At 45.9% G+C, this 142,414-nt stretch overlaps 2 pseudogenes; one reads left to right on the forward strand and one right to left on the reverse strand.

Moving 5' to 3' along the window:
* The first annotated feature begins 12,164 nt into the window (after positions 1-12,164).
* On the forward strand, positions 12,165-114,214 carry LOC146177206 (uncharacterized; annotated as a pseudogene).
* A 12,751-nt stretch (positions 114,215-126,965) lies between these two features.
* On the reverse strand, positions 126,966-127,686 carry LOC146177207 (uncharacterized; annotated as a pseudogene).
* Positions 127,687-142,414: the final 14,728 nt, after the last annotated feature.

Raw genomic sequence — 142,414 nt, forward strand, 5'->3', positions numbered from 1 at the left:
TTAATCATTGCTGTTTTGCGTATATAGCCTTACAACTGAATTGGCAAGTGGATGAGAAAAATCTACTTGCGAATAATTTACTCTCGAGTGGCGACCTCTGCGAACTGTGTCGAAGGACGGCTCAGCAAATCATTGGGAATTTTACCATTCATCATCATTTATGAGCAGAATCATCTCCAGACATGCTTCAGTATAATGATTCACAGTGAGAGAAAGCAAAAATATTCTAGAGACCTCCGTGAGCACCATAGGCAAATAAGTGCTGCGAAATAAAACGCTAAATATTTATCATGTGAAAAAGTGGAATGAATGCAAAAACATTGCAAACTTAATCTACAGCCCTACGAGCGCTGGGCTGAGCCCTCTCTGAACCGGAAGCACTGTCGGGATATCCACACCATAGCTTTGGCATTTAAAAGACCTTTGTGCGCATATTATATATATATATATATATATATATATATATATATATATATATATATATATATATATATATATATATATATATATATATATATATATATATTTATATATATATATATATTTATATATATCTTGATTACAGCCACTAAGAAGAACGATGAACATATACCACCAATTATTATTGACACGTGTGCTTTGTATAGACGAAAGGCCGCATTCGGTAGATGTAAATGACGTATAAGAGTAGCGCCGCTCCTGCTGCGGTCAATCAACATCTGCAGTAGTTCTCCACACATGAGCGCTGTTGCTCATTTGGTTGAGGTGCCGGGTACGCTTCCTGACCTGCGTATGTCTACAAGAGAAAACACGCTTCTCATGCTGGTCCCTCAGTGCCGAGCCGCCGCGTACGCTGTGAGTTGTCTGGATTTGGCATTGTTGCACCCCGACAAAGAGCACTCAGCCTCGACCATTGTCTCACCAGAAAAGCCACCGATATTAGGACCTCGGCTTCCATTTTCTGCCACACCGCTAACACCGCCATAATTACACGGTGAAGCGTATATATGCGAAAGATAGGCTAGCCACCTTCTAGCGGATAGCCCGCTACAAGGAGTGGAGAGACGAGCATTCATAACGTCGACTTTGCGTTTGAGGAGTCTGGAGCTTGTGGTTCAAGAACCACGAGAATTCTCTCTCCACAGGGGAAACATTTCCCTGCAGTCTCCTAGTTACATTCCTGAACACGCATCACCCGAAAAAATGCCTAAACTGCGCTATACTCAAGTAACCAGCCGACAAATAATAATGTGCGCATGTATATGAAGGACATGACGCGTCTCTTCAAACGAGCCACTCCACGGCGGAGGAGAATAAGCTTCGCCACCTCATGTGTAGGGTAAAGTAGGAGCTGTTCGCTGGTCTTGTGTGCAATCCGCCGCGTACTGTTACGGAATATCTCACCAAGGTAACAACCATGAAGATGACGCCCCTGAGGCTAATATAAGGCCCGACCAGACGACAGCTTTATTTTGCCGTTTCGCTAGCCTATCTTCGATGAGTGTCGTTACCCGGCGCGTGCCGGAGAGAGTGACCAAACACAAGACGGCGTACGAACTGGCGTCTGCAACCCAAGGAATGGGAGAATACTGGAAGTTCGAAAAATTGTCCCCCGTGCGTAGCTAAAATAGTCCTATTCAGTAACAGCGAGAACTTACTGAGGAGGCTGAGCGAGGCTTGTGGAACAAAGGCGCAGGCATGCCCGCGGATAAAATAGGAGCTCTTGCTTCCTTGGAAACGAGTTGCGCCTGTGGCGGTAGGGGCTGCAGCTGCCGTTTCGATTTCGATGAATTTCCGGTTTCGACGCTGAGATCTGGCATCGCCAGATATCTGCATCTTTCAGAGTCGTCTCGCTTTATGCGTCATATTTGTGCCTCCGGCGACGCTGAAAGCCGAGACGTTGACGCGGCGCCGAAAAGACGCTGCCATGTGGTTCGGCTTTAAGGATATAAGTTCGCTTGAACACTGTTTCTACGTTGCCTTAGAACGCAAGGTGTTCCTTTTACGCGACCTGATCCGATCGGTGCAGCGGTGGCGTAGCGGTAGAACATCCGCCTCGCATGCAAGAGGACCGGGGTTGAAATCCCGGTGCTGCGCAATTCTCCACCGGATGAAAAAAAAAATCCGCGTGTCGATGGAATTGCATAAACAGGTTTGGGGTGCGACCTGATGCCGGTGATCACATCCGGCAACGCACTCCCTCACCAGAACAGGAGTTGGCCACCCTGGTGCAGTAATTGGCCGCAACCTCCTATGATAAGCTCCATAAAACCCCGGCCCTCAGTCACCAGCGGTTGCGGAACAACTGACCACGGCGGCGGTCGGACCTGTGACGCAGCAGGGGGTGCTAAGAAAGCCTGGCTCCGCTGGACAGGCCGCCATTGGAAACTGACCCTGGCAACGTTTAATGCTAGAACCCTAGCTAGTGAAGCTAGCTTAGCAGTGCTGTTAGAGGAACTAGAGGGCATGAAATGGGATGTCATAGGGCTTAGTGAGGTTAGGAGGCCGAATGAGGCATATACTGTACTGAAGGATGGGCATGTACTGTGTTATCGAGGCTTACCAGAGAGGCGACAACTAGGAGTAGGTTTCCTTGTCAATAGGTATATAGCGGGTAATATAGATGAATTCTATAGTATTAATGAGAGGGTTGCAGGCATCGTAATTAGGCTTAATAAGCGGTATAAACTGAAGGTTGTACAGGCCTATGCACCTACATGTAGTTATGATCAACAGGCAGTTGATAGCTTCTATGAAGATGTAGAATCGGCAATGCTAAAAGTAAAGACGCAGTATACTGTAATAATGGGCGATTTCAATGCCAAGGTAGGGAAAAAACAGGCAGGAGACAAGGCAGTAGGTGTCTACGGCATTGGTTCTAGGAATAGCAGGGGGGAGTTACTACCTGAATACCTTCTTCAGCAAACGGAAGAACCGGAAATGGACATGGAAAAGTCCTAACGGAGAGACTAAAAATGAAATCGACTTCATAATGTGTTCAACCCCCGCCATTATGCAAGATGTAGAGGTAATCGGGAAAGTGCGATGCAGTGACCACAGGATGGTGAGGTCTCGAATTAGCCTAAACCTGAAGAAGGAACGCAACAGATTAGTAAGAAAGAAACCCATCAACGAATTTGCGGTAAGGGGGAGGGCAGAAGAGTTCAGGATCCTGTACAGAATAGGTTTTCAGCTCTGAATGAGGATGGCGACATTACCTTAGAGGCAAGGAACAATAATTTCAGAGATATCATTACTGAGTGCGCGGTAGAAGTAGGCGGTAAGATAGAGAGGATGCCGGCAAGCTGTCTAAGGAGACGAAAGATTTGATTAAGAAACGCCAGAGTATGAAAGCTTCCAATCCAACAGACCAGATCGAATTGGCCGAGATATCAAAGCTAATCAATAAGCGCAAGGTGGCCGATATAAGGAAGTATAACATGGAGAAAATTGAGCATGCTGTAAAGAACGGGGGAAGCCTTAAAGCGGTAAACAAGAAATTGGCATAGGCAGAAACCAAATGTATGCGATAAGGGACAAGGCGGGCAACGTCATCACTAATATGGAACAGATAGTCAAAGTAGCCGAGGAGTTCTATACAGATCTGTACAGTAGCCAAAGTAGTCAGGACCGTAATGAGATTGGCGGTAGGGAAAAACAGTCAGACGTTTCACCAGTGATGAAGGACTAGGTCAAGAAAGCAGTAGAAACTATGAAAAGGGGGAAATCAGCTGGAGAGGATCAGATAACTACAGATTTCCTGAAAGACGGGGGGGATATCGTGCTAGAAAAACTGGCCACTCTGTATACGCAGTGCCTGGTGTCATCGACGGTATCGGAACCATGGAAGAATGCAAACATTATCCTCATTCACAAGAAAGGAGACTCTAAGGACATTAAAAATTACAGACCAATCAGATTACTCTCTGTTACGTATAAGGTATTTACTAAGGTAATCGCTAATAGAATCAGGACAACCTTAGACTGCAATCAAGCAAAGGATCAAGCAGGGTTTCGGAAACGGTACTCTACTATCGATCATATCCATACCATCAATCAGGTGATAGAAAAATGCTCGGAATATAACCAGCCCTTATACATAGCATTCATTGATTACGAAAAAGCATTTGACTCAGTTGAAACCTCGGCGGTGATGCAGGCATTGCGAAATCAGGGGGTAGACGAGCCGCACGTGAAAGTGCTGGAAGATATATATAGTGGCTAGACAGCAACCATAGTTCTGCATAAAGAAAGTAACAAAATTTCCATAAAGAAAGGTGTTAGGCAAGGAGAAACAATCTCCCCAGTACTATTCACAGCTTGTTTAGAGGAAGTATTCAGAGACTTCGAATGGGAGCAGTTAGGGATAAGGGTAGATGGAGAATACCTCAGTAATCTGCGATTTGCTGATGACATTGCCTTGCTAAGCAACTCGGGGGACGAACTGCAAATAATGATTGATGATCTAGACAGGAAAAGTAGAAAGATAGGCTTGAAAATCAATATGCAGAAGACTAAGGTAATGTTCAACAGCCTCGGGAAGGAACAGCAGTTTACATTAGGTAGCAAAATACTGGAAGTAGTAGGCGAATATGTCTACTTAGGACAGGTAGTAACCGCAGATCCGGACAACGAAAAGGAAATAACAAGAAGAATACGATTGGGATGGAGCGCATTTGGCAAGCACTCGCGGATTATGACTAGCAGCTTACCGGTATCGCTCAAGAGGAAAGTATACAAAAGTTGCATCTTGCCTGTACTCACCTATGGGGCTGAAACGTGGGGGCTAACCAAGAGAGTTCTACTTAAGTTGAGGACAACCCAGAGGGCTATGGAACGAAAAATGGTAGGGGTACATTAAGAGATAGAAAGTGTGCAGAGTGGGTCAGAGAAATAACTCAAGTTACCGACATTCTAGTAGAAATTAAGAAGAAGAAATGGACATGGGCAGGACATGTAGTGCGAAGAGAGGATAACATATGGTTGCTGAGGGTAACAAACTGGATTCCAAGGGAAGGAAAGCGTAGCAGGGGGCGGAAAAAAGTTAGGTGGGCGGATGAGATTAAGAAGTTCGCAGGGGTCAAGTGGATGCAGCTAGCACAGAACCGTGTTGAGTGGAGAAATATGGGAGAGGCCTTTGCCCTGCAGTGGGTATAATCAGGCTGCTGCTGCTGCTGCTGCTGCTGCTGCTGCTGCTGCTGCTGCTGCTGATGATGATGATGATGATGATGATGATGATCCGATCGGTTGCAGAAAGGAATTACAGGCCCTCCAGTTGCCTTCCAGTTAGCCATCTTTCACATCGATGTCAGAAGTCGTCCGAGACAAGGTGCGCCTGGCAGCGCGACAGCAGCAGTTATCTGACTTTCCCGGCTAACTTGACGTCAGACTGACACGCTCATCTGTGCTCTCTCACGGACCAGCACAAAGCTACGAGTTGAATGCCACCATTAAAGCAGTGTGGCCGCCCAGTCCTGCCCCTTGGCGTCCTCGTCCAACCTACCAGCGACCATGGAAGTGTGGTGTGTGGCCTGCATTGGACCGCCGACTTCTCTGCTACCACTATTGTGGGACAAGTCATCTTTACAGAACATGCCCGCACCACCGAGTGGGTCTGCATGGTTTCTGGCTCAACCCCCTTCGCTCGTGGAACGGCGTATGGCCAGTAGAGATCGAAGCCAATCGGTTGACGCCTCAAAACCCTATGAAATACGCCACCATAACTAGAGATCATCGTCTCCGTTGAGTTATCATCCCCCAAGCCCTCACCGAGCGCAACCTATTCTGAGCGACGCTCACACAATCTACACCGGGAAAACAATATTCTCTGTCGCTGGTGCATCGAAACGATGATTTTTCGCAGGAGCACGGAGAGACAGTTTCTCACGTACGGCTTCTAATTCGTGGGACGACTCATCGATGGCTTTACTAGACACTGGTGTAGTTGTGAGCCACACACTCGCCCATAACCTCAGCAACAATATGACGTCATGCCTAAGATGTAGCATTCGCACGAATGAAGGTCACCTCTTTACCCCTGACGGAAGCTGCACGGCACGAATAGGTATCCGTGGTTGCGTCAGTTCAATTCAGTGGTTCAGTCGTGTCCGACTCTTCGTGACCCTATGGACCATGTCACGCCACGCTTTCCGGTCTCTCACTATCTTGCTAACATCACATAACTTCATCTGCAGCGCCTCGAGGATGCCATCTAACCATCGCATTTGCTGCCTAACCCTTCTCCGGCGACCCTCAACCTTTCCTAACATCGAATCTTTCTCCAGCGACTCCTCTCTTCTCATCAGATGACCAAAGTAGCTGAGCTTTAACTTTAGAATTTGACTCTCCAAAGAGCAGTCAGGGTTTATGGTCGACAATATCGACTGATTTGATCTTCTGGCAGTCCAAGGAACTCTCAAGAGCCTCCGCCAGCACCACAATTCAAACGCGTCAATTCTTCGGCGGTCAGCCTTCTTCACAGTCCAACTCTCGCATCCATACATCACAACTGGAAAGACCATAGCACGAGTTATGCGGATCTTGGTTGACAGACTAATATCTCTGCTCATTACTAGGCGGTCAAAGCTAACCATTGCACTCTTTCCCAGAAGCAGGCGTCTCCTAATTTCATGGGTGCAGTCTCCTTCCGAGGTAATCTTGGAGCCCAAGAACAGAAAATTTGTCACGGCTTCCACTTCTTGTCCATTGATGCTCCAGGACTTGATAGGGCAAGACGCCATGATCTTTGTCTTTTTAATGTTCAGTTTAAGCCCAAACTTCTCACTATCTTCTTGTACGCGCATCAGAAGTCTCTTGAGTTCCACTTCACTTTCTCCCATTAAAGTGGTATCATCCGCATAACTAAGGTTGTTGTTACGTTTTCCAGCAATCTTCACTCCAGCTGAAGACTCGTCCAGACCGGCCTTCCTCATGACGCACTCTGCATATAGGTTAAATAGGCAGGGCGCAAGTATGCAGCCTTGCCTCACTCCTTTCTCGATCGGAAACCAATCCGTAAGACCATTCCCAGTTCTGACTGTGGCCTCTTGCCCTTCATACAGGTTCCTGAGGAGACAGATGAGGTGAATTGGAACTCCCATCTCTTGGAGAGCTTTCCACAATCTGGTGTGATCTACGCAGTCAAACGCTTTCGCATAATCAATAAAGCAGAAGTAGATGGGTTTCTGGAACTCTCTTGCTTTTTCCATGATCCAGCGAAGGTTAGTAATTTGGTCCCTAGTTCCTCTGCCCTTGCCAAACCCAACTTGCACGTCCGGAAGCTCCCGATCCAGATACTGCTGCAGCCTACCTTGGAGGATTTTCAACATCACCTTGCTAGCATGCGAAATAAGTGCGATCGTGCGGTAGTTGGAACAATCTTTGGCACTGCCTTTCTTTGGAATGGGGATGTAAACTGACCTCCTCCAATCCTGTGGCCACTGCACGGTTGTCCAAATCTTCTGACATAATGTATGCAGAATGTTAACAGCTTCATGGTTGAGGTTTTGAAGCAACTCAGCTGGAATGCCATCAATTCCGCTAGCTTTGTTCTTAGCAAGGCTGGCTAAGGCCCATTCAACTTCACTCTTTAGGATGACCGGCTCGAGATCAGTAATCACAACCGTCTCATGTTGGGTTTGCACATTCGGGTCCTTCTTGTACAGTTCTTCTGTGTATTCCTGCCACCTCCTCTTTATCTCTGAGGCTTCAGTGATGTCCTTGCCTCGTTTGTCCTTTATCACGCCCAGCTTAGCACAGAAGCTTCCTTTGATATCTTTGATTGTCTTATAAAGAGCTCTTGTGTTCCTTAATTGGCTGTTGTCCTCAACTGCTTGGCACTGTATGTTCAGGAAGGCATTCTTATCTCTGCTTGCTATTTTCTGAAAATCCGCATTGAGAACCTTGTATCTTTCTCTTTCCCCCATAGCTTTTGCCATCCTCCTTTCCTCAGCTATTTGCAAAGCCTCTTCAGAAAACCAGTTCGCTTTCTTGCATTTCTTTTGCTTTGGAACTACCTTGGTAGCAACTTCTTGTATTATTTCACGAACATCAGTCCACATCTCTTCGGGCTCTCTGTCTTCTAGATCTAATTCTTGAAGTCTGTTCCTCACTTCCACAGCATATTCTAATGGAAGTTGATCCAGATCATACCTGAAAGGCCTTCTAGTTTTCTGCGTTTTCCTCAATCGAAGCTTAATTTTGGCAACAAGAAGCTCATGATCGGTGCCACAACCGGCCCCAGGCCTTGTTTTTACTGCTTGTATAGAGCTTCTCCATCTCTGCCGGCAAAGAATATAATCGGCTATATAAAGAATATAGCCTCGGTGAAATTGTCTTCTTGTGCTAGTGTTTGAGGGGCTTAATTCTCGGCCTCGTCTTTCTGCTGGCGAACTGGGCTTCCATCAATATACATGAAGTCCGAGACACATTTTCGATGAGACAGGTTGCGGCGCACAGTAACACAGAAGATCCAAGAACAACACGCTGGTTATTGTCAAAGACGATAATAATGCTGTCAACATGGTGCAGTGTCCTGGTGGTAGTGCGGAACGACTCTTTTCACGACTACAAATATATCGTGACAGCAACCATTCGATGTTGCTTGAATGAGAACGGCTATCGGACGTGGTTTATCCAACTGAATGATGGCTGTGCCGAAGGATCCTGGCGAATTTCAACAACGAGCTTTAGCACCTCGCCTAGGAAAAGGCGGTCACCTTCCTTCACGATGTGGGTGTGTTCCGAATTTGTGCCCTGTTGAGAAAAATGTTCAGGATGATGCAGCCACAAGTACATCCTTCAGAAGGTTAAAATCAATCCGGGCATATCAACTCATCAGAAAGGTCTTGTTGTCCCTGCTAGCTTGTTTTGTAGGTTGGTTCGAGACGAACGCAAAGGTAGGACGTACGCTTGCATCCAATTATCGTATCATCAACGATGCGGCCACGCCAGCAGTGTTCCATCGTTCATACGCTCTCCAAGAGAACGTGAGGCTATTAGAATAAAAATATATTAATTTGTTGAAGGAGGGGAAAGGCGCAGTATTTGTCACACTTGTTCTGCGGACACATGACGTGCGCCGTAAGGGAAGGGACGAAGGTGGGTGTGAAAGCGGGAAGGGAGATTGTGACGAAGTTGTAGAGGGCTACGGGAGCAGTTTCGACCTACTGGCGATCTGCAATTTGACGAAATGTTTGCAGACGATGTTATTCAGACGTCAACAAGCTCATGGGCGTCGCAGTTGGTCCTGGTGAAAAAGAGACACTTAGTAATTCTGTGTGGAATACAGGAAACTGAATAACAATAATAAAAGGATGTAAACCCACTCCCAAGGATTGATGATGCTCTTAAGAGACTTGACGACGAGAGCTTCTTCTCTTTCTTAGACCCCAAAAGCGGATCTTTCCAGATAGAAATGGATAATTGAGAACTCGAGAAAACGGCCCTCTTAACAGTCGACGGTCTGTTCGGATTTAAGGTCCTCTCAGTTAGGCTTTCCTCCGCTCCGTCCGCATTTCAATGCATCAAGAACACCGTTTTATCTGCTCAGACAGGCTGTCGTGCCTTGTATACCTGGATGACGTGGTCATTTTCACGACTAGCATTGGCCAACATATGGAGCGATTGGAACTGTACTTCAATCTCTCCAATCTGCGCAATGGGCTATAAGTCCAAAGAAATGTAAGTTCGCTTTTGAGGAGCTGAGGGCGTCAGCGCACAGCGTGTTTTTACTGACCCCGACAAGACCGCTGGAGTTTGGTTTTTAACGACCAGTCACCAAGAAGGCCCTCCGATGCTTTCTGAACCTATTCATTTGTTACCGACGCTTTGTACAAGATTTCTATCACTAGCTGAGCCACTGACAGGTTTGACTAGAGAGAACCCACCCTTTCTATGTTGGAGTGCCCAAGATGAAGCCTTCAAGGATATCCCCCGCCGCCTTTATAATCCACCAATATTAGATTGACAAGAATGGAGAAACTGATGTCCACAATGACGACGAAACATTGGCCTTGGGGCGATCCTCATACAGTGGTAAGGTGGCGCAGAACCAGTCATCACCTGCGCTAGCCGAACACTTTCTCGATCAGAGAGAAACTATTCGACGACAGAAAATGTTGCCTTGCCGTCATCTGGGCCATCCATACATTCCGAAAATACATGTTAGGATGATCGTTTCGTGTTGTCAGCACTCACCACTCGTTATGCTGGCCAGCAAGACGTAATTACAAGAATTCGCCAGATGGAGCCTCTTGTTGCAGGAATACTATTTGACAGTCATCTGCAGTTCGGGCGAAGCACCAAGATGCGTACTGTTATCTCAGGCACCTATGGAACTGGTTCCTTAATACACTGAATCACTGAAGGTTGCCCTTTTTCTTTGTAAAATCTCTGGATCCTGTGTGGCGCAGCTTCGATGGCTCGACTCTTGAGTTGGCGCCACTCATGAAGTGCTTGAAGTGTTTAAATGCTAGTGTACCACGTATGTTTCGCCGTGGTCGACAGTCCTTCATTCTTCCACGTGGAGTCCCAAACAAACGCAACTTTCGTAGAAAAGGATACGTTTCTGCTTGTTGTGTCTTCCCAGTTACCCTACGAAATGTTAACCGCTTCTCATGATGAAGCATCCACCGGCCGCTTCGGGGTCTTTCGTATGCTGGCAAGCATTCGGCTGAAAATTTATTGGGCCAGAGTACTGCCATCAGTGCGCAATTAAGTTAAAGCATGCGTGCTAGGCATTGCGGCATCTCCTCTTCTGAAACCAGCCACCTTTCTGCAGCGTATAGTTCCACCAAAGAGCCTTTTTCAGCAAATTAACGTGCCTCTCTTCGAACCTTTTCCTAAGTCATCTAGTATTAGGCGGTGGATTGTGGTCACGACCGATTACGTAATATTGTAAGCTTAGACACGTGACTTGCATGCAGTACTGCTGCTGAAGTCGCCGAATTCATTGTGCACAACACCATTCTGCTTCATGGCGATCCTGATTAGCAATACCGACTTTGGAGCTGCGTTTGCGGCCCGCTTCACTCACGTTGTGCGGATGCTTCCGCACACCAGAGAAAGGCACACAAGAACCTACCACCCGCAGTAAACAGGCATGGTGGAGTGGTGCAACATACCAAGTTGCACCAACCTCACCAGCGGGCTCATTGCAGAGGAGTAAGCTCAGTCACTTTGTGTAAATGAAACTGAACTACGAACGACCTCCCGACTTACCTCCAGGCTGTATGCAGTCCAATACGTGATGTATTGTATTCTTGGGTGCTTTTCTCTCTTCTATTCTATTAGGTAGTAACACTATATGCGGCGATTCTCTAGAGGAGGGGGTAGTGATACGTGTGATAGATGTAGAAGAAAACCCGCATGGGGTAGAACTAAATGACGTAGAAGTGCAACGATATTTTGCTGCGGTCGTTCAGCCCCTGCAGTAGTTCTGCGACACTGCATTCTGTTTAACAGCTGTTACAATAACAAATAATAATCATTGCATTGTCTCTGTAACTGAAAATTTGCTCTATGTCGGATGCCAGAAGCAATCGAAAGATTGTGAAATGTACAGCAAAGGCCGATAATATTGCCACTTGGTGTCCCTATGTTCTTGCTGCGCGTGGAAGAAGAGGGCACTGAAGTCGGCTCGCCCGCTGTGGTCGGATCGCTGCCCTGTTGTCAGCGACAAATTTTGTTGGAGATGTGTGTGTATCAATCCCGGTACATGTCCTACACTCCTCCGCACGTCCAGGATTCGGGTCCTGTGCCAGTCGACACTCCTGTGCACCGCGCTAGCCAGAGGAACCTAGGCCTACCACATGAGCACGGGCGTTAAAATTCACCACAGCAGCGGCCCCTCGACCTGTCATGCAAACTGCAACTTATTACACGCTACAGAACCCATGACTGTCTAAGCCTTTCCACGCCAGTCAGAATGAAGACGTCGAAGACTAGCACGTCCAGTTGGAACGGGTCACCTAGTTTAATCAGTGGCACGACGACGCGAAGCCCAGGAACGTCTTCCTCTGCCTGGAAGATGGCGCTCATACTTGGTACGAGAATCACGCAGGCACCCTAATATCTTGGCTCGAGTTCTGCCGCTGCATCTTGGACACCTACACTAGCCCGGATCGCCGAAACGAGATGAAAGGGCTTTTCACTCTCGCATACAGATGCGGAATCATACTATAGCTATGCACGTGGAGGACATGACCAGGCTGTTCCGACGATCTGACCCTGCCATGCACGAAGAGAAAAAGGTGCTCCATCTCGTGCGCGGCGTTAAGGAACAACTGTTCACTGGCCTCGGGCGCTATCCGCCGACCACGGGTGCCGAGTTTCTTACGCAGGCAATCACGATGGAAAGAATGCTCCAGCAATGGTCTACGACCTACAACAGGCCAGTACTCGCCGCTTCCCTCACGGAGACGCTTTCAGCCCTCGGGGCTACTCCTGATCTTCTCCGCGACATCATCCGCTCCATTTGGCGAGAAGAGCTTCAGACTCTTTTCGGTGCTCCCCAGCCGATGGTCGGCTTTGTCGCTATATCGTCCGAGAAGAGCTTCAGCAAGCACTTCGGCCTTCGGTACCGTCTGCTGACCAGCCATCCCTTTCCACCGAGCCCTGTCGGCCAACGTATGCGGACATCTTGTGACGTCCTCCGACTGATTCCACATAATTGCTGCCACCCGACCACGGCTCACTGTATTCAGCCTACCCTGAGCCGTAAATCGACAACTGCCCACCATCCCAGCGAAAGGCAGACCTGTAGCGTGCCTCAAATCGGCAGCGTATGTGCTGCCACTGCGGAGAACCAGGTCACCTGTATCGTCAGTGCCCATATCGACAACTGGGACTGAAGGGTTTCCCCATTACCATGCGTCGCCCTCCATTAGGCCAATGACCCCGGGATATTGAGGACTACGTAGCCCAGCAGCGCATGACACTAACTTTTCGGCGACAGTCACGATGTCCGTCTCCACGCCGACCATCCTAGCAGCCCAGCTCCTCCTGAATGGCGCAGCTACGGTCGCCTAGTCCGCGTCGGGAAAACAAAAGACATCGACCTTCAGGGGCGAGGCTGCTTTAAATCGACGCGACAAAGACCCCCCGATAACGCTACCTGTGAGCGACCGCAACTTGAAGGCCCCGACGACAGTTCGTACACATGAAGAGAGACTCTCAATGGATATACTCGTGGTCCTCGGCGGCTATAAGGTTAGCGCATTGGCAGACACTGGTGCTGATTTTTCGATTTTAAGCAGGAAGATAGCGGGGCTTCTAAAAAACGTAATGACGCCATGGTCTGGCGCGCAGATTTGCACCGCTGGCGGGCATGTCGTAACTCCGAGCGGTCAGTGCACGGCAAAAGTCCAAATTCGCAGCTCCACCTTTTTTGCCACCCGCTTTGTGATACCTGACTGCCCCCGCGACCGTATCCCTGGTATAGATTTTCTCCGGGAGTATGGGGCCATTATCGATCTAGGGAAGCGTACTATGACATTGTCGACTGAGAAAGCTGATGATATTGACACCGCGGGCCGCCAGCGTCGCGCCCCTCTTCGAATTTCTGCCGAGAGCGCTTCTATTCCGCGACGTTGCAGTGTTTTTGTGACTGTTAACTGCGACGAACTATGTGACGGAATTGCGGTCGCTGAGGGCAACCAATCCCTTTTGCTCCCCTATGGCATCGGCGCGGAGCCTCATCCACTTCCGTAACGGCCGATCTGAGCTCCTGGTGACTAACTTCACGAACTAACCCCGCCATTTTCTCCGCGCTACCGCAATCGCATTCGCCGACTCCATAGCGGACGTCTCTGAATGTTTTACGTTCGGAGAAGTTGAAAATGTGCACCAATCCTCTCGGAAACACAGCAGCGCGAACTGCAATCTCTCCTTTAAGAATACAGTGCTATTTTCGCGACCCACTGAAAATTCGACAAACGCCTCTTGTGAAGTCGTACAATTACTCCCGACAATGCCCGCCCTATACGCCAGCAGCCGTACCGTATCTCAATGATGGAACGTGAAGCGATTCAGAAGCAGGTTCAGGAAATGCTTCGTGATGGTGTCATCCAAACCTCCAACAGTCCGTGGTAGTGCCCTGTCGTACTGGTAAAGAAAAATAATGGCACCCTTCGCTTCTCTGATGATTATCGAAAGTTGAACGACATCACTAAAAAAGGCGTCTACCCGCTACTTCGTATCGACGATTCGCTCGACAAGCTTCGTCGCGCTCAGTACTTCTCTTGATGTAGGGTTTTTTTAGCACAAACAAAGACAAGGACAAGAGAGGCGAGACGAACACACATTCAGGACGTACACACATAAGCGCTTTTGTGTGTACGTCTCGCCTCTCTTGTCCTTGTCTTTGCGCTAAAAAACCCCTACATCAAGATGAACTACCAACTTGCCCAGCAAGAAGTTTTAATGAGTACTTCTCCTCCATTGACTTGAAGAGCGGGTACTGGCAGATCGAGGTCGATGAGCGGGACTTCGAAAAAACAGCTTTTGTCACCCCAGATGGACTGTACGAGTTTAAAGTGCTGCCATTCGGCCTATGTTCAGCGCCGGCTACTTTTCCGCGCATGATGGACACCGTTCTCGCCGGCCTCAAATGGCAAATCCGTTTAGTCTATCTCGACGACTTTGCCGTGTTCTGTGAAACCTTTGGAGGTCACCTCGAACGCCTGCGCGCAGTATTGGTGCTCTCCGGTCAGCTTACTTGATGCTCAAGCCCGAGAAGTGCCACTTTGGCTCACAAAGAGTTGAAGTTTCTCGGTCACTTTGTGATTGCCACAGGCGTTATACCAGACTCCGACAAAACTGCCGCTGTCGCCAAATTCTCCCGTTCCTCCCACGAAGAGGAGTTTGAAACGTTTTCTGGGTCTGTGTGCGTACTATCGTCGCTTCATCACCGACTTTTCTAGGATAGTCACACCCTGACCCACCTCACGGGGGATGATACACAGTTCGTGTGGGCCGCCGAGCAACAGGAGGCTATTGCGAAGCTGCGCAGACGACTGCAAACTACCCCTGTTCTTGCGCATTTTGATGAAGACGATGCTGTCACCGAAGTCCACAACGACGCCAGCATCATCGGCCTTGGCGCAGTACTCGTTAAACAACAAGCTGGCGTGGAAGGGGTAATTGCGTATGCCAGCCGCACGCTCTCCCGCGCTGAAACAAATTATTCCACTGCGGAAAAGGAAAGCCTCGCGGTTTTGCGGGCAACTATGAAATTTAGGCGTTACTTCTATGGCCGCGCGTTTAAAGTCGTTACTGACTACCTTTCTTTGTGCTGGCTAGTCAATCTCCGCGACCCATCAGGGCGCCTAGCACGATGGAGCCTTCGCCTCCAAGAATTTGATTAATCCATTCTGTACAAATCTGCTCAGAAGCACGAAGATGCTGACGCGCTCTCACGGGCACCCGTCGGATTTGTCGTTAACGTCACTAATGACCGATATTTTCTTGGAGTAGTGAATGCCTTCGACATAATGACCAGGCAGCGAGCTGCCCAGACCTTCGACCTGTCATTGACAGCCTGGCGGGTCGCTCTGCTAACGTCCTCCGCCAGTTTGGAAAAAACCTGTCTGCATTCTGTCTTCGGAATGGCGTTTTATTCAAGAAAAACTCCAGCATTGTTGACCGAGCGCAACTCCTGGTCCTGCCGGCCGACCTTCGCGCCAATATCTTTTTTGCTTGCCACGATGAGCCAACCTCCAAACACTTGGGCTTTGCACGCACACTCGCTCGAGTTCGTCAAGCCTATTATTGGCCGAAACATTATGACGCCGTCCATCGCTACGACAGAGGTTGCCGCGAGTGTCAACGCCGAAAGGTGCCTCCTCTCAAGCCCGCGGGTTTGCTCCAACCTATTAATCCACCTCGAACGCCGTTTGACCGAGTCAGCATCGACCGTCTGGCCCCATGTCCGCTGTCATCGGCGGGTAACAAATGGATTACAGTCGTGACCGACTATCTCACAAGGTATGCGGAAACCAAGGCAGAGCAGCGTGGCACATCAATTGAAATCGCTCAGTTCCTAATGCAGAAAATCATGTTGCGTCATGGCGCACCATCGCTAGTCGTCACCAATCGAGGCACCACGTTTATGGCACAGCTCATGCACGACGTATTCGAGCTTAGTCATACCAGCCACCGAAAAACTGCTGCATATGACCAGCAGAAGAATGGGCTCACGGAGACTCACCAAAACCATCACCGACATGATCGCTTGTTTCGCTGTCGCGTAGGACACCTTACCACATCTCCGTTATCTATTCTGTCCGTGTGCTGATGTTTGTTTTCGCCTGCTTTGCCCATTGCTCGCAATTCGTCTCTGTTTTTTATTAGGTGGAGTAATGCCACCTGGTGTCCCTATGTTCTTGCTGCGCGTGCAAGAGGACACTGAAGTCGGCTCGCGCGCTGTGTTCGGAACGCTGCCTGCTCGTACAGCTTAGCCCTGTCGTTCACGTCTTGCCCTGTTGTCCGCGACAATATTGCCGCGAAACCTTCAAAACAGTATTTGTTGTTTTTTAACAGCCGCCGGCATACAGGCTTATCACTCTGATTCTGGACCGCTTATCAGTTCCGTAATCTTTGTTTGTTAATCCTCGATGTCGCGAGTCACACCTTTATCAGTTTTGTTGTAGCGCAAGATGCACCGAGATCTGTCTCGTAGGTTCCGGCCACTTGGGTGTCTTTCCAGGATGTTCCAGCCCGTGCTGGTAGCTGTTTGCGATGTTATCTAGATTGTTCTGTGCAGCCTTTAAATTGAGCGTTGCCGAGTGTGACGGGTATTCTTTGTTCGACGATCGACGAGCACGTTTGTTTCTATCGCCGCCGCCGAGTTGCTTAGTTGTTTGGCGGGCGCAAGTCAGCCCAAATAAACAGTTTCTTTAGTGCAATCATCGACCCTTCAATTGTGTCGTCGACCTCGTCACCACTACGTGACATCTGGTGGAGGTGCTGCCTTTGATCCTTCAAGCGAAGACCCAAGCCGTGTTCCTGTCGCCCTGGAAGACCAGGCTACAGGTCACCGAGCCAGCCGCCGACTTCAAGGCCTACAACCCGAACACGGTCTGCTGCCTGACCCCATTCGATCTCGGAAGGCATCGACGCTGACAATGGCCCAGCCTACAGCACCGGTTGTTTTTGTCCAACCCCGTGAGCCCCCTTGCTTCCATGGACTACCGGATGAAGATGCGGGAGATTGGATGGACCTTTTCGACCGCGTGGCAGATTTCAACGGCTGGAATGACGCCGCGAAACTTAGGCAAGTCTACTTTGTTCTTCAAGGACATGCCCGAGTTTCGTTCCAAAATCATGAGGCAACTATGAAGGATTGGGAGACTTTCAAGGAAGCGTTTCTGACTGCCTTTTCAAGCATCGTCCGAAAGGAAAAAGCCCAGGCCCTTCTTCAGTCAAGACTGCAACTTCCTAACGGGTCTGTCCTGGCGTACGTTGAGGAGATGAAGCGCCTCTTTCGCCGCGCCGACCCTAACATGACTGAAGGTGAGAGAGTAAAACTTTTAATGCGAGGAGTCAAAGAATCGCTTTTTGGAAATCTTGTCCGAAATCCGCCAAAAACAGTGGCGGAATTTGAAACGGAAGCGTCTGCCATCTAGAAGACGTACACCCGGATGCGCCACTAAGAGCGGCAACTTCAGCCAGACTACTCAAGCCACTACCCCAGCGCATCTGCAAGTGGAGAGAACCTTCGTGACCTCATCCGGGAGATCGTGCGAGAGGAGCTCCGCCGAATGCAGCCATCATCGCAACAACCCCAGGTGGCGACGTTCGCGGACGTCGTCCGTGTAGAAGTCCAGAAGGCGCTGGGCGTTCCTGAAGCGACGGCTGTGACTGTTCCAGCACAAGAGGCAACAGCGATGAACTACGCTGGTGCATTACGTCGCCCTCCGCCCCGACGTGATGACTTTCCGAGCCCTCGCCGCTACCGGCCTGTTCCTGAAAACCGTCCCTTGGCTCCCGCCCGCCAAGCCTAAAAACGACCAACAAGCCCCAGGAAGTGCGACGCATGGAGGACAGCGAACAACCGGCCATTATGCTTCCACTGCGGTGAGGCCAGCCACATTCTGTGGCACTGCCCGTACCGACGAATCGGTCTCCGCGGATTTGCAGTCGACGCTCCACGACCACGCCCAGGTGAACGACCGCAAGAAATCGACAACTATCTGCGTAGCGGTGAGATTGCGCCACCAAGCCGTCGACTCAGGTCTCCATCGCCGTACAGGGCCCGCTTTGCGTCACCAGGACGTAACTATGATGGTAGTGTGCGCGGAAGGTCCCCAAGCCCTCGTAGGGGAAACTAAAGGCAGCAACTTTTGGAGGTGTGGTTGCTCAACGGCGAAAAGACGAAGATCCTCCGCCGCCGACGACCACTAACGACGACGCAACCATTTCATCGCCGCTCCACACGACGACATCGACGACAACACGACCAGAGTGCAAGCAGACACCGCCGCCGAGCGAAGTAACAACGGTATGCCCCGGCCATGACCTGAAGAAACGACGGAGCCGAGACCGGACACTAAGGCCCACGTGCAATGCGAGGACGCGAACAAGTGACCTCGAAGTTGATGTCGACGGTCGCAGAGTCACTGCCCTAGTAGACACCGGAGCTGACTATTCAGTCATTAGTGGACCGTTAGCCTCTCAGCTAAGAAAAGTTACCACCGCTTGGGATGGCCCGCTAATTCGCACAGCAGGTGGCAACCTGATTACTCCATCGGGACGATGCACTGAAAGAATAACCGTAAATGGGCGTACTTACCCCACCAGCTTTGTGGTCTTGCAGCAGTGCTCCCGCGACGTGATTTTAGGCATGGACTTCCTAAATGAACATAGGGATCATCGACCTGCGATCCAAGCTCATCAAGCTCTCAGCAGACAAAGCCATTTCTGCTACGACGACGTCGATGCAACACATCCCTCTAAATGTCTTCGACGAAGAATTGAACGTCCCGCCCCGATCAAGTATCGCAGTCTGCGTAGGTAGCGCCAACATCGAAACCGCTGAAGGCATCGTCGAAGGAAATATCGAATTGCTCTTAGAACGAGGTGTCGGCATCGCAAGAGGCATCACGAAATTCCGGAGAGGTCAAGCTCAGGTTCTGGTAACAAACATCACCGAAGAATACCGGCATCTCAACAAGGGCACGACGATCGCCTTTCTCGACGAATTAGCGGACCTCAAAAATGTATTCTCCCTCCACGACCAAACGCTGGAAGACGCACCGGACCTACTCCGTCAGTCCACATTTGGCATGAACCCGGCATTGACCCACAACAGGAAAGACCAGATTCTCAGTCTGCTTCGAAGCTACGGGGAGTGCTTCTCATCGTCATCGAAGGTACGACAAACACCACTGGCCAAGCATCGCATAATCACGGACGAAAACGCCCGACCTCTGCGCCAAAGCCCTTATCGTGTATCGCCGCGAGAACGCCAGGCCATTCGCGATCAAGTTGAGGAAATGCTGCGTGATGACGTAATCCAGCCATCGAACAGCCCCTGGGCGGCACCAGTCGTTTTGGTCAAGAAGAAAGACACCACACTTCGCTTCTGCGTTGATTACCGCCGCTTGAATAGCATAACGAAGAAGGATGTCTACACGCTACCCCGCATCGACGACACTCTCGGCCGGCTCTGCAGTGCAAAGTACTTCTCATCGGTGGACCTGAAGAGCGGATATTGGCAAATTGAGGTCGACGAAAGAGATCGCGAGAAGACCGCATTCAACACACCGGACGGCCTTTATGAATTTAAGGTGATGCCATTTGGCCTCTGCTCCGCACCAGCCACGTTTCAACGAGTAATGGACACAGTCCTGGCAGGCTTGAAGTGGCAAATTTGTTTGGTATATTTGGACGACGTTGTTGTCTTCTCGTCAAACTTTGAAGACCACCTAAAACGACTACAGACAGTGCTGGAAGCCATCAAGTCATCGGGGCTAACGCTAAAAGCAGAGAAGTGTCATTTCGCCTACGAAGAACTCCGATTCCTAGGTCACATCGTTAGCAAGGACGGTATTCGCACAGACCCGGAGAAAACAGCTGCAATCGCACAATTCCCACCGCCTGCCGACAAGAAAGCTGTGAGCCGATTCCTTGGGCTGTGCGCTTATTATCGACGATTTGTCAGAAACTTTTCGCGGATCGCCGAACCATTGACGCAGCTTACAAAGGCTGACGTACCTTTTAAATGGGAAGCGCCGCAAGGGGAAGTTTTTGACGAACTTAAGCGCCGCCTGCAATGCCCTCCTGTACTTGGCCACTTTGATGAAAACGCCGAGACCGAAATTCACACCGACGCGAGCAATGTAGGCCTAGGAGCCATTCTCGTCCAGAAGACTGCCGGACAGGAAAAAGTAATCGCCTACGCTAGCAGGTCTCTCACAAAAAAACCAAAGTAAATTACTCGACGACCGAGGAGGAGTGCCTTGCGATCATCTGGGCTACTTCTAAGTTTCGTCCATACCTATACGGCCGACCATTCAAGGTGGTAAGCGACCATCACGCGCTCTGCTGGCTGGCTAATTTGAAAGATACTTCCGGCCGCCTTGCCAGATGGAGCCTACGACTTCAAGAATTTGACATGACTGTAGTATATAAGTCGGGCCGGAAGCATTCCGACGCAGGCTGCTTATCCCGCGCTCCCGTCGATTCTCCCCCGAAGGACGATGACGATGACGCCTTTTTGGGACCGGTAAGCGCCAGCAGTTTCGCAGAACAACAGCGATCAGACCCTCACCTGAAAGCGCTAGCCGATTACTTGGAAGGAAAGACCACTTCCCCTCCTGGTGTGTTCAGGCGACATTTATCTTCCTTCACGTTAAGCAATGGCCTCCTCGTGAAGAAGAACTTTGCACCCAACAAGACCGCGCAGCTTCTCGTAGGGCCTAAAACCCTTCGGCAAGAAATTCTGCAGACGTTGCATGACAAGCCCACAGCAGGCCACCTCGGATTTGCGCGCACGTTGCGTCGAATCCAGGAGAAGTATTACTGGCCGCGACTGCCTGCCGAAGTTTCCCACTACGTGAAGACGTGTCGTGAGTGCCAACGACGCAAGACGCCGCCGATCAGACCAGCAGGACTACTAAACCCGATTCCGCCCCCAATCCTGCCCTTTCAACAAATTGGGAGGGATCTCCTCGGCCCCTTTCCATCTTCGTCTATGGGTAACAAGTGGATCATCGTGGCGACTGACTACCTTACTCGTTACGCCGAAGCAAGAGCACTACCAAATAGTACCGCGGCAGAAGTCGCCAAATTTTTTGTCGAACAAATTCTCTTGCGACATGCGCCCCAGAAGTGCTCATCACGGACAGGGGAACGGCGTTTACGGCAGAGTTGACGCAAGCCATCCTGGAATACAGTCACACAAGCCATCGACGAACAACTGCGTACCATCCCCAGATCAATGGCCTTACGGAGCGCCTGAACAAAACGATCGCAGACATGATCGCTATGTACGTCGACGCTGAACACAAGACCTGGGACGCCATCTTGCCGTACGTGATCTTTGCGTATAACACGGCAGTCCAGGAGACGACCAGAGCGACCCAGTTTAAGCTTGTGTACGGCAGGGAGCCCAAGACGACGCTCGATGCAATGCTGCCGCACGTAACCAACGAGGACAACCTTGACGTCGCCGCCTACCTGCAGCATGCAGAGGAAGCCCGACGACTCGCACGGCTGCGTATTAAGGACCAACAGCGCACCGACAGCCGACGATACAATTTACGACGACGCCACGCAGAGTACAATCCAGGAGACCAAGTGTGGGTTTGGACACCAATTCGCCGTCGCGGATTAAGTGAAAATTTGTTGCGTCGATACTTCGGGCCGTACAAAATCCTTCGCCGCGTCGAACCACTGGACTATGAAGTCATTCCCGACGGAACGTCAACGTCACAACGGCGACGGGCACGCCCAGAAATTGTACATGTTGTGCGACTGAAGCCATATTACGCGCGTTAAAGAATCTGTGGTGTTTAAACTTTGCAGTGTTTATGTTTAAGTTTCTTTGTTCTGGAACATCGAGGCGATGTTTTTTTAAGGGGGGAGTAATGCCGCGAAACCTTCAAAACAGTATTTGTTGTTTTTTAACAGCCGCCGGCATACAGGCTTATCACTCTGATTCTGGACCGCGTATCAGTTCCGTAATCTTTGTTTGTTAATGCTCGATGTCGCGAGTCACACCTTTATCAGTTTTGTTGTAGGCCAAGATGCATCGAGATCTGTCTCGAAGGTTCCGGCCTCTTGGGTGTCTTTCCAAAATGTTCCAGCCCGTGCTGGTAGCTGTTTGCGACGTTATCTAGATTGTTCTGTGCAGCCTTTAAATTGAGCGTTGCCGAGTGTGACGGGCATTCTTTGTTCGACGATCGACGAGCACCTTTGTTTCTATCGCCGCCGCCGAGTTGCTTAGTTCTTTTGCGGTCGCTAGTCAGCCCAAATAAACAGTTTCTTTAGTGCAATCATCTACCCTTCAATTGTGTCGTCGACCTCGTCACCACTACGTGACAATATACAAAAGTATGAGTTGCATTCTGGTTTTCTTGCTAGGTTCTGTTCACTCTGCCACTTGTCAGACCACATCTTTAAACAGGAGTCCGGGGCTCTCTCGACACCCGAGTTTTATGATAGAATTTTTGTCCGGTACCAAGTAAGCATGAAGTCGACGATTGAGCAGAGAAATCTCTGGAGAAAGACCTTGAAGGTCACGGAGGCTCTTTTTGCATACGCGACGTATTTATTATTCGGTTCTGCTTCACGTAGTAATTCATGCCTAGGCGTGATGCGGTGTGGGCGAATAAACCTGTGTGAAGATTTAGCCGGCAACGTGTTACCGGTAACCATTGACAGTACGAGCAAATTCATATCTACGACAGTAATAACTTTGCCTACAGATTTCGCAGTCGAAAGCGAACAGCGCCGAACTGCGACGCACCCGGGAGAGTAATATGAATCGTACTGCCAATCTAACTCTTTCTTATCTCCACCGCCAGGGGCGTCTCCTGCTCCGAAACAGTATGTGGTAACTCCAGTGAAACAATTGATCATATTATACTCGAATGTAAAGTAGCCATCCGGACGTTGATGTAGGCGCAGTCACTGCTCCTGAAGCTCTGGGGTTTAGAGTTACCAGTGGCCGGGTGAATAAACCGACGGTGGAATGTAGCAAAAAACGACTGGAAGATTAAAAGCGGAGAAGTGACATAATGTTAGTAATGTAGAAACAAAAATTTAATAAATAGAATGATGGTTTAGTTAACCAATCTCAATCAATAATTAAGATTTGGGGAGAAAAATGAGCATGATAGCTACTGCTACCACCACGTTTCAAAGGGGACGCTCCTATATTCCATCCATCCATCCATTGCGCGCTTCCCGCACCCGAGGGCAATGGACGACAATAGGTGAGCAGGTAAAGCATTTAAATAGTTATACCCAAAGGGAATTGACTCACAGTGACAGGAAAGAGCCACAAAACGAACAAGTAAGCATATAGGAAGGCCGGAGTGGGAAAATAAAGAAGCATAAAGAACAGTTAAAGAACACAGAGGTTAAAAATTACATCGGGCTTAGCTTTAGTTAGGCCCGGTTGGTTGCGAAAGCGATAATAGCATGGGTAATAACACGCTGACAAGTAGTTTTCACTGTTCAAAGCGTTCATTACATACCATTGGTAGTCATCACCGGTTGAGGACAATTCAAGAGGAGAGTGAATCGCTTGTCGAGCTGCATCTTGAGCACGCCGTCGAGCGAGACGCTGTTCGCGTTCATCTCTCTCTGTAGCCCGCTTTCCTTACCTGGCTTCCACGAGACGGCGTAAATTTTCTTTCTATTTATCAAGATGCATAGCGAGCACCTGAGCTCACCAAGCGCGACCATTTATATCATCATAATCATCATCATCATCATCATCATCAGCCTGACTATACCCACTCCAGGGCGAAGGCCTCTCCCATATTTCTCCACTTAACCCGCCTCTTTGCTAGCTGCATCCACTTAACCCCCGCGAACTTCTTAACCTGCCGCCCCCTGCTACGCTTTCCTTCCCTCTCCCCACAGCGAAAGAAAGAAAAACGCGAAACACAAAATGTTCCATGCGGCCCACATTCCACTGTACACCTTGCCACGTTCTCGCGTTAAGATCATCAAAGCAAATTCGCAGCATCGTTAGCGGACCGCCGCTGTCTCGCGCCCCCGCTCTTCCTAGAACTTGCAAAGTCCCTTGACCCCCGGCTTAGCGGCGGCGCGACGAAAATACGCTCGGTCAATCGGTCCTCTCGCGGACGTCTTTCCCTTTGTTCAACGTTCCCCATCACTCTTCCACCGGCGCCGAATGTCACCCTTCTGTCTGGACGCGGCGTGTCTGTGAACGGACGTTTCAACCGCGACGGCGGTGTCGTGTCGGCTCGTATAAAAAGCATATTGCAGGTATGCACAAAACAACTTAACTTCCCCCTCTTAGGGACTCGATTACCTGTCGGCCGCCCGGTGACACTCGTCACTCTATAATGGCTTTTCCTACTTTATCCGATGATTCGCGGCCCCTTCTTATTTGCATGCAGCTAGCATCAATTCATGCTACAAGCAAACCTACCACGAGGTACTCAGTACATAGCCGCTAATCCGGGCGCCTAGCGATACCTTACACCAGCCATAACCGCTTTACTGACAAAACTCTGGCTTGTTTTTGGTTTTGGGGTTTGGCATCCCAAAGCGACTCAGGCTCTGAGAGACACCGTAGTGAAGCGCTGCGGAAATATCTACCAAGTGGAGCTCGTTAACGTGCACTAACACAGTACAGCGCACGGGCGCCTAGCTTTTCACCTCGACCGAAAAGCGGTCGCGTGGCCGGTATTCAATGCAGCATCCTTTCGCACAGTAGTTCAGAGCACTAACCATTGCACTACCCCGGCGGGTTGCTGACAAACCTCCGCCGGTTACCTCCAATCTCAAGAAAGACGCTTCCTACTAGTGGATAGGCATGTGCCTTTGTGTTTTCCAAGCATTCTGCTTGTTTTTTCCTGACATCGCAGCAAATATTTTACAGCACTTCGCGGCCAACACCAAGCGAGGTACATGCTGGCATCAGTGATATTGTCATTTGTGGTATAGTGATTCAGCTATACATCGATATGAAACACCTTACTGCTTCGGCCGGTCCTTCGTCAAGAAAATATCTTCGCTAAAAACGGGTTCAATGCTGTATAGTGCCCTGCTGGTAGAAGTAAAAGCAAGCAACAAACGTACCAGCAACGTGTGTCATTCGTTACAGACGCGCAGGGCATACTTAGGATTTTCGTTTTATTAACACGATTCTTTTACAAAACGGTCCATTATGACACGGTTTGAGCTTCCGTCTGGTGGTGAATTTAACGTGCGGTGATTTGTTCTGAAAAATGTTCATGGTTTAGCTCCGGTTACTCCTAGTTGAGTGGCGAAAGCAACAACTGCATGGCTACGTAGCTTAGCTCTTCTGTGCCGCTGAGCAGTGGCCGGGCTCTCCTCAATAGTTGGTCGGTTATATCCCCGCGCTTCTAGCTATATGTATACACCACACGCACCTCTTCTCCGCACAACCAACTGAAAGAGTGATGCGCAGCTGGCGCCGGCTGTGGTTATGACGTCACTTCCCTGGCACCGGCTGAGCGTGTGGCGGAGCGCGGTTGCGACGGCAGCTCCGACACACCAGCTGCTGCCTGTGATGTTAGGCGGCTCTCGCGCATACGCAGCTTGGCACACACGGTTCAACACGAAAGGGCTCGACGACTAGCGTAGTGTTGCTTTCGCGACAATAATTTATTCTAATCCTCCTTCGAGCCTTCTTCAATCTGCATGTAAAGGTTGCCACACTCAAATTTGTTTATAGTAACCGCAAATGTGACAAGCAACTGAGAAATCCGTGGCTACCCGTGAACAGTGCGCAACTGTGAAGATCTTCAGAATGGCTCGGGCTGTGCGCCATCCTATGATGCTGCTAACAATAACGTTATTAAATGTGTTAATCGATGTCCGCTTCCTTTTCCACTTGCACCCGCTGAGTCATCATTTGTGATCGTTCATGTACTCAGAAAAGTTGGTAACGTTTTTTCAAAACACACGTCTATTTTCGCTGCGCAGAATTCGTAGATGTAATGCGCACTGACGTGGAAATCCTGGCACACGTGGAATGTTCCACCTATAAAAAAGGCCTCTTAAAGAAGCATGCGCTGTTTCAGAACTTCAATACTTTTTTGCAGAGTGAAATGAATACTCTAAAGCAAACTTCTATTTAAAATATGGTCGGACTGTTTAAAAGTGTCCGGCTTTCAAGAGAAGTGCTCCTTTTTATGATTTCAAAAAACCACGGTTTCCAGTATAGCACAAAGGTTGCACTCAAGATAGAAGCTGATGACTTCAAATGGAGGTGTCTTTGAGTTTCAAAACTTTAGTATTTTTAGAAGTGCTTATTGCAAATCTGTAAGGTGAGCTGGCATGGGATCAATGTTTTCGGCTCATAACTGATTGCCCTCTCTGAGAAACGCATACACCTGATATTTGAAAGCATGAGTGCTTTGACTCAGTGCATATTGCATAGCTCTGAGCCGCCATTAAGCAAACAGTGTGGCCAACGATCAACGTCCTTTACGTTGCAGGATAGAACTTCAATCATGGCGAGAAGTCTCCTGTACGCAGCGACCATACGGTCCACAATCATGCACAAATTTTATCGAGCCTTTAATCAAGTTCCCTCCATGGGTTCATAGGAAGCCATGCCAGCCGATCGCTTTTTTCGCTTGTTCATCTGAACAACCTTTGTAAATCCTAGTTCAACCATTGAATAGAAACTGAACTAAGCGAGTTACAATGCGTGTAAGCATGGATAACGATAAAAAAGGGCGAGGTGAAGATGTTATGATGCACAGTTTAACATCGGAGGTTTGAAACTGATGCCGTGTCCTGGGAATCTGGGAAAGTCAAATTTGATTCATGGGCATGTAGTCAGTCTCAGGAAGTGCTAGCATAAGGCAACAAGCAAGGGCAACAGTTCTCAAAGGCTCTTCCCGGTGTGCTTATGATTGGATTCAATACCATGGGTTTGATGCGAATTCGAGAACATGTCCTGGCATATTTCTAAGGGCTTCCTGACTACCCTATCCTGGCACAAAAGGATGTACAGTGTTACCACGTCAAAAAACGAAACCCCGTAACGCGAAGCTCCAAATCCCGCTAAAACCTGTTAAATTCTATATTTGCATCAAAAAGCTACGTTTTACACATTTTATTTTGGTATTTTGTCTGCAAAGCATTTAATTGCTACTACATTTATAAAAATCACCTGTTCTTTTTGGCTACAAATTTTTAACTACGAACAAAATTATTTTCAGGATATCCCGCCGACCATCTGTAGGTTTGAATAAATGTTGAAAAACCACTTCTTCATTCATCACAGCAAAATGCTTAATGTTATTTTTGCACTTCCACTCCCAAGAAAACATCGTCTGCTTCACCTGCTTTGCCGAGGATTCTGAGAGAAAATGTCAGCTCGTACCACTGCTTGCAGCCGAGATTCCAGTTTCCATGCTTCCAGCATACACCGTCGTATTCTGCAAATCATGGGAATTATATTTTCGTTAATTTAGTTGTTTAAGCGTTATCTTTTTTTTTGCTACAGGTCCGGTTGGGTTAACTAAATGAGATTCATAGTCTCTGTTTGTTCGAAGTTCCCTGTTTGAGTCTGATAGTGTTTAATCCATTGACCATGTGCTCAACCTCTGCATACAGTAGAGCACCATAAGCATGAAGAGAGGAAACTCGGTCAACTCAAGGAAGGGATTGTGTCGGAAGCATCGCCGTTCCTGTTCACTTTGTCTTAGAATGTTGCTCTGCTCCCACGTGTCGTCCAGCTGATAAGACGGCTTCTTTCACTGCAGTGGTATGACAGCGATATTTCTTGTGGCCGTCAAGAAGTTATGAAGAGACATCGACAAATCTTTAACTAAACAGAGGGCATTTATTGGCGTTCAGGATTTCCAATGTCTATTCCCGAAGCACGAGTTCATGTAAGTACTCCTTCTTGCAACTCTGCACATATTTGACGGGCTGCGTACTTCCGAACTCACTGCCTGGCTGCTGGAGGCGCGACGAATGTAAAAGAAAAATTTGCATAAATTATTCTGGCCCGACTGAGCGTTTTAGATTACATGCGACCTTTACACCTCAATAATGTCACTTGTTTAGGGCCATGTTCTCCTGCAAAAATGATTATAGTTTTAAACACGTTAGTCTAGTTTATTAAAAATGGTAGGATGTCACCCGTTAATAATTAAGGGGTATTATTAACGATGCGCCCTTAACGGTGCGCACACTCCCAGACACCCTTAGAGTGAGTGGGGGTAGCTGTTCCGGTCGCAAAGGAGATGCCCTCGACTTGCGTGGCAAGCTCAGCCGGAATTCAACTACCTTGTAGTGACAGAAGGGGATGGTCGTTTGGTGCCCAGCGGTCGCCGGTTCAAACCAGAGTAAGGATCGGAGTCAGAAGTAACAAACAAAACACAATTTATGCACAGCAAGAGACGATACAATGGAATACACAAGGTCACTTGAAATACAACAGACGAGAGGTTCACAGAATACAAACGCTAAGCATGCAATTACACAGGTATCCAATAACATAGAGGCTTTACAACAGATGAAACACGAGAGAGTACATAAACAAACACCAAATTGTTCACCGGGCACTGTTGCAGTCCGACGCCTCAAGAGTCACGATGTGGCCGCCATACGAGACGAGCGCCGCTCCCTTGAAAGTCCGTGGGCTTGCCAGCAGCGGGTGATCCCCGGGAGTCCAGCCGAACACGTCGCAAAGCACTGACGAACTGACTGACTGACTGACTCATCAAACGGCGCGGTCTCTTTAAATAGGGCGCGCCGCGTCTGTTTGTTAACACGCGCCAAAGCTAGCGCGCACACACACATAACTTCGCTGGTTATAGCTCCCTCTTCTCCTCCCGTCGAGCCGCGCGTCGTCATTGGCCAGGTCCCATAGAACCTTCTCGAAAGGCCTGGCACATTCCAGGCCGATGAACCACCGTCCTCCCCGGGCAAGGGGAAAGAGGGTGACGGCAACGCGTACAAAGCTACGCACTCTCCCGCGCGGGGAAGGGGTTTTTTCTATACATGCTTTCCACGCGACGCCGCGCGGGCCTCGCGCCGTGTCGGCTTAATGAAATTGTGCGCCGATTTCGTGACACTGCCCCTCCCTTAAAGAATATTGTCCCACAATATTCACACCAACCACGAACATCGCGCGCACATGCATGCGCTCACAACTGTATGGGGCAAATGTTCACATCACACATATTGCACAAAATTCACAAGCTGTAATAACACATTACAGATATCATACATCAATGCCATGAAATTCACAAACATGTCAACACACTGTTCTCGGATACACATAGGAATCAACAACACAGAAACGCACAGCTATTCAAATGTGAAGCGCACAAACCCAAGGCATGCTTTCGCCTATATTTCCACAAACGGCTTGTGGCTCTTCCTTCGAACAGGTGAGCCCCTCTCAAACTACCTAGCGCGCCAGTTCTCTTTCTTACGAAGCACTGGTACTTCTTTCTCACGCGTGTCCTGCTTTTCTTCCTCATTCGCGTTTTGATCTTCCTTATATTGTCTGTTTGCCGATCAGAAGTAGTTTGGCCCTTGTACCTGAGGCCCCCAACAGTACGCTCGCGGAGAGAAATGTTGCCTGCAGGCCTAATATTATTCCGTGCCGGCCGCCCAGTTTTTTCTCTGTCTGAGCTGTTCTCCTTGCGCTTCAAGCCCTTCAGTAACTTCTTCCTTTTCTTTCTTCTTGACTTTTCCCGCTCCATTTCACCTGACTTGGCAGGTTTGAAGTTGTTTCTTTTCATTTTCACTTTTATTCGCACCTTTGTCCGAGGAACGTTTGATCCGGTTTTGCCCGCATAATCAGAACATTGCTGTCTGAAAGGAGCGTCTTTTTGAGAACTTTGTTCTCCCTCAATCCTTTTCATTTTCTTTCTTTTCTTTGCGATCTTAAGTCGTACCTTCTCAAAGCAGGACTCATTTTCAACTAGGGACTCATTATCCTCACTTTTGGTTACCTCCTGTTCCTTAAAATGTTTCTTGAAACTTTTCATTGCAGTGCAGTCTTCGCTTTCTTCCATTTCTGAATCCTCAAGGTTAGAATCTGCACTGCCACCTTCATCCCAGCTTTCGTGCTCACTGCAATTTGAAGTCTCCTCATCCCGGTCACTCATGCACTCAGCCATGGTGTCATTTAATGAGGAGCTACAATCCTGCCCTTCTTCATCTTCAGGCTTTGAAAACACCGATGTTTCTGGCTCGACATCTGCCGTTGCAGCTTCTCTGCAACCTGTCGTCTCGGAGGGCACAATCTCTTTTTTCGAATTATGAACTTCAGTTCGGTCATCTGAAGTTTCTGTTGCAGGAACACGCTGATCCACAACCTCATTCTGGCTGCTGGAGCCAGTTTCTACAGTATCGCTTGGTTCACTGTACTTTCTAATATAAGGAAAGGTAACCTCCGGAGGCTCGGTAATACCTTTCAAACGCCGAACTTCAGCCAGCTTTTTGAGAAGGATATCTCTCTCTTTTAAGAATTCTTTTTCTTTTTCTGCCTGCTTCCTCAGCCATTCTTTTTCTCTTTCGGCTCTCTTCCTGAGCCATTCTTTTTCTCTTTCTTCTTCTTGTCTCTTTGCCTCTGCTTGCTTCCTGAGCCATTCTTTTTCTCTTTCTTCTGCTTGTCTCTTTGCCTCTGCTTGCTTCCTGAGCCATTCTTTCTCTCGTTCTTCTCTTTGCCTCTCTCTTTCTTTCTCAGCCTCTTCTCGAACCTCTCTTTCTTTTCGGTCCACCCATTCCCGCAGTTCAGCTCCTTTTAGACCTTTCTCTAAGCCCAACGCAATAATCTCCTTGAGATTCATCTTCAATCTGAACTGCCTAATACTAACACATAGCACTATCAATGGACCTTACACAACCGCTTCAGCGCGGTACCTCACGCTATCGCTCTGCTGTTACACTGTTTACGACCTTTTCGTAAACTCTTCAACTCGTTCTCCGTCCTCTGAGTTTGAATGCACCAAACGTCCTCTCGCGGACGCCAGATTAATTGTCACCCGTTAATAATTAAGGGGTATTATTAACGATGCGCCCTTAACGGTGCGCACACTCCCAGACACCCTTAGAGTGAGTGGGGGTAGCTGTTCCGGTCGCAAAGGAGATGCCCTCGACTTGCGTGGCAAGCTCAGCCGGAATTCAACTACCTTGTAGTGACAGAAGGGGGTGGTCGTTTGGTGCCCAGCGGTCGCCGGTTCAAACCAGAGTAAGGATCGGAGTCAGAAGTAACAAACAAAACACAATTTATGCACAGCAAGAGACGATACAATGGAATACACAAGGTCACTTGAAATACAACAGACGAGAGGTTCACAGAATACAAACGCTAAGCATGCAATTACACAGGTATCCAATAACATAGAGGCTTTACAACAGATGAAACACGAGAGAGTACATAAACAAACACCAAATTGTTCACCGGGCACTGTTGCAGTCCGACGCCTCAAGAGTCACGATGTGGCCGCCATACGAGACGAGCGCCGCTCCCTTGAAAGTCCGTGGGCTTGCCAGCAGCGGGTGATCCCCGGGAGTCCAGCCGAACACGTCGCAAAGCACTGACGAACTGACTGACTGACTGACTCATCAAACGGCGCGGTCTCTTTAAATAGGGCGCGCCGCGTCTGTTTGTTAACACGCGCCAAAGCTAGCGCGCACACACACATAACTTCGCTGGTTATAGCTCCCTCTTCTCCTCCCGTCGAGCCGCGCGTCGTCATTGGCCAGGTCCCATAGAACCTTCTCGAAAGGCCTGGCACATTCCAGGCCGATGAACCACCGTCCTCCCCGGGCAAGGGGAAAGAGGGTGACGGCAACGCGTACAAAGCTACGCACTCTCCCGCGCGGGGAAGGGGTTTTTTCTATACATGCTTTCCACGCGACGCCGCGCGGGCCTCGCGCCGTGTCGGCTTAATGAAATTGTGCGCCGATTTCGTGACATAGGACCACCGAAAACCACCAAACAAAAGCCAACAACATATAACCGCTAACTTGACAACACTGAGGATGTAGCACATATACTAAAGGCTCAATCCATGACTCGAAATTTATAAGGCAGATGCACACATCATACTCGGGCCGCCCTGGCAGCAGCCATGCAAATCGAAGCTATAACCGGATGCGCAAACGCTGTTGTTAAGAAAAGAGATAGCAGTGCCAAAAACAACTCTACCAGATTGTACTTTCTTGCGACCTTTACGCCGCTTTGCTTACCACCCGCAATAGTTTGTAGGCTTTCAGTTTATATATTCGGATCTTAAACGCGTTTAGTGTTAAATGAAAATGAGTATTAGGAAAGCAAGAAAGCGTTAAAGATCTGTTTGTCATCAAAACTCGGCGTTGATAGTGTCGGCTCTGGCGTTGTGTGCAGAGTCGGTATTAATCTGATAAGAAGCAGTTCGTGGCAGGCATAGCCGGCCACTGAGTAATCGTGTTGAGTTTGACTTAACGCGACAACTTAAAATATTCAATTTAGCAAGAGCTGCTAATTCGGTAATCTAGTTATGAATGGCAGCGTCATATCTGGATGCGGCCTCCAATGATCAATTCATTCTGGGTCAGAGCGCTAGTGTTAGACCACACAGGCACGTTTCTATCCCTTGGGAAAGCAGACTTTATATTTGTGTTGTGTGATCTTTCGCATCCGTCTATGTGTAAAAAAGTATTCCTGACACAATAGGCGGATCGACTAAACAATTCCTAATTAGACTAGTAGCACTATTTATGTTAGTGCACTGATACCCCCAACAAAAGCAGGAAAATGGGAGCCATTAAGGGTCCCATTACCCAAAGGCAGTCTTTATGTTTTATATGAGCCTGAAAATATGCACAGCCGTATGTAGACATACCGCATATGTTTCGTATTCTATTATTAGTTCTTTACAGATGATAAAATAAAACAAAAAATACTTGTGTACGCATTAATGTTAGTAATTTAGCTTTCTTTAATTGATCTGATTCCTTTCAGGCTATCGTTGCCTAAACATTTCTTTGTACGACCACTTGGCTTCCCGAGTTTCCATTTGAGGTTATAATCAAAGACTCCACGCTTTGCTAGACGTCGGTTATTGCGATGTCTCAAACTGATGACATTAACCGGCTGCGGGAGACCTGGAGAGTCCGGCTAGCTGATAAAAATCACAAAAGGCACTGAGCGTTGAAAGAAGTCGATTTAAGTCAACCTACTCGTTTGGTTTTCATGCTCCCAACATTGTCGTGATCACAAGAAGAGCGTCAATGATTTCGTTTAGTGGTCTCATGTAGTAATGTTATTTCACAATTTCGGTTATCCTCTGAACATAAACGTTAGGTTAAAAACCTTGGTATTAGCAATCTGCAAGAAAATAACAGATAAGATAGTCACATGTTCATCAGGAGCACCCCGAAAATGATTCTCGCTTAGAGAGGTCAGAAGTGTGAAATAGCTATCTGGCTTGACTGGCAGCTTCAAACTCCGCTACACTCCATGCATCAAAATTTAAGTAAGATGCTTCTCTTGCTTTGTGAATAAGAGGCAATAGTCTCATGACTGCAACATCCCTTTATCTCTTGCTCTGTTGATGTACTTGGATTTGGAGTAAACATTTTAGCATGTATGTAAAGGAATGAGTATAGATTAGAACAATTACTCTATTACTACTGCCTAACAATACAACACAATGCAAAAAAGAGTTATAGTGGTAGCGCTTAGCGAGAACAATTACCGTAAATCTTGCATGTACGAAGTAAAAAGGAAACAAAAACACAACAAACTGTGTCAGCCAAAAACTGAAGGTATTTAACTTGTCAACGCACACGAAAGAAGAGAGACGGATCGAGATTAGACTTGCTGTGTTAAGTGGTAATTATGGGTTCCTTTTCCAGAACGTGAAGCTTCGTTTGCTGCTCTTGACACAAATGCTGGACACCTGAACAGAGCCCAACTGTGCCATCATAGCGGTTTAAAACAAAGGAATGTACATTATGAAATAAATAACGTTTGAGGGGTTTGTGACAGGAAGAAACGAGAGCGGAAATTAGGTGAACAAAATTTGTTTCGATGTATAAGGGACATTGATCAAGAAAAACCTAAATTGCATAATAATTTTGATTTCTTAATCACTACAGGGTAATGGAAGTTCTTAGTGCATACCGGTATTTGTTCGGGGTTTTACCTGATCTGACCTCAATTAATAGTATTTAGTGTTCATTTTTCAAAGCCATTTCACGCTGAAGTGGAGATTCACTCAACGATATGCGATACAAGCAGGATAATGTGCCACGAAGCGATCAAATTAAAGTAAACTGAATGTCTCTGTTATGATGAAAGAGAAATGATGACCGGTGAAAAAGTGTACGGCAAAAACAATTCCGAGAGATGCTGAGAAATAGCAGCTACACCGCATCATAGAGTCCACCTGGAGCCCTGTCCTCAAGCTGGACAGAAACATGTTAACGCGAGAGCGTTAAATTTCCAGACAATCGCGAGAGCGTTACATTTCCAGACCACTGCAATATAAGGCGTCGAAGCTCTGAGAGTAAAATCGCAGGTCCGGGTCAATGAGGTGGTAGCTGGTCTCTGGCATGGCCATACACCGAATGGTCACAAGATTGTCTGAGGTTACGTGAGCAGGACAGGACAATACGGGCGTCTTCTTTCGGATGGCAGAGTTGTGAGTTATGTCAAAATTCAGTCATTAAACACCTTTGTATTACGGCTGAGATAGGCTATACCTAGGTCAAGCTCCATGTTCCTACTTCGTTCAGAAGCGAGGCTTTATACTAGCCCAAGGTCCACCACAACCTGACTATACTCACTGCAGGGCCAAGGCCTCTCCTGTATCCCTCTTCTTAACCAACTCCTCTTCCACCTGCATCCATTTGATTCTCAGAAATAACCTTGTCCCCCGATCTAGATTGGCACCAACCCTGCTATTGTTGCTGTCAATTCGAATCATATGTGCTATCCTTAGAAACAACAGGTCTTTATCATTACTTACCCAATACCCAAAAAATTTAATATCTCCTAGAACATCACCTACTCGAGTTTGTTACTTCACCCCTCCAACACTGGTTTTGTAAATTAAACTTACACCTATCTGTTTTCATGTCATACCTATCTCTGTTGTCCACGATTTGTTGAACTTTTTTTCTTTTATCTCCGCGTTTCCACCACATAGTAGAGTACAGGCAACATACAGTCGTTATATCCTTGCCGGTTGAAGCAAATGGCTAGCCAACCGTTTATGACCCGCTAGTACTAGCTTACTTCGCTCCACCGAATCTGGTAAATCTAATCATTTCTAATCCGTGATTAGACTGGATCTTTGACTATTACCTTTCCAAAATGAACACATCCTTTCTTACTTCCAGCACTTCACTACTTATAGCAAACAGCCTTTCCGTTCACATTTTGTTGAATGATACTTTAGTCACCTATATATTATTTTAGGCCTACCGCTCTGATTTGCCAGTGTATGTCAAAAATCGCCTTTGCATTTCGTCATCTGAGCTACCCAGCTCGACAATGTCATCAGCTCGTCTCCGAGACTACTGGGCTGTTCCCCATTAAGCCTCATGCCAAACTGTTCCCAATGCGGATTTCTTAATATTTTCTTTATGCAAGCGGTGAAAATACTGGAAAGGTCATATCTACGTCCATAGCACTCTTTTTCTATAAAGTATTACTTTCTGTGCAGCTACCACTTATATTTTCCATGGAAAGCTCGGGAAAATGTGGCTCATATGTATCATAATTTCGCGAAGACTCTATGACTGCTGATATTTCAACTGAGTCAGATGCTTTCTCATTATAAATGAACGCTATGTTTAGTGCTTCATTCCATCTCGGGTATTTTCAGGTGGCCTGGCTAATACAAGAAACAATATCTTTTGTAAAATAGCTGTCATTCAAGGAGGCGAGAACATCTGTTTGATTAGAGGCTAAAGTGGCCCTGATTTTCTAAGCGATTTATTTAGTACCTTAAAATAGGCTGGTCGATCTGAAGTTTCCTAAGCCCCTTTGCGTACCCTTTGTTATAGATTTGTGGTATGCCATCGTGGTCTCGGCGCAAACGAAGACGGCAGCGTCAGTGCGCCTGCCAAGCACGCGCAGTTCTTTCGTTCTTTTTATAACGTTGTTTATTGCCTCAGGGCATAATGGAATATTAAAAAAAAACATTAAGGAAGTATTAAATGAAAGAAAAAAGGTTGTCTGTTATAATAAAGTTGAAGAGAGAGCAATGATACGGCCCTTGCCTCCATGCATTGTATGAAGATGAGTTGTGCGGCGAAGCGAGATTCCGTTCTCTCAACGGTATGGATCGATGGATGGAATATAGGAGCGCCCCCTTTGAAACGGGGTGGTAGCAGTAGCTATCGTGCTCATTTTTCTCCATATATCTTAATTATTGATTTAGATTGGTTAACTAATCCATCATTTTAATTATAAATGGTTGTTTCTACATTACTAACATTAGGAAGATACTGAGAGACCGGAAAGAGTGGCGTGACATGGTCCATAGGGTCACGAAGAGTCGGACACGACTGAACGACTGAACTGAACTGAACATTATGTCACTTCTCTGCTTTTAGGCTACCAACCTTCCAGTTGTTTTTTGCTAGTTTCCACCGCCGGTTTATTCACCCGGTCACTGGTATTTCTGAACCCCAGTGCTTCAGGAACAGTGACTGCGCCTGCATCAACTTCCGAATGAATACCATTACAATCTAGTATTATATGGTCAATTGTTTCACTGGAGTTACCACATACAGCCACGGGTGGTCTCGAGGGAGAGAGCGCATCTCTTCTTTTACGGCTTCTCCAGTGGGGTCGGTTTCCATCGCCCGCCGCGCCTCGGTGGAGTCGTCACCGCCCCACTGCCGCTCCCCGCCACAGCCATTCAAGCGCAAGGGAAACATGCGCTCGCTTTCTGCTTCGCCAGCGTCAATTTCAGCCGGCAGGTCCTGACATTTCGCTTATTTTTTCTGGATTTTATATCGCTGTGAGCTATTTGTGATCTCGTCATCCTTCGGGATGGCGGGCGCACGACCCGTACGTCCACCCGCCACCATCGAACAGGCTAGGGCGTACTCGACGGGTCACCTCGACGTCGCGGACGTGGAGCTTCCAGACTCGGCAGAGGACTCCACAGTGACTGAGATTGATTCTGACAACGCTACACGCCTGTACAGTCGCGCCGCCTGAAAAGGAAGCTGCGCCGAACGTCAGTAATGAGTGAGACACCAAAGAAGAATGCTTAAAAGCAAGGGATCTTTTCCGTGGCCTTCGTACCAACGACGGCAACGGCCAATCTGAATGTGATAAAGAGACAGTACCTGACCCAGTGTTTCGACCAGCTCGTTCCCGGTCAAGTTGACGAAGTCAGAATTAATCCCTGGAAGAATGTCCTGACCGTGGATGTCAAATCCCAGGCTACAGTGGACAAGCTGAAAGGAATTGGTGCGCTAGGCAACATGCCGGTCCGTTCCTTCCTTGCACATGGGAAAAAGACTACTGCAGGTGTAATCACCGATGTTGACCCCGAGATAAGTGAAAACGATCTCTGCACGCTGATCAAATCTGCGGCGCGCATTGTGGATGTTCATCGTTTCGGCCGCTCAAAGTGCGTTAAAATAGTCATTGAAACTAAATCCCTCCCATCCCACTTTAAAGTGGGCTATGTGAGACACCCAGTTCGGATGTATGTTCCAAGACCTGTTCAGTGCACAAATGCCACAAGATCGGACATGCGAGCGCCGTTTGTCGAAACGAGGTATCCTGCCGTCGATGCGACGGTATGCATCCTCATGACACATACCAGACGGAGACTGTCAAGTGTGTGAACTGCTCGGGTGCCCAAGAAGCGACGGCTAAGGACTGTCCTAAAATTCGGAACGAAAAACTTATACTAAAAAAGATGGTGAGAGATAACTCGACTCATCAAGAAGCGGCCGCGTCTATTCGTCGTCGCAAGCACCGTTCCCGACGCCGACACAAGGAATCAGAAGGCAAGCCTAGCCTGGATAAGTCAACTTCAGAGTTAACGTCAGCTCAGGTGCCACAACAGATTGAGTCTAATCCCGTTAAGAGTACTCTTGCTGTAATGTCGCAGACAGTGTCACAGGCCAAGGATCAGACAGAAGCTGTTGTATTACCTATCGCCTCTGATGTTGAGTGGCCTGCTCTACCATCAAAGGCCAACGCCAGGCCTCATCCCAGTTTGGTTGCCACACGTACTGAAAATTCCGACAACGCCGACAGCCAGCAGGTAAAGGAAATGCTGAAACAGCTGGTTCGTTCAATGCGGGTGCTGCTCTCCAGCATCAACACGCAAACAGCAAAGTTTGCTGTTCAGTTTTTGGACGCATTTGAGCCGCTCTTGGCGGCATTGCAATAATTCACAATGGCGCAACAAACTAACCCCACCTTTGTGACGATGCACTTGCGCCGCAGTGCAGTGATGCAATGGAATGCCCGAGGCCTGCATGGTCGGCTGAGTGACTTCCGACAGCGGGTACAGAAGTACCGCTTTCCTGTGATTGTGATCTGTGAGCCCAACATGCCGGCTGCTTTCCGCCTTTCTGGATATGTTCTGCTATGGTCTAGAGAAGCAGACGAAACAAGCAAAGTGCTGATATGTGTACGCCAAGACATTGCGCACGTCCGCCATGCTCTGCAGCCCCACAACACGAACCACTACATTTGTTTGACGTTAACCCTGAAAGGACGAGTATGTTCTGCAATTGGCGCTTATATTACACCGAGGGATAGCTTGGACAAATCATATCTATTTTCAACAATCCAGTGTTGTGCAGCTCCTCATATTATTGTGGGGGACTTTAATGCTCTCCACCCTGAGTGGGGTAGTGCCATAATGAGCAATAGAGGAAGAGACCTGGCAGACTTTATGCATACGCAAGATCTCGTCAATATAAACGACGGCTCACCGACGTTTCTACGCGGAACAACCTACAGCAGCTGCTTGGATGTGGCGTTTGTTTCCAGAATCCTCCATCCCTCCGTCTTATGGTGTAGTGATGTGGAAACACATGGGAGTGATCACATACCAACGTACATATGCATCAAGTGATTTGCACCTGCCACTTCACCTCGTGTGCAATACACAGACTGGCCCGCATATAGGGCAGCGGTGGAGACTTCCAGCGTGGACCTCCAGTCACCATCTCAAATAGAGGGACTCATTACTTCTTCTCTCAGTGAGAACACTCGCTATGTTAGTGCGCCGGTGTCAGTGTCCAGCATCGACGTGGAATGCGAGCGGCTTTGGGCGATCCGTCGGCGGGCTGAAAGGAAGTACAGAAGAACGAAATCCGCGCAAGATCTCGCAGTTTCTCGCCGAGCTAAACGACAAGTTTTGCGCCACCTGGAGAGATTAGGACGACAACGTTGGAAACAGTTCTGCACATCACTGGATCCCCGTAAGCCCCTGTAGCGTATCTGGCACATTGCGAGAAGCTTGCGCACACTTCCGCGAGAAAGGCACCCTTTTCGTGCCCTGGCCCTTTACCAACGCCGCAATGAAGTTGACGTAGCTGAAGATTTTTATAAAGTGGTTGTGGGCACAAAGCAGGCAGAGTTACCAATTTCAGAGGTTTTTACACCACCTTCGCCGAATGATCAATACAACGTGCCCTTTACAATAGCTGAATTAGACGCCGCTCTTGCTTCTTGTCGGCATTCATCTGCACCTGGTCCTGACGGGATTACTTATTCAACCTTATCAAACCTAGGCAACGTTGGTAGAACTGCACTACTTAATTATTTCACTGATATATGGGCTTCTAGTACTGTTCCTGAACACTGGAAAATTAGCCGCCTGGTTGCTCTTTTGAAGCCTGGAAAGCCTCCTCTCGAACTTACCTCATACCGGCCAGTTGCCCTAGCAAGCTGTGTTGGAAAAGGCTGGCAAGACTTGAGTGTTATCTAGAGAGTAATGATCTTTACCCGAATATGATGACTGGATTTCGCCGCGGACGCTCTTCCATTCACAGCGTCAACGACCTTGTGGCGACAGTAGAACACGAAAAGCGTCACCGTCGACTAGTAGCTGCTGCATTTTTAGATATAAAGGGAGCTTACGACAACGTCCTCCATAAAGCTATTCTTGATGGACTTGACGATGTGGGAGTTGGTAGCCGGCTGTATTTGTGGATTGTAAGCTATCTCAGCGGCCGCTCTGTTTACATGACTACGCCTGAAGGAGATATTACCCGTTTTCAGGTCGGTCGTGGAGTTCCACAGGGAGTTCTCAGCCCAACTTTATTTAACGTTGCGCTAATTGGCCTGGTGAGTGAACTGCCAACTAACATCCACATAAGTGCATATTCTGACGACATCTGCATCTGGACCTCTGGTTCGACGCGCTCACAACTACGTGCGAGACTGCAACGAGCTGTGTCATCAACATCGATGTACTTACGGCGTCAAGGTTTATTTTTAGCGGCAGAAAAGTGTGCAGTGATCGCGTTTACGCGAAAATGTGCCAGCCGCTACCCGATTACCCTTCATGGAGTCGTAATACCATACGTCTCCAGGCACAGATTCTTGAGAGTAATTATTGACCACCGACTATCTTGGTCGAAACATATTGCTATGGTGAAGGAAAGGCTAATCAGGAAAGGCATCAAATGGGGTCCAACTGAGCGCTCCTTAATACGGCTTTACGAGGCTCTGTTTGTTGGCTACATCCGGTACAATCTCCCAGTACTCTCTAGCATGAGCATTTCCTGCTTGCGGACTTTAGAGAGCGTGCAAGCGCTCTCACTGAAAATATGCCTTGGACTGCCCAGATGCACCTCTAACAAAGGCACAATTGAAGAGGCACACGCTCGCCCAATGTCCCTACACTTGTCACACGAACCACTTCGTGTATATTTACGAGCACTTACAAGACACCGTTTTCACCCACTCAGCAAGATTCTGGAGGAGAGGCCGGACTGCAGTTTTACAAGTGCACTCCGCTGCCATCAATCGCAAGTATCGACAGGATATGCCCTCCCATATCGTCCCACCCAACCACCATGGACGATGGATAAACCTTTGGTGCACCTTCGTGTTCCCGGAATACTAAAAAAATCAATGGTACCAATTAGTGGACTGAAACAACTTACTCTGGCACACATCTGGTCAGAATATCCCAGTTATATTCACGTATACACCGATGGATCTGTGTCAGCACAGGCATCCGCTGCAGCTGTGGTCATACCAGCTCAGAAAACGACTCTGCATTTCCTTTTGGGACATACCTCTACATCAACCGCTGCCGAACTTGTAGCCATTCGGGAATCTATTCGCTATATATGTGGGGAACCACCTCAAAAATGGTGTATATTCACGGACTCGAAGACTGCATTACAAATTTTGGAAAACTTCTCACGCCACACTGCCTATCAGTCCCTGGCACTAAACATTATGGAGCTCATCACATCTGCCCAGCTGCAAGGCCACATCATAATGTTCCAATGGATCCCTGCCCACTGCAGCCTCCATGGGAATGAGCAGGCCGATGTTGAAGCGAGAAGCGCACTCATCAATGGCTTCCACCCAGGCAGGACTAACCAATGGCCCGACATTGGTAGTGTATTGGCAAATGTTGGCCCAACATAGGGCCAATTAGCTCCGAACATAGTACCAATATTGGTCCATGATTGTGCTGTCTGGGCAGACAGCTGTGCCTTTTTCAAGAGCGGATATGACGTGTCTTCTAAAGAGTTGTATGAATATTGCTACAGCACCTTACTGGGCTCAACCAGACGCCCGACACATCCGTCTAAGAAGGCTCCATCGAACGTTTAAATTTAATGTTCCACGTGATATTCCGCATCATCAGGCATGCTTCATACATAGACTTCGTTTAAACGTGGCTTTCACGCGCAAGTACTTACATTTATTTGGACAGATGAACCCAACGGAATGTTCAAATTGTGGCATCCCAGAGACTGTGGACCATGTATTATTGGTGTGCCCAGAGTATGCGAATGAATGAAATGCGCTAGCTGCTTCATTGAAGCGTTTAGACAAGAGGCCTCTGTCGGAGGAACTGCTGCTGAGCGCTTGGCAGGACAAGGGGAAGGGCGTCCAGGCAGTGCGTGCTCTTTGCGTTATTTGAGCGCCAGCGGACTTAATTCGCGCTTGTAAAGCAAGCTGCTGTGTCTGTATATATATTTCATATGCTTTCTCCCACATCGTCACCCATCATGACCTTCTTTCTTCTCTCCTTCCCCTTCCCCAGTGCAGAGTAGCAGGCCAGATTTGAATTATTCGGGCCAACCTCTGCCTTTTCCTTTCAATAAATCTATCTATCTATCTGTCTATCTATCTATCTATCTATCTGTCTATCTATCTGTCTATCTATCTGTCTATCTATCTATCTATCTATCTATCTATCTATCTATCTATCTATCTATCTATCTATCTATCTATCTATCTATCTATCTATCTATCTATCTATCTATCTATCTATCTATCTATCTATCTATCTATCTATCTATCTATCTATCTATCTATCTATCTATCTATCTATCTATCTATCTATCTATCTATCTATCTATCTATCTATCTATCTATCTATCTATCTATCTATCTATCTATCTATCTATCTATCTATCTATCTATCTATCTATCTATCTATCTATCTATCTATCTATCTATCTATCTATCTATCTATCTATCTATCTATCTATCTATCTATCTATCTATCTATCTATCTATCTATCTATCTATCTATCTATCTATCTATCTATCTATCTATCTATCTATCTATCTGTCTGTCTGTCTGTCTGTCTGTCTGTCTGTCTGTCTGTCTGTCTGTCTGTCTGTCTGTCTGTCTGTCTGTCTGTCTGTCTGTCTGTCTGTCTGTCTGTCTGTCTGTCTGTCTGTCTGTCTGTCTGTCTGTCTGTCTGTCTGTCTGTCTGTCTGTCTGTCTGTCTGTCTATCTATCTATCTATCTATCTATCTATCTATCTATCTATCTATCTATCTATCTATCTATCTATCTATCTATCTATCTGTCTATCTATCTGTCTATCTATCTGTCTATCTATCTGTCTATCTGTCTATCTATCTATCTGTCTATCTGTCTATCTATCTATCTATCTATCTATCTATCTATCTATCTATCTATCTATCTATCTATCTATCTATCTATCTATCTATCTATCTATCTATCTATCTATCTATCTATCTATCTATCTATCTATCTATCTATCTGTCTGTCTGTCTGTCTGTCTGTCTGTCTGTCTGTCTGTCTGTCTGTCTGTCTGTCTGTCTGTCTGTCTGTCTGTCTGTCTGTCTGTCTGTCTGTCTGTCTGTCTGTCTGTCTGTCTGTCTGTCTGTCTATCTATCTATCTATCTATCTATCTATCTATCTATCTATCTATCTATCTATCTATCTATCTATCTATCTATCTATCTATCTATCTATCTATCTATCTATCTATCTATCTATCTATCTATCTATCTATCTATCTATCTATCTATCTATCTATCTATCTATCTATCTATCTATCTATCTATCTATCTATCTATCTATCTATCTATCTATCTATCTATCTATCTATCTATCTATCTATCTATCTATCTATCTATCTATCTATCTATCTATCTATCTATCTATCTATCTATCTATCTATCTATCTATCTATCTATCTATCTATCTATCTATCTATCTATTCGCCCCTTATGGTTTATACGAAGGCCGTGATCAGCATCGAACATTTATCGTGTACGAGCGATCAAATACAGTCAACAAAATCCACTCAGGTGCGCGCGCGCCTTCATCAGTGCGGCCGTGCACGGTCGAATGAAGCTTCGGGTACACTTCAACATTTTTTGCCCCTAAGTTTTGTACGAAAATAAATTTACCAGGCTATGATTGTGCCTTTGAATGTTTTAAACAGGTGTAGCACGACCTGACGTGAGTGCATGGTGAACTGTTTGGTGGAGATTCTGTCAACCGCTACCATTTTCGTTTAGATCAAAAGAGGCAGGGGCGAAAAATTCACTAATATAGTAAAAATTTCACTTTTCTAGAGGAGTGGGCTGTTCTAGCTTCGTTTAAAACATATCAGTCGGTTGAAAGACCGAAGATGTATATGTAGTCTCGCGATTACTTTTAATCAAGAAAATGGGCATAAACAGTTAAGCAGAACCGAAAAGAGCGGCAAACAATAAAAAAATTGTCCTTCAAAGTTACACAGTGCACTGCATATTCCTCAATTCATCAAAATGCGGCCTGCGTCTAGAAACTTCAGTATCAAAATCTTCCTGTACGGCTTGTGCACATAAGGAGTTGGCCTCTCGGTCTTCTCTGTCACTTTCCTGGTATATTTATTAACATTATAATAATAATTGAGAAGAAGAATTCTGAGCAATGTTTCAAATATCAAAGAAGCGGACCTAATAACATAGCTGTTGTCAATTCCTTTCGGGTAGCTCAGTGTCTAATACGAAAATGCTGACTGAAGCAGGATCTTAAGTACTTCGAGAACATTTGTGTGTAGTAGGTGCACGGCAGCTTTTTTGAAAAAAAAAGCTTGTCCAATAGAGCAACAAGCTCTGGTTTGGGATAATGCAGTCCACTAGAATATTGTCCTCGTAGAAGAGTGTACTACATGAGGATGCTTCTTTCGATAGTTTCAATAGGAATAGTGCAAGCGTAACTAACCGGTATATTCAGCGACGTAATGTAAATCGGAATATTGCCGCGAAACCTTCAAAACTGTATTTGTTGTTGTTTATTTAACAGCCACCCGCATATAGGCTTATCACTCTGATTCTGGACCCCGTGTCATTTCCGCAATTTTTGTTTGTTAATGCTCGATGTCGCGAGTCACACCTTTATCAGTTTCGTTGTAGCGCAAGATGCACCGAGATCTGTCTCGAAGGCTCCGGCCACTCGGGTGTCTTTCCACAATATTCCAGCCCGTGCTGATAGCGGTTTGCGACGTTATCTAGATTGTTCTGTGCAGGCTTTAAATTGAGCGTTGACGAGTGTGATGGGCATTCCTACCATCCATTCTTGGGAAATGGATGGTAGGAGATGCTTCACTTTCTTCAGAGCCTTGATTTTGATCTCAGATGAAACGTCCGTTTTGACAATTTAGTCATGCGCCGCTAGCTGTTACGGCCCTCGCATATAGCATATGTCGTTCCCTTCCGCACATTAACCTTACTTTCCCGAAGAGAACCTCAGTGGGTCGCCATATAAGGCTTGAAATGAGTCTTCAGTGAGAGTGTCCTTCTTTAACGCTTTAGAAATTTCTTGCACACTTTCGATATAGCAGGTCAACTCATTTGTAAGTCACTGCATCGAATATCACCTTCATCATTTATTGGCCTCTTTTTACCATTTCGAGCACAAGTGGTGTCATGAATATCAAACCATTTTTTAATGTTTTCATAATAAGCCTAATATTATGTAAAAATTTCATTAAAACAATGTTTATTTGCAACATTAAAATAATGTTTATATTACCACACATTGGTTCACATATAACTTGTAATAACATTTAAAATTGAACCCTACAACGTGTACTTTGACTGTTACAATAACACTTTATATCGCCCCGCCGGGATGGCGCAGTTGTTACGGCGCTCGATTACTGTTCCCAAAGACGCGGGATCAAATCCCGGCCTCGGCGGCAGCTTTTCGATGGAGGCGAAAAACAAGGCGCCCGTGTGCTGTGCGATGTCAGTGCACGTTAAAGAACCCCAGGTGGTCGAAATTTCCGGAGTCCTCCACTACGGCGTCTCTCATAGCCTGAGCTGCTTTGGGACGTTAAACCCCACAAACCAACCAACCAACCAATAACACTTTATATCATGCAAGCATTTCGCAATTTACATTGCATTTATATGAATTTATTTTCATCTTCGGTGCTACATGGATGATTTCGCATCTAGCGCTCAAAGACAGGTTTGCTGTTGCAGACGAGTTGTTGTCATGTTAGCCTTGAAGAAGCTTCAATGTGATCACTGCTCATTCAGTTTTTTTCTTTTTTTTTAACCTATTCTTTACAGGCTTGGGAAAAATTCGGATTAAAATGGACAAAAGTAGCTACCATGCCACAATATATGTCATGCGTGTCGAACATTTGCTGAACGACAGTGTTTTTTATATTCGTTCAGCCGCTGCAGCATCTACCTTCTGTGTTCTTTAATTTCGGGGCTGCACTCACCACGAAACTCGCGAGCGACAGCGCGAAACCAGTCAAAAGCCACCCGCCGCCGCTGAAGCAGACGCGGAGCGAAATGTGAGCATGTCGCGCCCCTTGCGGCGGCGGAGAGCCTATCTGAAGGAGAAAAGTGCCCATTGCTCCCGCGGGGATTGAGAAGGCCGTAAGAAAGCGCGCGCCCTCTCCCTCGGGAGCGGCCGTGATACAGCACATGTGTCATCTTCATAGTTAAATTTCTTTTTGTAGCTGCGTGTTCTAAGGCACCCTGATCTAGCTTCAAAACGTAAGGCACTGCTTCTTGAGTTATCGAAGAGAGCTTCCTTCCTGATCTGCATTTTCCACTTTCGGTATATTTACACACTATGTTTCTTTTCTATAAAATTTATCCAATTTTTACCTTCTGTTTTTTTCACCTGTTGCCTAATGGTCTTTATTTCTCCGTCCTTGTGACTAGCATACTTACTAGTTTCCTAGTTCTTTTCCTCCATTGTGAGTCAACGCCTTTTAAGTACAGGTATTTCAATACTTTAGCTTCCCATCGGTTGCTGTCCAATTTCCTCAGGTGTTCCTTGTATAATATTTTACTCTGAGCTTCCCGTACTTCGAAAGATGCCCAGCCCATATCTTCCTGTACCGCCTCATTTGTGGTTTTGCCATGGGCACCTAGTGGTAATCGTCCAACGGCTCTCTGATTTATTTCTTATGACGACTGTACCTCTTATTATAGGCACAAAATCGCATTTCCGAAAGTGAGCCCAAGCACCATCCTTCCTTTCCAAATACCCCTCAAAACGTCATACCTGTTGCATCCCCACATTGCCCTATGCTTCATTATCCCGGCATTTCTTCGCCATTTGGCCTTAAGTGATTGCTCATGCTTTCCAATGTATGCCAATCCTTCGTTTACCCATACCCCCAGATATTTATATTCTGCTACTCTGGGTATTTCATGGCCTTGTGTTTTAAGACCCTGATCAGTTGAGCCGTTGAAAATCATCAGACCCGACTTAACTGCGCTAAAACTGAAGCCTAGAGCGTCCCCTTCGTCTCCGCAATACTTAACTAGAGTCTGCGATTCTTCCAGACTCAGCTAGCAGCACAATATCGTCTCCATACATCAAACCGGGGAGGCGCTGCCCTACCGCCTTTCCACCTAATCTATATGACAGGTTAAGACCTAGGTTACTGTCCTGTAGCCTTCGTTTTAGGTTTATCATATAAAGCATGAACAGCAGCGGTGATAGAGGACAGCCTTGTCTTAACCCTTTGCATACTTTGACATCTTTCGTACTTCTTATCCCTTCCCGTGTAATTTCTACTTTGTTATCCCGGTATATTTCCTTTAGGAACTCTATTATCTCACAACCGATACCTTATTCTTTTAAGATGTTCCACTGGAGTTCCTTGCTTGCATTGTCGTACGCCCCGTTTATGTCCAGGAAGCCAAATACAAAGGTCTATTTTCCATCTAGATATTTCGATGCATTAGGTAAGCACGAACAAGCTATCAGCTAAGCGCCTACCATTTCTAAAGCCGTTCTGAAGTTCTCCGAGTATCTTGTTACTTTCTACCCATGCTTGCACCTTTAATTTCAACGCCTGCATGGCCAACCTGTACATAAAAGATGTTATGGTAATCGGCCTGTAGGATTTTATGTGCATCCTTTCTCCTTTCCACTTATAAATCAAATTCATTTTACTCTGCCACCAGCTGTCCGGAATTTTTTTGTTCGTTATGACTGTTTCCAGAGCTTTTACAACGTTCCCTTACTTTTTGGGCCAAATTCATTAATCAGCTTGATCGGAATTCCAGCTATTCCTGTAGATGGGTTTTTAGGAATATTTTCTTTCTGCCTTTTTTTTCTGTATTGTCATCTAAGCAGCGTCACCTGGCGACAGATAGCGGAAATATTTTAAAAGTAAATAAAAGCGCATATAAAGCCTCTTTTACTGATTGCTTCAATGGCGCCAAACCAAGACCTCCACAATTTTCCGAGCGAAACAAATTTGTACGACTTGTTCTCTCCCAAACCAACCCCAGACGAACACCGCCAGCAATCGATAAAATTTCTGGACGCCAACCCTTGGCTTGAACAATGCTTGCAAAACATACCAAACTTTCGCAACCATGAACAAATTGCAAAAAGTTGAAAGCGCAAATATTGATAATTCTAGACCACTCCACTTTATTGTTTTTGACTGGACACGTTCGCGTTCAGCATTCCAGTAATCTTTCTTATCCTTGTAGTGTTCCAGCGGCGCTCCAAGGTACCTCGCAGGTGTGACAGACCAAAAACATTTTCGAAAAGGGAATGTGCGTTGCACCAAACTCCATGCCACAGCCCCAAACTTTTGTCCCAGGTGACTTCGCTGGCCGTTTGCCTACAAAATCGACTGGCATCTTTGATTGCTTCTGAAACGCTGTCTTGATCTTGACAGAAAAGGGCTATGTCGTCAGCATATGACAATATATTTATTTCGCTTTCCATAAGTCTAAATCATTGGGCCCTTTCATTTTTAATCACCTTTAAGAAAAAAGCTTCTATATATATGGCAAATAACAGAGGAGAAAATGGACATCCTTGTCTTACGAACTATCTTATCTGAAAGCTTTCTGTGACTTCCGTATCTACAGTAATGGTAGTGAAACAATTTGCATATGCCATTTTAACGCCCTGTAATATGACTGAGCCTGCATTTTTTTTAATTCAGCCAATTACTTCAGGGATTTTTACAGGAGTGAGTTTGTTTTTTTGTTGCAGACATGTAGTCGACAAGGCATAAATAACATTGTGAAAAAAATATAAGAACGCTGGGAAATATTCATACAGTGTGACAATGCACTGGAAAAAGGAATACAAAGAATACAAAAACGCATCAAACACCATCACCCTTTCACATTGTGAATGTTCATGAGATTGCAAAATATACAGAAAGCTCGCGGAATGGAAAAAAAGGGCTTGTTTTCTGACAACACACTTTTACCAACCATTTCTAAGAATTTCTCGACTTTTGGCTATGCAGTCACCGTACCGTGTATGGAGTTCAAATCTCGTAGAGCTCGCGGGAAAAAGGAAAACATTAATGTGTTATTTGCACAGAAATATAATTCTAGTGTGAGTTTATTTTTGCGACGCGTTTCTCTGTCAGTGATGAAGGTAATTTAGGTGTCAAAACCAACTTTAAAATTGTTATGCATAAGCATATACAGAAAGTTCAGCCTGTGAAACGTCGTACGACTAGCCAGCGAATCAAGCCCGATTTCAGGCAGCATCTACGTCGGTGAGTCGGTACGCTATATCTGTTGTAGATAAAGCGCACAGCTTTTTGCTGGACAGCCTCAAGCCTGGTTATGTGATCTTGCGTATGCGGCAAGCATGCAACGTTTGCGTATTCTAGAATTGGGCGAATTATTGTTATGTAGGCCAAAAGCTTGGCTTCCTTTGTGGAATACCGCAGGGATTGTTTGAAAAACATGAGCTTTCGCATTGCTTTATTTTCCACGTGCTCCACGTGAGCAGTCCATCCCAGGTTAGCTGAAATAAAGACGCCTGAGTATTTGTGTTTGATGACGGTCTTCAGTGTGGAGCTGGCATAGCGATAATGAAAATTCAGTTTAGATTTCTTTTTCATTACAGTCATAGAAACAGTTTTGTCAAAGTAAAGGGCCCATTTGCCATTCCGAACACCATTCAGCTATCTTTCCTATATTATTGTTTAAGATTATTTGATCTTCACAGCTTTTTATTTTTCTGTACAGGACGCAATCATCAGCGAACAGCCTTAGTTTGGATTTTGTCTGGTTGGCAATGTCATTAATAAAGAGAAGGAACAGAATTGGGGCTAGAACAGAGCCCTGCAGTACACCAGAAAGGACCGTGACAGTATCTTAAATGTGGTCACCGAGTTGCACAATCTTGCTACGGTCAGTTAAATAGTTGGCTATCCATTGTACTATTGGCCCATCTCCTAATGTATAATTTAGTTTCTGTAACAGTTTAGCATGGCACACTCGTACGAAGGCCCAGGAGAAGTCCAGAAAGGTTACATTTATTTGTTTGGTAATATATTGTTCTAGCAAAATCGTGTAAAATCTCGACAAGTTGTGTGACAGACAGGCCGCGCCTGAAGCCGTGTTGGTGAGGATGAAGAATATTGTTTCACTCAATAAACTCTGTAATTGATTTTAATAAATTTGCTGTAACAGTTTACACGAAGTACAAGTAAGAGAAATGGGCCTGTAATTTGATTGGCAAGACTTATCACCTGATTTATGAACTGGTATTATTTTTGCAACTTTCCATTCTATTAGGAGGCAACGCTCTCAGATAGACTTATTGAACACAAGGCATAAGTACTTGCTCATAGGTCCGGCATATCGTGTGAAGAAGACATTAGGTATTCCGTCAGGACCGCTGCACTTCTTGCCGTCTAGGTTTAACTACATTGATAACACTCCCTCTTCGGGTACGACTGGGGCATCTATCACGCCATATTGGTTTCTGTTTTCTTGCTGAAAAGGATAGATAATAACATTGTCAGGTGTAAATGCTAATTGAAAAAATACATAAACGTTACTGCCTGCTTTTTCTCTTCAAGAGGAGGCAAAGGATCTGCACGATTTTCTTGTCGCTAATACAGCGGCGTCAGAATTTGTGGGGCGGTTCTTTTATAAAATGACTAAGGATTGTACTGCAGTAACGCTGATTTGCTTCTTTTGTCTTTTCTTTCAGCTCTTTGTTAAAAGTATTAATCTTTTGGCAGAAGTCTGAGACCGGGCTTGATTTGTTAGATTTTCTCAACCTTTTAATTTTGGGTTTTAAGCGAATCAGTTCACGTGTTATCCATGGATTGAGGATTTTTGGGTTCGTTTTTATTTGTGGGACCAACTGCCTCATGCAGTGCATAGCACGTGCCTTAAACTCTAGCCATATTTAATTGATGTCTGCGAAACCTTCTGTGCATAGTTCATGAAAGTCAAGGTAGTGATGCGCGAGGTAAGTCAATATGGCGGCATCATCTGCTTTGTTGAAGACATATAAGCTCTTTGCTGACACACGTTGGCAGATTCTTCCCGGAAATAATAGCGTGCAAAAAAAACATATTTTCCTTCAGAAAATGATCGCTTACAAAAATAAAATCTAAAACAGAGCTTGAAGCACCCTACGCACGAGTAGCCTTGCAAATGGTTTGTGTTAGATTTAAAATGAACATGAAGTTTACCTGAATGTTGTTTGTTACCGTGGATGGGCTTAATAAGTTCCAATTAACGTTTAGAAGGTTAAAATCACCTGCCATAATTATGGCGCTTCCAAGCATATATTTTTGCATGTACTCAAGAAGCGGCTTAAGGTAGGAGACCTCTTCATTTGGGGGTCTGTATACTGCACCTACGTAGACAGAGCTCTGACATACCTGAATCTTACACCAAACTGCTTCTACGCCTGGAACGTCTGTCATTAACGAATAGCATAATCCTTGCCTCAGGGGCACAGCCACGTCCCAGCCTCTATTTAGTCAATCTCCGCTAACCATGCTGTAGCCAGGTGGAACAATTTCATGGTTCTTGATGTCAGCATGCAACCATGTTTCCGTAATGCAAACTATATCAGGGTTTAGGGCAATCAAAACTGCCTTTATCTCTTCAACTTTGTTCCCGAGGCTACGCGCATTAACATTAATGACAGTGAAATGCGTCGGCGGCTTCAAGTTACTCGAGTTGGTGCAACGTCCAGGCTTTCGTTTTTTTTTACCTTCAACAATGTCGTTGCTTTTCTCGTCCCACCCGTACAAGTGTTTATTTATATTGATATAATCGTAATTCAAGTAAACCTTGTCTTTTTTGGTCACGGTTTACTTTCGTTCGCTCCCAAAGCTTCTTTCTAACTTCTCGTACACCCCGGGAAAAGTCTTCACCAATTGAGTGCCCAGACTGTTTAAGCTTTGTGCAGTTTCCGAGTATGTTAGCTTTATCTCTGTAGTAAAATGATTCCAAGATAAGTGGCTGACGTTTTGAATCGTCAGATATGCTTCTTTTCGACCAAGACGATGGATCCTTTGAAAGCCTGCAGTTTTAATTTCTAATTTTTGTTTTAAACGTTTCTCTACAGCATCTTGCAGGCCTTGGGGAGACTCATCCACTTGCTCCTTAACGCCATAAATAAGGAGATTGGACCTGCGGCTCCTATTATCTAGCTCATCGGCTGTTGTATTCAAGTATACATCCATTTTCTCAAGTTTGTATACCCTCTCCACGCATTCCAAGACCGGTTTTTCTATCTTGCCGATTTTTTCTAGTTTTTTATCAATTGACCTAGTTTTTGGTTGGTCACTGTTTTCTCTTGCTTTATCTCCTGGGTATATTTCGCAATCGCTTTCAGCTGCTCTTCAATCGTTTCGGTTAAGGGACCAGGGTTAGTCTCGGCGTCCCCCGCTAGTAACAAGAGGGATCGTGAAGAAACCAACATATTAACAGAACATTCAAACTGCAGGAGTGGGCCCGGCAGCAAGAGCAGGCAGAGGTTGTTGCTACGAAAGTTTTGCGAAGTGTTTTCTCACCTGAATCACAAAAAGGAACAGATTTGAATTCGGCATCTTGGCGATGCTGCCGCGCCCACTGAAGGATTCCCCGCCGAACCTCTCGCTTATATTGCAGTCCACTGAAGTCTCAGTCATCGTCCGTGATGCTACCGTAGCTGATAGCTTAGTGCTGCTGTGATTATAGTTGACGCTGTCACCGTCTGATGCGCGTTGGAAGGGCCAGTCATATTCCCAGATCTTAGGTAGCCGGAACAACTCGCTGGAAGCGTAGGATTTTGTCGAATTCATCTCTGAATTGGGTCCGGAAGGTGCCAGCAGCAATCCAAGCATAACCTGAATCACGAGAAGGAACGGATTTGAATTCCGCATCTTGGCAATGCTGCCGCGCCCACTCACATGATTTACATGATCCAGTATTGAAAATAAAATTTCGTGACGAATCCTGTGAAAATCTTTCTCCAGGTCTAGTTGAAACACTGCAACGTGATCTTCATACACCGTCAAAACATTGCACAATGCTTCAAGCTACGTAAAGTTTGTAAATTTGCTCCTCTTTTTATTTCCACATGTTTGATGTGGCCCAACGATGTCTTTAATTACGTTCGGCAACCGTTTCGCTAGGCCCTTCATTAAGATTTTGTAATCCACCTTGGCAAGTGTTATAGGCCGGTATGACTTCACAGAGAGCAATTTGACGGGGTCATCGCCCTTTGGTATCAGCATCACTGGCGTCCCTTTAATTGACGGTGACGTTTCTTCTTTATCATATGCCTGGCTCAAACCTTGATGCAATGCCTGCTCTATTTCCCCCTTAAAAGCTTTATAAAAAGCTGCACCCAAAATATCAGGACCAGGCGATTATTTTTACGACAAATAGTATCCAGATTTATGTTCTTACGGAACCAAACTAACCGTTTTCTGCATACAGTATTTCAAGTTAGACTGAGCCAAGATTTCCCCGAACTATAAACGCAGAAGACAGTGTTTTTTTGCGCGAGGTTGTGGCTTCCTTCAGCATTTTAAAAGTGAGATTCTCAATTTAATACCTAAGCGCTGTAACCCAAAAGTAACTGCATAAAGACCTGTTTGATGTAATGATGCCGTTGTATCGATCATCACACTGTGTAGGAGAAGGTAACGATGTCTTAAAAAGAGTTAAAAAGATGCCAGCACGGTCTTCGCAAAACGTTTTTCGTCCTATTAAACAGTGGTACATTACCTTTCAAACCCTGGTTGAGGAAAAAAGGTGTCTGTTCCGTGGTCGGTGGACTGCTTGATTTGCCATAAGCCGGAAACCATAGACCATATTTTTCTTGACTGCTGTGATGCAGTCTTTCTGTGGGATGTCCTGCAGAGGACTTTAAAAAAGGACTTGCCAATTACACCCCATGGTATACGGTTCCTGCTGGTCCATAATCGAGGGGGTGCGCCATATGACTTATTCATGTAGCTTTGCCTCCACAGTGTATGGAAAACGAGAACGGCTGTGAGACATGCGGACGTGGATGTTCGCTCAGCGAAGGAGTATTTCATTGAAAGTGTCAATAACCTGACCGCCATCTATAATACCTAAAGTGATAAAACCTGAATGGATGCCAGTTTTGAGCGAACTGGCTAACCTAAAACGTTTTTGAAACTTTGTGAACTCTTACTTCTGCTAGAACTCGTTTTGGTATTATACTTTGACTTTGCCCCACTGTAAATATCATTGCTAACAGGAAAGAAAGGAAAAAAAATTCAGTGGCGCATTGGATTCACACTACTTACCAGAGCACTGAGCGAATAAGACATCTGTTCGAATTGTGTGACACTTTTTTGAATTTTTTTTAAACGCAACGTGAAAATAAGCTACCAAGATCTATCCGGGGGCTGTTCCCCTTTAGGTTGCATTATGTGATGTTTTTATTTCTCAATAGCCGCAAAACCAGCTGTGAACAGAACCACGAGGTGACGGCAAACAACGGTAACACTATTCAATTTGCTTCATCGCAATTATTTCCTGGCTTGTCATTTTGTTACCTTTAGGTTGCGTTCAGAGACACCTCTGGGTAACAATCGCCGTTTAACCCGCATAGAGGCAACCACTGAGGAGAAAGAAGTGGGGGGACCCTACCATTGATGAGACGGAATGAAGCTTCGGCGTAAGGCTCAGTGCCGTCAGGTGCCGAATTTTCGTCTTCTTCAGCGGCGGGAAACCCACGACAAGTGCGTGGCAGCAGGACTGAATGCCGGTGGTTATCTATGAACGATAACATTCTTTTAATCTGTGGCATGTCACCGTGGTCTTGGCGCAAAAGAAGAAGGAACTTCGCGTACTTGGCAGGCGTACCGAGGCTGTCGTATTCTTTTGCTCCGAGCCCACGATAGCATGCCATCGTTCTTAAACGTTTCAAATGCCGTAGAGAACACATTGCACTGCGTTAGAGGGCAGACAGTCTTTAGCAACATATTCCCACCATTTCGAAACAAATCTCCAGTTAATCGATAATCTTCAGAAGCGTAAACTTTCGTTATATATTCTGACACTTTCTCTACTTCGTTTTCTTTAGTGAGGCAATGTCCGACTTCGATGCCCTCCTGCGCCCTCTGTAGGTCAAAGTAAAATAGCTGAGCTACTTTGACACACTTATCCATATCAGCAATACCAATACCCAACATTTACATGAACGCATATATATGAAATTTTCCCCGTGCGTTTATTTTTCTTTCGGCCACTTCCACGCTACACCGTTCTTTACAGCTTGCTGGATACTCATGATATTATACTTCCTGACAACGGGCATTTTCGATTCTTTATTAGTTTTGTACCACTTGCAGCTTTCTTTGCCCTGTGTTGCGTTGAAGCCCTTCAACCTTTGGCGTCTCATAATTGGTTCTTCCGTCACCTTAGAGAGTTTTTCGGCATCCTCTCATCATATCCTTCAATGAACTACAACTACGGAATTTGTAAAAATTATGTTTGGAATTACTATTGGTTACGCGAGCTCTATAGTCGTCTCTTACTTTGAAAGGCTTTAGGTAGAATCCTATGCTAATGAGTGTGTGGTAGATATAGCTCAATAAACGCAGGGACTACCATTTAGCGGATTAGTAAAGTTCATAAAAGCGAAAGAGCATCTGCATTGTGAGCAACAAAAAATGAGCGACTGTTTTCATGAAGGCGCAGTTAAGAGTCACGAAATTGCCTAGACAGTCACTTAAAATGTTCAAATTACTAACCCATACCTGTAAAAGTCCGCTTCATGGATCACTGCCTTGTCGTGGCGGAGGGGCTTGCGAAACTCGATGAAGTCATGAGCTCTGCTGTGTAGGGCCAACCAAGGTAGACAGGTCACGGCAGAGAGTTCTGACAAACTGTGATTCACTGGAGAAGGTAATGGCAACCCACTCCAGTATTTCCTGCTAAGAAAACCCTATGACCGGTCACAATACCATTAATGATATGGCGCCGGAAGATGAGCCCCCCAGGTTGGAAGGCGTCCCACATGTTCCAACAAAGGGCGATTCCTAGTAGCTCCAGGACGAATGAAGCGGCTGGCCTAAAGCCAAAAAGACGCTCAGTTGTGGATGTGTCGGGAAGCGACCGGAAAGTCCGATATTGCAAGGAGATATATCACATAGCGACATGGAATGTAAGATCTACGACGCAAGGTAAACTGGATGTCGTCAAGCGAGAAATGAACAGATTTAACGTTGATATCTTGGGTATCAGCGAGCTCAAGTGGACCGGAATGAGAGAATTTAACTCCGGCGACCATTATGTCTTTTATTGTGGGCACGAATCCAAGAGAAGGAATGGGGTCGCTCTCATAGTAAACAGAAGAATGGGCAAAGCAGTGCTCGGGCACAACCCCAAAAACGATCGAATGATTTCACTTCGGATCCAAGGTCACCCTTTCAACATAACAGTTATCCAAGTCTCTGCACCGACCACTACTGCTGAAGAAGCTGATGTTGAGAGATTTTATAAATAGAAATATCCGTAATTATAGGAAAGTTCGGTCTTGGCGAGCCAAATGAAGCTGGGCAGAGGCTAGTAGAGTTTTGTCAAGAAAACAACCTGACCATAGCGAATACTCCTTTTCAACAGCACAAGAGGCGCCTGTACACATTGACTTCACCGGGCGGTCTGTACAGGAATCAGATCGATTATATTCTTTCCCGGCAGAGATGGAGAAGCGCTATACAAGCAGTAAAAACAAGGCCTGGGGCCGATTGTGGCACCGATCATCAGCTTCTCGTTGCCAAAATTAAGCTTCGATTGAAGAAAACGCAAAAAACTAGAAGAAATTTCAGGTATGATGTGGATCAAATTCCATTAGAATATACTGTGGAAGTGAGTAATCGATTTCAAAAATTAGATCTAGAATACAGAGAGCCCGAGGAGATGTGGACAGATGTGCGTGATATAATACAAGATGTTACTACTAAGGTAGTTCCAAAGCAAAAGAAATGCAAGAAAGCAAACTGGTTATCTAAAGAGGCTTTGCAAAAAGCTGAGGAAAGGAGGATGGCAAAAGTTATGGGGGAAAGAGAAAGATACAAGGTTCTCAATGCGGATGTTCAGAAAATAGCAAGGAGAGATAATAGTGCCTTCCTGAACATACAGTGCCAAGCAGTTGAGGACAACAGCCAATTAAGGAACACAAGAGCTCTGTATAAGACAATCAAAGATATCAAAGGATGCTTCTGTGCTAAGCTGGGCGTGATAAAGGACAAACGAGGCAAGGACCTCACTGAAGCCTCAGAGATAAAGAAGAGGTGGCAGGAATACACAGAAGAACTGTACAAGAAGGACCCGAATGTGCAAACCCAACATAAGACGGTTGTGATTACTGATCTCGCGCAGGGCATCCTGAAGAGTGAAGTTAAATGGGCCTTAGCCAGCCTTGCTATGAACAAAGCTAGCGGAATTGATGGCATTCCAGCTGAGTTGCTTCAAAACCTCAACCATGACGCTGTTAACATTCTGCATACATTATGTCAGACGATTTTGACAACCCTGCCGTGGCCACAGGATTGGAGGAGGTCCCTTTGCATCCCAATTCCAAAGAAAGGCAGCGCCAAAGATTGTTCCAACTACCGCACGATCGTGCTTATTTCGTATGCTAGCAAGGTAATGTTGAAAATCCTCCAAGGTAGGCTGCAGCAGTATGTGAATCAGGAGCTTTCGGACGTGCAAGCTGGGTTTCGCAAGGGCAGAGGAACTAGAGACCAAATTGCCAACCTGCGCTGGATCATGGAAAAAGCAAGAAAGTTCCAGAAGTCCATTCACTTCTACTTTATTGATTATGCGAAAGCGTTTGACCGCGTAGATCACAGCAGATAGTCCAAGCTCTCCAGGAGATGGGAGTTCCAATTCACCTGATCTCTCTCCTCAGGAACCTGTATGAAGGACAAGAGGCCACATTCAGAACTGGGCATGGTGTTACTGATTGGTTTCCGATTGAGAAAGGAGTGAGGCAAGGCTGCATACTGCCGCCCTGCCTATTTAACCTATATGCAGAGTGCGTCATGAGGAAGGCCGGTCTGGACGAGTCTTCAGCTGGATTGAAGATTGCTGGAAAACGTATCAACAACCTTAGTTATGCGGATGATCCCACTTTAATGGCAGAAAGTGAAGTGGAACTCAGGAGACTTCTGATGCGCGTACAAGAAGAGAGTGAGAAGTTTGTGCTTAAACTGAACATTAAAAAGACGAAGATCATGGCGTCTTGCTCTATCAAGTCCTGGAGCATCAATGGACAAGAAGTGGAAGCTGCGACAGATTTTCTCTTCTTGGGCTCCAAGATTACCTCGGAAGGAGACTGCAGCCAAGAAATTAGGAGACGCCTGCCTCTGGGAAAGAGAGCAATGGTTAGCCTCGACCGCCTAGTAAAGAGCAGAGACATTAGTCTGCCAATTGAGATCCGTATAACTCGTGCTATGGTCTTTCCAGTTGTGATGAATGGATGCGAGAGTTGGACTGTGAAAAAGGCTGACCGCCGAAGAATTGACGCGTTTGAATTGTAGTGCTGGCGAAGACTTTTGAGAGTTCCTAGTACTGCCAGAAGATCAAATCAGTCGATATTGCCGACCATAAACCCTGACTTCTCATTGGAGGGTCAAATTCTAAAGTTAAACATCAGCTACTTTGGTCATCTGATGAGAAGAGAGGAGTCGCTGGAGAAAGCTCTGATGTTGGGAAAGGTTGAGGGCCGCCGGAGAAGGGGTAGGCAGCGAACGCGATGGTTAGATGGCATCCTTGAGGCACTGCAGATGAAGTTATGGGATGTTAGGAAGATAGTGTGAGACCGGAAAGAGTGGCGTGACATGGTCCATAGGGTCACGAAGAGTCGGACACGACTGAACGACTGAACTGAACTGAACTTGTAAAAGAGGTGTGAATTTAGACCTCAATTCAGATAGGAAGCAGCGAGAATAAGCTGAAAGGGGATAATTTTACAGATATTTCATTCTTTCGAAAGCACAGCTATGCGTCATCTAAAGCCATGCTTCGTGGCACTATTTTGCCATTACGAAAACGAAAAACACATTTCTTGTACCGAAAAGAGCGCAGTTAATACGAGAAACGAAGCGAAAGCCTCACAGCCGTATAGATTCGACTTTTTCTTAATTATTGTTTGGGCACTTTGTAGAGATGGTAGAACGACTTACTATTCAAAGCCGGCCTCGCAACAGCTCTGTATTCTGAGCCTACTTACGACTCTAGCACCCTAGGTTTCTGCTGTGCTCTTACCTCAAAGAAGATATATTGAAAAACACAGCACCGTTGTCGATTGTTCTCACTTCTTGTGTCAAAGATAAATATTATTGTTATTTCCTCTAAATATTACGCGCAGAAACCAAGGTCTCTCTCATTTCCTTCAGGAAGGCAGGTAAGCTACACAGTTCCCTTCAAGATATTATGGATCCTCACAGAAAAGATCACCGTAGAAAGGTCATCAGCCAAGATCATCAGCCTTCCTTATACAGTTCTCTGGCACTTGACCTGAGACACAGACTGTGAGAAACAAAGTGGACGGCTGATTATTGCAGATGATTGTATTAATTGCGACGTACATCGTAGAGATCTCAGATACGTGGCCCAATTATGAAGTCTAGTTCAAATATATGATACCACTGTGGACAAATTGCCAGCGCTAAATTTAAAGCATCTTGCAAACATTAGGCTTTAAGAGACGATAGCATAGAATTCTAACACACATATAATGACCCACTTTCAACAATCCCAATGAACGTGCCTTTGCGCCCCAGGGCAAAAGTCCTATAAGGTTGATTCTGTTGTCACCCTTTTAAATGAAAGGAAATGCCCGATATGGTAGATACTATCAAATGTGACATCAGGCAACCGTACGTCCAGACAGTACGTGGCCACATCAGGGGCCCTAATTTCGACACAAATGGCCGCCGTTTGGCGCCATGTCAGAGAATTCACGTGTTTCAAATTTGTTGCGCGAAATTGCGGTCTGTCGAAATGGCTTTTTGAGGTGCCGTAAAATTGACGTGAGCGTGAAAACTGATTTTTAGCAGCGGTATTGATGATGTCTGGAGGGTATCTGTATGTAACTGGAGGTAAAACAGAGCTATAGATGATAAAAAGGGAAGCACTAACATTGCAATACGAATGGGCTGAATTGAACTGAAGTCGCCTCCTTAAATCTGACTGGCTAATGTTGTGTGACGTGAAAGACGTCATGGAAAAGCAATAAATGATGACGTCAAAATGGCGCCTCATTACGTAAAGGATGTGCTGCCATTGCTGTAAAAGACCAAAGGTGGCGCTACATTTCGAACCACTTCAGGAGGCCGCGCAAAAACACGCGGCCAATACGACGTACTGTATAGGGCTGTTAGCTCACCGCAGTTTGTTAGGTGTTGAAGTAAGCAGAGACATTTTATTGTAATTGCAAAACGCACTGAAACGACGTCTTAAGGGTGTTTTTCAGCTGCCCAAACTTTTAGAAAATTAATAATCAAGGCACAAATTTACAGCTTCACGAGGGTCCTGCCTACAATCCCGTTACAAATGTTTTGCTCTCATAGAGAAACCATCGATCCGCGCCGTTGTTGCCAAGTGCAGCAATGTAGCCCGCTAACTCCATCGGTTCATCTGCGCGAGACGCGGCATTTTAGAGAGTAACAGAACGGACAGTTGGGCGAGTTGTATTTTTTCATGACGGTTTCGTGGGCGCTCTTTAACGCAGAGACAAAGAGAAGAAATCGCGGGACCCTACTGAAAAAACTGTACGTGAGCTGTGCAAGAAAGTGTGAGAGTGAATGAGACTTTTTAAGAATTTGTGAGTTCTTGGGAGATTAAACGTGGATTTATGAAAGCACGTAGAGTCACTGTGCAGATATGCATGAGATTGTACAAGTTCTTGTGAGATTGAATGTGCCCATGAGCGAGCTCACGGAAGCACGCACAGCCACTGTGCAAGATTGAATGAGAATGAGCTGGTCGCGTATTTGTGCGAGCTTGTAGAAGCACATGGAGCCAGTGCGTGAACAGATGCAAACTACGTAGCCATGTACATGTTTGCATGCTAAAAAATTAGTCGTTGATACTGTGTAGGTCCTTCCAATATGAAAGAGGTGAAAGTTAGAGCTTTCATCTAATGATTACTTCATGATTATTTGCGACAGGCACACTTTTTCATATTTCACAATTTTGGTCTTGGCTTGCAGCACATTTTCAACATTAGTAGAAAAATGCTTGCTTCCTTTCATTATGCAGAAATCTTTATATGACAACATGCACGCTGAGCAACAAGTACTCGACATATCGAGCTCACAATAGAACAATGTCAAAAGCGAGATACTTCAACTAGATCTAATACCATCATTTGCTTCTCTTTCAACCATTCGTTTCTGAAAGTTGGACGCAGTCAGAGATGCCATAAATGCACGACAAAGGCTGTGTGCACAATGTTGATGTGTTGCCTGCCAAGTAGATGACGGTCAAACTGGCGATCAAAATCCCCCTAACATTGTGTTTTGCATATGAATGGAGGCAACACACTATAACTACACACTATTGCCACCATCAAGCATCACAAGTTTGTACGAAGAACTGGCTTGGAGTTTCATCTGTAGAAGAAAAAGTAAATGTGATAGCAGAGATGTGAAAGCCAGCTCCATTACTGAACTTCACGAGCTCATATTCACTTGTAAAGACCACAGAAAGGCAATTCTCAAACGAGTCAACAGCGGTAACAGGTGGGATGGGAGAGAAGATGACAACAATTCTGCTTCTTTATCTCCCTTAAAATCTTAGAGCACTGTTCACTCAATTGGTTCATTATAACCAACCAGCCTGACTCTCTTTTCCAGCACAAGGATAGGCTGAGCAAGAAAGCTGCTACAGCCTTTTGAGTTTTGACTTACACATCTACATCTATACACACCATTTTTAAGTTTCCTGAGACTATAACAAACATTTGCTGAACTGCACTACTCTGAATTGAAGCTTTCTGCTGCGTAATGACACTTGCAAATGTTTTCCATCTCATTGTCAAATAAAAAGAAAAAAAGAAAGGATTGAATCGGTGATCTTAGACTAATAAAGAGATACACAAATTCTAGTACTTTATGAGAGGTGATACCAACAGCATGTGTTGCATCTTGAAGCTATGCACACTATACACACATATGCTGAATCATCATATTGCAAGGAAATGCCTTTTAGATGTCATAATTTTAAGTGTCACTGTAGGCTGTGTCACGCGGGATGCATTGAGGAAAGCTGCACGTGCAACTCCACGAATATATGTTGTGCAGTTTCCACCAGCAGTGCATAATCATTATGCTACATGGAAACAGCAACTTTGTTGCATTAGCTTCTTAACTGTATGCTGTAGGCCACAGAGGTAAGTTGAAATATTTGTATGGTCAGTTTCTTAATTTAAGTAAAGAGCGTGCAAACACCCCACACTGCCTTCACTTGAAGCTTGACCGGTAAGCTATTTTTGCATATCGCATATCTTTCCAGACTGGGAGTTCAGGCTTTCAACCAACTGTCCTTGCTTTTCCTATTAGCTACAGGCATTAAAAAATTTCGTCGCCATTCAAGCGTAAACCCTGAAGTAGTGAGGCACATATCACACAAGAAATGATCGCTCTCAGGTGACCAGTTTGAGCTGACAGCCATAGATGTTGCGCCCATAATGAAACAGTGGGCGAGCCGAATTTGGCTCGCCCACTGTTCTTTATGGGCGCGCACAATTCAGCATCTTCTGTTTCCAAACAAATCATTTGATCTGTAAAACGCCGTATAGTCTTCGAATATTAACAAACAAACAATTGCCACTTTAACTGTTTATAAACAGGAGTTTTCGCAAGGAACTTGGCAAAGAATTTGGGCCAAAGCTCCGATTCGCCGAACCCCAGACCGCGGTCAACCTGACGTCCATGACAAGCACGCAGTTAGTTTGTCCAGCATCGCGAGAAAAGAAGCGAAACTCACGGTGGTCTTTCGCTAGTACTTCTACATTTCTGAATGTACAAGCTACAGGCGCGCATACACGACAAACATGCAGCGTTAGCGCGTAGACGCCCGACATCGTGCTTGCCACTGTTCGGCGAGCAGCGAAGCCGTTACGTCAGCGACGTCAGAACCCGAACAAAGTCGAAACCAGACGAGGCAGCCGAAGCGGATCGAAGTGCTAGCCATAGCCATTATGAGTTGGTGGCGTCGCGCCTTTTTCTCTTGTGTGCTGCTGAGGGCCTTGCTGCTGGCGGCTTCATTCTTTCGAGATATACGAGGCACAGAGCGCAACAAAATAGCTCGTGCGATGTGCGAAGCATGGTCAGGTTGTGTGTATACCTGTGCAAAAAGTGTGCTCGTGTGCCCGACAGGTAGTGCGTTTCCTTTGTGCGCTTTCACTGCAAGCACTACGCTGACGACGGGACTATTGGAGGGCGGTCACCACCCGGCATATATTTGACGTCTCGGAGGTAAGTTAGTTTCCATCGTTCCTGTACATTCTCCTTAAAACTTTGCGCAGAACTGATGATGCATGCCAACGCAGCGCTAGTTCATAAACGTCAAGACGCGCATGTCAATATAACATACGGTAGTTTGCGTTTGACGAGAGAAGGGTGAATGCGTTTCCAGTGTCATGGAAAAGAGAGTTAGTGCCAGGGGCTGCACGCTCAGAGTAGAATATGCCGTAAAAATCATCACTCGTAAGATCATTGCGGGGTGCACGATGCTGGCGCCTACTACAATTCAGCCTTCGGAAAAAATTTAGAATGGGCCAGCTATAAGTGCCTCGACCCGGGCCATATGTTGCGCTGCAGTTGAAGATCCGGCGCTTGTGCAGTTGCAACTACATGGATTGAATAAGCGGTAAAACCAACCTGCGTTACAACAGGGCTAGATCATTATTCTTATGTTCCATAAATATAGCGGATTATGAGATATGGAGCCGGCGAACGTGCGACGGCAGTTTGATTCAGCAGCAACCGTACTCAAACTCAATTGTCGAGCCTTGGGTAGTAGAAGGAAAAACACGTTTTGAGCTATTTTGAATTTTTTCACCTGTATTGGCTTGACATTTTCTTCTTCATACTATGTCGTGACTGAAGTAATCCCCAAAAACTACTAAGCGCATAAAAATGACAGACACCAAACTCAGACCTTCAGTCCAGAAATGTCAGTAAGGTGTAAAGGTAATTATACATTCAACAGTACCAATAGTATTGATTTTCTTGTTTAAATATTTACAAATGAAGCGAAAAAAAATCTGACTTAGGGTTGAGATGCACCATTGGCATCTTCTATGATATGAAATGTGAATCAAATGTGTGCAGTTTTTCCGTACTCAGTATACCACTGATTCATCACAGATGTGGGAATATGAAATTCATGCAGGTTTCAAAATGAAGAGTGCATGCAGAATTCCAAGCAAAACAAGCCTTTGCTTCTTAAAGTATCATTCAGTTGTGGTGTTTTTGTTTAAATTTATACATGTTTTGTAGAAGCAACTGTAGATGTTGACATGGAATTGGTGTTTTGTCTGGATCTAGATTATGGATGGCTACCACATTTTGAATTGCTTGGTTGCCACATGCACTTCCAGACATTGTTTGAGCATTCACAACACATTTTGCATTTGGCTTCGTTTTACTTTTTTGCATGGAAGTGTTTCCACTTTAGAGTGCGTAGCCTTTCAAAATTCATAATTGATCGAGTGAGCATGTTTTGTCATGATAAAAGGTTTGGAAGTTCGAGAGCATTGCCCCTTCATGATGCACAAGGGGCAGACTGCTTACTGCACTGGTACCACTATCTTCCTAGATTCCTAGATATCACTCATATTTTTATACAGAATACATATTTTCAGAAATACATATTTCTGGTCCGACTCTGCACATTCTTCAGTTGACATAATGGGAGCTAGGGACGAACTTTTCCCTTTCTTGGTGCACTGCTTCTATTTCGTTTAAAGAGCCGCCACATTTTGTGTAACCCGAGTTGGGGTGCAAACACTGCATGTTCATAGGGTGGTGAGGGAGCAAACTTGGTGGCACTGCGAAGGCCATGAACAATATGCTGATTATAGGCTACCTTTAGACTGACAGGCTTGCATTTCTTGGTGTGGTTTGTATGTACGAGGGTTCCATAAGGTGCTACATATATTGCTTTGATTTGATGTTGAGGTGACTGGCATGATTAAAAAGTCAATGTGATGATCGAAGTCTTCAGAACATTCAAAACATGCTGTGATTGTACTCGTGGCTTAAGTTGCAGACATTGTTTGCTGGTTATACCTTTGAGAGGAAATTTAGTAGATGAAGCTACGGGCAGAGTGCTTGCTTGATATTCCAACCTAACCACCCAAACGTCACTGTTTACTGGAAACAGATTGTTCATGCTACCAGCCTTCCGCTTGTTTACTCGTACATTGCAGTGAAGCGCATTTACGCCTTGGCACATGGCAGGCTCAGGGGCTCGTTCATCGCCACTGTACTAGGTTGGGCCTCCAGTTGACTCAAAATACCTTTTGACATTGCCTGGAAATAGTTTTTAAAAGAAGGTTCGATGACCGAAATACTGTTTGCTCTCTTAGTAGGTAAAGAAGAGTTAGCATAACATTTCTTACGAGTTACATTTCCTGGCATCTCTAGATGCGTGTTGTGCCTGCTATGGGCACTGAATTCTTGGTGTGATATCAGAGGTTCCTGCAGAATCGCAGACGTTTATAATGCTACTTAAATTATGAGCACATCGAGGTGATAGATGACAAGACTTTACTAATGGTCAATTCCAATCACAGGGTTTGGTGATTTACAGAACATTGTTTTCTGCTCTTTTTGGAGTAACTGTATTCCAAATGCAGATCCGGAACACAGGTCCCATCTTCCCAACGCAGATCGGGAGTGATTGCTGAGCTGTGATCGGCCCCTGGAGCAATGGATTTCTCTGCCGAAATCAACAGAACCGGCTAGAAGTTTGCTTTAGTATTTGTTCAGGTGCACCTTTCATTTCCAGTAGCATGCTCTGGTGTGCTGACTGTGCCCTCTGTGCTCCATAATTGAGGATCATTACTTGCCGCTGCTATGAATGCAAATTGCTGTCATGAACTAGTGCTTACTCTTGAGGACAGCAAGTCTGAGAGCAGCAGTATTATGCAATATTTTTTTTTAAAGACCTCAGCTCGGTGTGTGACTAGAACACTTTGCGCGGAAACCACCTTTATGTGCTATTCATGAACTTAAAGCCATTCCTGAACTCAAACAGTGAAAATGGTGAACAGCGACTTCCTTTTATTTGAGAATAGTGCCAAAGAAATTTTATCCTGCTTTCCTGCACTCGGCTATACGAAAGAATGGCATAAACTGTTAATGGCAATACTATCCCAAGAAGCAGCGTGAGAAATGCAGACCTATTACAGGTTTAAAAACAGCTGGCACGTGTAGGCGAAGCACGGACTAGCACACATGCAATTCTTCTGTCAGTCCATGGGCACCACCTACTTGCGCTGGCATGAGTTCCAAACACAGAGTCGGGACACAATCTGTACTGGATGCAGGTGCTCTTTTGCAGAGCAGGCAGACCACTTCACTTCTGGGATTTTAATTCACAGTATGTACAGAGGAAAAGCAGGTGAACGTGTCTCTGCTGGCATATGTCGCATTGCCTGCTATCATCCCTTTTACTTTCATTATGTGCTAGTGACAGGAATGTTCATAGCACAAGTAGGAGTGAAGACATTGATCTGCGCCATTATTGAAATGCCGAGATGTTAGCATGGGCAAACATCTCTTTGCATCACTGCGAAGGTTGCTAAGGCTCAGTTCCGTGTACGAGCAAGCTAGTGCAATGCGGACATACGTCAGACAGCTCTTTAGCTATGGGCCTACAGCAACTGCTGCCATACGTTTAATGAGAACTCTTGACTAAAAAGGCAGCATTTTACAAAGAGCAATGTAAATGATAAGAATGACGTTTTTTTTTTCATTTAACAAAGCTGGTGGTCACAGTGAAGAACTCATGCCACGACTGTTAATATGCCTCTACTGCCCTATTTGTAAAGCAAGCATATTGAAATTCTCGAATGAGCATGGTTACAGTCGTGAGCAGCTCTGTTAGATGTGTGTCCATAAGGGTGGCACATTGTTTCGTTGTTCAAAAGAATTCTAAACAATAGGTTGTTTGGAACTTAAACGAGAAAGAAAAGAGAAGCTGGCTGTAGAGGCAGAAATACTGCAAATGGTGGGTGGTGGACAGGTGCCAAGCTGTCGTGACATGCACCTGGACTTTGCAAGGAGCCTCGTGATACTCATTAGCCGCAGCGTGGCCATACCCAGCCTATATAAGCTTGGATTGTACAAAAACATGCTTGCAAATGTAACCCTCTTCAAGGCTGCCTACACCTTACTGTGGAGGCTTCAGTGTTTAGGGCATTTGACTAGTGAGCTGAGTGACGCGGGCTCGGTCCGAGCAGGAGGGGTTACATTTCGATGGTAGCAAAACGCTAAGTCCCCATGTGCTGTACAGTGTCAGTCCACATTAAAGAAGTTGTAGTAATCCCGATCGCGAACAGCTCGCGCGCCAACCCGAAGAGGTAGGCGAAGTGGAGCCGGAGCCTTGTTGGCACTGCACTGTTGGCAAGCTGTTGGTTAGAACGCTACCCCCGCCGCTTTGGTTTGCGGACGTTGCATACGGTCTTGGTGCACCAATAAACACCTTACACTTGGTGGAGGTGTCTCGGTCGTCGCCCCAGTCCTCCTCGAAAATTTCACCTTGGGACTTCGGAACCGCACGCTACCGCCTTCGGTCACAACCATGCAGGACGCTCCAAGCCAACCATCGGCGCCCATCCCTGCCACTCCTGCCACCATCTTCTGTCCCGGCGCACAACGCCCCCGTAACCCACCTTTCTTCAGCGGTACCGACGACCACGACGTTGACGACTGGCTGGCGTCTTTCGAGCGCGTCAGCACTTACAACCGCTGGGACGATTTCATAAAAATGAGCAACGTCCTCTTCTACCCACGGACGTGGCAAATCTGTGGTTTCTAAACCACGAAGCCGATCGTTCGACATGGTCTGTCTCCAAGGAGAGCGTCGCGGATGACTTCGGCCGTCCTGCGGTACGCAAACTCCGCGCTGAACAACGCCTCAATGCACGTCTTCAACTTCCCGAAGAAACGTTTACCAGCTACATTGAGGACGTGGCTGACCTCTGCAAGCGGGTCAATCCGTCCATGCCCGAGCCCGAACGCGTCACACATGTTCTAAAAGGTCTCACTGATGATGCGTATCATATGATGTCGGCCAGGGACCCTACTTCCGTATCCGGCATTATAACCCTGTGCCAGAGGTTTGACGAGCTACGAAAGCAACGCGCTTCTACGCGGCGGGCTGCCGCACCTGCCGGCATTGCTGGCTTGGCACTGGCTACGTCGTCGGCGGAACAGTCTCAATTTATACAGAATATCCAAGACTTCATTCGCGAAGAAGTTGCACGCCAGCTATCCCTCCTCCATCCAGTTCAGCCGACCGTCTGCACTTCACAATTAGCGCCGACCAACGCGCCATACATATCGCCGGCTATCCGCCAAGTTATCGAGGAGAAAGTCGCCGAAGCGCTGCCTTCTAGTGTTCCCATCGCTCCTGTGCAAGCCCCAATCACTTACGCTCAAGTAACCGCTGGAACGCGCGGTCAGCTTCTTACATCGTCTTACCAGAATGGCCCTACATTTTATGCTCCATCTCGTTTCATGGCCCCCCAGTCTCCGATCCCTCGACCACAACACCGCATTACGAACCCATGGCGAACCGCCGACAATCGCCCAATTTGCTATGCTTGCGGGCTACCGGGTCACGTCGCTCGCCTCTGCCGTCAGCGCCTGCTTCATCCTGAGAAAACAGTCCGTCAGTACCGCTACGATCCCGAGCCACCCTTCAGCAACGTCTCTTCTGGATCGTCTCCACCTCGGGCTCAGTACTCGACACGCCGTTCGCCTTCGCCTCGCCGACGTTCCATTTCGCCGATGCTCCGGCTACAGGGCCCTACGCAAGGGGAAAACTAAATGCCGCAGTTCCGGAGGCAAGAACTGCGCGTTTGACGAATTCGCTAAGTCCTCCGCCTTCTCCCGCCAACGTCATTGAAGTGCTCGTAGAAGGTTTTCTCATTCTTGCGCTAGTGGATACAGGTGCTGCCGTTTCCGTAATTAGTGATGCCCTTCGCCGCAAAATTCGCAAGGTCACGACGCCGCTTTCTGCCTTTTCGCTTCGTACGGCCAGTTCAGAGCGCATCACCCCTGTGGCAGCGTGCACGGCACGAACTTTCATCAAAGACATTACGTATCTCTTCGAGATGGTGGTGCTTTACGCCTGCTCCCACGACATCATCCTCGGCTGCGACTTCCTGTCGACTCACAGGGCTGTGATTGATAGTGCCCGTGCTGAAGTTGAGGTTTCAATTGTGTGAAATGTTTCCATATGTGACCCACCTGTGCGCCCTGCTAAACTCCTTGTAGCTGCAGACACCGACATTCCTCCCTTTTCTTCTGTTCTCGTTCTCCTTATTTCGACATCTCCCCTCCCTAGTCCTGTTCTCTTTACGCCGAAACTCGCCTCCGCCCACCATAACCGCCTCCTTCCTTTCGCCGTTCTAACGATTTCTGATGGCAGCTGTGTCATCTATGCTTCCAACCCGTTTCCCTGCCCGACGGTTGTTCTTCGCGGGGAGTGCCTCGGCTACATTGAAGAGCTGGACCCTGATCACACTTACATGTTCTCCGAACCTGAAGGTTTTCCTCACGTCGCTGCCCTGACGTCTTGTGCTGCTACAAGTGATGAGCTTCCTGTCGCGCCCTTCATCGAGCTATCGCGACCGACCTTCCGTCCGCCCAACGGGACCAAATAGTCGCCCTCCTTCAGCGCTTCAGTGCATCTTTTGACGTGTCCCAGCCTTCCTTGGGCCGCGCCGTGACCGTTTCTCATGCAATCGACACTCCTCCTCATGCTCCCCTGCGGCAGCGACCATATCGCGTGTCGCCCACTGAGCGCCGCGTCATTCGTGACAATGTCGCCTATATGTATCAACGGGGCATCAGACGACCATCTCATAGCCCTTGGGCCTCCCCCGTAGTGTTGGTGACGAAGAAAGATGGCACGATCTGCTTCTGTGTGGACTACCTGCGTCTGAATAAGATAACCCTCAAAGATGTTTACCCACTACCACGAATTGACGACGCGCTAGGTTGTTTGCAAGGAGCGGAGTTCTTTTCGTCGCTAGATTTGCGCTCTGGCTATTGGAAAGTACCGATGGCTTCCGCTGACCGCCCGAAACAGCCCTTATCACTCCCGATGGCTTGTATGAATTCAATGTGATGCCATTCGGACTGTGCAACGCTCTCCCCACCTTCGAGAGAATGATGGATAACATTCTCAGTGGGCTCAAATGGGAAACGTGTCTTTGTTATCTAGATGACATTGTCGTTTTCTTGAAAAATTTCCTTTCCCACCTTCTGCGCATTCAGCGTGTCCTTACGTGCCTTACTGAAGCCGGCCTACAGCTTAACTTGAAGAAATGTCACTTTGGCGCTACCAAGCTCACAATACTTGGTCATGTCATATCCAAGAATGGCGTTCTACCGGATCCTACCAAACTTCGTGCCGTCGCAGACTTCTCCAAGCCCACCACCTTGAAAGAACTTCGCAGTTTTGTCGGTCTATGTTCGTATTTCGCTGTTTTATCCGCGACTTCGCCAGTATCATCGCCCCTTTAACGCAACTTTTCGCTGAAGGCCCGAACCTCTCCTCTTGGTCACCAGCCTGTGATGCTGCGTTCAGTACACTACACCGTCTACTGGTCTCTCCCCCTATACTCGGCCATTTTGACCCTGCCTGCTCGACCGAAATACACACTGATGCAAGCGGCGTAGGTCTGGGCGCTGTTTTTGCTCAACGGAAACCTGGATATTCCGAGTATGTCGTCGCGTACGCTAGTCGTACCCTCACGAAAGCGGAATCGAACTATTCTGTGACCGAAAAGGAGTGTCTAGCCATCATATGGGCCATTACCAAGTTTCGTCCTCATATTTACGGTCGCGCATTCTACGTTGTTACCGACCACCATGCGCTCTGTTGGCTATCCTCCCTCAAAGACCCCTCCGGCCGCCTCGCTCGCTGGGCGTTACGTCTTCAGGAGTACGATATCCACGTCATCTATCGATCTGCACACAAGCACACCGACGCTGATGCCCTTTCCCGTTCACCGCTTCCGAACGACTCGACGGCTGGCTTCGTTTGTGCCTACGATATGTCACCGCTCAACATTACCAACATGAAATCTGAGCAGCAGAAAGATTCATGGATATCTTCTCTCTTAACATTCCAGTCTACGCCCGCAGAGCTGTCTCCGTCACGTGCACTTCGTCGTCAGGCCCACCACTTCGCCACTCATGATGAACCTTTATACCGCCGCAATTACCAACCCACAGTGCGAAAATGGCTTCTCGGGATTCCGCGACATCTCCGTGCTGAAATCTGCGCCTCTTTCCACGCCGATCCCCAATGCGGCCATGCAGGTGTCATGAAAACCTATTCTCAACTACGTATGAGATATTACTGGCGCGGCATGTACCGCTTCATTCGTCAATACATTCGATCCTGTACCGCCTGCCAACGTCGCAAGAATCCACCCCCGCAGCCAGCCGCTCCGTTGCAGCCATTGCCTTGCCCCAGCCGCCCTTTTGACCGTGTCGGTATCGATTTGTATGGCTCGCTTCCGACCACTTCGGCTAACAACCGCTGGGTCATCGTAGCCATTGACCACCTAACCCGTTACGTGGAAACATCGGCCTTGCAGTCAGCCACCGCACGGCATGCTGCTTCGTTCATTCTGCATCGCCTCGTTCTGCGTAACGGAGCACCGAAAGAATTGATCAGTGGCCGCGGACGTGCGTTTCTTTCCGACGCTGTCGAAGCCCTCCTCAAACAGTGCCAGATCATTCACCAGAGCACCACAGCGTATCACCCCCAAACAAACGGCATGACTGAGCGATTTAATCGCACTCCTAGTGACATGCTAGCCATGTACGTTGATAGCGATCACTCTATATCGGACCAAGTGCTGCCTTTTGTAACGTACGCCTACAAAACGGCTACGCAGACTACGACTGGGTTCTCCCCCTTCTTTCCTCTTTATGGTCCTGAACCCACGTCCACCATGGATCCTGCCCTACCACCCTGACGCTTCAGATACCACTCTACTGTCTGAAGCGCACACATTTGCCGAAGAATGCCGACAATTGGCGCGCTCTTTCACAACGGAGAACCAGGCTCAACAAAAGCATAACCGGGACCCAACAAATCCAGCGGCTTCATATCCCTCAGGTGCCCTCGTTTGGCTCTGGGTGACTTCCTCAGCACCCGGCCTCTCATCCAAACTCCTATCGCGCTATCATGGACCTTACCGCATTCTCGAACAATCTTCTCCCGTCAATTACGTAGCAGAGCCCTTGAACCCATCTCCAGATCATCGCGGCCGCGGCCGAGAAACTGTACATGTCGACCGCCTCAAGCCGTATTATGATCCCCCTACCCTCTCCTCACCATCAGTCGCCAGGATGGCTCTTTTTCCGCCGGGGGGTATTGTAGTAATCCCGATCGCCATCAGCTCGCGCGCCAACCCGAGGAGGCAGACGAAGTGGAGCCGGAGCCTTGTTGGCACTGCACTGTTGGCAAGCTGTTGGTTCGAACGCTGCCCCCGTCGCTTTGGTTGGCGGACGTTGCATACGGTCTTGGTGCTCCAATAAACACCTTACAAAGTGTAGATAGTCAAAATTATCCAGAGCTGTGTGCTTATCATGTGTGCTTCAATAAACATTAGTTATTGCCCCTATTGTCTCCTTTCATACCCTTGTTTTTTCTTGCTGCTTCTTTCAAGATAAAATACACTCTTTGCTACTTAGGTCATAGGATGAATTTTAATGAAGTTCCACATCTCTTAGAAAAGTAGTATTGTAGTACCAATTAAGGTACCAATTAAGGTGATCGGTCGATATAAAGCATAAAGAAAAGGAGGGCTTGTCTGATCTCCAACCTAGTGGGAACTGATGGATTATGGATAGGCTGTTAAAATGCACTTGCAGTTATATCAAGCAAATGCTTTTTTATTTGTAACTAGGGGCACTGTGATGACTGACTTGCTCTTTTGCTAGGCTGGCGACGAGATGGAGTGAAAGGAGTTATTTTATTTCACTGTTGGTATGTCTCGGGTGTTGTCAACATTGTTTTTTCTCTGGCATTGTAGGCAATCGCCCTTCAACTAATTGAATCCCAAAGCGAAATTTTGAAAAAAAAAACAATAATTTCAGATTACTTAGCAGGCGGAGGCATATTTCATGCAATGACCTGCACCAGCATGTCGTGCATCATTTCAAGAAAAAAAAAACAGTATTCTGGTGTTCCTACTCTGTGCCTTTATTTCTTGCTCACAAAGCCTCTGCATGTACGTGTTGCACTGTATTGCGTTTTCACTAATTTGTTGGGTCATGGTACTTTTTACCTTACAGCAAGCTCCATGTGGCTTCGTAAGCAATGGCTCCTTCAAGCTCTATACCCTTTGCCGGAATTGTGCTGTGCTGTGGTGGGCAAGAAGCAGGACATTGATGTAAGCACAGAAGACAACTTTCAGGTGTAGTTTTTTATTTGCCTAACCCACTACTGCATTTGTGACCCCTCATATTTATTTTGACCTTTAGGTTTCTTCAGTGTTTTCTTTGCTTGCTGCCGTTGCTTACTGGCTATGACATTTGGATGCTGAGTTTGAGAATGCGGAGTGGAATGGTGCCTGTGGCCTGTTGATAGAGGCAAAATGCAAATTTGCCCACATTTGGTGCCACTGCATAGCTTGAAGAACTTTTGTGGAAAAGGGCTCTGGAAATTAACCCAGAGCACTTCTTCGTGATGTCTCTCATAGCTCATGTTCAGCTTTAGGGTAATAAAAGGACATTGAGGACAAGCTGAGGCTGTCTTTTAATTTAAATTACTGCACTCTATCCACTAAAGTGCTACTTACTGAAAATGCGAGCTTACTTTAACATAGGAAAAACCAGAAGTTTTGAAACAGATGTCATTACCAGCTGATTTCTTAAGTTCTACATGATGCATCCATACTTTATTGGGCGCAGGCCCCAGAGGCTGGATTGGTAAGCCGTTCCCTTCAATATGATGATCATGGAGTGGGGTTTACACAGGCCTTTGATATCATTGAGTACGCTTGGTTTTCAGGAACTATTTCAAGGAGCTTTGGAACTCCTTATATTATTTGCTTCTTAAAATTCTCAAAATATTGCATGGTTTTTCTTTAAAAGCGAGCATACATGGAAACTAAAAGTGCACTTCAGAGGGAACAATCGAAGAGAGCATGAGCCTATATAATATAAACCCAAAGTAACGGCCTGGAATGCGTCCAGACCAGGGTTACAGGAGGCCCTCTTTTTCGCAGTTGCCACCTCTCTTGTCCCTATTTAATTTTTCTTTTTTTCAGCATGTCTGTCTTTGTATCCTAAATTTCACACAACATTTATGCGAAACTGCTGTCAATAAATTTTTCTCAAATTGGAACTGCTTGAAGACCTTTCTGGAGGGTTATTTTTCTGGTCTTCCTGTCTTCAACTAGACCTGTTGATGGCTGCTTTCTTATAAATCAGCTCCGACAAATGTCCACCCTAAAAGGCCCCCTGCACTTTTTTCGCAGCTAAACTGAGTGCGAATACATTTTGTATGTAAAGTGAAAAGAGAATAGAGGGGAGTGTTATTGATAATACTATGCCATATGTAATCATAGACCATGAATGAAGTATGCGTTTTCTGGCAGAATATTTCTGCAATGCTTCTCTGCTCAGCGCAAACCCCTTCACTGTGGCGGCCAAACCTGTTTTGGGGGCAGAAATAGGCGGCTGCCAGGAGACATTTCTTGTGACAATGACCACATCCATTACCTGCTCCACTCAGTAACAAAATTCATAACCGCTTCCCCCCCACTTCCGCCTCCCTGGTCTTCAATAGTGAAGGCATGCTCCTCGTCAGATTCGTGCATAACATGAGGTTTGATACATAAATATTCAGCATTGCACCCAACTTCTGCCCCAAAGGGAATTGGGAGGATATTTTTGGATGCATTCAGCGCACAAGCGCGTGATACATCAGTGACATAGCCTATATGTTACGTACATATAGCTTGAGGAGTTTGTATTCTTTTTTTCCTTGAGAGAGAAGCGCTGCTTAGTCAAAAGGCATGATGCAGGTGAATTTAGAGTGAGCGCCGATTCTGTACGTTTGCAATCTTTTGCTTAGCTTTCATTATTTTTCTTCCGGTGCTTTAGCGGATGTGCTGGTATTCGAGCAATGCAAGGACACGGAGTCAAGTGTCTGCTTCTTCACAGTGCGCTGCAGGGATTGTGCATTTGTTTTCCTCATTGTAATGAACACATGCAATGATAGTGCATGAGTTACTTGAACACACGCACGCCGCGCATATGCTGTTTTGCAGTGGCAGAAAAGAAATAACTGTCAAGACTGAGAGCATCTTGCGAGGACACATAAACGTTGGTGTTTGAAATTAAGCTGTAAATTCATAAAAGATGTGGCTTAGCTTATGAACCAACAATTTTCCGGCACTATCGTTTCACACAACGGGTTTAACTTAAAGCACAAAGGGGGCCGATCGAGCCCTATGCTCTAACGCACTGCGCACAGAAGCAATCAAGTCTTGAGAGCTTCCTATACTGCTGCTCAGGCCAAAGCAACCCAAACCTCGTTGAAACAGAAGTGACGTGACTATGTCACTCCTGCATGTTCTGCATGGTTTTTTTTAATTCTACTGGGAGGCAGTGAGAAAAGGGCTGCCTGGTCAGTGCGGGGAGGACACAAGGGTGCTAGGATGTTGGCCGTCCTTTAAAACGAGTGGCGGGTGGGAAGGGGGAGTGGAGGTATTGGGAGGGGAGTATAGCTGTCCTGCGAGCTAAGCGCCCAGCAGCATGCATGCTTTCTTTTTTTTTTATTTAGCAGTGCGGAAAAGATGAAAGAATCGAAGGGGGGGAGGGGCAGGCTGACCAACGCATGCGGCACGGTTTGAAGTGAGTGATGGCTTGGAGCTGCCTCGGCAAAGCACAGAGCAGTCTGCATGCTTGCTTTTCTTTTTTTACTTAGCAGTGCGAAAAAATGAATGAATTGTGGGGGGGGGAGGCTGGCTAACACAGGCAGCACGGTTTCAAGTGAGTGATGGCATGGAGCTGCTTCGGCAAAGCACAGCAGTATGCAAGCTTGCTATTTTTAACTTAGCAGTGCGGAAAGGATGAAAGAATCGGAGGAGGGGGGCAGCCAAAGCAGGCAGCACGGTTTCAAGTGAGTGATGGCTTGGAGCTGCCTCGGCAAAGCACAGAATAGTATGCACGCTTGCTTTTTTTGTAGCACTGAAGGTTTGACTGCTTCTGTGTCCGCACATGGGCCGGTTTTGTACCTTGAGTTAAGCCCCTCATGTAATACAAGCCTGAGTCGCTTTGGGGCGTTAAACCCTATAAAGCAAACCTTATGGCAAACATCTTGTATTATTCCACTGCTTAATCCAAACGTCAAAGTTTACGTACCCTTTAGAAGATGCTCTGTCTTGACAGAATTACTTTTTTTGCGCCACTACAAAACTGCATGTGTATAGGCGCGTATGAGCGTGCGTGTGCGCAAATAACTCGCACTCTGGTACTCAATATATATGCAGCCGCGCACACGGCAAGTACTCTTGCACATTTTTTTTACACTGCAGAAAGCAAACGCACCATCCCTGCGGCATGCTGCGAAAAAGCAGACTCACGACTCCAGAACCCCGCATCGCATTGCATATCAGCCGCCCCACCAAACTATCGGAAGAAACAGGACGAAAACAAAAAATTGCAAACGCACAGAATCGGTGCGCACTACACTCCAACGCATCGCGTCTTTTGACCCCCACCCATGTGTCACCCATGTGTCACGTGACTGCACCCAGGACGTGCAAAAATATTCTCCCACAAGGATTTTGCTTTATAAGATAGGTGACGCACTGAGTTCTGCAAAGGGTCCAAGTAGGTCATTGTGCTCCTACTTTCACCCTGGCCAATTCAAGGGGTGAGAGGCATTTAAGAGCACAATTACCTGCTATATTCTATATGATCTCGAATGGGCCAGGTGCCGCAGACAGCTTGTGAGATTGAGTACAGTGACAGGAAATCTTCACTTCATAAGAATACATTCACTTCAACTCCACGCAGCCCTGAATGCCTGCTTTTCATTTATTGGCAGTTATGTGACCTTGAGGGCTCATAGACTGGCACTCAACTTGTAAACACTTGACATCTTATGATTTGCTATCTCTGTGGGCTTTCTTCTGCGGGTATACAAGCTTTTTACTAAAGTGGATACAGTGAGTATGCACCGATTTGTTCTCTGAAGCATTGACTGAGTGACAGCCCAGGTCAACCCTGGTTAAATTAGAACTTCTGGCACATTATTCTTTCTGGGTATGGCTTTGGCATCCCTCCTTACATCCCAGCTTCTGACGCCAAGTATGCATAATCATGGTCTATCACCAACTCCAGTGCTGTAATTGATCATCACATACTTCTGTGGTGCTGCACATTTTAAGTACTCACTGTACATACAAATCTGAGGACTAATAGCAAGTTCGCTCTGCTTGGTTGCTTCCACAGACCAAGGACACACTTGTGGGGAAGGCATGTTGCGTTCATACCTGCACCCAACCCTTCGGATTTTCTAGAAGGCTTCAGATTTTCGACCAAACTTTCATATTGCACGATCACTGCCCTAAATCTTCCGATAAGGGGCTTCTGCCTGCAAAGAATGGCTTTTGCGGAACCGGCACCGAGAATCAGCAGCCGCATTATAATTTCGAGCACCTCCATCAGAGGCCACACTTGCAACATCGGCATCATTGGCTAAGCAGGAAATCAATCAAAGCAGATTTTATTCGAGCAAGAGTAGGTGTCGCTGGCTGCGAAAGCAGTTGGTGTACTGCGTTTCTTATAGGCAGCGATGCACAGCTAATGCAGCCACAGTAGATATAGATACTCTGCTGACTTTGCTTTCGATCTCAGCTAAGGGCAGCCACTCAGTGTACTTGAGGTTAAAGACTTTGCCCAAATGTCATGTTATCTGATCCTTCTTATTGAGTTAGCCGCATGCATTATGTTACCAAGCTGCTCTATGCTCAACAATGGCGTGTTTGCTCTTCGTTCGGAACCAACGCAGCCAACAACGGTCACGGACGAAATTACATGTAAAAAGGCTAGCTATGGTTTTGCATTAAAAAACTTAATTAGCGCTCCGATGGTGCTGAGAGAAAACTGTGGTGGTGGGCATGCAGATCAGTTTTGCGTTGGCTATAGAGACGTAGTGGGAACGCTGGGTGGCGGCCTGCAGATATCTCGACGGACGCACACCTTTAGACATGCATTGCATGCTTGCTGCTGCATGTGTTTATGCTTAGGTCGTTTAGATTAGGACGCATCAGACACTGCCTGAAAGTAGCAGCCCCCTCCCCCTTTTGTACACAAATGCTGCCTCACCCCCCCCCCCCCCCCCCAATTTTGCAGTCTTCCCATTTTTGGTCTTAGCAAGTACGTATGAAGGAAGCTGGGGCCACTAGTAGTGCGATTGAGCCTTGTGAACAATGTCAACATCTGTGCTACAGGCATCAGTGGCTTGCTTGTCACTTCAGGGTACTATGTACGTCTTCGGACACACGGTGCTGTCAAAGCGGTTGGTTCACTTGTTCTGTGGAGAGATATTCACGGTAGGCAGAAGGCATGGCTTTTCAAGTGCAGTGACCATTGTGGCTCCCAGCTTTGTTTGGAAACTTAAATCAGCAAGTTGAATTTGTTGGTTTGGGTGTATATGTAGCGAAGAAGCACGCATATTTTCTTCCCTCGGCCCTGAGCCCTGCAAGCTCAAAGTGAAGTGTAGCAGCAACTTCAAACCAAACCTTAATAAACAAATTTGGCCACTAAATGTCACAGCATTTCTCAATGCATATGTCATGTTCTACATGAAAGCATCACAGCGGCAGCGACATTTTGCCTGAGGTTAAGCATTTTCAGCTGTTTTTCACAGCTGCCTTTTTATTCAGCCTGGGAAACATGTTCTGTTAGCCTGTGATTATCCAGTTTGCTTCTGAATGTTGAGAGGACTTGACATTAGCACATGAGTGTTTTGCGTGTGGAATAGGTAATTCAAATTTTACCTTTGTGGCCGAATTCAAAAACATGTCTCCACTCGAAGCTAGCTCAGCTCCATACAGTGAAGAAACGTCGTTTCTCTACTTATGGTTCAGTTCAGATTCTTGAATGCTTTTCAGCATTTCCTCCGACTTACCCTTCAGAAATATTTCTCCACTCCAGGCAGCACAAGTGGCATACGGGGACAAGACCAATGGCGAATTCGAGTGGGAGAGCAGGCACCCTCGAGAGCACTTCGAAAGTGCTCTCAGACAAGCGGGTGCCCTCCAGTGGTAGAGCAGCAGTAGAATCACTGGCGTCCAATGGTAGAGGAGGAGTTCTTTTCATTCGCTGAGAGCACCTGAATGCGCTCCCGGTTGCTCCCTCATCTAAAGCGAGTGCAGAGGAAGTCACATGACATAAAGCTTTATATCCGCGCCATCTTTGTTTTTTTCCTGGAGTCGGTGACGCTCTAAATGGCGGCTGCAAAGATTTTTTCTCGAGCCAGTGACGCTCTAAATGGTGGCTGCAAAGCATTGCTCAGGTTTGAGATTCACTGCTGGCATCGAAAGGGCCAAAGGAGGCAGATCGCCGCGCTGTGAGAACAAATACATGCAAAGCAAGCAGTTCTACACGGAGTGTTTGCTTCTCCTCGGGTTGCAACTGCTGCTACTTCGAGCAGGCGGAGAATGCTGGGAAGGGAATTGCGGTCACAATTGTCGTGGCGCGCTGCTCTCGACACGGAGAGAGCGTTTCCGTGGGAGGACAATTACACCCTCGTTCGGTGTAATTGTTTAATCATTAAGTGTAATTGTTGTAATCATTTCAGCAAAACATTTTGTGTCATAACTCTAGCAAGCACTGATTGAGGCTTTGAACAAGGCCTAAAGCTGGCATATTAGTATTATGCGCAACACAAACATGATGTGTGATGTAGGAGCCTTGCAACCATGCAGAGTATCACCGTGGCATGGTAGCATTCCCATGCCGAATGTCTCTCGTCTGAGATCAGAATAATGTCTTGCACCTTCAGAGTGCACTCATTCCTTGCACTAAGTGAGTGCCCACATCCATTCACTCTGAATGTTGATAGCTATGCAAAAATTTTGCGGCACACACACGGGTACAAAAGTCCTCACAGTGTGCACGCCTTCGTGCCGTGAGCACGTGCACGTTCTCCCACCGTGCACACGTCGCACGTCCTCCCATCGCACACCCTCGCATCGCACACCCTTGCGTCGCACATCCTTGCATGCACATCCTCGCATCACACATCCTCGCATCGCACAACCTCTCGCTGTGCGGGTCGGTAACCACGCACTGATAACCACTCAGAGCATCGCACAATATTTTCAGTAGGGGACTAATACCTTTTTTGCTCTTCTTTATTCTCTTTGCCTCTGTGTTAAAGAGCGCACACCAAACCATCATGAGTTTGAGAGAGCACCGCGATGCTTTCTAATTATCTGTCTGGTCGGTTCACGAGTACAACATGAGGGATCATATGCTGCGATGGCTGTGCAGGAACGTCGCGCGACAAGCAGAGAGAGATCACCAAAGACTCTCTTAGACGTCGGCCCTAAACACTGCCTATTTTTCCTAGTATTATGCACTCACTGCATGGTATTGAATTGAACAGCCTTCCAAGGATGGGAAAAGCAAGCAAAATACTCGCAGCGTCTATTTTAATGAATGAATGTAGGCGTAATGTACATGAAACATTTTTGCCTGCCAAATTTGATGTATTTTATATGTAAAGTTTTGTTTTGATATACATGCGGGCGCAACATTTGCTTATATTTTAGAAAGAAAAGTACTCCAGAGCACATTATGACGGTACGCTCTAATAATATGATGTAGTTGAGTGACATGTTGTGTTGATTGCTTTTTTTTCATACAGCCGGAAAAAAATCTCCTTCTATTTATTTGCATTTTACAGTTAAGTCAGTAAGGAATACGAGCGCGTGGCGCCAATCTAGCTTTATACCACAATTTTCGCACTCATATTTTACTTTATTTCCTCATTTTCCGTTTGTACCTCTCTCCACGTGCACTGTAGCCTGGGCTTCGCCTAGTTTATCCTCCTGCCTATTCCGTTCTGTTTCCTTCTCTTTTTTGGACATTTTTTGCATTTCACAAAAGCCTTTCGCACACCGGCGCATGAAAATTCAACCGCCTAGGTGTAAGGGCCAGCTTATGCCTTTCACTTTGTGTGTGTGTGTGTGTGTGTGTGTGTGTGTGTGCGTGTGCGTGTGCGTGTGCGTGTGCGTGTGCGTGTGCGTGTGCGTGTGTGTGTGTGTGTGTGTGTGTGTGTGTGTGTGTGTGTGTGTGTGTGTGTGTGTGTGTGTGTGTGTGTGTGTGTGTGTGTGTGTGTGTGTGTGTGAAAGACGCACACATACGCACACACTCTTTCTCTCTCTCAGTCTGCACGCTGCTTTCCGCGGTCTACACTGCTCAAGGCGACTAAATATGCTAGAAACTTAAGCAGGCTACTTGGCCTGACGGTAGCTGGCCATAACGCGGCTTTTCGAAAAAGGTGGGTAGCATATCCGGTACCTAACAGCTTTGATAGACTGCGAGCGTTACCCTCAGACATGAACCACGTCCAGTGCGCCGGCACCTATTTGTCAGTGCTGGAGCTACTTTTAAAATCTGTCGATTCCATCTTTTGAAACCGAGGACCTTAAGGGTTTTATTTCCTTGTTTTAAAAGCCACTGATAAGTGAACGTGAGCGGTTATCGGCGGTTGTGAGGAGCAATGCTACTTTCCCCGCCCATCCTGCGCCAACCCACTGAGCATATTCCGTTGCCCTTCTCGCCTTCAGCTAAAACTCGCGCAGCTTATCTATGCATAGCTGCTGTCGAATGTTCAACCAGAAGTAAGTAGTGACACACTGATACGGCAACGCCACAGCATAGTTCACTCGCCCTGACTGCCACCCGATGCTTCCGAATTTGCGGAATGCACCTCAGCGGCTGGCTTCCTGCAGGAGCATCGTTGTTTTTTATACTTGGCGGCAATATATAGTAGCAGATGACAGCGCGCATTTTTCTCTAATTTTTCTTTCTATTTTTCCTCAGAATGCGTAATCCGATAGTGCGTTTACATAAATTGGCACGGTCCTATTGCACACGTCACGCGCACGGCACAATTTGAACAAAATGGCGCATTGTCGGAAATAGGGCCCAGCTTCCCGATGCTTGGATGGATGGATGGATGGATGGATGGATGGATGGATGGAATATAGGAGCGTCCGCTTTGAAACCGGATGGTAGCATATTGTATCATTTCGTTTTTCCCCCTAGATCTTAATCATTGTTTTAGATCAGTTAACTACACCATCATTTTATTTATTGAATTTTTCTTTCTACATTACTAACAATATGTTACTTTCTGCTTTTAGCCACCAATCTTCCAATCGTTTTTGCTAGCTTCCACAGCCCGTTCATTCACCCGGGGCTCTATTTTCGACACACATGTCCGCCGTTCGGCGCCATGTTGTTTCTCTGATTGTATGTCAGAAAAATTACGTTTTTCAAATTTGTGGCGCGAAATTGCTTTTTGCGGTGACGTAAAAAATGACGTGAGCATGAAAACTGATTTTTAGCAGCGCTATTCATCATGTCTGGAGGGTATTTATAAGCAATTGTGGATGGAATACAGAGGTATAAATGGTAAAAAGAGAAGCACTTATGCTTGTATTACGTATGTGCTGAAATTAACTTCGCACTGTCAAGAGCCGCTTGCGGAAATCTGATTGGCTGATGTTGTATGGCGCAAAATACGTCATGCATAAACATTATATGATGACGTCAAAATGACGTTTTTTTACGCAAAGGATGTGCTGCTATTGCTGTAAATGACCAACGTTGAGTGCCACATTTCGAACCACTTTAGGCGGCCGCGTAAAAAACATGGCGGATTCGACCTGCAGTGTAGGCGGCTGTTTAGCAGACAGTTTGGGGAGTGGTGAAATAAGCTGAGACATCTTGTTGCAATTGAAGAAAGCCCTGTAAAGACGTCTTAAGGGTACTTTTCAGCGGCGCAATCTTTTAACGGCTCCATAATGAAGACGCAAATTTACAGCCACACGAAGGTCGTAGCTACCCTCCCGTTAAAAATGCTTTGCTCTCATAGAGAAACCATCGATCTACGCCTTTGTTGCCATGCGCAGCAATGCGGCCCGCTAACTCAATCGTTTGATCTGCGCGAGACGAGGCATTTCAGAGAGCAACAGAAGAGAAAGTTGGGTTAGTAGCAGGTTATTCATGATGGTTTCAAAGGCGCTCTTTAACACAGAGACAAAGAAAAGAAGAGAAATAAAGACCTCAGTCCCGCGTTTTCTTCTCTTTGTATCTGTGTTAAACAGCGCACACCCAACCATCATGAATTTCATACAGCACCGCAATGTTTTCTATTTATCTGTCTGGTCGGTTCGTGAACACAACCTAAGGGGTCATATGTTGCGATGGCTGTGCACGAACTTCGCGCGACAGAGAGCGAGAGACCACCAATGACTGTCCGAAACGTCGGCCCTAAACACTGTGCCTAGCACTAAGCATTGCCTGCAATGTTAATGAATTGAACATACCCAAGTAGCACGCTGTCAATAGAACGCCATCAGCCCAATATTGGGGGAAACCGGCTCAATATTGGGATCAATATAGGTGTCTCGTTGGGGCGCTACCCGTGCCAAGATTTATTCCACTCTACTAGACTGACTTTCTAACAATAGCCACCAAAGGAAGACTAGGATATTTATTGGCATGCAGCCTCACTGAACGGCTACCCAATATCTTCCTCCCAAGCATACCCACTGGCTCCTATATAACGTACATCCAGCCACTCTCACTGGCTATCCAATACTTACAACCAAGCTTACTTACTGGCTTCCAGCTAGGCTCATCGGCTGCCCAACATCGCCCACCCAAGCTTGTCCACTGGCTTTGCATAATGGCAGCCAGGCAATCCCATTATTGTTAAATGTTTTATTTGTGAATATTTTTTATTTGATGGGTGTTACGGCACAGAGCCAGATAAGGCCATCATGCGCCAAACACATGGTTAAGTTTGTTTTTGTGCAGGTGTATAAATGTAGCTAATAATATATATACAGCATCCTGAAAGTATACATTTATTCACACATAAAATCCATAAATGTTCGTTTCATGGATATTTATTAGGTGCACAAGTGGTACATAGTGAAAAAAATAACTACAGGCACAATTCTTTCAGACTTCCAGGATTTCACCTCTGGTTCGGTTCATTGACAAAGTGTCGGCAGATCTCAGGTTTTAGGAAGACGTCGCATTAAAGGCAGCTTCAGGTGTCTGCCAAGCCAGCATCTATAGCATGCGCATTTTGCGCTCAGTTATAAGGACAGCAGCTTACAGCAGCCCTTGCAGATGTATGCTCGAGCAGCTTGCATGTCACCATCTTGCTTTCGTACAAACGTCTACAAGCGAAAACAAAAATAAGAGACAATAGTATGCAGTATTGTTTTTTTAGTACAGCTTGGGAAAACTGTTATGAGCTGTGAACTTTCCCACGGCTACAAAATTAGTTTGTCCAAGTCAGTGTGCTGAAACCGGAATTCATGAAAATTGCATATTTTCTGTTTCGTGCAATACAATTAAAGCAAAAGCTTTTCTTACTCTTAAATAAACAGCAGATAGGCACATTCTGTTAATCTTATTTATCAGGTGCCAATGACTGACAAGATGATTAATTCCCAGTTAATACGCAGCACTGTATAAAAAATGGATATCTTACCGGTTGTCCCGCACAACCTTGCATGCAGCTCAACCGAAGCAGCACAAGAGGAAATCGGCACGCAAGAGTCCGGCCTAGTAATCCCGACTCTTTCCTTCTGCAGGGAAGTGTAGCAACATGGGTGGCTAATACAGCCACAAAGGCTCCCAAAAACCTACTTCGTTGCGAACATATATCTTAAAATAAAAGGTCAGTGGTACTTACACTGAGCAGCAGATTATTCCGCGAGACGGGACGAGACATGTCGTGGTTCTACTTTTTTTTCGCCGGGAATGCGAGCGGAGCTGCCTGCAGCACACAACCCGCGAGGCACGCACCTGCGCTGCTAGCGAGAGAGGGAAAAACGAAGAGAGGGAGCGCGATGACGCCAGTCGTGCGAGCGCGGCAGCGCTGTCCGCATGGTTTCATATGACACCGCAGCTTGAATCCGCCTTTTGCGGTAAAGCCCCTTTTTTGCGGGAGGATGTAGCGCCATCATGCGGGAACGGGCGAGAAACACATTGGATGGCAGTGTAGCAGACGATGCGAAAGCGCACCATACGAAATAGCCACGCCAATGCAGGTAGAAAGCGAAAGTTTCCCCCCTTTTTTGGCCTCGGGTGGAAAGTAGTGACAGTGATTGCAGTATATCATGTTCACGCAGTATGGGGGAATGTAGAGCGTTTTCACAATCCACTCATAACGCACGTACGCGCATACTATCTTCGTATTGTAAGAGCGTGTAGCGCGGGCCGTGTTCGACGTAACAGAATGAGACGCTCTCAGCGTGCAGGTTTTCGGCAGGCAGGAGAGCGCGGGGGCAGAGAGAGAGAGAGAGAGGGATCTCAAAGGGCAAAGCAGGCAGGGGTTTGTTGATGCTACAGAGCTAGTTGGAATAGTCTTCTGTGACTTCGAGTGGCGCATATGCGCAGGGTGTCTTGAGTTACCGAGCACATTGCGGTCACCGCGGCGCCGGCATGGTGCAATGGGCGTCGCTTCCTCCGCGCGTCATCTACAAGCGTGCAGCTATAGGATTTCATCTACGAAGCTCGGCAGAGAAGCACATATACATACCCCCTGAAAAGGGCATTGTCCCGGCCGGAATGCACACCTGCAGGAAACGCGCGACATTTTTCTGGCAAAAGATGATTCAGCGCTGTAGCCGGTTTCGGCCCTCAGGAGTCCGTACGGACGTGGTCGCGCAGTGGTGAAAAGGTTCTCGGTGCACAGAGAATGGTCATTCTGTTGTGAAAAATCCACAACGTTCCTTTATGCCTCCGCCGCGATTTCTGCGGAATCAACAACTTGGTGACACATGTGCATCTCCTACATATCGAATGCGCATCTCGGTCAGGAACCAACCCTGTTCTACGTTCAGAGGGATCCACAATGCAAGTGAATGAGCATGAACCCTCCAGGAGAGTCATTTATTGTGCCGGGCGGTTTCCTTGCCGTTGCAAACGGTTGGACGAAGACGACGATTATCAAGCTCCCTAACGAAGTGAATCTGATTGCGTACACCAAAGGAACAAAATCCGGATGCTTTGGCGTGCACAAAGGCGAGACTTTAATTTAAAAAAATACTGTTCGTCGTCATCATCATCAGCATGATTATACCCAGTGCAGGCCGAAGGCCTCTCTTATATTTCTCCACTTAACCCGGTTCTGTGCTAGCTGCATCCATTTGACCCCTGCGAACTTCTTAATCTCATCCGCCCACCTAACTTTCTGCCGCCCCTGCTACGCTTTCCTTCCCTTGGAATCCAGTTTGTTACCCTCAGCGACCATCGGTTATCCTCTCTTCGCACTACATGGCCTGCCCATGTCCATTTCTTATTCTTAATTTCCACTAGAACGTCGGTAACTTGAGTTATTTCTTTGACCCTACTCTGCACGCTTTCTATCTCTTAATGTTACCCCTACCATTTTCCTTTCCATAGCCCTCTGGGCTGTCCTCAACTTAAGTAGAACTCTCTTGGTTAGCCTCCCATAGGTGAGCATAGGTAAGATGCAACTGTTGTATCGTTCCTCTTGAGCGATACCGGTAAACTGCTAGTCATAATATGTGAGTGCTTGCCAAATGCGCTCCATTCCAATCTTATTCTTCTCGTTATTTCCTTTTCATGGTCCGAATCTGCGGTAACTACCTGTCCTAAGTAGACATATTCGCCTACTACTTCCAGTATTTCGCTACCTAATGTAAACCGCTGTTCCTTGCCTAGGCTTTTGAACATTACCTTAGTCTTCTGCATCGTGAGTCGTGCAGTACGCCATATTCTCCGAGCGGCAAAAACACCGATACTACAGGTGTGTATGCATCTAAACGAAATATGCATTATGAAAAGTACCTACTGGAGTTTTCACCCAGGCTGTAACGCACCAGTGATAGCTGCAATGAGGATTTCTTCGGTGCGTGTTTGCTTTAGTTGCGCCGGGGCCTGAAGGCGATGCATTTTGTCGTTTCTTTCTTTATTTGCGAAAGTGCTAGGTAGCTTAGATATCACAGGAGACTGTGTGCGCTAGGCCGTAATATTTATCATGTTTTATTGTGACTGCCACCTCACTAACAAGAAACAAAATACGGCGTTTTAATGCACTACCGTTCGCGAGCCTCATAACCAGCTCAACCACTCGGCTCGCGAACGGCGGTGCATCACAACAAACGTCCAAAATTTTTTTTCTTTTTAATCAGGGGGCAGTCGCGATAAAACATGCTAAATATTGCGGTCTAGTGCACACAGCCACCTGTGATATCTGCGCTACCCGGCCCCTTCGCACATAAAGAAAACAAACGACGAAATACATCACCATCAGACGCGCCAGAACAAATGCTCATTGCGGCTATCACTGGTGGTTTACAGGCTTGGTGCAAACTCCGGCACATACTTTTCATCATGCACATTTCCTTTAGATGCATACATACCTGTAACGAAGTGCTTTTCGCACAGTCGAGAGTACGAAGTCGGTTGCTAAGGTCGGCCATTCACATCTTGACGCTTGGTGGCCCTAATTCAAGCTTCACGTCGTTGTTGGTCGCGGCTCGCCGAAGGAAACCTGAAAAATCGCGTCTTGCATCTTGGCACGCTTAGAGAGGGGCAACCGTACGCGGCAGATGTGGTTGGCATCGCTTTGCCAAGCCTGTGACGGCCACCGTGCCGCACGATGCCGCCAGCCCCCGTGCACTGGCGGCGCCGAGAAACGCCGTCGACGCCGTCCAAAGTGTTTCCATCAGTGGCCGCTACGACTTCGCGCATGCGCAGAAAACTCGCGCAATAGGCTGACTCCGCCGGGGTTCAATGGACGTTGCTCAGGCGTAGGAACGAAGAATGCGTACGCTGCCACAGCGAAGGCTGGCACCGCTGCGTCGCAAACAGCCGCCTGTCTGGTTGCTTTTGCCAAAAGCAACCAGGCTGCCCGATTTGCTCCTTAGCCCTTTAGTTAAGCGTTTTACAGGACATTCCAAATTATTAATCACCTGTGCGGAAAAAAGCCCATCACTCTTATCTGTAAAGATAAGTTTTTGCCTTTTGAAATAGAGCAAGGGTTCCAAACAAGGTCGATAAGGAAACCCTGCTGCCTGGTTACTTTTAGCAAAGACAGTACGTTTTTTTCTAAACTGTTAGAGCGAACGAATGTAATTTCTAGATTGAAATACCCTCGGTGTGGTTGCAATGTGTTTTCATAATGTTCTAAAAAGCATGGAGAACTTTCCCAGAATACTGCATAGGAACAACCATTTAAACGAGTAATGTTAAGCCGACTTTGCAAAAATATTCCAAGGCAGGTCATGACAGTTACACACGCGCTTATACAGCTTTCGGACCGAAATAATTTTCTTGAAGAGCAGCATGACCAGGCAACAATACTTTTATGACAAATATTTCGGTGGTGAGCACTCATTCATTTTGTTTTGTTTCTGGGAAACAAAAATATTCATTGACACTTATTTCCAGTATTCAATACAGGGTTTGCTATGCTTCAAGCTTCTTCGGTATTTTCTCTTTTAGGTCTTTACCAGGAAATGTTAAGTCCGAACTAGTCACCAGCTGCCACAGCAAGTACACAACTTGTAGAAAAACGGTGGGCAGCGTGCAATGCTGTTGAATTTAAAAACACTTCATTCCAGAACACCTGCGAAAGCTAGATTTTTTTTCTCTGCTAGGCCAAGGTAGAGAACGTATAGAAAATAATGCTTTTATTTTTTTATATGTGGGGATGTACCTTTTGACTATAAGCTATGCTGCATCAACAGCATGTCTTTGTTCATCATTTGTCCCTTGCTGAAGCATTAAAAGCAGAGCGCGCCAGCTTATATGAATGAAGTGCAAGTTTATGGCTGATGTAAACTGCAACACAAAATATGCTGCAGCTAGCCCTTCTTCTGTGCTTACAAGATCACCTACGGCGGAATATAGTCGGTGCTGGCGCCTCGTTGAGGAGTCAGCTAGCGTACATGACGAAACGGTGCACAATCTCTTCTGCCTGTTTTCCAGAAATTTACCTTTTTTTTCACCACGCAAATGAAATAGTGCATTAATAAAGTATTTATGTGTCTGTTTCCAGTTAAGGACAAACATTTTCAGGATATGGATGTAAAACCTCACCGCAGGAAATCTAGCCGGGCTAACAACCTATATCTTATATGGCTTCGAAGGTGCTACGTCTTACTGGCCTACTGCAGGTTGCAGAAGTATGCATGTATACTGCGCCGTATTGTGTTTCTATACACAGGCAGCGACCGTTGTCAGCTTAAAAAAAATATGCGTCTGTTCTGTTGCGATTTCATCGAGGGGGGCGACGAAGTATTCCTAAAGTTTTGACGTATGCGTGTCCTGACGCATCACGCTGAAGATGTATAAAAGGAATGGTAGGGCCTGTAGCTGCTGCGCGTTCCACCTCTGTACTAAACATCTTCACAGTTGAGAACAATGCAACAGTTGGGCATTTCTAAGTGCTTCGTAGACGGCATAAGCCACGCGTCCGACTCGACGGCAACATTGCACGAGGCATGCCCTGCGTGGATGCATAGTGCCACCCAATTATTCATTTCGGGGCTTTCTAAATGTTTTGCCTAAAGAATCTCTGCCTTTATCGCATGGTATGGGTTTGTCAAGAAACTGAAGCCTTTCACCGGCAGGGGTTAAGCCAACGGAACAATGGGGGAGGACTCTACCAACCGTGGCCTTACCGCCTAACCATTTTTTTTAATATATGTTCTCTTCTACTGTTACTATATAATTGACGATGTATAAAACATACTTGAAATCCATCGCGAAGGACATGAAAGTATTGTTCTGGACGTTAAAAATATATCAGGGCAGGTTGAGAATTATTCTTTAATATCTGCAAGCCAATCCCGGCCAACACGTCATGTTATGCGCAATGTTTTTTCAGCTGTCAAAACGCAGTGGACATTATCGACCGCTAAAATCCAATCATATGCATTGTTCTAACGTCCCCAAAACTGGTGCGGCCACATAGACGACTGTGTGCCAAAATGTATTCAATGTAGATAAGCCAGCTATACTAACAAGATCAATCAATGCATACAAGGATCCATGCAATGTTGGCAAGCCATCGCAGCTAACCATAGAATATCGACCACTATAACTCATGATGGATACAATATTGAGAAATCATCTCAACTAGTAGTAAAATACTGACCATCGCATGCAGTAAATATATCAAGTTGACAGGTCATCAATGATGGCAAAAATATTGATCAACCTATGTAAAGATGTATGGTATTTCGGCAAGCCATTACACTTCCCCAAGCAACATCGACAGCTTTAAGTGCAGATGTACAATGCTGGGACGCCAAGACGACTGGCGCGAGGATATTGACCAATGTATGCCAAGATAAATTCGATGCTGACAAGCAATCAATACTGGCATTGCAATATTTCCTAAATATATGCCATGATAGCTTCAATGCTGGCCACTAGCCACAGCTTATTGGCAAATAATGCCAATAATGCAAACACGGGGGCCAGTTGGTTGATCATTCTAAGGAGCTCACACTGCGGCCATTCTCTTCCGTTAAGACGCACAAAGAAGGAAACCCCTTCAGGATGATTGTGGAAGACAGGAATACGTGGCAAAGTCATGTGGCTAGATACCTGCAGGGGCAACTGTCTAAGTTGACTTGTGATGACCCATATATGGTGCAAGGCTCCGAAGAAGTCATCAGCTTTCTGAGGAATGACCATCCTGTGACGTGCATGTCAGTAGACGTGAAAGACATGTTCTATTCAATTCCTCAAGACGGGGCGATATCAGCAGTTGAAGAATGTATTGACAGCTATGGACCTACGAAGTTTCAGAACGAGTGTGGGACGAGCGTCAGCGGCTTCCTTGAACTACTGTGGGTGTATCTGAGATCCCTGTATGTGCTGTACGAAGGGAAAATTTACGCACAGCGAGGAGGCATTTGTATCGGGTCGTGCTTGGCTCCTGTCCTTTCGAACCTTTACATGGCAAAGGGAGACCGCAGCCTAAAACCGGAATTGGATAGCAGGGGTGTTGTAGCATGCTTTCGATACGTAGACGATTTTTTGCTTTGTTTTAGTACAGAAAGATCTGGTACGGTTGACGCGGATATGATGGTCGCGCTTTTCAAGGGCGAGTTCAATGGGCTTGACTTTACCTATGAAGTACCTGATAAAGGGATGATAAGGTTCCTCGATCTACAAATACAGGAGACCCCCATGCACACATGCTGGTGGTATCATACCAAAAACGAAAAAAGCCTCATGAGATTCGATTCGAGCCAGTCCAAGCTTGTTAAAAGGAGCGTCGCCCACTCATGCATGTTGCAGAGCATTAAGAAGTCCTACGATCACAAAATGACAGAAAGCATCGGCATGCAAATAACCAGGCTGAAGCCAGTGGTTTCCCAGATAGTGTCATTTCGTTTGTGGCAGAAAAGCTGCTGAACAACATAACGAAGAAAACGCAGGTGCAGAGCGAAGAGAGCAACAGAGAGCGATGTGTTGTAATTCCGTATATACACAAAGTATCACATGGATTAAAGAAGGTAGCAACCAAACATAATGTGAAGGTGATATTTAGGGCGCCAAGAAAGTTGATAAGCCTCTGTAATGCAGTAAATGAGCATGATAAGCGTGGCAAGAGGAAGGAATGTGAAATTGCACATCAAAAAAGGTTCATACCTTGTCAGGATGCAATCATTTACAAGATCCCGATTTCGTGCGGAAAACTATACATCGGACAAACGGGAAGGTGTGTTAATAAGAGGCTCCTGGAACATCATAATGACTGTGGGAAAATCAGCCACCCTGGAAATCTTGCGCAACATTGCTTGCGATGCGTAAATGGCTGCAAACCATTATTTCATAGGACTGAAATTGTAGGTAAACAAAAGGAAAGAATTGAAAGAGAAATAGTAGAAGCCTTCTTAATCGAGTCAGCAGAAAAAGATACGTGCGTTAGTACATCTTCTGTGGCTCTCACAAAAGAGGAGCTAGATATGATAGCTGTGCAGATGCGGAGTTGTGGTCGAAATGATAACGTGCGTGATCACATGCATGAATGATGTGTCTGTGATTTGACAAGAATGCCTTTTGTATATATGTACGTGTTTTGTCGATAAAAATAAATAGTTGTAAGTTTGCGCTTCATTCGTGTGTCGTCTTCCATTTGTCTCTGTATATCAAGTAGCGCAGTATTCCACAGAATTATTGGCAAATATTGCCCACTGGCACCAACAAGTATGCATTAATGGGAAACCACTAAGACCGGTGGGATAACATTAACCAATATATGCCCAGATATAATAAATGTCGACAAGCCAGCTATACTGGCAGGGAAATATTTACCATTGTATGTCATCATCGACCATTTTATCTGCAGATATACACAATGTTGGTATGACATCACAATTGGAAGGGGGATATTGACCAATTTTTGCAAAGATATATTCAATATTAACACGCTGCCAGTACTGGCTGGACAATATTTACCAATGCATGCCATGATATGTTCAATGTAGGCCAGTGGGCACCACTCGTTGGGCAATATCGGGCACTGGAATTGAAAATGTATACATTGGTGGCAAGCCACTATGATTAGCGGGATGATATTGACCGACGAATGCCAAGCTATATTCAATGTCGACAAACCATATATATTGACAGGAAAATATTTACCAATGTATGCTATGATTCTCGAATTATGACCAAGGCATTGCCGATGGCTGAGTAATATTGGCCATCTTATATCATTGTGTATACAACGTTGACAAGGGATTCTATACGCAAGGTCGTTATTGCTCGTTGATAGCCCATGAATGCCAATCATGGGCAGAACATGTAAATCACTGTTAATGTTGTCTTATGGCTGTACCATTATTGGTAGCGCATTGGCAACGCCGGGCCACTGGTGGACCAGACGCCGCCAATCAATTTCCAATATCGGGCCGGTCGCATGTGCTATCTGCATAGTTTCCAAGATGACAAAATCAAACAAAAATACAGTATCTATTTTAATAAATAATGTATGTTCCATGTACATGACACATGTTTGCTTGCCACATTAGATGTGTTTCATATGTTAAGTTTTGCTTTAATATGCATGCGGGATCACCATTTGCTTTTTTTAGAAGAAAATTAGTATTCCAGAGCACGTTGTGACAGTGCGCTCTAATCACATGATGTAGTTGAGTGGCATTTTGTGTTCATTGTTTTTTTTAACAGCCGGAAAATAATCTTTTTTATTGATCTGGGTTTCACTGTTCCGACCGCAAGGAATATGCGCGCGCGGCACTACCCTAGCTTCATACCACGATTTCCTCAATTCTCTTTCGCTTTCTTTCCTTATTATCCATTTATCCCCCTCTCCGCATGTAAGGTAGCCTGGTCATCTCCTATTATTAATCTTCCTGATATTCCGTTCTCCTGTTTCTTTCTCTTTCTCGGGCATCTTTGTGTTTCGCAAGAGTTTTGCACGCCAGCACATGAAAATTTATCCAACTAGGAGTAATGCCCAGCTTACGCCTTCCACGTTATGTATTTGTGTGTGTGTGTGTGTATGTGTGTGCAAGACACACACACACACTCTCGCAGTCTCCCTCCCTACATCTCTCTCTCTGCGCTTCTTTCCGCGCTCTACAAAAATCAAGCCGACACAATATGTTAGAAACTTACGCAGGCTTGGTGACCTGGCGGTAGCCGGTTACAACACGGCTTTCAGAAAAATGTGTGTAGGCAGCCAGTAACTAACAGTAATCGATACTTAGAGACTGCGAGCGTTTTCCTCATATATGAACCATGCTGGCTGCGCTGGCGCCTTATCGTCAATGCTGGAGCTACTTAGGATATCTGTCGATTCCTTCTGTTTACGACGAGGTCCTTAGAGGGTTTAGTTCCTGCATTTAAAAATCGTTGATAAGTGAACGGGTTACCGGCGGTTGTAAGGAGAATCGCTACTTTCCGTGCCTTTTTTGCGCCAACCCACTACGCATATTCTAAAAGCTCTTGCTGCTGGGCTAGTTTGTTTCGGTTCATAATTCAATCTTTTTAAGGCGCAAAAACAGACAAGACACAAAGTTCCAGGCAGTTAGAAAGAATTTTGTTCTAATTTCTAAAAAATCCACAAAATTAAAATCGGCTGCGATGGTCTTATGTGATCGTCTGGCGTTGAGCACCTTTACTAGCGAGATTAAATTCAGTAAAAAAAAGCGCGCTGGAAGTTTTCTTTTCGGTCAAAACTCACAAGCAAAGCATGCTGTTTAGAACTACTGCAATTGAAAAAGGTACGTAGCAGAAACATCTGCCTTAGTGGAAAAAAACCCTATGAGTCACAATAACCTCATACAGATTTCTCATACTAAACTCATACAAATCTCATTAATTCTCATATATTTCTCATATGATGAATGAGTTTAGTAAGAGATTATATGACATTTGTTTGAGATTATAGTGAAGTTTAGTATGAAAATTTGTATGAGGTTATTGTGACTCAGCGTTTTTTCACTAGGGTGAGCATGTATTTGGCTAAGCACTTGTCTAAACTGCATGTCAATGATCCGTTTTCGACGAAACGGTCAAATGAAATTTGTGACCTTTTTGAAACAAACTCTGATATTGTAAGTGCTTTTTCAGTGGGCGATGTAGATTTATTCATTTCAGTTCCTCATGGTCCCTTGTTCTCAGCTGACAAGGAGTGCATTGAAGAAAGTGACCCGGTTGCTTTTCAGAACTCCGCTGGTATTTGCATAGACGACATTATAACCTTATTACAGTTTTCCATGGAATCTACTTCTTTCACTTTTGACCAGCAGTTTTTTCTGAAGAAGTCAGGCATATGCATTGACTCTTGTGTGGCGCCGGTGCTATGTCACATCTTTTTATCTTATATTGACCAAGCTCTGCAGCAGGGTTTACCCACTGACAAGGGCTTTAAAGTTTTTAGGCATGTCGATGATTTTATGATTGTTTTAACTAAAGAAGCTCTTTAAAACCTTAAGGAAACAGTGGACAGTGTTTCATCTGCTTTTAGAGAGCATGGAAAAGGTAAGCAGTTCACACACGAACTACCTGACTATGATTCATTATAGTGTTTAGACTTGAAGATTGAGTTCTGTGGTGATCGGGTCTGTTGGTCATATTCTCCGCCTGCAAAGCAGCAGCTGCTACCTTTTGACTCCTGCAATTCTAAACTTGGGAAACGCGGGATTGCTTCCTTTTGCCTAGAATCGGCACTCAAAAAGTCATGCCCTTACAAAATGCGGGACACTGAATCTCCAATTGGCTAGGCTTTTTGCTGCTGGGTTCCCCCGTTCGCTCGTGACCGCGGTGGTTGAATATCTCCTAAAAACGTCAAAGAAGGGTACTGGTAGAGCTAGGCCAGAGGTCCCTCGAGAAGAGGTAAGACCAGTGGTGGTGCCATACATGCATCGTATGAGGCATAATTTGAAAAAAGTGCCAGCCGCCATTGTGTACTGCTCGCCTTTTCTGCACCGAGAAAGCTAGGTGGCCTATGGTCTCCTACCGATGAAGAAACACCAAGGAACGAGGCTGCGGAACAAAGCACAGGAGACCATTCGGGAAATGTACTGAAAGAGTTGTCAATGAAATCCCCCTGTCTTGCGGACACTGCTACATAGGTCAGACTGGCAGCTGCTTAATGAGAGAATGAGGGAGCTCGAAAGCAACGTAGATCAGAACACGGAGGGCACACATTTAACTAAGAAAATTAATGAATGCCCTTCCTATAATTGTGACCCATGCTTCACTGATGTGCGCGTTGTGGGCAATAGTGAAGATACTAATGCTGACGACTGGGCAAGTTGGTAAGGGTGCATACTTAACCAACCAAAGGACGAAACACAGGAAAGAAGAGGACAGGACAAGGCTGGACTAGCAACTGAGTGTTTATTGATTGTGGCCGGTGCTACTACGGGCAGATAGGCTGATGTCTAAATGTGCGCCTGACGGAGCACTCTAATTCTCTGGGAGGGAAGGCCAGTTCTAATCTGGCGATACATGTGCAATCCCAAAAGTGTAATTCGGAGCATGACCCGTCCCTTTGTCCGCCTGATTTCAATAATACGGGTGTAGTTTACAGCAATGGTAATCAACTCTGCAGAGAGTTGGCTGAAGCATTTTACATTGCTAAAGCCGAGGACAAGCGTGTGGCTAAGGCATCGATTAGCCTTCATTGTAAGGAATTTGATCTATCAGAAAAGTCGTTATTTAGGCCTTGACTTTGAATTGGCTTTGAATTCCACCGGTTGAGTTGTGCACGCGCTTTTCGGAAGGAGACTTCGTTGTTTTCTGCTGATTAATAAATATTCAGTTGCTAGTCAAGCCTTGTCCTGTTCTCTTCTTTCCTGTGTCTCGTCCTTTGGCTGGTTAAGTATGAATACTAATGCTGGGGAGTTGATAGAAGCGTTTTTTATCAAAACGAAAGGCAACTTGTGCGTAAGCGACACATCAAATTTATTGTATAACTGCGAAAAGATATTCCTGGAGCGCGCCTTATAAGGTCGTACCTGAGCTTTAGGTGACATACCTACGCATGTGACGACAAACTATACAAGTACGTTTCTTGAATGCAATAAAATCAGTTGGAAATTGGCGCTTCGCCCCGTCACTTACTTTTGTGTCTTGTCTGCTTTTTGCGCCTTAAAGCAATTTATTATGTACGCATATTCTGCTGCCTTTCTTGCCGTTCAGCTAAAACCCCCGCAGCCTCTACGTGCATAGCTGCTGTCGAATGTCCGATTGCATGCATGTCATGACGCACTGCTACCGCAACGCCACAACATAATTCACTCGCCCTCACTGCAACCCAAAGCTTCCGAATCACGGAATGCACCGCAGAAGCTCGGCTTCTGCAGGAGTATCGTCATTTTTCATACTTGGCCCCAATATACAATACCATACGACAGCGTGTTTTTTTCCGGTCACTTTATTTCTCTATTTCTTCAAAATGCTTAACCCGATTGTGCGCTTACGTAACCTGGAACCATCCTACTGTACACGTCACGCGTACGTCAAAATTTGAGCAAAATGGCGAATTGTTTGAAAATAGGACCCCCGGTGACTCGTATCTCTAAACCCCAGGGACTCAGGAAAAGTGACTGCGTCCGCATCGACTTCTGCATGGATACAATCACATTCTAGTATAAGATGGTTAATAGTTTCTCTAAATTTACGACATACTGCACATGTGTCATCTTCATGGTTAAATTTCTTTTTGTGGCTGCGTGTTCTAAGGCACCCTGATGTAGCTTCAAAAAGTAGGGCTCTGCCTCTTGAGTTATCAAAAAAAGCTTCTCTTCCTGATCTGTCTTTTCCACTATCGGTATTGTTCCACACACTGTTTCTTTTGCATAAATTTGATCAAAATTTTTCTTCTGTTTCTCACCTATTGCGTAACGCTCTCTATTTATCCTTATATCCTTATATCCCTGTGCGCGTTAAGGATTATGAGCGTGCGGACGACACCTCCATTCTTGACTACCTGGAATCTGCCTTTGATGATTTTGAAATTGACTATGATTCCAAAACAGCAGAAGAGTTGTGGCAGCAATTTAAGAAAATTATACAACACTGCGTTGACAGGTATATCCCAACTCGTGTTAAAAAGACGAAGCTCCGAAGCCCCTGGATCACCAGGGACATAATTCATATGAAACGTAAAATAAAAAGACTACGTAAAAAGAAAAATAAACGTATTCGTGTTTTGCGACTTCGTGCTGAGCTGAAGCAGGCGCTGAAAGAAGCTAAAAAAAAGTTTTTCGATGAAACGCTTAGCCGCTTCCTCAAAACGTCACCGCAAAAGTTCTGGCGATACTTTAGTGATAGGAAGGAGAGAATACAGGAGATTAAACACGAAAATCAGGTACTGATAAAAAAGGAGCATATAGTAGATCAGTTTAATCATTTTTTCCAGTCCGTATTCACCGCAACCAAAGATGACATAGACCTTAGTTCAGAACGCTTGTTGCCTAGCCGAATGAATGACGTCATAATTTCGCAGGAGGGCGTATTTCAGCAGCTCCTCAATTTGGATGTTAAAAAGGCCAATGGACCAGACAACATACCAATCCAGTTTCTCCGAAGATATGCCGAGTGGGCCTCACGATACCTTAAACTTATTTTTCAAAAATCCTTGCACACCCATTGTGTACCACAAGATTGGCGCAATGCACTAGTAATTCCGGTGTTTAAAGGAGGCAACCGAACTCTTGTAAATAACTACCGCCCAATATCTCTTACATCGATTTCTTGTAAACTTATGGAACATATTATAGCGAAGCATATCTTTCATTACCTAGAAACAAGCTGTTTACTTTACCCTCACCAACAAGGATTCAGAGCAGGCCTTTCCACCACTACACAACTTGTAGAGACAATTCACGATTTGGCAATGACGATGGATGCGAAGCAGCAAATTGATATAATCGCTGTAGACTTTGCCAAAGCTTTTGATAAGGTGCCACACAATAAATTAGTTTTTAAACTGGAAAGAGTTGGAATTAATATGAATATTGTAAAATGGATTAAAGCGTACTTAGGAAATCGGAACCAGGTGGTCAAAATGGATGGTCATGTGTCCGCCTCACTACCAGTTCTTTCAGGAGTTCCACAGGGCTCTGTTCTGGGACCGTTGTTATTTTTGGTGTATATTAATGATATCTCTGCTGTCATGGAACCGAATGTACGACTGAAGCTATTCGCAGATGACTGTTTAATTTATTCCACAGTTAGAAACACGGAAGACCAGCTTAGAATTAACAACTCTTTACAGGCATTAAGCGAATGGTGCAAAAAATGGAACATGGAAATAAATTATTCCAAATCAACGTACATGCACATTACAACGAAGAAATCTGTTCTTTCGTTCCCATATTTCATTGGTGACAAGTGTTTGGTAAACGTAACTCAGTTTAAGTATCTAGGAATGACAATAACACAAAATTTAAATTGGGGCACACATATAGAAGAGGTGTGCTCTAAAGCACACCAGAGGTTATGTTTTTTGAGAAAAAAATTGGAGAATGCTACACGAGATGTAAGACTAATTGCATATAAAACTTTTGTGAGACCAATCCTTGAGTATGCGTCAGTAGTATGGAGTCCTAAACAGAATTATTTAAAGAAACAATTAGAAAGAGTTCAGAGGTACGCAGTACGCTTTATTTGTTGCCGATATCGAAGGACAGCCTCAGTTACAGATATGCTTTCTTCCTGTAACCTGGATTCATTAGAAATACGTAGAGAAAAAAATCGCCTAAAGCTACTATTCCAGATGCTCCAAGGACAGGTAAACATTCAAAAGGAAACATATATACAAGCGCCAGGCAAACGGAGTTCTAGAACAAATCATAGTCGGATAATTCAGCCGTACTACGCCCATAGTGAAGCTTTCAGAAATTCCTTCTTCCCCCATGTAATTGAAATGTGGAATGACTTGCCAATGAGTGTTGTAGAACAGAATGATCTGCATGAATTTGAGCGATCTCTGGATGACCATCTGCTTGAAAGTGCTATTTGATGCTTGAACGAATGTACTGTCTTCTGCTGATGTATTTAGTGATTGTGAATGATTCTATTTTCTACGAAGTTTTCATACCCTCCCTGTAAGGACCCTCGCTTGAGGGTTAACAGTATTGTTAAATAAATAAAATAAATAAAATAAATTTCTTCGTGCTGGTGACCAGCATACTTACTAGTTAGTTGTCCAGTACTTTTTCTCCACCGTGAGCCAACTCTTTTCAGGTGTATAGGTATTTAAATACTTTAGCTGCCCGGCTGGTACTGTCCAATTACATCAGGCGTTCCTTATAGACTATTTTACTCTAAGCTTCCCGTACTTCGAAATATATCCAGCCCATATCTCCCTGTACTTGCTCATTTGTGGCTTTGCCGTAGAAACCCAGTGCTAATCGTCCGACGGCTCTCTGATTAATTTCTAATGTCGACTGTATCTCTGGTTTTAGGTACAAGACCGCGTTTCCGAAAGTAAGCCCTTGCACCATACTTCCTTTCCAAATACCCCTCAGTACCTGATATCTGTTGCATCCCAACAACGCCCTAGGAGTCGTTATCCCGGCATTTCAAATCAAATCTTATTTTCCAACAAGTTGATGGTCACCTGGGCTAATCGCTGTACAAACAGCTTCACAAAGGCCCGGGAAACGGGAAGTACACAACATAGCAGGAGCAAACAGCAAATTCCAGAAATTCATTATTAATTTTACTATGACACAAAAAGTGTTGTACAATGCATACGTCAATGCAGCGCGATATAAAAACAAAAAATAAAAAGTTGATCAATAATAAAATTCATGAAAAAAGCTCAACAAGGCAGAAAGTTCAAAGGCGAGAATAATATTTAATGTAAGGACACAAGTATGGATAGATTATATTTGAACGAAACAGGTTCTCAACTGCTTAGGACTAAACCCAACAGTGTCTTTATATTTGTTGACAAAAACGGGAAGATTATGAGCCAAAGTTATTAATTTGTAGTATGTTCTAAAATGGGGCAGAGACAACGTGTCACTGCATCTAGTGCTTACTATTGCAGTGCGGTGTTCAAGAGATGCAAGTTTTACTAAGAAATTACCCATGCCTGTCGAATCTAAATAAGTTAATTGTAGCAAGCGATATTCATAAATATATTCTACGTGGATTATACAAATTGATGTTATTATGTGTTGAATATTTGACTTTGGTTCTAAGTTTACGATGACACGAATTATTTTTCTTTGCAAGACGAGAAGCTTGTTCATATTTGTTTTAGTTGTTGCCCATACTGGACTACAGCAGTAGTTTTTCACCCTTTTGCCCCAAGTGACTGCTCATGCTTTTCAGTGTATGCCAATCCATCATTTATTTCCAGGCAATCGCGAGAGCGTTATATTTTCAGACAATCGCAATATAAGGTATCGGAGTTCTGAGAGAAAAACTGCGGGCATGGGTCAATGAGCTGGTAGCTACTCTCTGGTATAGCCAGGTACTGCGTATGGCAGCTGATCAAGTTGCTGACGTTCCCCAGCAGCGCGTTCCCCACCAGACGTTCGAAGCGAGACCCACCTGCGCGTCCGTCCTACGTATGGCTCCCCCGCCGGACCATAGTATCAACGCCGCAGCTCCAGCAATGGAGCCGCAGGGTCCTCGCATGGAGGACCTCGCATGGAGCCGCATGGAGCCTCGCTACTCCCCTCCGCCAGTCTACCAGCGACCCCGTAAAAGTCAAGTATGGCGGCCCCGAGACCGTCGGCCCCTGTGCTATCATTGCGGTGAAGCCAGTCAACTTTACCGGGCGTGCCCGTACCGCCGCGTCAACATGCGGGGTTTCGCCTCGGAGGACCTCTACCATCCGAATGCCGAAAGGCCTGCTGAGATTGCAAGCGACCTTGCAGCGCGACAGTATCCCGTCACGTCCGGTTACCAAGAGCTTCGGTCTACGTCCCCGACGAGCTACCGTTCGACAAGTCCCAACTTCCCGACGCCGTTCTCCCAGCCCTAGTCGGGAAAACTAATACCAGCAGCTTTCGGAGGCAGGGTCGCTGATGTCGGGAAATGTGAAGATCCTCCGTCATCGTCAGGCCGACCCGAAGAGATTCCCCTTGTGTCAGGTAGCGACAGCATCCGGCATACTACCACCGATTTGTGTGTAACGATTGATGGAGTGGATGTCACAGCGTTACTCGACACTGGTGCCGATTATTCAGTAATGAGCCGTGGTCTCGCCCTGAAATTGAAGTAAGTTTTGACACATTGGTCCATCCCGAAAATTCGCACGGCGGGAAGTCACTTGATTGAACCTGCAGGCAAGTGCACAGTGCGGGTAGGCATCCGTGGTTTTGTGTTTGTCGGAGAATTTATCGTGCTTCCTAAGTGTTCGAAAGACTTGATCCTTGGTCTAGACTTCCTGCAGACCAACGGCGCTGTCATTGACCTGAAAGAAGCGCGTGTTTTCTTTTTGACGAAACGAGCCGTGGCGCGCATTGAAAACGAAGATTCGGGTCTGAACGTTTTGCGTATAGTCGACGATGACGTGAGGGTTCCGGCATGTTCTAGTGTGCTGGTTCTTGTAAAGCGTGACTTGTTCCACGATTACGAGGGCATTGCGGATGGGTACCTTCCGCTACTACTCAAGAAGGAATTAGCCGTTGCTCGAGGACTCGTGCAACTCGAGAACAGTAGTGCTACTGTCCTCCTGACAAATTTTGCTAAGGAGATGCGGCATCTCGGCAAGGACACGGCTGTTGCCGTCCTCCACGATGTTGGCCTCTGTTGGAGGAACTGCTGCTGGGCGCATGGTAGAACAAAAGAAAGGGTTTTCAGGCAGTGCTAGCTCTTTGCCGCTTTTTTGTGCTCCAGCGGAGTTGATTCGCGCTTGCAAAGCAAACTGCCATGCCTGTATATTTTCTCATATCCCTTCTCACACATCTCCACCCACCATGATCCTCTTTCTTCTCTCCTTCCCTTTCCTCAGTGCAGAGTAGCATGCCACATTTTCATAGTTCCAGCCAAACTCTCTGCTTTTCCCTTAAATAAATCGATATATCTATCTACACTGCCGACATTCGAAAGATTAAGCGTTGCTGGTGCCCACGGAGCATCACTTTTTGCTCTCATTATCATTATTAACTAAATGCACCGTCTTTATCCTTAATAATGCCATCACTGTCATTATCATTAATTGCAGCACCATTCGCTTTAATACTATCATCCTCACGGTAGAAAATCAGAATCTTATGTGCATTTAAAGTCTGTTGAGTTTTAAAACAAAAATATGTCTTGTTTTCTGACTTCTTGTTTGCACTGATGTGGCTGGTGATTAAAAAGAAAAACCCGGGCCTGGTGTTGTTGGTTAAAAGCACCCCCCTAGGGATTTATGGTATAGAAGTTCGATTCCCATTGGAAGCAGAATTTGTTTATTTTAATATTTAGGTAGTTTATGGAGCTGGTTACTAGCGACAATGGCGACGCCGCGAAGCGCAGAAGCGGGCGCAAAAGATCTGCTCTCTGAAAACATGTCCCACATTTCATTCCCATCCCGGTTGGCGTCTCTACCTCTCTAAGATCTAGCAATTGGTCATCGATGGGTCACGCTCTATAGCATTCGCCATCTCGGTCCATGGCTCAAAACCGCGCCCATCATTGACGGCTTAAACAATTGTAAAATAAGGGTGATGTTCCTCTGTTGGTTCTTTTTTCCTTGTGCACCAAGGGTACGCCGTCAGAGACGGTATGCGTGTTGCAGCGGGGGTTCCATGCATCAGAGGCGCCCCATCGGAGACGTTATGTAGCGGTGACTTGAAGATGGAAGTTCGTGAAACTAACTGAATATTTATATGCACACAGCATTTACAACGACAACATTTACAACAGAGTCGCAGTGTGGATCTGGCTAACAGGAAAATATTGCCACCTCGGCATATCCGAAGATGCAGAACATCTAAACCTAGACCCAAACGCCAAACTGGGCCGTCGGGGTCGGTTTTAACCACAGACGTCCGCATGATTGGTTAGTTGCGACGTACAACTCCCACTTCAACCTTAAGGTGACTGAACCCTCTCTCACTAAGAAAAAGGAATGTCAAAACTTATAGGGTGAAGGCCTTCCTGTGCCCCTTGCGCTACAACGTTGGATTCAATGAGTAATGTTACCTCCCGGCCGGCAGCCGCCTTGAGGTACTTGCCACATTCGCGACTCTGGCTTAGTGGTGCAAAAAAAAAGAGAGAAAAAGAACAGAGCGGTCAGTGGCCCTGCCCCCACTCGCCTGCCGCTAGGCCGCACCGCTTTTTTTAAGGGATCGCCACCTCATACCCTCAGGCGCTGGCATGAACGGATGTCTCACCTGCGACTGAGGGAAGCTGGTGTGCACGTTACCGTCTACGTCTCCGTCTTCAGAGAATTGCTGCCTGTCATTCAGCTAGTAACGCGCCCCGCACCTCGCGGCGCCCTTCCGTCTGCGTACCACCTGCGTCCATTCATGCTACAAGACTGCCAAGAGGAGCTGGGCTCAGCCACATACGTTTACTGACTTCCCTCTCTAATTTGTTGTGCCCGTCGGTACCCTGCAATAAGCTTTCCATAACCCTTTCATTCTACAGTCAATAGAGTTAACAGCCTTACGTAATCCATCGATGATGCAGCCAACATGCAAAACTAGCCAATATTTAGAACTTTATTAGTTCGAAGTAAATTTACCCGCGTAGTTCTTTCGGTTATCTTTCGCTAATAGTCAACATAAAAATGTGCCGAAGATAAATTTTTACGCGATGCATATACAGGTCGTTCTGCCGAAACGCCAATGTCGTAAGCTTGACACAAATTTACAGTAATTATAGGAGAAAACGTAGACGGCATTTTTATCAAAGTTCTGACGCAGTTGTACTTTTTCAGCGGCCAGCGTTGTATCATAATATTTCACATCCCATTTAGCATCAATTTCCTAGCTATATTGTAGGCTAATTGACAACAGCAATTCGAGCGGACTAAATAATTTAATTGGTTTATTGGATTAAAGGTGTGGTACCTGTCACACTTTTCCTGCTTCGGCATCACAATTTTAACCGATCTAAATCATATGATCTGGACATGTCCATAGTCTCTACCTGCGAGCCAATTTATAAGCGTCTCTGATTCCAGGGAGGCTCTATTGCTCAGCCCCGACCCGGGGACACGAATAAAGCTCATCCATCTGGCAGAGAACGCCGCTGCTGCACAAGGGATAGTGAATGTTGTTTAAGCTTGGGGTGGCATTCGGGTGGCTCGTCTGTATCTGCTGGAAAACAAGCTTCCCCAGCACACCTTTCCTCTACACACCTGACGAGAGCCGCAGAAAAAGCGAGGAAGGTGTAAAAGAGAGGAAGAGGAGCCATTACGGATATCTAAGGAGTTACTCTGGCCACCTCGGATATCGTAGGCGTGAACACGCACCTTTGTCTATGCAGCACCCTACCTCCACCTGAAGAAGTTTGACATCAAGAACCTAGTCGTAATAATCATAATAGCCTACAAGGAGGCCCTGGGCCTCCTTCTTACGATATCTAAAGAGCGGCTTTTACGACTTTTACGCGGCCGAATGAGCTGTAGAAAAACGCTCAAAGCATTATTTGAAGCAATCTGTGAAGAACATGTGATAATTTGATCAAAGACGAAGAAAGAAACGAATAGAGAAAAAAGAAGAGAAAAACGTGAAGGTTGGCTCGAGGAACGCGAGACAAGAGCAGGGCAGAACAGGCGAGCAGCGGAGCCGATCGGCTGTCCAAGGAGCTCGGAGCGGTGCGTCTTCTGCCAGGCCTGACCCGGGGATCCAGACCTGGGGACTGCCGGCCGTATCCTGTCCTGTTCTCCTGTCGTCCACGAAACTCGGAACGGTGGTCGGGCCCGGGAGTGCCACAGCGCCTGCTCTTCACTGGCACGAGCGTTCGGCGCCGTGCTGAGCCCAGGCACGTCGGAGAGGCCTGAGGCATCGGCCGTGTAAAGGCAACCCGAGGCCTCTTGCCTCTACTGGGCCCCGTCCGGTGGCCTAGCCTTCCGCTGGGCTTACCGAGGCCTTACTGCACCGACCCTTCAAAACTCTGACTACCCGGAGCGTCTGCACCGGCTTCTCCATCCAACAACTTGGTGACTTTTTGACAATTTGTGTTTTGCCATCGTCCCACTTGCTCGTTCTACATTCGTCCCAACAATGTCTGTACATAAAAGTATTCGTTGTTAGCTTGGTCGGTCTGGTCGTCTATTTAGAGTGCTGTTTCTGAATAAGCCACAGATTAAGGTGGTCAGAAGATTCAAAGAAAAGAACCTCACAATTTTGGCGTCCACGGCAGGATCAGGCCGGCCAAGCAGCATTTTCCCGCGGCTAGAGATTTGAGAAAAATGAGTGCACCAGAGCTGCTCGCGGTAGGGGAACGTATAGGTTTGCAGGGAATCGAGTTGCTCGAGTGGGTAGAGAAAGAATTGCAGAAGGCAAGGGAAGAGAGAGCTGCAGAACGTGAAGCGGCGAAGCAGCGCTGGGAGCAAGAAAACCAGAATTTGCAGCTACGAGTACGACTTGTGGAATTGGGAGAAAACGCCCCTACTGCTGGAAGCGCTGAGCACGGTACCGTACCAGCTCCGTCTTTCCCAATTAGTCCTCGTGGATTGATTCCACTGTTTAATGAGGAAAGGGACGATTGACGCGTATTTGAAGCGTTTTGAACATGTCGCCATTGGCCAAGGCTGGCCGAAAGAGAAGTGGGCCACGGCTTTGAGTCTGTGCCTCGGCGGAGAAGCTCTCAGAGTCTTTGGACGACTCTCTCCTGAAGGCTCAATCAATTACGATGTAGCGAAACTTGCCTTACTTCTGAGGTTTCGGTTCACGGCTGAGGGCTACAGAGAGACGTTTCGTGGAAGCAAGCCGCAAGATGGTGAGACAGCTTCCCAGTATACCACAAGGCTGTCAAGTTTTTTTGAACGCTGGGTTGAGATGCGAGGACAAGGTCGCACGTTTGAAGTGGTTCGGGACATGATAGTGGCGGAGCAGTTTTTAAGCAGCTGTCACGATCGTTTAGTTCTGTTCTTGCGAGAACGTGATTGTAAAACGATGGACGAGATTGCTGAGGCCGCCGATCACTTTCTTGAGGCTCAGCGACAGAATAACCTCGCGATTTTTAAAGATAGAGCTGAGCAGAATTCTGCGAAACCGCAGGACGCAGCCCCAAACCCAAAGACTAGAATTCGATGCTTCATCGGTGAAGAGATCGGACATAGGTCGGTGGATTGCCGTACAAAACCGAAGCCCCCATATTGCACATTATGTCGCAAATCTGGGCATGGATCTCAGTTGTGTCGATACGGAAATTCAAATGACCGGGAGACGCCTGCTTGCTGCACGTCCCCTCGAGATTCCCGCCCTGGTCGTCAGCTGGAAAGAACATCCCTAGATGTTCGAATGGACGATTCGGCTCTTAGTCCATCTCAGATTATTAACAGCATGCCAGTGAAGCATGGAGAAGTGTTCGGACAAGCAGTGTCGGTGCTCGTGGTGCGTCAGGCTTTGGTGCCCGAGCCTGCATATACCGGTGAGCGACCATCTTTACGTTTAGTGGACGGTTCTGACATCGAAGCGCCTGAGGCGGAGGTTATTATCAAGTTGCCATACTTCACAGGCAAAGCTACTGCTAGGTGCCTGCCGACGCCATCATATGACGTAATTATCGGCAACGTTCCGGGTGCAAGCGTCCCATTCGCCGACGCTCCAACAGTCTTGACGGGCCAGAGAAGCATACCTGCCAGTGATGATGGGTACAGTGCTTCTTTCCAGGTTCTGGCGGCGAAAGTTTCAGGGACTGGTTTGGATGCCACTCAAACCGTACTCCACTTATCTCGGTCTGTTTTTCGCAAGAAACAAGAAGAGGACGCCAGCTTAGACGTGTGTCGTCGCAAGCTTAACAAAACCTATCACGGTAAAGGGCAGACGGCCTACACCTTCCATCTAAGTGACGGCATTTCGTACCGGACCTATCAACTTTGTCCAGGAAAAACAATTAAACAAGCGGTCGTTCCGAAGGTTTTGCGCCGTCAGGTCCTCGTGCAGGCACATGGGAGTGCACTTGTCGGCCACCAGGGTGTCAGAAAAGCTACCGCCAGAGTTCTTGATGACTTTTACTGGCCAGGGGTGCAAGGTGACATTGAACGGTTTGTGAGGTCGTGCGATGCATGTCAGAGGACAGTCCCGAAAGGAAACCTGAGAAACGCTCCATTAGGACGCATGTCAATTAACACAAAAAGCTACGAAGAGCACCAGCCAGTGAATGCCCTACAAACTTCATCCTTCGTAGTTCTTGATAACGTCGAGTCGAAAACTCCGTTGTCAACGTTCAGTGAAGAACCTTGGTCCTAGAGTGGACTGGGGAACCGAGACTCGATGCATGATAGTCAACTGTTGAATCGAGAATGATACGGGAGACAATGTTAATCTCTGTGCTGTCTTCTGGAGGTGTCGTCGTTCTGTTCATAGTATGTTTCTAAGAGTTTATTTCGTCTGACATGTGTTGAGTGTTAATGTTACTTGTATTAGTACGAATGTTTCTTGTTATTTTGTGTGCGCGAGTGACTCAGACTCTCAGCAGACAATAGCAATGGTGTGGCCATTCTGTGGGGTGTGCAGTGATGGGTGCAGCAGTGTTGTGGTGTGCCGTCGTCCTCCGAAAGAGTGCATTAGTGTCATGGCCACAAGTTTTTTTTTTCCCCGAAAGAAAACTTCTCAAAGGGGGGGGGGCATATTTGTGAAGAACATGTGATAATTTGATCAAAGACGAAAAAAGAAACGAAGAATGGAGAACGAAGAAGAGAAAACGTGAAGGTTGGCTCGAGGAACGCGAGACACGTCGGGCCCGGGAGTGCCACAGCGCCAGCTCTTCACTGGCACGAGCGTTCGGCGCCGTGCTGAGCCCAGGCACGTCCGGGAGGCCTGACGCACCGGCCGTGGAAAGGCAACCCGAGGCCTCTTGCCTCTACTGGGCCCCGTCCTGTGGCCTAGACTTCCGCTGAGCTTACCTATGCCCTACTGCACCGACCCTTCAAAACTCTGACTACCCGGAGCGTCTGCACCGGCTTCTCTATCCAACAACTTGGTGACTTTTTGACAATTTGTGTTTTGCCATCGTCCCACTTGCTCGTTCTACTTTCGTCCCGCCCATGTCTGTACATAAAAGTATTCGTTGTTAGCTTGGTTGGTCTGGTCGTCTATTTAGATTGCTGTTTCTGAATAAGCCACAGAATAAGGTGGCCAGAAGATTCAAAGAAAATAACCTCACACAATCGACCCTTCTATGTGCCGGCCTTCTCTAATTATTGGCTGCCATATCACATTAACAACTGAGTGCCATTTGCAGTTGAGACAATATGTGGTTAGGCTGAGGCCTTTCAAAGTGCTGGTTTGGATTTTGTTTTTACAGAAACTACAAATACAAACGCATTGTTGCTGTTTTGCTACATATTAATGCTGCAAGAATATTTGACAAGTTATCATCAACGGATCAGCCACAGAAGTGGGGCAAAGCCCAGGAGGACCGGATAAAAGAAACATACGAGCCAAGAGTTATAGTCGACCTTCCATGTGCAAAAAAGGTGCGTGAAGAGTCATGTTTTTTACAAAATTATATTAATTACAAAGAGCTAAAATAAGCTGAACTTTTTCTGAGAGAAAGGGCAGTGCTGAGTGGTGCAATATGTACTAGGGTGTTCAAGGTTTACATGGCAAGGCATGTATTTGATGGTTGGCATCAAATCTGTGTAGTCATTTATTGCATCTTTCTGGACTAGGCCAGTGCCCGTGTGCTGTGCGATGTCAGTGCACGTTAAAGAACCCCATGTGGTCGAAATTTCCGGAGTCCTCCACTGTGGCGTCTCTCATAGCCTGAGTCGCTTTGGGAGGTTAAACCCCACAAACCAAACCAAACCAAACCTTATACCTGGCTCTTCTCGTTTCCAGGCTAAGATCAAAAAGCCTGCTGAACTGAAAGGTGACATCCTTCAAAGACTTCTGAACAATTTAGGCCTTGAGTCTGCAGCAAAGATGCATTGGAAAACGCCGCTGAAATAGGTACGCAAGATTATTTTGGATATTTCTGGCCATATCAGCACAGTATACGTAGCAACTGAGCCTAGTATGAAATAAATCCGTACAGTCAAAAGTTTAAGGGCTGGAGGTGACTGTCCAGGTACTTCATGCTACTTTGCTACAGCCAAACTTGCTAGTGTTGCACAACAGCTAGGCAAAGTAGGGCTGCCTGATATGGCCAAACTATAGTATGTTCTATGCACAGGCATTCAACACTAGCAGCAGTAAAATGTCATATTCATAACTATCATACAGTTCTTCTATATGCAATTAGAATTGGTACCTTAGTGTGGTGGAACATTTTTCTGCTTTGAAATCAGTGCCTCCATTGTAGTTGATGTGTACCTGCATTATAATTTTTTCAATGGTGAACATGCATCAGTGATGCAGCAATATTAGTTGAAATGTGAACACGCTATTGAGGAACAAGCAGCTCTCCAGCATGCACAATGTTCTAGTTCTCGTTCTAGTTGGTGACCTGTGAGCACACACAGCCACCTTTAAATGTCTGTAACTTTGAGCATTTCTGGGGACTTCACCCTTCTGGTTTAGACATTTCGTCTGCAATCAGAAAAATGTAGCTCAAATTTTCCCGTCAATTTCCTTGATATGCGTGCCAAGCAAGCGCCAGATTTTCATACCTTTGACAGCATAACAGGTTAGTGACGCCTTTGGTTCTAGTAGTCCGGATACCATAGTGGGTTCTCGTTCAGCTGCCACCCTCACCATTTTATCAATTTCCACATGGCACTTGCATTACTAGGAAGAATTAAATTTCTGTCAATATGGACCAGGTCTGCACTGGCGAAAACACTCATTGTTACGTGAAATGCTACATAAGTATTCTCAAAAGTTGAAAGCTGGAGAGCTGCTACTACATGTTAGTTGGTAGCACATCGCAACACAAGGATGCCGCTTGCAGAACGTGGTTTTTCCTTTTCAAGCATCTGTCATACTAGAAATGATTAAATTACATACTGATTTTTAGGTAACAATGCATTTCTTTATTTAAGTTCACTACTGCTTTCCTAGGTTTTGAAGGCTGTGCGCATCTTTCATACACATTTCAAATAATCTTTTGATTTCATCAACCTTGTTTGCTCTGCAGCAATATTTGTGTTTTACTATAACATCCTGTATTAGGGTGTGGGTAGTAGACAAAAATACTAGTAATTAGCAAGCATATCCATGTGCATTTTATATGTATTACATTACTGTATTGATGCCATTTGATTTATCATACCCATTAGGAGTCGTTAGACTTTCTCAGTTGTTACAGAGTTGTATATTTGTATGGCCCACTTTCTCTGCAGCTGTAGGAGACGGCTGAACAGTCGGAAGTCTATGAGACAGAATCAAACGACTTGACAGTGATGGGTACCTTGCATGAACTGAGGAGGTTTCTTCGTGGAAGCTGTGATGTAGAAAAGCTGCTCCAACACCGACACAACGCCAGGACCTGCGAAGATATTGCTGCAATTGAGCTAGCAACAAGAGAACAAGCAAAATCTGGCCTCTGGTGGCACCGCAGGATGGGATTGATTACTGCCTCTATCGCATAGTGTTTTTACGAGAGTCAAAACACTGAGGACCAAGATGGGCCCACATGACTTGAGACCTCTACTAACGTCCGCACAGCAGCCCCAGGCAGCACACCAACATCGCACCAACTCCGGCCCAACGTCGACAAAAATTGGTACCAACATTGGCTGAACACTGGTTTTTTGAGAAATTACTACATTTTTATATATTGGTTCGGCTTATATGCCAACATTGCACCTGTCTTGGGACTGCCAATATAGGCTATCAGCTGGCCGTGCCGCTAGTGGCACATATTGGTATGCTACTAATATTCACTGGCCCAGGTGACAGTGGCGATAAGCAGGCCGTGCCACTAGTATCACTTATTGGTAATTATTGGCATGCAACGAGTATTCATCGGCACACGTGGCATTGGCACGGCCACTGTTAAGCCACCTTTAGCCATGCAGTTATTTCACCCTTGCCCTTACTGCTCCCATTTGCTTAACTGTCAGCCTGAGAATTGTGGTTTTCTTATGCAGTCATTTCCCAATACCATCTTGCATGTCATTTCCCTAAGGAGCCATAAAAACCATGCAATTAAATGAGCCAAGCAAAATATTTTACAAAAAGATTTTATTTAGCGCTCATATACGTGTATATGTCACAAGGACATCAGAGGGCCAATAGTCAGTGCAGGATGCATTGGGTACAGGTTAATGTGGGAGGGGCTCATAGGTGGAATTGGGAACAGGGCACTAAGCAGCACATGACAAGGTAGTGCCGGAAGAGGTGATGGTGTGCAGTGCGCATTTGGTCATGATGGAAGGGGCTGGACATGGGGAGCAGGGTTGATGCACTATAGCCTTGTAGTGCGAGGTGTTGCAGGGCTAGGAGGCTGAGCATGGGTGCATTCCTGGGCAGTGTCCATCATAGATGAAAAATGGCATTGGACTGTGTTGACCATGGTAGTAGGCAGTGAAGGGTCAATGGATCAAGTGATGAGATTGTGGGGGCGGGGGAAGCGCATGGCCCAGGCATAAGCTGAACACCCCGCAGAAAACAACCGTTCAGGAACAGTTTGTTGAGGAGATTGGCCCTGGGTCTTACAAAGGACATCTGCACATAAAACAACCATGTATCACCATAAGATCCAATCTCGCCTTCTCAACACTTATCCAAACACATATTTGAAGTCTGGGTACCCTATCCGATTGATTACAAAATAAAGAACCCCGCTATAGTAAACTCGGATATAGTAAAGTCAAACTGAAGTCCCAGTTCATCTTCCATAGGCAACTGTACACTTTTTCCCCTTTATAGTAAAGAATTTTTGGTAAACATCAGTTCAAGCTCTTCTGGCCATGGCGACGAGTCCCACGATGATATTGCCACCCGCGCACTACCTAGAATCGCGAGGCCAAGACTTTTTCTATTTGAAGAGAAAAATAACCTCTAGTGTTCGTTTAGGTGGCTTTACTACTAGACTCAGCAGCACTCAGAAGAAGCCTACTTTACAGAAGCCTTGGAGCCGTGAGCGAAAGCGCGCAGCGCGAAGCAAAAAAAGTAAAGCTGTATACAAACATCGCAAGGAGGCGGTGTGGTTCATTCAGAAAGCAAAGGAGAGTAAAGGTGCAGCAAGAAAGAGGAAAGGGGAAGAAATGGATCAACATTCACTGCATTGTGCAGCAGAAATCATGAGGCAGTTGAGGCAGAAAGTGGAGGTTCAGCGAGTACGGTCTCGCAGCACTTGAGTGCCACAAGCATTTATCATTTATTGCCTTTTAAAAGACAGAAAGAGCAAAAAGAGAGACCATGTTCACGCAAGGCTTTGGTTTTCACATGAAATCGAACTTGGTTGCATTCGTAATCACATCCTCATGCTTAAGAAGTACTTCCACAAAATGTAGAGAAATTTTATAATGAAACAATGACACAAAGATGATAAAAGCGAGATGGAAGGTATTTCAGTTTTTTTTTTTTCATTAAGCAACAAGACGTGTTCAATAAGGGCCTATTTAACTACTAGACAGCATTTTCAGGACAATGTCATCCCAGACCACTGATATAGTAAAGACCATGATACAGTAAATATTTTCGCTGGCCCCAGTGGCTTTACTATAAAGGGGTTCTACTGTAATGTTGAAGCCCTATTGCCACACATTCTTCTTTTACAGCGCTTTGCGACTGGTCTCTGGGCCTGCAAGGACATGCAGCATCTTATGACGTAGGGCTGATAAACATACATGCGAAATAATATGCATCCCAGATACAAAAGAAAGATATTTGGAAGAAAAAACCTGCTTTCAGCAAGCCGATAACTTCAAGTGGATGCTTAGGCTTCATATAAAATTACAGTTCCTGAAAATATGGCGGTTCAGGCTCCGGAACTTATCAGTTTTTAAAAAATCCTGCAATAAAAAATATGGATTACTAAGCATGCAAAACCGGATTATATTAAAGAACACATTAAAGAATATTTTTTTTCTGCAGTGCACCAGTTACAGGCACACATACATTACAGCGGCCAGAATAAAGAAAATATTGCCCTGCCAGAACCAAACTATCTTCAAGCAGCTAACTGAGGGAGTAGTGTACATCGCAGATATTCTCAAAGCTGTGTATGCATATTATATTCTCAAGATCAGTGAAGAATGAGACCCACCTGTTTGGTTTACAAGAACCATACCCTTTCAAGTTCCAGCTTTTTGGTTTTCACAGCTTTTATTGTATGCTTCATTCTACTATAAATAATTGCCTTACTTGTAATGTACCAAGGAATAGTTTTCTTACAGTGCTCATTATAAATTAAAGGCACCAGAACAACGTGCAATACACAAGAAAAGAAGAACGGGACAGAGCGCCACTCACACCTGATTTATTGAGCAGAATAAAATACATATATATCTCACTGCCAGCGCATGCGCAAAGAACACATTAAACATCAAGTAGTTTAAGATATGTTCAAGAAACGCTTTCTCAGCATTATACAGATTGATCGACGTGTCACTGACGCACAAATTACCTTTCTTTCTGATATAAAATGCTTCAATTAGGTCTCTGGTCATCGTATTCCCACTCCTTGCAAGAATGCGCACATCAGAAAAAAATGATTCACAAGTGCCTGAAGTGCAGGATCTGATATGCTTCGGAATACTGGGGCCATCTTTATTTCGCTCTATGTTATGTTCATGTTCCCGGATTCGCTCATTAACACATCGGCAAGTTTGTCCAATGTAGGAGCAATCACAAGAGAGGGGAACTTCATACACAACCTCTTTGGCACATTTTATGATTTGTCTCCCATGCCTCATACCACAGCCTCTTTCTCTGAGAAAGCGTTTCTTAAACATAGCTTACCTTAAACTACATGATGCTGAATGTGTTGGTTGCGCAGGTGCCGGCAGTGAGATATATATGTACTTTGTTCTGCACAATAAATCAGTTGCGAGTGGCACTCTGTCCCGTTCTTCTTTTCTTGTGTGTATGTGCGTGTTGTTTTTCCGCCTTTAATTTATTATGAATAAACACCAACTAGCCCAACAAGCATTTCTCTTAATCATACAGTGCTGCTTGTTAAGCTAAAATTATTACAGTTAGTCTGCAATGAGCAATTGAGCAAGTACTAGAAAAATACTTTGCATAGACAGGACAATTATGCTAGATCTGAGTACAATGATATCATACTTCCTTATCAGCTAGCAGCCTACCAGATATGCGTTTTTCCTCATCACAGCTCATCATATGGCCATACCATCGGCCACCTTCCATGTGCAAGATTAGTTTAGGTTAAGCATACATGAGTCCTTTTATATCCAGGTACCAGGTGTGGTGCTCGGGCATCTCATTTCTTCAAGCCAATTCATTGTAGTTGTTGGTGTAGAGAAGAATAATCTCCCTGAATATCTGAGGCAAAATATTATTTTCATTGCATAAGCACACCTTAAAATATAATGCTTGATGTGACTATGGGACCATAAAAAGATACATCTAGCATGACAGCAATTTTTCATTTTCACCCCATCACAAGTTCCTTGAAACACCAGTTTATTCCTGAGCTGAAAAGTTGTTTCGCCCACATTTTATATTTCAATATCTATAAAATGTCGCTATTTTGTGAATTAGTTTCAAAGTAAAATTTTTTAACAACCTCATAATTTTTTCAAAAATTTACAATATTTTGTACTCAAATTAAAAATAATGTAATGTCTAGAGAAATAGTATTGTTTGCAGAACAAAACAGCACATATGCAAAAAAGCACCAATATCGCTCAAATTTAATGTGAAATACACGAACTGAGAGTTCACCTAAAATTACAAGTACAATAGCCCTGTGTACATGAACTCGACAGCACCGGGTTGAATCAGCGTTGAGTAAGCAAGGTCACCATTACTCGACCCGGTTGGTGGTACATGAACTCGCTTTCTAGTGAGCAAGTATCGTAGCGGAGCATAGCGTCGAGATTCGAAGTTATTGTGCAAGTTTCATACTCGTATTTGATCCAATTGCCTTTTACTATCGAGAGTTTCGATTATTTATTATCATTGATGAGCGCTAAAAAGCATTCAATTTGAGTGACGCTCGTCGCCTCTCCAGAGGCTTTTTCATATCCCGGAGTTCCCAATAATTTGGCTCCCTGACTGGACAGCGTCTACATGCTTTTAGATAAGCGGGTCAAGCGAGTTAATCTACCCCCTGCAAGCGAGGTAACCCGACCCGCTCGGCCACCTATTTTACTCGACACGACTGTGCATACATGAACCCCACAACTGATGTTTTACTCCACAGATGTACTCGACACAATTCTGCCGAGTTCATGTACACAGGGGTGGAACGCATGTGTAACAAGTAACAATGCTGCTAAAAATCCAATCTATTTTCTTCTGGCTCATCCAGTTTTCTAAAAAAGTATCTTGTCTGACAAAGGAGAATATTTGGAGTTAAGCAGCTAAGCAACACAAGATCCATATGCGTGCTCCAACGCATGACTTCTCAATGCACTCAAAGTTGCACTTTGCTTGGTCATGTGGCAGTTCACTAAACCGTCTGACTAGACATGACAATAAAAAAAAAATCGGGGGATCATACTTTTATTAAGTCATGCAAAAGCCGTCTGGCATGGTTTTTGTTGCTGCCATAGCATTCAGAGACTGCGGGAGTTTGTCAAAGTTTTATACATCTTATTTCGTTTGGCAGTAGCAAGGGTATGCAGGATAGGGAATATAAGGGGTGACAACATCCCAAAATGAACGTAATGGACCAGTGATGCACACTGCGTGTCTAAAATGGCGTCACATGGTCACATCAAATACAGGAAAATGTCCTTGAGTATTACAAATTTGAAGCCCAGAAGGTGGGTTGGTTTTGGGCAGGTAGTTGGAAATGGACAGTCTCCCTGAGAGGTGGGCGGCAAGACCACTGCCACTCATTATGGGGAAAGCCCCGGCAAGCATTCAGGCAAAGCTGCACATATATGAGCGCAATAAAAGCACAAGCAATGCACCCCTGAATGACCAGCAGCACTAATATTTTCCTTTTGTCTTGCAGCTCACCCCTCCTGCACTGTAAGCCAGTCTGCTCATGTTTTCCGAACTCTAAAGCATAGGCAAAATCAAATAGAATGTTCTCTTAAAATTGGAAAATTTGAATGAGTACGTCATGATGATCTCCGTTCTCTAAGGTTACAGAATAAATTCATTGCACCTGCGATTAAAGCGAGTTGGGAGCTAATGACGAATTTCAATGGCTTGAGGAGAGAAGTATTTATAATTCTCGCTTTGAGCAAAGTAAATAGTCTGGTTTAGGTCAAATTAATATTGCATCTACATGGCTGCAGCCAGTGTAGGCAACCAGCAATGTACACGCAATCAGTAACTGCATATCTGTATAAACAAATACATACAGTGCAGGCAGTGAAGGAAGAGGGAAGGCAAATAACCTGAGCAAGGCAAACAACCTGAATGGCTTTCTTCTCTGCAACCTCAGTACATGCTTCCTGAAAATTCTTTTAAAGCAAACATAATTAAGTACGTTAAATATTCCGTCGCTAAAAGCGCCTGCACATCCTAAATTAAGTGTTAGGCAAATGACAACTACTTCGTCATTTCAATAATCTGTGTCTGTTATTGTGCTATTACACCACAGGTTCACTCAATCTTACCTCAACTTGAAATAGCCACATACTGTTGAAATAAAGCAGCAAAATATAGAACCAGCTATTAAAGCACTGCCAAAGACACGAAGAATATTATTTTCTGCGCACTATGGGCAAGATTCCTGGACAAGTACGTCTTGAGCTAAAGATCCAGAAAGAGTCATATAGCACGCAATCATATAGAAAAAAGCCAACAGAACATTTAAAGCCAATATATGAATGCACAAGAAAGGCAACATGTCATACCTACCGAGGGAATGTTTCGTTACACACAGCATGTTTCATGGCAAGGCCCACACAGCTGTTGACAAGTTATGCAGCACCAAAATGTTGATGATGTTTGCCTCACATTCAGTCAGCACCCCTTTGATGGTAAATGATTGCTGGTGCAAACGCAGTGCAATGATACAAGTGGAGCAACTGGTCTGCTGGCGTCATACAGCAAATAGCCCTAAATGCAAGGCAAGAAGGTCTCCATTAAATAGATGCCTCTAAACTATGATAACAGCATACCACGTCTCTTCTTTATTTAGTCAACCTATATTTGCCATTGAAAGCTGTCTTAAAAAATGAAGTACTCGCAACTCTATGTTGCACATGGTATAACATAGCTGTACCAGGGCGGTGGGGCGATCAGTTCGCATAACGACCGGCAAATATTTGCATACTGATGTTTCATGTAGTCTTGATACTGGGCCAAAGTGTCACGGTGCCAAGAACAAAATTAAAAGCAGGCACGTGCGCCAAATGTGCTTGCTTGTGTGTGTAGTGTTTTTGTGTATAACCATGCCGTGCCGGAGGTCGTCGGAGTGCGCCACACACCCGAGGTGACTAGAGGTGTGCATGGGCATAAATTTTGAGCCAGAACCGGGCCTCATGCTGCAAATCTGAGCACGGCCTGGCACTGAAATTGCCTGAGCCCACCCAGCACTCACACTTACGGCTCCGGCCCTGCTGGACATGCTATAATAGTCCTTTTGCAAAACCTACAAGTCATCCTCCCTGTGAGGCAGGAATTCGTATACAGTGGCAGCAGAACCTAATTCAGGGACAATAGGTGCAGTACGTGCATTTACTACAGTCCACACTGCTTCAGATGCAGTTCCCCACGCACAGGCCAATGTCAGAGAAATGTTTTCGGGCATTCTTAACGCTGGAATAAAGGGGGGAGCACTGTCACCCTAGGGGTAAAGAAAGAAGATTTAGAAAAGGGACGCTAACCAGAGAGGGTAGTAGTGGGGCGACAATGCGCACGCGAAGAATGTTGTGACGAATGGCCAACAGGTGCGGGAATTACCCTACCCGTCAGGCGATGGGCTGGCACAGTACCCAACCATTACCCCAAAGTCTATGCCGCCATTGTGCAGGAATTTCTGCCGCACAGGGAAGCTGACTTGTAGGTATTGCAACCGATCGATTGCAGCTGAAGCAACGATACAGAAAGAAAAAAAATAGGCGACAATCCCTGCCGATGCATCGCGGGACGACGACGACAACGCAGTCGCTGCCGCTGGTGCACATCGCACGGAGCGAAGGACCTCAGTGAGCGACAGAGACACGTTTTCAGCCTTGCTTTGTTAGCGCCGCCTCTTCGTTTGGTAAAAGAGTGCAGTTACGCTATATCCAGTTTCTTGCACTAAGCAGCAACACTGATGAAATTTAACAAAACGCGTAGCGCCAAAAAATAAAAGTCCCAGCGCAGCGACGCGCTACTATACTGCTCATCGTATTCAGATATGTGGCGCAAATAAACACAAACACAGGAGAAGGAACACAGCACACGCGCACAGCACATGCGCGTGTGCTGTGTTCCTTCTCCTGTGTTTGTGTTTATTTGCGCCACATATCTGAATACGATGATGCACCAGCTTGCCCCTCAAGCCGTTATTTTGAGATACTATACTGCTGTTCAGATATGATTCCAAGCAATGCCTTTCTCCTGCAACTTTCGAAAATTAACAATATCAAGCCACGCTAGCCTTTGTTTTGCATTACTACCCTACCAAGCTTTTACTAAACCGTCTCGATGCGCTCATATATGCACGCATCAGACGAAATAAGCTTGTGCAGGTTTTTCGCTCATACCGGACTAGGGAAACAAACTTTGCATGCAAAAAAACAATACAAAAACAACAAAAGTGAGTACCCCAAAGCCTTTTGCGATTGGCTGCCTCGCGAGCAGGTTCCGGCCACAGGAGCAATTTTCTAAAAACTCAGAACCTGGGCGACAGCGACGAGCGGCAATGCTTTGGCGGTCCTCAGCCAACCGCGCATCGTGCTGCCGCGCGACTCATGCGGTTAGCGCTTTATTGCAGCAGGGCCGCATCTGCGCCTTTGCAAAAGTTGCATGATCTCGGAATCTGGGTGCCCGGCCTAGCCCAACCGACGCGAGAAAGAAAATATGCTTTTGCCCGGACTCCGCCGACTCCGCCTGAGGGAACCCGAGCGGCCGAGCCGCGGGACGGCTCTACTCCGTGAATATCCTAAATTGGCTTTAGGGCTACGATGCCATGCAGTTGTTTACTTTAGGAAATTAGTACTCAGAAAAACATTAACGGTTTAACTTGAAGTAAGCTGAAAAATGATCGGAATTAAGTCGCGGACACTTGAGAACCACTTTTGAAAAGTTAACAACGTAATAAAGATGATAAAAGAAGACAAATCTCCATAGCACATGGCTTGCGCAGCCTGCCGGGAAAATGAATTGTAAGACAACGCTTATAATTTAAAAAATGCCAATCTCAGAGGCTAATGTTTTGCTCCAATATACGCAAAGGCTTTATAAAATCGTAATGAAAAAAAATTGAAACCACACATGAAATATTTCTTGAAGAAAGAAGCATTTTCCGTGCGCGGTGCCACCGAACGTCGAGCCGAGCGTACGAGCGCTCGTTGGATGGACGGAACAACGGAGCGCCCTCTTTGAAACAAAATGGCAACTCTCGCCGTCATACCGGCTAAGCGATTGTCGCGTCATCATTCGGACTTCCCGGTAATCGCTTTTTCAGCAGCTCTGCAGCCTCAGTTTTGTACCTTCCGCTTAGCAAGCGTTTCCCAGATGGTAGGACTTTAACCATCCTTGAACGATGCTCTGCTACTGCTGCTCATCTAAGTAGGGCTCTGTGTCAGCAGCGAAGCGCATCGTCGCCCTGGAGAGGCGCATAGCTGTTTTGTTTACAACAACCAAACCTGTTCAAGTTGTGCTTTGTGAATGCTGTGTTCTACTTCGAATATTTTGCACACTTGTAGCATACCAACGAAAATGTTTCCATACAACAGTGCTCAATCGAGCGGAATATTTCAATCACCCTGAAATGAGGATTTGAAGCAAGTGTGTTTAATATTATTGAGCTAGGAATCTCAGTACTACGACTTGCCACCTCCTCATGGGATAGTTGTATAAAATGTTTACATTTTCTCTCATAACGGCCACTCGTATATCCGCACCGTCAGCATCATTCTATCTGCAAGATTAGTCGTTTGTTGTCCCGATTCAGTATAGGCGCTTCTTTCTTTCTCACAGTTTAGTTTCTTGCGTATATTTTAGTGGCCAAGAAAATGCCATAAAAGCAAATTTCTCTACGCAACATGTTATGAGAGCCCGCAAGTGTTTTAAAGAAGTATCCAGTGAGAAATTTACATGTGGGTGTCTTCTCTCCATAAAGAATATTTGTAAAAAAAAAAACTACCTTCCCCGCGCACGCCTGTAACTGTTCCACTACAGAGATAGTTAGAGAATACATAAGATTTGATACCAAATTAAGCTTTAATTGTAAAACAACGACTGCTTCATTATTTTTTAACTCCACAGTTATTCCTTCTTGCCATATGTTGCGCAAGGACTCCACAGTTGTAGCATACCAACGAAAGTGTTTTCATACAATGATGTTTAACCGAGCAGAATATTTAAATCACCCTTAAATGAGGACTTCAAGCAAGTTTGCTGAAAATTATTGAGCTAAGCATCTCAGTACCACGACTTGCCACCTCCTTGTAAGCTAGTTGTATACGATGCTTACATTTTCGATCATAACGGATATTTCTATATCCGCACCATCAGCATCATTCTATCTGCTAGATTAGTCGTTTATTGGCCCGATTCATTAGGCGCCTGTTTCTTTATCACAGTTTAGTTTCTTGCGCATATTTTATTGGCCAAGACAATGCGGTAAAAGCACATTTCTCTACGCAACTCCGTTATGAGAGACCGAAAATGTTTGAAAGTAGTCTCCAGTCGGTTTGCGATCGTCTTTTTATTGCTGCTCAATTCCTTCCCCTGGGCGGTGGCCGTCCGCCCCTTGGACCATGAGTGATGCGTCGACCCGACCACCGTTTTGGCCCACGTGCGTAGATTTCTACGCGCGCATGCAACCTCGGACGTTGCTCGCATCACATTGAGAGAGTGCGATCCGGGGAACGCCAGGAGTGCGCGAGGACGGGATTGAGTGGTGTGTCAGTACGGAGAGCGGGCGCTGGAAAACTGTATGCGAATGTGCGTGCGCGAAACAAAGATTTGTAATTATAATCCAGTTGTTAATTGTTAATATGCCCATTGTACGTTTTCGTATTGTATTCGTGTTTCCAGTCTTTTCTTTCACTTTTTTTTGTTATAATGCTAACAAGTATGTTTACACGTGGGTGTCCTCTCTCCACGCACAATATTTGTAAAAAAAGTAACTACCTTCCCCGCGCACGCCTCTAACTGTTCCACTACACAGGTAGTTAGAGAATAAATAAGCTTTGATACCGAATTAAGCTTAGTTGTAAACCGACGACTGCTTTTGTTTACTTTATGAACTACACAGTTATTCCTTCTTGCAATATGTAGCGCAAGCATTGTATTGCAGTGAACGACGACGGAATCGCGAAATTGGACGGTTGAAGAAAAGCGGAGAAAAGTTACAGACTTCTTTTTTTCGCCCTTGTGCAAAAAAAAGAAACCAGAATTTCTAAAACTATGCTATCGATGCACTTGGCATGCCGTCGAATAAATGTTGTTCTGCTGATCTGCCGTTCTTGTATACTGGCTGCTACAAGAAGCTATTTTGTGTTCATATGAAATTCAGTGTGACAAACCCCACGCGGATATATTTCGCGTTTCAAGTTCTTGTGAAATGTGGAAGCCGGCGCGCCGCCGTGCCGCGGGTGACTCTAGCTGGCTCAGCAATCATTTTTGTCACTGCAGTGAACTGAATATTAGTGGCTTGTTTAGCAAGTAGCTGGCCTACTCGTTTACCAAATGAATGTTTAAAGATAATCATAGAGCATTTACCAGTTGCGTATGTGTGCGATATTCCATCAGCAATTATTGCGCCGCGGTCATTGCAGTGTTACTTTTGATTATACACGTATTGATGGTCTACTCGTTTGCAAAGCCTACAACGTAAGTTACGCGAGCTCTACTTATGTTAAACTGGTATATGAAAGAAATCTTAAAGTATAAAGTATAGAGAAATTCCCGCCTGGGCGGCGGCCGTGTGCACCTTGAACCACACGTGGAGCGTCAGGGCCTGCGTCTTGGATTGCATCGCACAGCATTTAAACCGAAAACCCCACCTGCAGAGCGCATCCACTCGGGCAAGTCGGAGTCGCTGTTGCTGGCTCCCTGTCGTTCATGTTTGTGTTCTTTTGTTTGTAATGTTTTCAGTGAACCTAGTAAGCAGAGAACAGAGCGTTCCTATTTCGGCGCGAGTGAGTGCGATCACTGGACGGCAACAGAATTGCGCGGCTTGTCGTCAACAAGAGCGGACGCTTGAGAAAAAAAATGTGCAAACGAGTGCGATGAACAAAAGTGAAACTGTAACACAGTTAATTTTTTCAGCTGCACAACGTTATTATTATTAATATTGTGATTGTGCGTGAAGTGTTTTCTTTCCATTTTTTTCTAATACTTCTTAGGGCGACAACGAAGCAGGAAGCGTCGATACGGTTTGCGATATATGGGAACGTCCAGGCATGTGCGGAGCGCCGTTTAATTTATCGCTCAATATCCCAGCTTTAATTTAGATCACCAATGTTATATCGTTTACGCGAGAGTATGTGCTTCGACGCTTCGTATTCGTATAGCTTAAACGACCTAGTTTAATTTGAAAGTGTATTTCGATGAAAGCGCATTCGCCATAGTCGATATCAGTCACGTACGAGTATTAATCGGCCGACGCTTATCGCTCATTAATTGCATCACACTGCATGCACGTCCTGCGGTAATTGTCTGCTTGAAGGTACTGTTGTTAAAACTAATACGCTCGGTGGCAAACAAATTCACTAAAACGTGAAATTCTCTTCATCTAGAGCAGCAGAAATCGCCACGGGAGCAGCCACGTAAGAACTTGGAGCATTGCCGAATAGAATACAAGAAATAGCAACCATTGCCTATGCACGATATATAATATGTCGTTTTGATTATTTCTAATCTCCCGGTCGACGTTCAGCTAGTTAGCGCCGCCGCCGCCCTGGCGGATTGGCGAACGGTGGTGAACGTATATTGGACGTCATCGACCAATCGTCGGTCTCATCCAAATTCGTCACACTATACAGGTGGATTGAGAACAGCGCCAGCTTAAGTCAGTGAAGATCTAGTGTATAAGAACACAGTGTAATCCCAAGCAACATGAACAACAGCTCTTTGGGAATAATGTAAACACGAGGGAAACCAGCACCACGGAGCTATAATTAATTAGACACAGTATTTCCGAAGCATTTAAAATTGCAAAGGTAACTTGAAAACATCGATTTTAACAACCCAGTCAACGAATCCAAATATTAAATGAGCCTGCCAACCGCAAAAGCAAATTAATGCGGGTTCCCACAGAATAATTCCTGCCACATCATAATTTGCATCTAATGTTGACCAGTAGCCGAAATATAGAAGGCAATGTGGACTAAAGTGCATGCCAATGCATCTGACTTTGGCGGGACATGATAACAGAACTGACAGTATTGCCCAGAGTATGCCATATATTGGTCAACGTCAGTAGAGTAGCGGCTAACGTTATTCGATAGAGCCATCCTTATGAAACGGCAATGCCAATACCGGTGATAAGTAAGGTATGCCAGTGTATATCTAACACTGGCCAGCCATTGTAACAGAGTTGACATTATGTCCAGCATATGTCACATATTGGCCAACATCAGTGGACTGAAGGCTAACGCTGTCCGTTATAGCCATCCTTAACAAATGGCAACGCCAACACCGGTGACATGCCGGATATCCAGCGTCTCTTATAGCCTGAGTTGCTTTGGGACGTTAAACCCCACCAACCAAACCAAGCCGGATATCCAGGTCTATATCCATCCTTGTAATGGCACCACCGATATTGTGAGAGCATCTGATATGACGAGCCAATGTTGCTATCATTTTAAATAGGTACGACCAATACTCGTTACCAATGGAATCCTCAGGGCCAGTGTTGGACGTGTTTTAGAATGACACAACCAATACCAGGTATAAGATGGCAGCGCTGGGTCTACATAGGGCTGATCTCTGCCAGCTCACTGACAATATTGGCCCAGGCTCTCGTGCTGCCCGGGGAATGTGTCGTGGCAGCATACTGGAAGCAGCGCAAAACAGTACTACATTCAACAAAAGCAGTCAGAACACCAGGACTTACTTGTGAGCCAGTGTGGACTGTTTGCTTTACAAGGACGACCCTATATTGGCGCTGTCCAGATGGACTGGTAGAGTGTCAGTGCTGTTGCAAGCGTGTCCTGGAAGTGAAGGGCCCGCAGTCCTTGGAAAAGTTCTTGCAGGAGAAGACTGAGAAGAACACTGACAAATCTGCAGTGAAAGTATTAAAACGTGCAAGAGCTTACTTTTGTCAGGTTCAGGTACAAATGGGCTTGACACAGCTTAAGAAAGGGGAGCTATTTGTATACTTGAATGATGAGAGCAACACATGAATCCCAGCTGCATTCAATGAAGAGTTTTTCAGAGATGTAGTTGAGCGGTTCTCCTACTCTTTCCAAGAGTATGTTCTCCCACATATTCTGTGTGCATGATAACACTCCACTGTGCGAGTTAGTCACAGCTTAGAAGCTTCATTATGTGTTTGTTAAAGGAAGTGCTGAAGATAGTTATTTTGTATATTATTTTCCTGTGAAACATGTGCAATATATGTGCAAATCATAAAAATTGAAGTCAATCATTTGTGTATCTATATTTTATTTACGGCGCATTTTTTGTGTTCGCCACATTTTTCTGCAATGCAGTCAATCCTGGGTATATCTACCACACATATACCATCGGGAATCCTGTATAAAAGTGTTGGGAGTGCCATTTCACCCGTCATGCATTACATATCGAATCGCATACTGCACATCTGCAAATGACATTTCTAAGAGCATGAAGACAGTTTGGCAGAATGGCCTTGGGCCCCAGCTGGTAGTGTTAGCGCTTTAAACCTTGTGACAAAGTGAGCGTGGGGTACGTTGATATATTCAGGTTTGACTGTATACCTTTTATGATACATCTGTGATATAACACAAAACAAAGCAAACACGGTTTGAGGGGTAACTTCAGTCCACTAGCTAATGTTTCTAGAGGAGGAGCTGTCCAGGCATGAAATACAGTCCTTGTCGGAGGGTTGGCTAGTGGACTGTTCGCTTTGTTTGGTGTTTTCGAGGATCCCATCTTTTTGGCATCTTTCTACCATTGCTCTGTGAAAAGCTTTCTTTTAAAAAAATACCACATACTTAAGGCCAGAAGTTTTTACTGGTGACATATTGTTCAAATTGTTACAAATTATGCTGTGATAGAAATAAAGAATTTGCAAACATGTGAAGCATGCAACATCGATCTGTTTACACAATACAGTAAAGCTGATTGAACTTATGAGCGGAAAAGGAATTTGTTGCCTTTGAACAAAGGCTTTGATAGGTTCACTGTGCCAGTAATTACCGTGAAGATGTCAATGTATGGCAGGGTGTCAAGATCAAACCAATTTCTCAAATGACGAGAGTCTTCCTTTGGATAGTTCTTTCTACATGCACACGAGCACTTGCGATGGACTGATTATTTCTTGCTTCCTCTGTTGTCAACTGTTTTTCCATAAAAAAAGGAGGTCTGATCATCTTGATATTTTTTCTCTATAAAGATCACCGATTAAAAAGCCTTTATCCACCATGATACTGTCAACATGTTGTGTACACTTGTCTAGCACTTTGCAGTGTTTTGTGATGTGCGTGTCCGATGCTTTCCCACCATATGCAGGACATATATAGCTAATTAGACCGCCCGGAGTCTCACTCACCAGCACCTTTGCTGTGTACGTGCGTTTGTAATGGCTGTGAGCAAGCAACCGCGACGTAAGATCTTTTGGTCTTTCAATCTCGATTTCGGTGCAGTCAAGCATCATTGTGGTCTCTCTGTAAACTTTGAAATAGGTTGTGAGGCACCTGACCACACTAGCCTTTTCTGGCCAAAATACTGCGCGCTTTAGGATGCTGGCCAGTATCACAATCGACTCCCTGAACAAATTCGACACAGTTGTGTGGTGAACTTGAAATAATACAGCTAGCAGTGAGAATGTCAGATCGTGATACAGTTTCATGAATGTAAGCAAGACAGCATCATCATTACTTAGACAGAAGCTGCGTGTTCTCTGCAAGATGCGTGCCTCTGTAAACAGTTTCGTGATGTTGTAAAACAATTCAAATGACCCGATGCCTGTCAGCACAAGTAAACCAGTATCATCAGTGATTTATGTCACCGTTAGCGTCTGTTCTCGCTTCAAGATGCCATTTGTGTTGACCTGGATTCCGGCGTCCTTGAAAAGCTTCTGAACCTCCACAGTAACTTCTGAAAAAAAGTACAAGCTCTGTCAAAAAAAGCAGCTACAGGTAAAACAGGAAGGCATTGTATAAAGCTGCATCAAATACCTTCAGAGCTTGCTGTGTGTTGGTCAGTGCGCTGTGGCGGAACTGCTGAAGTATTGAAAACAACAGCAGAATTAATACAGGTCGTCTAAAATACTCTTTGCATGCTCAGGATATAACTGAAGTTCCGCCGCACAGCGATTTTTTTTTTCCGAAATACTACAAGGACCTCATTGAACACCACGTGAAGAGGACGAAAAATGGTCCTTGTTTCAAACTGGCCAAATCTTCTTTGTGCCTATTCTAAAGGTAAGATTGTGCTTATTTAGAGTGATAGTCTAGTTTAGCTCAAGTGCAGTATTTTTGGCTACATTTGTTGATGTGGCTGGCTAGACTTTGTATTTCTTGTGTATTACTTCTGTATTACTGATGAATTACTTGTGATTTCATTACTTCAAGGATATGTTGTACGAAGCGCTCAGCTCAGTTACTGCCAGTGACATAACACTGCTGTGAGGCAGTAATCTGTTTTTGTGGTCAACATTAGTGATGAGGAGGTAAAGCTGATAAATGACAACGTTTGTGTCTATTCTTGCAGTTCAGTTTCATGGTCAGCACTCAATGCAATGAAGGCAAATATAATTTGCAATTCTGTTCCTCAACGCTTTACAAAAAACGTCATAGCTATGTGATTCATCACATGGTCATAGAGTATCAATATGTAAACATACCATCGCACTCCATAACTTCCACTTCCTCCTCTATTCGTGCAACGGTCCGCGGAAGCAGTGCTCGAATGTTCACTGCTATCCTAGTTCGTGTGTGCGCAGAGCTGGTATGGCTTTGCGGGAACGCCTCTTTCACCTGGATTTGAAATACAGTGGTACAGGCCATCACCTAAACAAAAACAGTGAAACAAAGTCCTAATGCAGTTCGGGCATTGTCTCAGAAGAGCGGTGACCAGCTGTACATTACGGACTCTCTAAAGCAAGGCACAGCACACAAGGCGGGCACGTAGCTAAGACAGGGCTCTACGGACTCTGGGCAAACCATTCCATATGACAACTATTACTGCAATGCTCTCTGGCGACGTGTTATAATACATCTTCGCGCAAAAAAATGTCAACATCAAAGCAAAACCCCTACTTACTTTGTGCCGACTCTGAGCTGCGTAGTTCACCCGCACGCACCGCCACTATGTGGATTGTATCAAATTTCGCGCATGAATGAGAACAAGAGAACACCACTGCCGTGCGACATATGTTACACCAAAATTGAAGCATAGCCTCGGATGATCCAACTTGAACAATCCGCTACTGCCGAAACTATTTTCCAATGTTTAGCCTGCTTTAATTAACTGTCTGAGCAAGCAATGACAAAAATAAATTGAGGAAACAAAAGCTAGAGCAAGGTCTGATTGTCTTACGTCTCCGCTTCGTCGATCCCGGGAGCGATCGCCTTGCATCCCATGGACGTACAGGAAGGCTGATGGATGGAACAGCTTCAGGCAGCAGTTTCCGATACTTGTCCTCTGATAATTATAAAAGTCTAGTTGGCGAAAAGCATGGAAAAGCGTTGCTACACGGCTCACATAGTATCTTGTACACCGGGTACAGAAAGTCTTCCTCTTTAAAATGTTTGCTGCACACAACAGACGATACCGATGGTTTCTTCCCCATTCTTAACTTTCATCCAAACCTTCTTCATTTTGGATGACTTTGGGTAGAAGTGGAAGCTTACACCGGCTTCTTTTCGTGATTTGCACTGAGGCACTGAGCAGTAAGTAAGCATGATTGCGTACTGGCGAGCAAAAACGAACGAAAGCAGCCGGCGCGCTAGCAGTCCGGCCGTGCGGCTTCCGGAGAGTCCTCGCCTTGACGTCACGCCGCGGCGATTGCAGCGGCGCCAGTGCTCGTTCTCGGGGCTAATAGCAGGCCATATTACGATGCCATTAACGTCGGCTTACAAACCTTCTGCGATTCCTCTCTGCAATTTTTTCCTACACAATCTGTTAACAAAAACTGGCGTCAGTGCAAAGATAAACTCACATTGGTAATGAACACCTATATACAATGCATATGTTTCCTTGCTAGTTCATCTATGACGTGGTACCACAAGAACCTTTGTACTTTGATGAGCACAAAAAACGACTTTTCAAAACAACTAAACGGCTGAGAACACCCGCATCCTGAGAAAAATATAAAACCTCCGACAAGGAATACTACGCGACTATACGAAAAGCTAATACAAGTTCATGGCTCATGATTACAATCCCTCCTCTCCTTAAGCACAATCTAAAAACGTTTGGAAAACATTGTCACCTACCGAAACTTCTCCAGATTTTACGTTGATCGATGAGGCTGGAGATCCCATTGCTCAAGACGGACCCCTTAGACTTACAATAACATTTTCGCCAATATGTTCACGAACGAAGACTATTGAAATATGTCATCAGCACATGAATATGATTATGACTACATTAGCCCAATAGACGTTACTGTTGATTGCGTTGCAATATTGATTAGCAATATAAAAAAATTGTTAATGTGGTGTTGCTCTGATTAATTAAAAAAATTTGAAACATACCGTGGCTCACTCCAGGGTCATAGTCACTCATGTATTTCAGCAATCGCTTTCAACAGGAGGGATACTATACGAGTGGATACTAGGAACAGTTATACCACTTTTCAAATCCGGTGACCGAACTAACGTTGCTAACTATCGCTAAATATCTCTGACATGTATATTTTGCAAACTTCTCGAGCACATCATTGCATCTAAAACGGCTCTACATTTAGAAGGCAACGGTTTCTTCTAGTTACAACAACACTGGTTCAGAAAAGTGTTATTGTGTGAGACACAACTGCTCAAGTTTACTAATGAGCTGCTTCACTGTATGGACGTAAATTTCAAATCGACTGTATATTCCTCGATTATGCTAAAGCCTTCGACCGCGTTCCACACTATCGTTTAATCACGAAGCTCTTATTCTTTCGCCTTGATTCATTAACAATTTCTTTGATAATAACTTTTTAACATTTCGTAAAGAATTCACTTTTCTTGATAACCACCGTATTGCAAAAACCAGCGTCTCCAGTGCGAAACCAGTAAGATTTTCGCGCTGGTTGTGCACTGGATCTGCTGGGCACGCTGGAGGTCTGCGATATTCACTGGAGCAGTAACGGGAAGACACTGGCTGCACTGGTGCGATGGGAGAAAAACGCTGGGATTAGACTTTTGACGCTGGGTGTGTCGCTGGCATCCGCGATGCACTGGGAGAAGCGCTGTATGTGCGCTGGGCCGCACTGGTCCCAGTGCCCCAATATAGCCGGTGCGGCCTGCGGCGTCAGCCGGAGTAGCATCCCTCAGGGGCCAACAGGGCAACAGCGTACTTTCAATCGACCATCGGGGGGCATATGAAAAATATAGTTCAAGCAAGCGCTTTTTGCTGCGAAGTCGTTGCGCATTTGTAAGAAAACAAAGGCAATATCTTTTTTCTAGAGTTTCCATGTTTCGATAGGTCGTTTCGAGCGTTTCGAGAGCGACAACGATCGCCGCGCCTCGATCTCATGACAGACTGACGATTAACGCACTACTAAAGCTGGAATTGAATAATGTGGGCTACCATGCATAACCAACTTTACAGCTGATCTTAAGGGCACTCTAACACAATGATTACTGCCAAATTGTTCAATGCGGGCTCAATCGTAGGCGAGCGTAGCCTGCACCACGGCCCAGTATCAACAGCAGAAAGAAAAACTAAAACGAGGAAGAGAGTAGTTTACCAAGCGATGGGTCCATGAGAAAAAAAGCAACAACATACAGCGCTTGTAATACATATTATTTGGCGTGTTTCTCAAGCTTTTGCTCTCCTTCTTACTCTGCGTATCAAGCAGCCGAGCCTTCGGTCATCGCAACGCTTCACGCAATGTTTACATACAAATAAGGTTTAGTTACACGCAATTAGGGTCATCGCTGCGGCGCTTGCCGGTATTGAAGCTTGGTCGCACGCTTTCAATTGAAGGCTTCTACTAAAGCTCCGTGTTCAGCGAAAATTACGCCCACGGTAGCAGAGCACCACCCAAGAGCCGACGTTCGCAAATTTGCCAGCGTTGTCAAATTTCATATGTTAAAATGATTCCAGTGCACAAAATAGCGCGCATAGGCACCCAGAACATTAGTTGCAAGTCGTGAGAGCTGACAACAAGCTAAAATGATCAAGAAGTTGCAATTTTTAGAGCGGTAGCAATGGCCTATAGACTGCGAAACATGAAGTCCCAACCTTATAAATGCGGGTCATGACATAAAATGCAAAAATGTTTATAGAAAATCCAGTTCTCGGCGTGGCCGAGTGGTTAGTCTGCTGAGCTTGTGATTGGTATGTACCTAGGGACTTAGTTCGAGGCACGCTTAGCGCACTAATTCTTTTTACTTTTCTTTTTTGTTTATGTACCTAACTTGTTTCGTTACTTTTTACTTTTTAATTTTTATCCCACGCCTTTTTTTTCCGGGCGAACAGTGCCGCCAGCGCGGAGCGTCCCAGTATGCCGCGTCCCAGTGCGCCCAGTGTCCAGCGTCATACTGGGACCATAATCAGGTATGACGCTGGGGCGCTGGCTCCCAGTGGCACTGGTTTTTGCAATAGTTCATTTATCCCTTCTAATTCATGTAACAGCAGGCGTACCGCAAGGTACTGTATTAGGCTCGTTACTGTTTCTAAGTTTCATCGATGACCTACCATTAATCATCACCTCAACACTCAGAATCTTTGCTGACAATTTCATTATTTGTCGCAAAATCCGCTCTGTTAATGACCACATCACTCTTCAAGAAGATCTACACCGCAATGATAACTGGTGCGTATCATGGCAAATGTCCCTTAACACTGATAAAGGCCAGTTGATGGCATTTAGTCGTAAACAAATCTTTTCACTTACTCGCTTAACCACAGTCCACTCACTCTTGCGTCGTCCTACAAGTACTTTGGCATGCACGTTTTACCTAATCTCTCATGAAAGATACCCACATAGACAAAATTACTGCCAAAGCCAACCCTACATTATGCTATTTAAAATGTAACCTGAGGTGCACCTTCTTGCACACGGCAGTTGACATATCAAACATTTGTCCGCCCTCAGCTTGAATAAGCATCTTCCATTCGGTAACCCCATCAATACTAAATTAATTCCTTAGAGCGTGTACAAAATTGTGCTGCTCGTTTTATTGCTCGCAACTATCGCCAACATTCCAGCACAACTAACATTAAGGCGTCGTTATCCCTTCTATTCTTAGAATCTCACAGAACAATAGCACTTATCTGCCTCTTCCATAAAATTGTTTACAGCCATCATTCCTTCACACTACCTTTTACAAACCCGACCCGCACAACTCCCCGATTGCATAATCACCTCCGTTTTACGCGCTTTTCGGAAATGACCGCAGGATTCAACTTATTAGCCCTGCCCCATGAAATAATTTATTGGAATAGCCTTCCTGACAACATTGTTCACACTTCAAATTATGTTATTTCAAACAAAAAATTAGCAGCATTTTTTTCTGAAGTGTGTTTTAACTAAAGTGTGTTCTGTACTGTGCTTTTCAATTTTTTTTTATCTATTCGTGTTGGTTGTTTACCATTCTGTAACCATAACGTTTTGAAAATAAAGGTGTTAAAATAACCATCTAATACTTGCTTTTATAATCATATTATAATCATATTGTTACGTCAATTACGCTGCGCCGCACGGTGTAGCGCATGTGCAAGAGGAGGACAAAAGTGGACGATTACGCTTGTAAAAAAAGGAGAACGAAGTAGTGGCATGTAGACTCATTAGGGGGCAAGCTTTTCTTAGACTGTGCTGGAGACTATACGTAGCTTTCATGCATTCCTCGAATATTCTGTAAGTATTAAACCCATTTCCCCCGTAAGAACTTGGTGGAGGTGCGGGGAGATCCCACGAAGCAGACGCTTGGCCGGGCTCCCTCCTGACTTCACAGCCATGGCAAGCCATGACTGCGACGGAGAAGGTCACTCTTCCCGTTCAACTGGAGCTGCTTCTAATTCAGGCCAGGAGCACCAAGTACCGTCCAGCTCGTGGCCGCATCAGCGGGAGCCCGGAACATTTCTGGTCTGGCCGATGAGGATGTCGAGTACTGGCTGACGCACTACAAACGTGTGAGCAAATACAATCGCTGGGACTCGGCCATGCAACTCGCGAACATAGTATTTTTTCTGGACGGCACGGCGCAGCGTAATTGACGTAACAGTATAAGAAGAAGTGCCTTCCTGCTAATGTGGCTTCATCGCTCCACTGAAACTTTTGGCGTCCTTGTAAGCACCTGTCCTGTCTCCAGAGAAGTTGATCTTCTACTTCCGAGGGAGCTCCAGACGTCTTCTCGGCGTCAGGTTGCGAGACCTCCAGCGCATGGTACCCATGCATGATTGCAGCTCAGGTCGGCATGGAGACTAGGCCTAGTGCTGCCGCTGCCATGCTGGCAGAGGTAGCTCGCCGGAGTTGCTTGCTGTAACTCCTGCCCGGCCGTCGACACTTCAGCCTGAGCATCGGCAAAAGGTCCAGCTTGGTACTCCCGGTTCATCAGCACCAGCCCCCATTCAGCCTTACCAATGTGCACAACAGCCCGTAAGTGAACTGTTCTCTGGGCGGAGCACGGCTATGGCCACCCAGTCAACACACCGAGATGGACATCCAACAGTGCGACATGAGGAGGCGTGCTCTCCAATGGACTTATCGGCACCGCCATCCATGTAAACGAGCACCCGTGCCCCTCAAAGCGTCCTTCGGAAGATAATCAACAGAATTCGTCTTCGGCAAGTGATGGCTATCAAGGAAAGCGCTCCTTTTTAACTATCGAAAACCAGGTAGCGCCTACACCGGAATCGACATCTTATAAAGTGGCGATTAAAACTCTAGCCAACAAAAGCCTGACCGATATACCAAACAGGATCACTCAGGCCAACTTGGACGCGTGTCTCGGAACCAGAGACTGTCGGGGCTTCACGGCAAGGACGAAGTCAAAAACTATAGCTGTGTGGCTCCCGACACTCACTGCGGTGGAACGTATCCAAACGCTTAGTTGTATTTCAGTCACAAGTGAGATCTCAGTACCTGTGCAAGTATATCTTGTTGAAGGCTCCGACTTGCAGCGTTGCGTCGTTGACAACGTCGACATAAACGAAGATCGAACAACCCTTGAACGTGAGCTGTACTGCCCCAAGCACCGTTTCATTCAGGCCCGACACATAGGAAAGGGGCGTTCCTGCATGATTACCTTGCAAGGCCCTCCGATACTCTCAGCCTGTCTATACTACTACAGCTGCATATTAAGGCCGTAGCCGCATAAACCGAGTGTGATTTACTGTTACAACTGTTTCCGGGCAGGGCATATGCGCAAAAATTCCCCTTTTGCTACTGCCGATGAATGTGCGCTGAAGGATAAGTTACGTACCGATGCGGCCTCTGCAAATTGGATGACCATGAGATAACATCTCCAAGTTGTCCGACAAAGCAAAAGGCAACACAGAAGGCTGGTCTCAGGAACGCTAAGCATTGGCCAATAGAAGACATTACACTAGTGCAGACATCCAATCGCTTTGAACCTCTCCAATGGAATGATGACGAGTGGCCAGAGCTTCCCGAGCTCGCTTCAAATGCACCTCCAGCTAAGAGAAAGTCTAACGATACAGTGCTCAAGAAACGCCGTCGACAGCTGCCAATACAGCAGCGTATTGATCTACCAGACGACGATATGGCTGTAGTGGCTGAGCAAATCAATTGTCTCTTAGCAGAGGCCTCTAAGCTCCGACAACACCGCGAAATGCTTGCTCGACGTCGGCGAACTGCAGAAGTAACCGCCAAATCTAGCCATTGCTCAGCGCCGCCGCCTTCATCTCGCGCAACAGTGCCATTTGCTGCCTCTTCTAAGTGTACCACAACGCCCAATGACAACTCTGCAACATCGCTGCTCCACTTTATGGTCACCCAGTTGTCCAGCCAGACATCTGGGATACTGCAGCGCTTGGACTAGTACACGAAAATAGTGAACTTCGTGTACTACAGTGGAACTGTGGAGGCATTTCCACGAAGGTGGGCGAGCTCAAGACCCGACTGCGATTTAGCAAGCTCCGGGTGTGGGCTATGTTAATACAGGAAACGAACGCCTTGACATCGATTTCGGGCTTCAGCGGCTACGTGTCTCCTTCAATGAACGACCGTCGCGTGCAACTGCTTCTCCCCCAAGAAAGGCGGCGGTATATTTTGAAACGCGTATTCTTCATATGCGCCTTTCTCTCGAAAACTGGTGCACATCATATCAAAAAGTAGTAGCAGCTGCTGCGAAATTTCTGAAAGGAACAGTTGTGCTTGTTTCATGTTACGTTAGACCAGCTGGAGGCGCCCCTTCCCGTATTAATCTTGGCTAGTTATTAAGTGTCCTTCGGCAAAACCCTGGGTGTCAAATTTTAGTCGGAGGCGACTTTAACGCCCCTCACCCTGATTGGGGGTGTCCGACTGCAAGCCCTCGTGGTAGACGTGTGCGGGACGCCTCCACTGATGCCCTGTTTGTTCTGCTTAATCACCCTGGGACCGCGACAAGGTCTGTGCGTCACATGCGTAGTGCTGCCTATGCTCCAGACTTGACGTGGTGGTTGGGTGCAGGAACTCCCTTACGGCACATCGAGCCAGACTGCTGGGGAAGTGATCACCCCCCTATCATCATCGGTTTCCACCCTCCCGTCTTCCCCTTTACGCCGCAAATGTTCTTTGATCAACTAGGACAACTTTTGCTCATGTCTCGACAGTATATCTTCAGATCCGTCATCACTCCTTGTTGATCGCATACAAAGAGCACTAAGCAGCGCTGCGACTATTACCTGGATTGATGTAGGTCGACCGGCACCAGTTCTCGGCCTGCTTAACTTGTAAGCAGTCCGCCGTCAAACTGAGCTGGCTGCTACGCGGGACCCTACTTCGGGGCAGGCAAGTACTCGACTCATTTATCCTACTACGAAGGCTCAGAGATATGAGCGAGATCTCTCGCGACGTCAGTTTCATGCATAGTGTGAGCAACTTTCTGACAAATCCTGAATGCCTCACTCTAGCGAACGTTTCGTGCAATGGAACACGGTCGCCGTTCTAATGACGCTGCAGTAACAGCATGCTTTGCGGCTAATCTGTCGCCGGGCGATTTCGCCAAAAAAGCTGCTCGAACATTTTTCTCAAAATGCGATATATTGCCTCCTTCGGCTGCAAATTTTAATTTGGCAGGTATCCCTGGAGACGCATGGAAACTACCATCTGCTGCTGACGTAGTTGGAATTGCGAGTCCCTTCTCGATGTCTGAGCTACTGACTGCAATTGACGATGCGAAACGGAAAACAGCGCCCGGCCTGGACGAAATTCCGTATGATGTTTACAAAAACCTCAGTACTGCTGCACTCCCTCAAATGCTAGACACCATAAAAAAGTGTGGCTTGATAGTGTCATACGCGAGAGCTGGAAAACCGCTGTCGTGATCTCTATTCTCAAACTTTGGAAGCCTCCAACAGACCTCAATAACTTACGACCAATCTCCTTAACGTCAAAGCTTTGCAAGCTTTCAGAGAAAATTCTAGCCACACGGCTTTCTTGGTGGCTTGAACAGCACGGTTTTTATCACCTTGTTCCAATCGGATTTCGTCCATACATAGATACAAAGGACGGGTTGGTGGTCTTGGCCTCAGCAGTTCTGTCATCTACCCGCAGCCGCAATGTACGTACCATATTAGCAATGGACGTTGAAAAGGCATATGATAACATCAGTCACGCTGCAATCCTGACTGACATTCAGATGCATCTCGCTCCGAGACTACACATTTTTGTCACATCATTTTTGGATGGAAGAAAATTTGCAATACGCCTCAGTGATGACACAGTTGGTTCATTCGTTTCACTACGTGGCGTGCCCCAGGGATCAGTATTGTCTCTGACGTTCAATATTACCTTTATTCAGTTGATGTGCCGCTTACATGATATTACGGTATGGAGCACTCACCATGATCTTCTCACTCAAGAGGCCGCCCTTTAGTCAGCATTAGACGCAATCTCTGATTACGCGTCCTCCATTGGCCTTCAATATTCTCTGTGTAAAACTACATACGCGTTACTCGCCAACCGTTGGGGACGCCGTAAACGTACCTCAAATCCAATTCGTCTCTCTACATCAGGCACCCCACTTAACAATTTCGAGCCTGAAAATTCTGGGCTTAACAATTAACCAATCAGGATCAGCGACTGCTTGGCTTTCTCAGGCAAAAAAGCAAGCAATTCATACTATGAGTTTAACAGAAAAATTGCACCTAGAACGGGTGGTGCTGACTCCTCTGTTGCACACCAGTTAGTGAGGGCGGTTCTGCAGCCACGTACTGTTTAGCAGGCCCAGTTCCAGCATCTTACAAGAGCACAATGGGATCGCCTTGAAGCCGTGAATCGCGAAGCTATGTGGACCACAGGATTCCTTCCACGACTCACACCGGTCGCAGTGTTAAAGGAGAATGCACAGCTTAACACCATCGATGAACTAGTACAGCAGCGCCGTGATGCTTGCAGACTCAAGGCCACTTTGTCACATTCCACGCAATCACTGAGGGCGTATGCAACGTCACACATTATTCTTCAGCCACCTGCGACAGTTCTCCCTCCCTGGAAATTTGTACAGTTAGGAGACAACAAGCCAACTGATATCAGCAGACCGACATCTGCCAACTCGGCATCATTGCTTCGCCAGAAATTTGAAGAGCAAGATACTCACCTGCCTCAATATTCATTGTAGTGTACGTGGATAGAAGCCTGCAATGCTATGAAGCCAAAACAGCAATCTACTGTGCACGGCGAACTAGCCTGAATCAGACCCCTACGTTTCAGCTTTCGGAACAACTTACATCTTTCTGCGCTGAGCTCGTGGCCGTCGAGCAGGCACTCTGTTCCTGGGCTTCCATTACCATCCCCGCGGTCTGACCCGTGGAGAGGAGGTTGCGCTTAGGAGGATCCGGGTCGGTGTTGGTTTTACACCAGCTGTCACAAGGACGTGGTCATACTTACAACACTTATATCCCCGCCCAGGGTGCCCGATCTGTAAAAACGAAGATGTTGAGGCCGACATTCCCCACTTGCTGTGGGACGTCCCAGCACTCAAACCAACACGAATCCGGCACCTGAGGATAGCGGGTCTTTCAGCAACCAGTCCTGCCTCATGTCGCTTGGACGCAGGGACCTCATCATCGCTCACTTCTGGACTTCATAATATCAGCCAACCTTTTTCCATTCATTGAATCATTTAATTATCCTTCATCTCATACCCTGCTGATGCCCTGAGGCAATAAATATCGATTAAAAAAATTTGCTTCTGCTTCGCACCCCAGTTATGTAGCACGCCTCTTATAATACTCCAGTTGGAGCCCGTGAGGTATTTGAATAATTAAATGAAAAAATGCATTTGGGTGGACACCGTGAAATAGTGAAACCCATTGGGTCGAGTTCACACATACATTTTCGTATCTCAAATGACCGGAGAGGTATGTGTTGTTGTTGTTGTGGCTCTAGGAAGGAAAAGAAAATGCATTGGTCTGCTACTGGCTCTGTAGCTGAGCCACCTCCGCTGCTTCGTGCGGACAGAAGAGATTCGTTCATAGAAAAGGAAAGACGCAGTATCTGTCACACTTACTCTGTGGACACCTGAACCGTGCCGTAAGGGAAGGGAAGAAGCTGGGAGTGAAAGTGGAAAGAGAGAAAAGGGGAGCCGTAGTGGGAGGGCTGCGGAGTAATTTCGACCACCTGGGGATCTAACGTGCGCTATTAGGTTTACCCAGTCGAGGATTTGTCTACCCACCGCCGTTCCTGCGAGGCGCTCTCTCTTGGACAGCCTGACCGCCGTAGCTAGCTCTTTCCACTCATTATGCAACCCCATTTTCTCTAGAATGTCGTTAGAAGTAGTTATGGGGAGTCCTAGAGCGCACTTCGTGCATCTCCTAATTATGGTGTTTAATTCGCGTTCTTCGGTCTTGTTGATTATTGGGTATAGAATCGCGTAGCAGATTCTGCTCGTGACAAAAGCTTGTACGAGTCTGCGTCTACTAGCCTCCGTGAGACCACTCCTTCTGTTGGACGGCTGATCTTTTAATTCCTTAATCAGGGTTTTGATACTGCCCCTGCGGTTGATAATCATACCTAATAGTCTAATTCAATCTACGTTCGGGACTTCGTTCCCGTTGACTTTAATTTTGATATCTGGTGTTATCTTCCCACTACTGCTGGTCATTACCAGGATCTCCGATTTTTCTGGCGAGCAGCATAGACCTACGTCCTCTGCGTGTTTGCTGCTTATATCTGCTGCCTCTTGGAGCCTGAATGTGATGTACGAGTCGTTCTCTTCGCACATCCAGACGGTGACATCGTCGGCGTAGATACTTAGTTTTAAGTCATCGAGATGGCCAAGCTTACGGGGGAGCTTCCTCATTACGATGTTAAAAAGGAAAAGTGAGAGCACCGCCTCCTGCGGAGTGTCTCTGTTGCCCAGAGGAACTACTCTGAATTTAAGCCCTGAAAGCTGATGATCGCCGGCCTGTCTCGCAGGACTGATCTAATGTTGTTGTAGGTTCTTTCGCCTACTCTTAGCTCAGCGAGCCCGTCGAGAATGGCTTCGTGGCTCACGATATCAATAGCTTCCTTAAGATCTGAGCCTAGAATAGCTTTCGTATTTTTTTTCTTGAAGTCTCTGACTACATCGTTATGTAATCTGAACATGGTATCTTGCGTACAGAGGCCGGTCCTGAATCCGACCAATTCAGCCGGCCACGCACCATTCTCTTCGGTGTATTTGGTTAGCCTCCTCTGAAAGACTTTCTCAAGTAGTTCGCCTAGGATGTTAGTGATATTGAGCGGAGATTCTCCAAGCCCGGTGGTTTTCTTTTCTTGTGGATTAGGGTGATCTTACCCCTCTTCCACTCTTGGGGTACTTGACCACTCTCCCACACTTGGTTTAAGTATATGGTTAGGGCATTGATCGATTCGTCGTCCAGATTTGCGAGAATCTTCTTATTAACGAGGTCCGGCCTGGGGGCCGAGGGTCTTTTTAGGCCGTGCAGCTCCGCTCTTACTTCTGCCACTGTTATGGACGCGTCAAGCTCGCTGTTCACCGGTCCGTTGTAATCTCTGTAATACGCTGTGGCGGGGGGAGCTATGTACGTGGACTTGAGCTTGTCAATGAGCTGTTTGTCCGTACTCTTAAAGTTATACCTCGCCTTGACCTGTTCTATGTTGGCGGCCTTTTTGGACTTACTGGGGTCTATCATGAACCTGAGCAGTTGTCAGGTCTTGGCCCCATTCATGGTGCCCTTTAACTCGTCGCATTTGTTATCCCAACGTTGCGACCCGAGTTACCGGGTGTATTTTTCTATTTCGAAGCTGTGTCTGGCTATCGCTCTCCTGAAATTTAAGTTCCACTTTTGCTTTTTGAGCTTCTTCGTTAGCGCTCCTTTCTTTTTGAACATGCCGAATAGCCTGCTATCCATAGCCTCGGGTAGAGCTTCGTCTTTAATTTCTTCGGTGGCCTCGTTTACATGGGTAATTAATTGGGCGGCCCAATTTTGAATTAACTCAATATCTTCAATTCCTCCCTGTTCTCTGATCTGTCTGAATTTATCCCAATCCACTTGGGGTACCGTCTGATATAAAGCGGGCATAACGCTCACTTTCCTGCTTAGTTCTACCTCTAGCACGTAGTGGTCGCTACCTAGATCCTGATGCTCGTACTTCCACTTGACTATGCCAGTTCTATGGCAGAGAGCCAAGTCGGGGTTTGTGTCCGCTGACACACTGTTGCCCACCCTCGTCGGGCATATAATGTCGTTAGTGATGTAGAGGTTTGACTCTTTGATATCTTACAACAACGTTTGACCCTTCGGGCTGCTGGTCGTGTAACCCCATTCTCGATGTCTGGCATTAAAATTGCCGTCTATTATTAGTGGGTTCTTACCTGCCAGGCTAATCGCTCTCTTAAATATTGGGCCAAACCTCGCCTTCGTGCACATCGGGAAGCTGTACACATTGAGTAGAAATATGCAGCCTCTGTTCGTTTCACCGGTCAGGATTTCCACAAAGACCGGTTCAGTCTCCTTGTTGCCTACTTCGTACTGGACGACGGCGACGTTGCTTTTGACGTACGTCACGACCTGGGTTTTACTTCCCTTCCCGCTATCATAGCTTTTGGGAAGGCGAAGGTGTCAGAGAAAGCATAGATCGAAAAATCAGAAAGCATCTATACGTCTCGCCCATACCGAAGAACATGAACCCCGTACACGACGAGGGGAGGAGGAAAAGCAGAGCTAAGCACCTTTCTAACAATTGGACAAACACTCGCCAGAATCGGTCGCCTACACCGATGCAGCGATTGGAAAAGAAGGCGACGTAA

The sequence above is a fragment of the Amblyomma maculatum genome, chromosome 10 (assembly GCF_055883805.1).
Source record: "Amblyomma maculatum isolate TAMU_Amacu chromosome 10, ASM5588380v1, whole genome shotgun sequence".
NCBI lineage: Eukaryota > Metazoa > Arthropoda > Arachnida > Ixodida > Ixodidae > Amblyomma > Amblyomma maculatum.